Raw genomic sequence first — 144,179 nt, forward strand, 5'->3', positions numbered from 1 at the left:
TTAAGTTTGGTTAAGTTAGTTAGGTTAGGTTTGGTTAGGTTAGGTTAGGTTAGGTTACGTTAGTTAGGTTAGGTTAGATTAGTTAGGTTAGGTTAGTTAGGTTTGGTTAGGTTAGTTAGGTTAGGTTAGTTAGGTTAGGTTTGGTTAGGTTAGCTTAGTTAGGTAGATTGGGTTTAGGTGTAGGCTAGGTTAGGTTTAGATTAGGTTAGGTTATATTAGGTTTGGTTTTAGATTGTGGTAGGTTATAGGTTAGGGTAGGGAATAGGTTAGGCTAGGTTAAGTTAGGAAATAGGCCAAGAGTTATTACTATAAACAACCGACGGCTTAAAGGCAGACTCTAAGATTAATGCTGGATCCTCCTGGCACAAATAGGTGAGTACACATATATGTAACATGAATGATGTGTTCCTTCTCGACTCTCAATAAGGGATTCCAGGGTTCGAATCGCGGTTGGGCAGGGCTGTAATTGTTGGTAGCGTTTCCTATCACCCAATGCACCTGTTCACCTAGCAGTAAATAGGTATCCAGGAGTTAGTGAGCTACTAGCATCCTGGTGAGTGAGGGTTAGTTTAACCTTGTGGGATGGGTGTTGGAGGCCACTTTATAAGCCTAACATGTATATATAGACTGCCTGTCTGCCTGTCCCCCGACTCAAAGAAGTTATATGTATTGACTCAATGAAGCCTAAGAGAACATAATCCAAGGCCTAAGAGTAGTCATTCGTGCTTAGAAGAGGATTGTTTAGGTTTTATAAATAGCGGCGGGTGGCATTTATAAGCGATTTGTGCGAGATCAATGGCATCCAAACATTTCCATGTTGGTGCTATAGTCCACTTTTGGTTGGTTTGTTTGACTATAAGAACTATCATTAATGGAGAATTGGCTGGTATGTGTGAGTATCCTCCGCCGCAGTTACCATTATCATCACTCACTCACTCACTCACTCACAAGTTATTGGTTACCACTTGTTACAATAACAACGGCCATACTACCACTTAAAGGACACTGCTTCTCGTCCCATTAGCCAAGTTAAGCAACTTTCAATTTGGTTAGTAATTGGATGGGTAACCTGCCTGGTAACACCAACTGCTAGTGCTGCTGATGGCATTCATATTTGGGCAGTCCCTGTGGATCAGTGGTAAGGCACTCACCTCGCGCTTCTCAAGCGATTTCGCCTGGGTTCATATCCTGGCTGGCAGGGGAAGAGCGGATTGACTAGGCACCAATCCTTAACTTAACGATTCTCTTCACGAAGCAGTGAATGGGTACCTGGTTGTTAAACGGTTTGTCGGGTTGTGTTCCAGGGAAAATTAACAATGAGTTTGTGTGTACTCACCTAATTGTACTCACCTTATTGTGCTTGCGGGGGTTGAGCTCTGGCTCTTTGGTCCCGCCTCTCAACCGTCAATCAACAGGAGTACTGGTTCCTGAGCCTATTGGGCTCTATCATATCTACACTTGAAACTGTGTATGGAGTCAGCCTCCACCACATCACTTCCTAATGCATTCCATTTGTCAACTACTCTGACACTAAAAAAGTTCTTTCTAATATCTCTGTGGCTCATTTGGGCACTCAGTTTCCACGTGTGTCCCCTAGTACGTGTGCCCCTTGTGTTAAATAGCCTACCTTCATCTACCCTATCGATTCCCTTGAGAATCTTGAATGTGGTGATCATGTCCCCCTTAACTCTTCTGTCTTCCAACGAAGTGAGGTTTAATTCCCGTAGTCTCTCCTCGTAGCTCATACCTCTTAGCTCGGGTTCTAGTCTGGTGGCAAACCTTTGAACCTTTTCCAGTTTAGTCTTATGCTTGACTAGATGTGAACTCCATGCTGGAGCTGCATACTTGGGGATTGGTCTGACATATGTGGTATATAATGTTCTCAAAGATTCCTTTCAGTGTGTGTGTATTTTATAAGAAAGAGACACATAAACATGTGTGTGAATGAATATGTACACAAATTAATAGTGAATGGGCTGGCATGTGTGAGTATTAATGTATACTATGGGCCACACTCACTGAAATATGTTGTCTGTGTGTGTACATACGTGTAATTGGAGTGACGTATCCACGTGAATTTATCTGTGTGTGTATATATCCAATATGAGTGATCCTTGTCATAATTGTGACAGTTTCTGCAATTTGACTGTCGAGACTGTATGTATGTTTGTATATATGTGTGTGTGTGTGTGTGTGTGTGTGTGTGTGTGTGTGTGTGTGTGTGTGTGTGTGTGTGTGTGTGTGTGTGTGTGTGTGTGTGTGTGTGTGTGTATGTGTGTGTGTGTGTATGTGTGTGTGTGTGTGTGTGTTTAAAGGTATGTATTATTTAATATTTAGTGTGGTGTGTGTGTGTCCAAATGAGTTTGTGAATGGTAAACAAGCAATCCAATACCTAATATGTGCTAATCTAGGCCTCGTTTTGTATACATATATATATGTGTTTACTAGGGAATGAAAATCCGGTTTGTTTTATTCTAAGTTTTTTAACAATAAATAGTACATAAGCGAACGAACGGTTCGGCTGGGTAAGTATAGCGTTGTGGCGGCCATTTTCTCTGTTGGGCGGGGGTCGGGGGGAGGGGGGGGGTGGTCTCTGGTCATTGTGGTATAGGGGTAGTTATATTTGGGGCCTCGGTTGGGGGGTAGGGTGTTGGGAGGGGGGTGGGGGCCGAGGGAGCAGCAGAGTGGGGGGGGTCTGAGAGTGGGGGGGAGGGAAAGGCATGGAGTTGCCAGTTAATCATTAAGATATTAATTTGGTGAGATAGGTTATATAAGGAAAGATGTTTAGGAAGGAATAAGAAAAGTGTCTGGAACTGATGAAAGTATATGAGTTATAGTGATTCATGTTAGAAGAAAGATAGGTGCTTTAAAAGGTGAAGAGATTTGTAAAGGACTTTATCTGCTTAATAATATATTAATTAACGGTAAATGACCATTGGAGATAGATATTCAACAGCATAATGAGTGGACAAGTTTTAGCAGGAAGGCCGGCACAGAGAGAGAGAATGGACCGATAAATAGTTAGACATTTTTTCTCGAATGGTATACTCTAATAATCATAGGTACATATTTCAGAGCGCGACATTCGTGCGCGCGCGCACACACACATATATACACACACACACACATATATACACACACACTCACACACACACACACACACACACACACACACACACACACACACACACACACACACACACACACACACACACACCCAACCAAATGTAATGTAATGAAGATAGGTGTAGGGAGCAGGAGGCCAGATACAAGGTATCATCTGGGAGAGGAAATTCTTCAGGAGTCAGAGAAGGAAAAAGACTTGGGGGTTGATATCACGCCAGACCTGTCTCCTGCAGCACATATCAAGCGGATAACATCAGCGGCATATGCCAGGCTGGCCAACATACGAACGGCATTCAGAAACTTGTGTAAAGAATCATTCAGAACTTTGTATACCACATATGTCAGGCCAATCCTGGAGTATGCAGCCCCAGCATGGAGTCCATATCTAGTCAAGGATAAGACTAAACTGGAAAAGGTTCAAAGGTTTGCCACCAGACTAGTACCCGAGCTGAGAGGTATGAGCTACGAGGAGAGACTACGGGAATTAAACCTCACTTCGCTGGAAGACAGAAGAGTTAGGGGGGACATGATCACCACATTCAAGATTCTGAAGGGGATTGATAGGGTAGATAAAGAGAGTCTATTTAACACAAGGGGCACACGTACTAGGGGACACAGGTGGAAACTGAGTACCCAAATGAGCCACAGAGATATTAGAAAGAACTTTTTTAGTGTCAGAGTGGTTGACAAATGGAATGCATTAGGAAGTGATGTGGTGGAGGCTGACTCCATACACAGTTTCAAGTGTAGATATGACAGAGCCCGATAGGCTCAGGAATCTGTACACCTGTTGATTGACGGTTGAGAGGCGGGACCAAAGAGCCAGAGCTCAACCCCCGCAAACACAACTAGGTGAGTACAACTAGGTGAGTACACACACACACACACACACACACACACACACACACACACACACACACGTCAGTTTGCCTAAATTCTCCAATATTCATTCATGAAACTGCCTCACTGGACTGCAACCTCATCGAATAAGCTGTTATGAATTTCTATCTGTCAACACAAACTCACAACTTCACATGTCAATCATTGCAAATGTTGATAAATAGACACTAACTAACCTTACTACGAGATATAAATACAAGTGCAAAATTTGATTCAGAAGGCAACTCCAGCGTGGCCTAGTCGGATAGAACATGTTCTTAATCCGGATAGACCTGCGTTCGAGCCTGTCGGAACGGTTGCAAGTACAGGGCACAGATTTATCTGTGTCCCCTCCTGTAGGAGCATCAGTTTCGATAGATTCTCTGGATAGCTGAAGATTGATTGACTGACCCCTTGGAATGTGGGAAAGGGTTGAAATCCGGGGGCCCACGGACGGATACCTGGATCCACTGACCTCGGGCAGGTCTTTCAATTCACCTGGATTTCAGGTGGGGAGAAGGGAGGCAATTTGGGTCGACACAAATAGCTTCCTGGACCCAAAACCCCAAAGACACCCGGACACACAGGACTCAAGACACACGGGGACTCAAGACACACACGGAATCAAGATACACGCGGACTCAAGACACACGCGGAATCAAGACACACACGGACTCAAGACATACGCGGACTCAAGACACACACGGACTCAAGACACACACGGACTCAAGACACGCAGAATCAAGACACACACGGACTCAAGACACACACGGACTCAAGACACACACGGACTCAAGACACACGCGGACTCAAGACACACACGAAATCAAGACACACATGGACACTGACACGATCCCAAGGTGGAGATAAGGGAGGCAATTTGAGGGGACACAAATGGCATCCTGGACTCAATACCCCAGGGATAATGACACGGACACGGACACGGATACGGACACTCATAGACTCTAACGGACACGGACACGCGGAATCAATACAAGGACTCAAGACACACACAGAATCAAGACACACACGGACTCAAGACACACACAGATTCAAGACACACACGGACTCAAGACACACACAGAATCAAGACACACACGGACTCAAGACACACACAGAATCAAGACACACATGGACACTGACACGATCCCAAGGTGGAGATAAGGGAGGCAATTTGAGGGGACACAAATGGCATCCTGGACTCAAAACCCCAGGGACAATGACATAGACACTGACACGGACACTAACTAACCTAACCTAACCTAACCTAAGACTAACCTAAGACTCTGACGGACACGGGAACATACGGAATCAAGACACACGCGGAAACAAGACACACTCAGGAGACACACACGAAATCAAGACACATAAGGAATCAAGGCACAGACGGAATCAAGACAAACACGGAATCAAGAAACACAAGGAATCAAGAAACACAAGGAATCAGGACACACACGGAATCAAGACACACACGGAATCAAGACACACACGGAATCAAGACACATACGGAATCAAGAAACACAAGGAATCAAGACACACACGGAATCAAGAAACACAAGGAATCAAGACACACACGGAATCAAGAAACACACGGAATCAAGGCACACACGGAATCAAAAAACACAAGGAACCAAGACACAAACGGAATCAAGACACACACGGAATCAAGAAACACAAGGAATCAAGGCACAGACGGAATAAAGACACACACGGAATCAAGAAACACAAGGAATCAAGACACAAACAGAATCAAGACACACACGGAATCAAGAAACACAAGGAATCAAGACACAAACGGAATCAAGACACACACGGAATCAAGAAACACAAGGAATCAAGACACACGCGGAATCAAGAAACACAAGGAACCAAGGCACAGACGGAATCAAGACACACACGGAATCAAGACACACACGGAATCAAGACACACACGGAATCAAGAAACACAAGGAATCAAGACACACACGGAATCAAGAAACACAAGGAATCAAGGCACAGACGGAATCAAGACACACACGGAATCAAGACACACACGGAATCAAGACACACACTGAATCAAGAAACACAAGGAATCAAGACACACAAGGAATCCGTGTATATATTCTGTTTATTCCGTATTAATATTCCGTGTGAGAGCATCACACGGAATCAAGAAACACGAGGAATCAAGACAAACGGAATCAAGACACACACGGAATCAAGAAACACAAGGAATCAAGAAACACAAGGAATCAAAACTCAACTCAAGACACATACACGGACAGAGATAAAAAATTTAAACATCTAAGGAATGTGGCGTTTTTTTTAATCAAAAAAACAGTTTTAAATTTGTCAACGTGAGAACTGCCAGAAGGTCAATCATCGGCTGTCCAGAGAATCTATCGAACCTGATGCTGCTACAGGAGAGGACAATATGTGTCCTGTAATTGCAACCGTTTCGACAGGCTCGAACGCAGGTCTATCCGGATTTAGAACATGTTCTATTCGACTTGGATAGAACATGTTCAAAGTAACATTTTTAACGTGTAAAGAAGAATGAACCTTTTTTTCAACCTATGCGAGACAAATAATTGAATATGCAGCCCCAGCCTTTTTTCCAACAGAGCTGAGAGTTATGAGTTACATAACTTCTGGAAAACTACTTGAGATTGATGGTTGAGAGGTGGGACCAAAGATCTGAATATCAAACCTAGCAAACACAACTAGGTGAATACAACTAGGTGAGAACAAACTTACAAAAACCCACAGTTGTAGATGCAAACTCCATTCATAATTTTAAAAGTTGATATGACAGGAAAATAGACCAGGAGTCATTGCTTTAAACAACCGGCGGCTATATTGTCAGCGTTCAAAAACTGATGCTCAGTCCTGCAAGTACAAATAGGTGAGTACACAGAAATATGAAACATGTATGTGTTCCTTCTAGACTAACGATCGGGGATTCCTGGATCGAAACCCGGCCAGGCAGGACTGAAACTATTGGTAGCGTTTCCTATCACCTAATGCCTCTGTTCTCCTAGCAGTAAACACGTATCCAGGAGTTGTGAGCTTCATGTAGGGTTGCATCCTAGTGAGGGTCAGTCAGGGTCAGTTTAGGTGTTCGATCTTGTGAGGTGGGTGTTGGTTAGGTTAGGTTAAGTTAAGTTTGGTTAGGTTAGGTTAAGTTTGGTTAGGTTAGGTTAAGTTTGGTTAAGTTAGTTAGGTTAGGTTTGGTTAGGTTAGGTTAGGTTAGGTTACGTTAGTTAGGTTAGGTTAGATTAGTTAGGTTAGGTTAGTTAGGTTTGGTTAGGTTAGTTAGGTTAGGTTAGTTAGGTTAGGTTTGGTTAGGTTAGCTTAGTTAGGTAGATTGGGTTTAGGTGTAGGCTAGGTTAGGTTTAGATTAGGTTAGGTTATATTAGGTTTGGTTTTAGATTGTGGTAGGTTATAGGTTAGGGTAGGGAATAGGTTAGGCTAGGTTAAGTTAGGAAATAGGCCAAGAGTTATTACTATAAACAACCGACGGCTTAAAGGCAGACTCTAAGATTAATGCTGGATCCTCCTGGCACAAATAGGTGAGTACACATATATGTAACATGAATGATGTGTTCCTTCTCGACTCTCAATAAGGGATTCCAGGGTTCGAATCGCGGTTGGGCAGGGCTGTAATTGTTGGTAGCGTTTCCTATCACCCAATGCACCTGTTCACCTAGCAGTAAATAGGTATCCAGGAGTTAGTGAGCTACTAGCATCCTGGTGAGTGAGGGTTAGTTTAACCTTGTGGGATGGGTGTTGGAGACCACTTTATAAGCCTAACATGTATATATAGACTGCCTGTCTGCCTGTCCCCCGACTCAAAGAAGTTATATGTATTGACTCAATGAAGCCTAAGAGAACATAATCCAAGGCCTAAGAGTAGTCATTCGTGCTTAGAAGAGGATTGTTTAGGTTTTATAAATAGCGGCGGGTGGCATTTATAAGCGATTTGTGCGAGATCAATGGCATCCAAACATTTCCATGTTGGTGCTATAGTCCACTTTTGGTTGGTTTGTTTGACTATAAGAACTATCATTAATGGAGAATTGGCTGGTATGTGTGAGTATCCTCCGCCGCAGTTACCATTATCATCACTCACTCACTCACTCACTCACAAGTTATTGGTTACCACTTGTTACAATAACAACGGCCATACTACCACTTAAAGGACACTGCTTCTCGTCCCATTAGCCAAGTTAAGCAACTTTCAATTTGGTTAGTAATTGGATGGGTAACCTGCCTGGTAACACCAACTGCTAGTGCTGCTGATGGCATTCATATTTGGGCAGTCCCTGTGGATCAGTGGTAAGGCACTCACCTCGCGCTTCTCAAGCGATTTCGCCTGGGTTCATATCCTGGCTGGCAGGGGAAGAGCGGATTGACTAGGCACCAATCCTTAACTTAACGATTCTCTTCACGAAGCAGTGAATGGGTACCTGGTTGTTAAACGGTTTGTCGGGTTGTGTTCCAGGGAAAATTAACAATGAGTTTGTGTGTACTCACCTAATTGTACTCACCTTATTGTGCTTGCGGGGGTTGAGCTCTGGCTCTTTGGTCCCGCCTCTCAACCGTCAATCAACAGGAGTACTGGTTCCTGAGCCTATTGGGCTCTATCATATCTACACTTGAAACTGTGTATGGAGTCAGCCTCCACCACATCACTTCCTAATGCATTCCATTTGTCAACTACTCTGACACTAAAAAAGTTCTTTCTAATATCTCTGTGGCTCATTTGGGCACTCAGTTTCCACCTGTGTCCCCTAGTACGTGTGCCCCTTGTGTTAAATAGCCTACCTTCATCTACCCTATCGATTCCCTTGAGAATCTTGAATGTGGTGATCATGTCCCCCTTAACTCTTCTGTCTTCCAACGAAGTGAGGTTTAATTCCCGTAGTCTCTCCTCGTAGCTCATACCTCTTAGCTCGGGTTCTAGTCTGGTGGCAAACCTTTGAACCTTTTCCAGTTTAGTCTTATGCTTGACTAGATGTGAACTCCATGCTGGAGCTGCATACTTGGGGATTGGTCTGACATATGTGGTATATAATGTTCTCAAAGATTCCTTTCAGTGTGTGTGTATTTTATAAGAAAGAGACACATAAACATGTGTGTGAATGAATATGTACACAAATTAATAGTGAATGGGCTGGCATGTGTGAGTATTAATGTATACTATGGGCCACACTCACTGAAATATGTTGTCTGTGTGTGTACATACGTGTAATTGGAGTGACGTATCCACGTGAATTTATCTGTGTGTGTATATATCCAATATGAGTGATCCTTGTCATAATTGTGACAGTTTCTGCAATTTGACTGTCGAGACTGTATGTATGTTTGTATATATGTGTGTGTGTGTGTGTGTGTGTGTGTGTGTGTGTGTGTGTGTGTGTGTGTGTGTGTGTGTGTGTGTGTGTGTGTGTGTATGTGTGTGTGTGTGTATGTGTGTGTGTGTGTGTGTGTGTGTGTTTAAAGGTATGTATTATTTAATATTTAGTGTGGTGTGTGTGTGTGTCCAAATGAGTTTGTGAATGGTAAACAAGCAATCCAATACCTAATATGTGCTAATCTAGGCCTCGTTTTGTATACATATATATATGTGTTTACTAGGGAATGAAAATCCGGTTTGTTTTATTCTAAGTTTTTTCAACAATAAATAGTACATAAGCGAACGAACGGTTCGGCTGGGTAAGTATAGCGTTGTGGCGGCCATTTTCTCTGTTGGGCGGGGGTCGGGGGGAGGGGGGGGGGGGTGGTCTCTGGTCATTGTGGTATAGGGGTAGTTATATTTGGGGCCTCGGTTGGGGGGTAGGGTGTTGGGAGGGGGGTGGGGGCCGAGGGAGCAGCATAGTGGGGGGGGTCTGAGAGTGGGGGGGAGGGAAAGGCATGGAGTTGCCAGTTAATCATTAAGATATTAGTTTGGTGAGATAGGTTATATAAGGAAAGATGTTTAGGAAGGAATAAGAAAAGTGTTTGGAACTGATGAAAGTATATGAGTTATAGTGATTCATGTTAGAAGAAAGATAGGTGCTTTAAAAGGTGAAGAGATTTGTAAAGGACTTTATCTGCTTAATAATATATTAATTAACGGTAAATGACCATTGGAGATAGATATTCAACAGCATAATGAGTGGACAAGTTTTAGCAGGAAGGCCGGCACAGAGAGAGAGAATGGACCGATAAATAGGTAGACATTTTTTCTCGAATGGTATACTCTAATAATCATAGGTACATATTTCAGAGCGCGACATTCGTGCGCGCGCGCACACACACATATATACACACACACACACATATATACACACACACACACATATATACACACACACACACACACACACACACACACACACACACACCACACACACACACACACACACACACACACACACACACACACACACACACACACACACACCCAACCAAATGTAATGTAATGAAGATAGGTGTAGGGAGCAGGAGGCCAGATACAAGGTATCATCTGGGAGAGGAAATTCTTCAGGAGTCAGAGAAGGAAAAAGACTTGGGGGTTGATATCACGCCAGACCTGTCTCCTGCAGCACATATCAAGCGGATAACATCAGCGGCATATGCCAGGCTGGCCAACATACGAACGGCATTCAGAAACTTGTGTAAAGAATCATTCAGAACTTTGTATACCACATATGTCAGGCCAATCCTGGAGTATGCAGCCCCAGCATGGAGTCCATATCTAGTCAAGGATAAGACTAAACTGGAAAAGGTTCAAAGGTTTGCCACCAGACTAGTACCCGAGCTGAGAGGTATGAGCTACGAGGAGAGACTACGGGAATTAAACCTCACTTCGCTGGAAGACAGAAGAGTTAGGGGGGACATGATCACCACATTCAAGATTCTGAAGGGGATTGATAGGGTAGATAAAGAGAGTCTATTTAACACAAGGGGCACACGTACTAGGGGACACAGGTGGAAACTGAGTACCCAAATGAGCCACAGAGATATTAGAAAGAACTTTTTTAGTGTCAGAGTGGTTGACAAATGGAATGCATTAGGAAGTGATGTGGTGGAGGCTGACTCCATACACAGTTTCAAGTGTAGATATGACAGAGCCCGATAGGCTCAGGAATCTGTACACCTGTTGATTGACGGTTGAGAGGCGGGACCAAAGAGCCAGAGCTCAACCCCCGCAAACACAACTAGGTGAGTACAACTAGGTGAGTACACACACACACACACACACACACACACACACACACACACACACACACACACGTCAGTTTGCCTAAATTCTCCAATATTCATTCATGAAACTGCCTCACTGGACTGCAACCTCATCGAATAAGCTGTTATGAATTTCTATCTGTCAACACAAACTCACAACTTCACATGTCAATCATTGCAAATGTTGATAAATAGACACTAACTAACCTTACTACGAGATATAAATACAAGTGCAAAATTTGATTCAGAAGGCAACTCCAGCGTGGCCTAGTCGGATAGAACATGTTCTTAATCCGGATAGACCTGCGTTCGAGCCTGTCGGAACGGTTGCAAGTACAGGGCACAGATTTATCTGTGTGTCCCCTCCTGTAGGAGCATCAGTTTCGATAGATTCTCTGGATAGCTGAAGATTGATTGACTGACCCCTTGGAATGTGGGAAAGGGTTGAAATCCGGGGGCCCACGGACGGATACCTGGATCCACTGACCTCGGGCAGGTCTTTCAATTCACCTGGATTTCAGGTGGGGAGAAGGGAGGCAATTTGGGTCGACACAAATAGCTTCCTGGACCCAAAACCCCAAAGACACCCGGACACACAGGACTCAAGACACACGGGGACTCAAGACACACACGGAATCAAGATACACGCGGACTCAAGACACACGCGGAATCAAGACACACACGGACTCAAGACATACGCGGACTCAAGACACACACGGACTCAAGACACACACGGACTCAAGACACGCAGAATCAAGACACACACGGACTCAAGACACACACGGACTCAAGACACACACGGACTCAAGACACACGCGGACTCAAGACACACACGAAATCAAGACACACATGGACACTGACACGATCCCAAGGTGGAGATAAGGGAGGCAATTTGAGGGGACACAAATGGCATCCTGGACTCAATACCCCAGGGATAATGACACGGACACGGACACGGATACGGACACTCATAGACTCTAACGGACACGGACACGCGGAATCAATACAAGGACTCAAGACACACACAGAATCAAGACACACACGGACTCAAGACACACACAGATTCAAGACACACACGGACTCAAGACACACACAGAATCAAGACACACACGGACTCAAGACACACACAGAATCAAGACACACATGGACACTGACACGATCCCAAGGTGGAGATAAGGGAGGCAATTTGAGGGGACACAAATGGCATCCTGGACTCAAAACCCAGGGACAATGACATAGACACTGACACGGACACTAACTAACCTAACCTAACCTAACCTAAGACTAACCTAAGACTCTGACGGACACGGGAACATACGAATCAAGACACACGCGGAAACAAGACACACTCAGGAGACACACACGAATCAAGACACATAAGGAATCAAGGCACAGACGGAATCAAGGCAAACACGGAATCAAGAAACACAAGGAATCAAGAAACACAGGAATCAGGGAACACACACGGAATCAAGACACACACGGAATCAAGACACACACGGAATCAAGACACATACGGAATCAAGAAACACAAGGAATCAAGACAACACACGGAATCAAGAAACACAAGGAATCAAGGACACACACGGAATCAAGAAACACACGGAATCAAGGCACACACGGAATCAAAAAAACACAAGGAACCAAGACACAAACGGAATCAAGACACACACGGAATCAAGAAACACAAGGAAATCAAGGCACAGACGGAATAAGACACACACGGAATCAAGAAACACAAGGAATCAAGACACAACAGAATCAAGACACACACGGAATCAAGAAACACAAGGAATCAAGACACAAACGGAATCAAGACACACACGGAATCAAGAAACACAAGGAATCAAGACACACGCGGAATCAAGAAACACAAGGAACCAAGGCACAGACGGAATCAAGACACACACGGAATCAAGACACACACGGAATCAAGACACACACGGAATCAAGAAACACAAGGAATCAAGACACACACGGAATCAAGAAACACAAGGAATCAAGGCACAGACGGAATCAAGACACACACGGAATCAAGACACACACGGAATCAAGACACACACTGAATCAAGAAACACAAGGAATCAAGACACACAAGGAATCCGTGTATATATTTGTTTATTCCGTATTAATATTCCGTGTGAGAGCATCACACGGAATCAAGAAACACGAGGAATCAAGACAAACCGGAATCAAGACACACACGGAATCAAGAAACACAAGGAATCAAGAAACACAAGGAATCAAAACTCAACTCAAGACACATACACGGACAGAGATAAAAAATTTAAACATCTAAGGAATGTGGCGTTTTTTTTAATCAAAAAAACAGTTTTAAATTTGTCAACGTGAGAACTGCCAGAAGGTCAATCATCGGCTGTCCAGAGAATCTATCGAACCTGATGCTGCTACAGGAGAGACAATATGTGTCCTGTAATTGCAACCGTTTCGACAGGCTCGAACGCAGGTCTATCCGGATTTAGAACATGTTCTATTCGACTTGGATAGAACATGTTCAAAGTAACATTTTTAACGTGTAAAGAAGAATGAACCTTTTTTTCAACCTATGCGAGACAAATAATTGAATATGCAGCCCCAGCCCTTTTTTCCAACAGAGCTGAGAGTTATGAGTTTACATAACTTCTGGAAAACTACTTGAGATTGATGGTTGAGAGGTGGGACCAAAGATCTGAATATCAAACCTAGCAAACACAACTAGGTGAATACAACTAGGTGAGAACAAACTTACAAAAACCCACAGTTGTAGATGCAAACTCCATTCATAATTTTAAAGTTGATATGACAGGAAAATAGACCAGGAGTCATTGCTTTAAACAACCGGCGGCTATATTGTCAGCGTTTCAAAAACTGATGCTCAGTCCTGCAAGTACAAATAGGTGAGTACACAGAAATATGAAACATGTATGTGTTCCTTCTAGACTAACGATCGGGGATTCCTGGATCGAAACCCGGCCAGGCAGGACTGAAACTATTGGTAGCGTTTCCTATCACCTAATGCCTCTGTTCTCCTAGCAGTAAACACGTATCCAGGAGGTTGTGAGCTTCATGTAGGGTTGCATCCTAGTGAGGGTCAGTCAGGGTCAGTTTAGGTGTTCGATCTTGTGAGGTGGGTGTTGGTTAGGTTAGGTTAAGTTAAGTTTGGTTAGGTTTAGGTTAAGTTGGTTAGGTTAGGTTAAGTTTGGTTAAGTTTAGTTAAGTTAGGTTTGGGTTAGGTTAGGTTAGGTTAGGTTACGTTAGTTAGGTTAGGTTTAGATTAGTTAGGTTAGGTTAGTTAGGTTTGGTTAGGTTAGTTAGGTTAGGTTAGTTAGGTTAGGTTTGGTTAGGTTAGCTTAGTTAGGTAGATTGGGTTTAGGTGTAGGCTAGGTTAGGTTTAGATTAGGTTAGGTTATATTAGGTTTGGTTTTAGATTGTGGTAGGTTATAGGTTAGGGTAGGGAATAGGTTAGGCTAGGTTAAGTTAGGAAATAGGCCCAAGAGTTATTACTATAAACAACCGACGGCTTAAAGGCAGACTCTAAGATTAATGCTGGATCCTCCTGGCACAAATAGGTGAGTACACATATATGTAACATGAATGATGTGTTCCTTCTCGACTCTCAATAAGGGATTCCAGGGTTCGAATCGCGGTTGGGCAGGGCTGTAATTGTTGGTAGCGTTTCCTATCACCCAATGCACCTGTTCACCCTAGCAGTAAATAGGTATCCAGGAGTTAGTGAGCTACTAGCATCCTGGTGAGTGAGGGTTAGTTTAACCTTGTGGGATGGGTGTTGGAGACCACTTTATAAGCCTAACATGTATATATAGACTGCCTGTCTGCCTGTCCCCCGACTCAAAGAAGTTATATGTATTGACTCAATGAAGCCTAAGAGAACATAATCCAAGGCCTAAGAGTAGTCATTCGTGCTTAGAAGAGGATTGTTTAGGTTTTATAAATAGCGGCGGGTGGCATTTATAAGCGATTTGTGCGAGATCAATGGCATCCAAACATTTCCATGTTGGTGCTATAGTCCACTTTTGGTTGGTTTGTTTGACTATAAGAACTATCATTAATGGAGAATTGGCTGGTATGTGTGAGTATCCTCCGCCGCAGTTACCATTATCATCACTCACTCACTCACTCACTCACAAGTTATTGGTTACCACTTGTTACAATAACAACGGCCATACTACCACTTAAAGGACACTGCTTCTCGTCCCATTAGCCAAGTTAAGCAACTTTCAATTTGGTTAGTAATTGGATGGGTAACCTGCCTGGTAACACCAACTGCTAGTGCTGCTGATGGCATTCATATTTGGGCAGTCCCTGTGGATCAGTGGTAAGGCACTCACCTCGCGCTTCTCAAGCGATTTCGCCTGGGTTCATATCCTGGCTGGCAGGGGAAGAGCGGATTGACTAGGCACCAATCCTTAACTTAACGATTCTCTTCACGAAGCAGTGAATGGGTACCTGGTTGTTAAACGGTTTGTCGGGTTGTGTTCCAGGGAAAATTAACAATGAGTTTGTGTGTACTCACCTAATTGTACTCACCTTATTGTGCTTGCGGGGGTTGAGCTCTGGCTCTTTGGTCCCGCCTCTCAACCGTCAATCAACAGGAGTACTGGTTCCTGAGCCTATTGGGCTCTATCATATCTACACTTGAAACTGTGTATGGAGTCAGCCTCCACCACATCACTTCCTAATGCATTCCATTTGTCAACTACTCTGACACTAAAAAAGTTCTTTCTAATATCTCTGTGGCTCATTTGGGCACTCAGTTTCCACCTGTGTCCCCTAGTACGTGTGCCCCTTGTGTTAAATAGCCTACCTTCATCTACCCTATCGATTCCCTTGAGAATCTTGAATGTGGTGATCATGTCCCCCTTAACTCTTCTGTCTTCCAACGAAGTGAGGTTTAATTCCCGTAGTCTCTCCTCGTAGCTCATACCTCTTAGCTCGGGTTCTAGTCTGGTGGCAAACCTTTGAACCTTTTCCAGTTTAGTCTTATGCTTGACTAGATGTGAACTCCATGCTGGAGCTGCATACTTGGGGATTGGTCTGACATATGTGGTATATAATGTTCTCAAAGATTCCTTTCAGTGTGTGTGTATTTTATAAGAAAGAGACACATAAACATGTGTGTGAATGAATATGTACACAAATTAATAGTGAATGGGCTGGCATGTGTGAGTATTAATGTATACTATGGGCCACACTCACTGAAATATGTTGTCTGTGTGTGTACATACGTGTAATTGGAGTGACGTATCCACGTGAATTTATCTGTGTGTGTATATATCCAATATGAGTGATCCTTGTCATAATTGTGACAGTTTCTGCAATTTGACTGTCGAGACTGTATGTATGTTTGTATATATGTGTGTGTGTGTGTGTGTGTGTGTGTGTGTGTGTGTGTGTGTGTGTGTGTGTGTGTGTGTGTGTGTGTGTGTGTGTGTGTGTGTATGTGTGTGTGTGTGTATGTGTGTGTGTGTGTGTGTGTGTGTGTTTAAAGGTATGTATTATTTAATATTTAGTGTGGTGTGTGTGTGTGTCCAAATGAGTTTGTGAATGGTAAACAAGCAATCCAATACCTAATATGTGCTAATCTAGGCCTCGTTTTGTATACATATATATATGTGTTTACTAGGGAATGAAAATCCGGTTTGTTTTATTCTAAGTTTTTTCAACAATAAATAGTACATAAGCGAACGAACGGTTCGGCTGGGTAAGTATAGCGTTGTGGCGGCCATTTTCTCTGTTGGGCGGGGGTCGGGGGAGGGGGGGGGTGGTCTCTGGTCATTGTGGTATAGGGGTAGTTATATTTGGGGCCTCGGTTGGGGGGTAGGGTGTTGGGAGGGGGGTGGGGGCCGAGGGAGCAGCATAGTGGGGGGGGTCTGAGAGTGGGGGGGAGGGAAAGGCATGGAGTTGCCAGTTAATCATTAAGATATTAGTTTGGTGAGATAGGTTATATAAGGAAAGATGTTTAGGAAGGAATAAGAAAAGTGTTTGGAACTGATGAAAGTATATGAGTTATAGTGATTCATGTTAGAAGAAAGATAGGTGCTTTAAAAGGTGAAGAGATTTGTAAAGGACTTTATCTGCTTAATAATATATTAATTAACGGTAAATGACCATTGGAGATAGATATTCAACAGCATAATGAGTGGACAAGTTTTAGCAGGAAGGCCGGCACAGAGAGAGAGAATGGACCGATAAATAGGTAGACATTTTTTCTCGAATGGTATACTCTAATAATCATAGGTACATATTTCAGAGCGCGACATTCGTGCGCGCGCGCACACACACATATATACACACACACACATATATACACACACACACACACACACACACACACACACACACACACACACACACACACACACACACACACACACACACACACACACACACCCAACCAAATGTAATGTAATGAAGATAGGTGTAGGGAGCAGGAGGCCAGATACAAGGTATCATCTGGGAGAGGAAATTCTTCAGGAGTCAGAGAAGGAAAAAGACTTGGGGGTTGATATCACGCCAGACCTGTCTCCTGCAGCACATATCAAGCGGATAACATCAGCGGCATATGCCAGGCTGGCCAACATACGAACGGCATTCAGAAACTTGTGTAAAGAATCATTCAGAACTTTGTATACCACATATGTCAGGCCAATCCTGGAGTATGCAGCCCCAGCATGGAGTCCATATCTAGTCAAGGATAAGACTAAACTGGAAAAGGTTCAAAGGTTTGCCACCAGACTAGTACCCGAGCTGAGAGGTATGAGCTACGAGGAGAGACTACGGGAATTAAACCTCACTTCGCTGGAAGACAGAAGAGTTAGGGGGGACATGATCACCACATTCAAGATTCTGAAGGGATTGATAGGGTAGATAAAGAGAGTCTATTTAACACAAGGGGCACACGTACTAGGGGACACAGGTGGAAACTGAGTACCCAAATGAGCCACAGAGATATTAGAAAGAACTTTTTTAGTGTCAGAGTGGTTGACAAATGGAATGCATTAGGAAGTGATGTGGTGGAGGCTGACTCCATACACAGTTTCAAGTGTAGATATGACAGAGCCGATAGGCTCAGGAATCTGTACACCTGTTGATTGACGGTTGAGAGGCGGGACCAAAGAGCCAGAGCTCAACCCCCGCAAACACAACTAGGTGAGTACAACTAGGTGAGTACACACACACACACACACACACACACACACACACACACACACACACACACACACGTCAGTTTGCCTAAATTCTCCAATATTCATTCATGAAACTGCCTCACTGGACTGCAACCTCATCGAATAAGCTGTTATGAATTTCTATCTGTCAACACAAACTCACAACTTCACATGTCAATCATTGCAAATGTTGATAAATAGACACTAACTAACCTTACTACGAGATATAAATACAAGTGCAAAATTTGATTCAGAAGGCAAACTCCAGCGTGGCCTAGTCGGATAGAACATGTTCTTAATCCGGATAGACCTGCGTTCGAGCCTGTCGGACGGTTGCAAGTACAGGGCACAGATTTATCTGTGTGTCCCCTCTGTAGGAGCATCAGTTTCGATAGATTCTCTGGATAGCTGAAGATTGATTGACTGACCCCTTGGAATGTGGGAAAGGGTTGAAATCCGGGGGCCCACGGACGGATACCTGGATCCACTAGACCTCGGGCAGGTCTTTCAATTCACCTGGATTTCAGGTGGGGAGAAGGGAGGCAATTTGGGTCGACACAAATAGCTTCCTGGACCCAAAACCCCAAAGACACCCGGACACACAGGACTCAAGACACACGGGGACTCAAGACACACACGGAATCAAGATACACGCGGACTCAAGACACACGCGGAATCAAGACACGCAGAATCAAGACACACACGGACTCAAGACACACACGGACTCAAGACACACACGGACTCAAGACACACGCGGACTCAAGACACACACGAAATCAAGACACACATGGACACTGACACGATCCCAAGGTGGAGATAAGGGAGGCAATTTGATGGGGACACAAATGGCATCCTGGACTCAATACCCCAGGGATAATGACACGGACACGGGACACGGATACGGACACTCATAGACTCTAACGGACACGGACACGCGGAATCAATACAAGGACTCAAGACACACACAGAATCAAGACACACACGGACTCAAGACACACACAGATTCAAGACACACACGGACTCAAGACACACACAGAATCAAGACACACACGGACTCAAGACACACACAGAATCAAGACACACATGGACACTGACACGATCCCAAGGTGGAGATAAGGGAGGCAATTTGAGGGGACACAAATGGCATCCTGGACTCAAAACCCCAGGGACAATGACATAGACACTGACACGGACACTAACTAACCTAACCTAACCTAACCTAAGACTAACCTAAGACTCTGACGGACACGGGAACATACGGAATCAAGACACACGCGGAAACAAGACACACTCAGGAGACACACACGAAATCAAGACACATAAGGAATCAAGGCACAGACGGAATCAAGACAAACACGGAATCAAGAAACACAAGGAATCAAGAAACACAAGGAATCAGGACACACACGGAATCAAGACACACACGGAATCAAGACACACACGGAATCAAGACACATACGGAATCAAGAAACACAAGGAATCAAGACACACACGGAATCAAGAAACACAAGGAATCAAGACACACACGGAATCAAGAAACACACGGAATCAAGGCACACACGGAATCAAAAAACACAAGGAACCAAGACACAAACGGAATCAAGACACACACGGAATCAAGAAACACAAGGAATCAAGGCACAGACGGAATAAAGACACACACGGAATCAAGAAACACAAGGAATCAAGACACAAAACAGAATCAAGACACACACGGAATCAAGAAACACAAGGAATCAAGACACAAACGGAATCAAGACACACACGGAATCAAGAAACACAAGGAATCAAGACACACGCGGAATCAAGAAACACAAGGAACCAAGGCACAGACGGAATCAAGACACACACGGAATCAAGACACACACGGAATCAAGACACACACGGAATCAAGAAACACAAGGAATCAAGACACACACGGAATCAAGAAACACAAGGAATCAAGGCACAGACGGAATCAAGACACACACGGAATCAAGACACACACGGAATCAAGACACACACTGAATCAAGAAACACAAGGAATCAGACACACAAGGAATCCGTGTATATATTCTGTTTATTCCGTATTAATATTCCGTGTGAGAGCATCACACGGAATCAAGAAACACGAGGAATCAAGACAAACGGAATCAAGACACACACGGAATCAAGAAACACAAGGAATCAAGAACACAAGGAATCAAAACTCAACTCAAGACACATACACGGACAGAGATAAAAAATTTAAACATCTAAGGAATGTGGCGTTTTTTTTAATCAAAAAAACAGTTTTAAATTTGTCAACGTGAGAACTGCCAGAAGGTCAATCATCGGCTGTCCAGAGAATCTATCGAACCTGATGCTGCTACAGGAGAGGACAATATGTGTCCTGTAATTGCAACCGTTTCGACAGGCTCGAACGCAGGTCTATCCGGATTTAGAACATGTTCTATTCGACTTGGATAGAACATGTTCAAAGTAACATTTTTAACGTGTAAAGAAGAATGAACCTTTTTTTCAACCTATGCGAGACAAATAATTGAATATGCAGCCCCAGCCTTTTTTCCAACAGAGCTGAGAGTTATGAGTTACATAACTTCTGGAAAACTACTTGAGATTGATGGTTTGAGAGGTGGGACCAAAGATCTGAATATCAAACCTAGCAAACACAACTAGGTGAATACAACTAGGTGAGAACAAACTTACAAAAACCACAGTTGTAGATGCAAACTCCATTCATAATTTTAAAAGTTGATGTGACAGGAAAATAGACCAGGAGTCATTGCTTTAAACAACCGGCGGCTATATTGTCAGCGTTCAAAAACTGATGCTCAGTCCTGCAAGTACAAATAGGTGAGTACACAGAAATATGAAACATGTATGTGTTCCTTCTAGACTAACGATCGGGGATTCCTGGATCGAAACCCGGCCAGGCAGGACTGAAACTATTGGTAGCGTTTCCTATCACCTAATGCCTCTGTTCTCCTAGCAGTAAACACGTATCCAGGAGTTGTGAGCTTCATGTAGGGTTGCATCCTAGTGAGGGTCAGTCAGGGTCAGTTTAGGTGTTCGATCTTGTGAGGTGGGTGTTGGTTAGGTTAGGTTAAGTTTGGTTAGGTTAGGTTAAGTTTGGTTAGGTTAGGTTAAGTTTGGTTAAGTTAGTTAGGTTAGGTTTGGTTAGGTTAGGTTAGGTTAGGTTACGTTAGTTAGGTTAGGTTAGATTAGTTAGGTTAAGTTAGTTAGGTTTGGTTAGGTTAGTTAGGTTAGGTTAGTTAGGTTAGGTTTGGTTAGGTTAGCTTAGTTAGGTAGATTGGGTTTAGGTGTAGGCTAGGTTAGGTTTAGATTAGGTTAGGTTATATTAGGTTTGGTTTTAGATTGTGGTTGGTTATAGGTTAGGGTAGGGAATAGGTTAGGCTAGGTTTAAGTTAGGAAATAGGCCAAGAGTTATTACTATAAACAACCGACGGCTTAAAGGCAGACTCTAAGATTAATGCTCGATCCTCCTGGCACAATAGGTGAGTACACATATATGTAACATGAATGATGTGTTCCTTCTCGACTCTCAATAAGGGATTCCAGGGTTCGAATCGCGGTTGGGCAGGGCTGTAATTGTTGGTAGCGTTTCCTATCACCCAATGCACCTGTTCACCTAGCAGTAAATAGGTATCCAGGAGTTAGTGAGCTACTAGCATCCTGGTGAGTGAGGGTTAGTTTAACCTTGTGGGATGGGTGTTGGAGACCACTTTATAAGCCTAACATGTATATATAGACTGCCTGTCTGCCTGTCCCCCGACTCAAAGAAGTTATATGTATTGACTCAATGAAGCCTAAGAGAACATAATCCAAGGCCTAAGAGTAGTCATTCGTGCTTAGAAGAGGATTGTTTAGGTTTATAAATAGCGGCGGGTGGCATTTATAAGCGATTTGTGCGAGATCAATGGCATCCAAACATTTCCATGTTGGTGCTATAGTCCACTTTTGGTTGGTTTGTTTGACTATAAGAACTATCATTAATGGAGAATTGGCTGGTATGTGTGAGTATCCTCCGCCGCAGTTACCATTATCATCACTCACTCACTCACTCACAAGTTATTGGTTACCACTTGTATACAATAACAACGGCCATACTACCACTTAAAGGACACTGCTTCTCGTCCCATTAGCCAAGTTAAGCAACTTTCAATTTGGTTAGTAATTGGATGGGTAACCTGCCTGGTAACACCAACTGCTAGTGCTGCTGATGGCATTCATATTTGGACAGTCCCTGTGGATCAGTGGTAAGGCACTCACCTCGCGCTTCTCAAGCGATTTCGCCTGGGTTCATATCCTGGCTGGCAGGGGAAGAGCGGATTGACTAGGCACCAATCCTTAACTTAACGATTCTCTTCACGAAGCAGTGAATGGGTACCTGGTTGTTAAACGGTTTGTCGGGTTGTGTTCCAGGGAAAATTAACAATGAGTTTGTGTGTACTCACCTAATTGTACTCACCTTATTGTGCTTGCGGGGGTTGAGCTCTGGCTCTTTGGTCCCGCCTCTCAACCGTCAATCAACAGGAGTACTGGTTCCTGAGCCTATTGGGCTCTATCATATCTACACTTGAAACTGTGTATGGAGTCAGCCTCCACCACATCACTTCCTAATGCATTCCATTTGTCAACTACTCTGACACTAAAAAAGTTCTTTCTAATATCTCTGTGGCTCATTTGGGCACTCAGTTTCCACCTGTGTCCCCTAGTACGTGTGCCCCTTGTGTTAAATAGCCTACCTTCATCTACCCTATCGATTCCCTTGAGAATCTTGAATGTGGTGATCATGTCCCCCTTAACTCTTCTGTCTTCCAACGAAGTGAGGTTTAATTCCCGTAGTCTCTCCTCGTAGCTCATACCTCTTAGCTCGGGTTCTAGTCTGGTGGCAAACCTTTGAACCTTTTCCAGTTTAGTCTTATGCTTGACTAGATGTGAACTCCATGCTGGAGCTGCATACTTGGGGATTGGTCTGACATATGTGGTATATAATGTTCTCAAAGATTCCTTTCAGTGTGTGTGTATTTTATAAGAAAGAGACACATAAACATGTGTGTGAATGAATATGTACACAAATTAATAGTGAATGGGCTGGCATGTGTGAGTATTAATGTATACTATGGGCCACACTCACTGAAATATGTTGTCTGTGTGTGTACATACGTGTAATTGGAGTGACGTATCCACGTGAATTTATCTGTGTGTGTATATATCCAATATGAGTGATCCTTGTCATAATTGTGACAGTTTCTGCAATTTGACTGTCGAGACTGTATGTATGTTTGTATATATGTGTGTGTGTGTGTGTGTGTGTGTGTGTGTGTGTGTGTGTGTGTGTGTGTGTGTGTGTGTGTGTGTGTGTGTGTGTGTGTGTGTGTGTGTGTGTGTGTGTGTGTATGTGTGTGTGTGTGTATGTGTGTGTGTGTGTGTGTGTGTGTTTAAAGGTATGTATTATTTAATATTTAGTGTGGTGTGTGTGTGTCCAAATGAGTTTGTGAATGGTAAACAAGCAATCCAATACCTAATATGTGCTAATCTAGGCCTCGTTTTGTATACATATATATATGTGTTTACTAGGGAATGAAAATCCGGTTTGTTTATTCTAAGTTTTTTCAACAATAAATAGTACATAAGCGAACGAACGGTTCGGCTGGGTAAGTATAGCGTTGTGGCGGCCATTTTCTCTGTTGGGCGGGGGTCGGGGGGAGGGGGGGGGGGTGGTCTCTGGTCATTGTGGTATAGGGGTAGTTATATTTGGGGCCTCGGTTGGCGGGTAGGGTGTTGGGAGGGGGGTGGGGGCCGAGGGAGCAGCAGAGTGGGGGGGGTCTGAGAGTGGGGGGGAGGGAAAGGCATGGAGTTGCCAGTTAATCATTAAGATATTAGTTTGGTGAGATAGGTTATATAAGGAAAGATGTTTAGGAAGGAATAAGAAAAAGTGTTTGGAACTGATGAAAGTATATGAGTTATAGTGATTCATGTTAGAAGAAAGATAGGTGCTTTAAAAGGTGAAGAGATTTGTAAAGGACTTTATCTGCTTAATAATATATTAATTAACGGTAAATGACCATTGGAGATAGATATTCAACAGCATAATGAGTGGACAAGTTTTAGCAGGAAGGCCGGCACAGAGAGAGAGAATGGACCGATAAATAGTTAGACATTTTTTCTCGAATGGTATACTCTAATAATCATAGGTACATATTTCAGAGCGCGACATTCGTGCGCGCGCGCACACACACATATATACACACACACACACATATATACACACACACACACACACACACACACACACACACACACACACACACACACACACACACACACACACACACACACACACACACACACACACACCCAACCAAATGTAATGTAATGAAGATAGGTGTAGGGAGCAGGAGGCCAGATACAAGGTATCATCTGGGAGAGGAAATTCTTCAGGAGTCAGAGAAGGAAAAAGACTTGGGGGTTGATATCACGCCAGACCTGTCTCCTGCAGCACATATCAAGCGGATAACATCAGCGGCATATGCCAGGCTGGCCAACATACGAACGGCATTCAGAAACTTGTGTAAAGAATCATTCAGAACTTTGTATACCACATATGTCAGGCCAATCCTGGAGTATGCAGCCCCAGCATGGAGTCCATATCTAGTCAAGGATAAGACTAAACTGGAAAAGGTTCAAAGGTTTGCCACCAGACTAGTACCCGAGCTGAGAGGTATGAGCTACGAGGAGAGACTACGGGAATTAAACCTCACTTCGCTGGAAGACAGAAGAGTTAGGGGGGACATGATCACCACATTCAAGATTCTGAAGGGGATTGATAGGGTAGATAAAGACAGTCTATTTAACACAAGGGGCACACGTACTAGGGGACACAGGTGGAAACTGAGTACCCAAATGAGCCACAGAGATATTAGAAAGAACTTTTTTAGTGTCAGAGTGGTTGACAAATGGAATGCATTAGGAAGTGATGTGGTGGAGGCTGACTCCATACACAGTTTCAAGTGTAGATATGACAGAGCCCGATAGGCTCAGGAATCTGTACACCTGTTGATTGACGGTTGAGAGACGGGACCAAAGAGCCAGAGCTCAACCCCCGCAAACACAACTAGGTGAGTACAACTAGGTGAGTACACACACACACACACACACACACACACACACACACACACACACGTCAGTTTGCCTAAATTCTCCAATATTCATTCATGAAACTGCCTCACTGGACTGCAACCTCATCGAATAAGCTGTTATGAATTTCTATCTGTCAACACAAACTCACAACTTCACATGTCAATCATTGCAAATGTTGATAAATAGACACTAACTAACCTTACTACGAGATATAAATACAAGTGCAAAATTTGATTCAGAAGGCAACTCCAGCGTGGCCTAGTCGGATAGAACATGTTCTTAATCCGGATAGACCTGCGTTCGAGCCTGTCGGAACGGTTGCAAGTACAGGGCACAGATTTATCTGTGTGTCCCCTCCTGTAGGAGCATCAGTTTCGATAGATTCTCTGGATAGCTGAAGATTGATTGACTGACCCCTTGGAATGTGGGAAAGGGTTGAAATCCGGGGGCCCACGGACGGATACCTGGATCCACTGACCTCGGGCAGGTCTTTCAATTCACCTGGATTTCAGGTGGGGAGAAGGGAGGCAATTTGGGTCGACACAAATAGTTTCCTGGACCCAAAACCCCAAAGACACCCGGACACACAGGACTCAAGACACACGGGGACTCAAGACACACACGGAATCAAGATACACGCGGACTCAAGACACACGCGGAATCAAGACACACACGGACTCAAGACATACGCGGACTCAAGACACACACGGACTCAAGACACACACGGACTCAAGACACGCAGAATCAAGACACACACGGACTCAAGACACACACGGACTCAAGACACACACGGACTCAAGACACACGCGGACTCAAGACACACACGAAATCAAGACACACATGGACACTGACACGATCCCAAGGTGGAGATAAGGGAGGCAATTTGAGGGGACACAAATGGCATCCTGGACTCAATACCCCAGGGATAATGACACGGACACGGACACGGATACGGACACTCATAGACTCTAACGGACACGGACACGCGGAATCAATACAAGGACTCAAGACACACACAGAATCAAGACACACACGGACTCAAGACACACACAGAATCAAGACACACACGGACTCAAGACACACACAGAATCAAGACACACACGGACTCAAGACACACACAGAATCAAGACACACATGGACACTGACACGATCCCAAGGTGGAGATAAGGGAGGCAATTTGAGGGGACACAAATGGCATCCTGGACTCAAAACCCCAGGGACAATGACATAGACACTGACACGGACACTAACTAACCTAACCTAACCTAACCTAAGACTAACCTAAGACTCTGACGGACACGGGAACATACGGAATCAAGACACACGCGGAAACAAGACACACTCAGGAGACACACACGAAATCAAGACACATAAGGAATCAAGGCACAGACGGAATCAAGACAAACACGGAATCAAGAAACACAAGGAATCAAGAAACACAAGGAATCAGGACACACACGGAATCAAGACACACACGGAATCAAGACACACACGGAATCAAGACACATACGGAATCAAGAAACACAAGGAATCAAGACACACACGGAATCAAGAAACACAAGGAATCAAGACACACACGGAATCAAGAAACACACGGAATCAAGGCACACACGGAATCAAAAAACACAAGGAACCAAGACACAAACGGAATCAAGACACACACGGAATCAAGAAACACAAGGAATCAAGGCACAGACGGAATAAAGACACACACGGAATCAAGAAACACAAGGAATCAAGACACAAACAGAATCAAGACACACACGGAATCAAGAAACACAAGGAATCAAGACACAAACGGAATCAAGACACACACGGAATCAAGAAACACAAGGAATCAAGACACACGCGGAATCAAGAAACACAAGGAACCAAGGCACAGACGGAATCAAGACACACACGGAATCAAGACACACACGGAATCAAGACACACACGGAATCAAGAAACACAAGGAATCAAGACACACACGGAATCAAGAAACACAAGGAATCAAGGCACAGACGGAATCAAGACACACACGGAATCAAGACACACACGGAATCAAGACACACACTGAATCAAGAAACACAAGGAATCAAGACACACAAGGAATCCGTGTATATATTCTGTTTATTCCGTATTAATATTCCGTGTGAGAGCATCACACGGAATCAAGAAACACGAGGAATCAAGACAAACGGAATCAAGACACACACGGAATCAAGAAACACAAGGAATCAAGAAACACAAGGAATCAAAACTCAACTCAAGACACATACACGGACAGAGATAAAAAATTTAAACATCTAAGGAATGTGGCGTTTTTTTTAATCAAAAAAACAGTTTTAAATTTGTCAACGTGAGAACTGCCAGAAGGTCAATCATCGGCTGTCCAGAGAATCTATCGAACCTGATGCTGCTACAGGAGAGGACAATATGTGTCCTGTAATTGCAACCGTTTCGACAGGCTCGAACGCAGGTCTATCCGGATTTAGAACATGTTCTATTCGACTTGGATAGAACATGTTCAAAGTAACATTTTTAACGTGTAAAGAAGAATGAACCTTTTTTTCAACCTATGCGAGACAAATAATTGAATATGCAGCCCCAGCCTTTTTTCCAACAGAGCTGAGAGTTATGAGTTACATAACTTCTGGAAAACTACTTGAGATTGATGGTTGAGAGGTGGGACCAAAGATCTGAATATCAAACCTAGCAAACACAACTAGGTGAATACAACTAGGTGAGAACAAACTTACAAAAACCCACAGTTGTAGATGCAAACTCCATTCATAATTTTAAAAGTTGATATGACAGGAAAATAGACCAGGAGTCATTGCTTTAAACAACCGGCGGCTATATTGTCAGCGTTCAAAAACTGATGCTCAGTCCTGCAAGTACAAATAGGTGAGTACACAGAAATATGAAACATGTATGTGTTCCTTCTAGACTAACGATCGGGGATTCCTGGATCGAAACCCGGCCAGGCAGGACTGAAACTATTGGTAGCGTTTCCTATCACCTAATGCCTCTGTTCTCCTAGCAGTAAACACGTATCCAGGAGTTGTGAGCTTCATGTAGGGTTGCATCCTAGTGAGGGTCAGTCAGGGTCAGTTTAGGTGTTCGATCTTGTGAGGTGGGTGTTGGTTAGGTTAGGTTAAGTTAAGTTTGGTTAGGTTAGGTTAAGTTTGGTTAGGTTAGGTTAAGTTTGGTTAAGTTAGTTAGGTTAGGTTTGGTTAGGTTTAGGTTAGGTTAGGTTAGGTTAGGTTAGGTTAGTTAAGTTTGGTTTGGTTAGGTTAGGTTAGGTTAGGTTAGTTAGGTTAGGTTTGGTTAGGTTTAGGTTAGTTAGGTTAGGTTTGGTTAGGTTAGGTTAGGTTAGGTTACGTTAGTTAGGTTAGGTTAGATTAGTTAGGTTAGGTTAGTTAGGTTTGGTTAGGTGAGTTAGGTTAGGTTAGTTAGGTTAGGTTTGGTTAGGTTAGCTTAGTTAGGTAAATTAGGTAGATTGGGTTTAGGTGTAGGCTAGGTTCGGTTTAGATTAGGTTAGGTTATATTAGGTTTGGTTTTAGATTGTGGTAGGTTATAGGTTAGGGTAGGGAATAGGTTAGGCTAGGTTAAGTTAGGAAATAGGCCAAGAGTTATTACTATAAACAACCGACGGCTTAAAGGCAGACTCTAAGATTAATGCTGGATCCTCCTGGCACAAATAGGTGAGTACACATATATGTAACATGAATGATGTGTTCCTTCTCGACTCTCAATAAGGGATTCCAGGGTTCGAATCGCGGTTGGGCAGGGCTGTAATTGTTGGTAGCGTTTCCTATCACCCAATGCACCTGTTCACCTAGCAGTAAATAGGTATCCAGGAGTTAGTGAGCTACTAGCATCCTGGTGAGTGAGGGTTAGTTTAACCTTGTGGGATGGGTGTTGGAGACCACTTTATAAGCCTAACATGTATATATAGACTGCCTGTCTGCCTGTCCCCCGACTCAAAGAAGTTATATGTATTGACTCAATGAAGCCTAAGAGAACATAATCCAAGGCCTAAGAGTAGTCATTCGTGCTTAGAAGAGGATTGTTTAGGTTTTATAAATAGCGGCGGGTGGCATTTATAAGCGATTTGTGCGAGATCAATGGCATCCAAACATTTCCATGTTGGTGCTATAGTCCACTTTTGGTTGGTTTGTTTGACTATAAGAACTATCATTAATGGAGAATTGGCTGGTATGTGTGAGTATCCTCCGCCGCAGTTACCATTATCATCACTCACTCACTCACTCACAAGTTATTGGTTACCACTTGTATACAATAACAACGGCCATACTACCACTTAAAGGACACTGCTTCTCGTCCCATTAGCCAAGTTAAGCAACTTTCAATTTGGTTAGTAATTGGATGGGTAACCTGCCTGGTAACACCAACTGCTAGTGCTGCTGATGGCATTCATATTTGGGCAGTCCCTGTGGATCAGTGGTAAGGCACTCACCTCGCGCTTCTCAAGCGATTTCGCCTGGGTTCATATCCTGGCTGGCAGGGGAAGAGCGGATTGACTAGGCACCAATCCTTAACTTAACGATTCTCTTCACGAAGCAGTGAATGGGTACCTGGTTGTTAAACGGTTTGTCGGGTTGTGTTCCAGGGAAAATTAACAATGAGTTTGTGTGTACTCACCTAATTGTACTCACCTTATTGTGCTTGCGGGGGTTGAGCTCTGGCTCTTTGGTCCCGCCTCTCAACCGTCAATCAACAGGAGTACTGGTTCCTGAGCCTATTGGGCTCTATCATATCTACACTTGAAACTGTGTATGGAGTCAGCCTCCACCACATCACTTCCTAATACATTCCATTTGTCAACTACTCTGACACTAAAAAAGTTCTTTCTAATATCTCTGTGGCTCATTTGGGCACTCAGTTTCCACCTGTGTCCCCTAGTACGTGTGCCCCTTGTGTTAAATAGCCTACCTTCATCTACCCTATCGATTCCCTTGAGAATCTTGAATGTGGTGATCATGTCCCCCTTAACTCTTCTGTCTTCCAACGAAGTGAGGTTTAATTCCCGTAGTCTCTCCTCGTAGCTCATACCTCTTAGCTCGGGTTCTAGTCTGGTGGCAAAACCTTTGAACCTTTTCCAGTTTAGTCTTATGCTTGACTAGATGTGAACTCCATGCTGGAGCTGCATACTTGGGGATTGGTCTGACATATGTGGTATATAATGTTCTCAAAGATTCCTTTCAGTGTGTGTGTATTTTATAAGAAAGAGACACATAAACATGTGTGTGAATGAATATGTACACAAATTAATAGTGAATGGGCTGACATGTGTGAGTATTAATGTATACTATGGGCCACACTCACTGAAATATGTTGTCTGTGTGTGTACATACGTGTAATTGGAGTGACTTATCCACGTGAATTTATCTGTGTGTGTATATATCCAATATGAGTGATCCTTGTCATAATTGTGACAGTTTCTGCAATTTGACTGTCGAGACTGTATGTATGTTTGTATATATATGTGTGTGTGTGTGTGTGTGTGTGTGTGTGTGTGTGTGTGTGTGTGTGTGTGTTTGTGTGTGTGTGTGTGTGTGTGTGTGTGTGTGTGTGTGTGTGTATGTGTGTGTGTGTATGTGTGTGTGTGTGTGTGTGTGTTTAAAGGTATGTATTATTTAATATTTAGTGTGGTGTGTGTGTCCAAATGAGTTTGTGAATGGTAAACAAGCAATCCAATACCTAATATGTGCTAATCTAGGCCTCGTTTTGTATACATATATATATGTGTTTACTAGGGAATGAAAATCCGGTTTGTTTTATTCTAAGTTTTTTCAACAATAAATAGTACATAAGCGAACGAACGGTTCGGCTGGGTAAGTCTAACGTTGTGGCGGCCATTTTCTCTGTTGGGCGGGGGTCGGGGGGAGGGGGGGGGGTGGTCTCTGGTCATTGTGGTATAGGGGTAGTTATATTTGGGGCCTCGGTTGGGGGGTAGGGTGTTGGGAGGGGGGTGGGGGCCGAGGGAGCAGCAGAGTGGGGGGGGTCTGAGAGTGGGGGGGAGGGAAAGGCATGGAGTTGCCAGTTAATCATTAAGATATTAATTTGGTGAGATAGGTTATATAAGGAAAGATGTTTAGGAAGGAATAAGAAAAGTGTCTGGAACTGATGAAAGTATATGAGTTATAGTGATTCATGTTAGAAGAAAGATAGGTGCTTTAAAAGGTGAAGAGATTTGTAAAGGACTTTATCTGCTTAATAATATATTAATTAACGGTAAATGACCATTGGAGATAGATATTCAACAGCATAATGAGTGGACAAGTTTTAGCAGGAAGGCCGGCACAGAGAGAGAGAATGGACCGATAAATAGTTAGACATTTTTTCTCGAATGGTATACTCTAATAATCATAGGTACATATTTCAGAGCGCGACATTCGTGCGCGCGCGCGCACACACACATATATACACACACACACACATATATACACACACACACACACACACACACACACACACACACACACACACACACACACACACACACACACACACACACACACACACACACACACACACACACACACCCAACCAAATGTAATGTAATGAAGATAGGTGTAGGGAGCAGGAGGCCAGATACAAGGTGTCATCTGGGAGAGGAAATTCTTCAGGAGTCAGAGAAGGAAAAAGACTTGGGGGTTGATATCACGCCAGACCTGTCTCCTGCAGCACATATCAAGCGGATAACATCAGCGGCATATGCCAGGCTGGCCAACATACGAACGGCATTCAGAAACTTGTGTAAAGAATCAGTCAGAACTTTGTATACCACATATGTCAGGCCAATCCTGGAGTATGCAGCCCCAGCATGGAGTCCATATCTAGTCAAGGATAAGACTAAACTGGAAAAGGTTCAAAGGTTTGCCACCAGACTAGTACCCGAGCTGAGAGGTATGAGCTACGAGGAGAGACTACGGGAATTAAACCTCACTTCGCTGGAAGACAGAAGAGTTAGGGGGGACATGATCACCACATTCAAGATTCTGAAGGGGATTGATAGGGTAGAAAAAGACAGTCTATTTAACACAAGGGGCACACGTACTAGGGGACACAGGTGGAAACTGAGTGCCCAAATGAGCCACAGAGATATTAGAAAGAACTTTTTTAGTGTCAGAGTGGTTGACAAATGGAATGCATTAGGAAGTGATGTGGTGGAGGCTGACTCCATACACAGTTTCAAGTGTAGATATGACAGAGCCCGATAGGCTCAGGAATCTGTACACCTGTTGATTGACGGTTGAGAGGCGGGACCAAAGAGCCAGAGCTCAACCCCCGCAAACACAACTAGGTGAGTACAACTAGGTGAGTACACACACACACACACGTCAGTTTGCCTAAATTCTCCAATATTCATTCATGAAACTGCCTCACTGGGCTGCAACCTCATCGAATAAGCTGTTATGAATTTCTATCTGTCAACACAAACTTACAACTTCACATGTCAATCATTGCAAATGTTGATAAATAGACACTAACTAACCTTACTACGAGATATAAATACAAGTGCAAAATTTGATTCAGAAGGCAACTCCAGCGTGGCCTAGCTGGATAGAACATGTTCTTAATCCGGATAGACCTGCGTTCGAGCCTGTCGGAACGGATGCAAGTACAGGGCACAGATTTATCTGTGTGTCCCCTCCTGTAGGAGCATCAGTTTCGATAGATTCTCTGGATAGCTGAAGATTGATTGACTGACCCCTTGGAATGTGGGAAAGGGTTGAAATCCGGGGGCCCACGGACGGATACCTGGATCCACTGACCTCGGGCAGGTCTTTCAATTCACCTGGATTTCAGGTGGGGAGAAGGGAGGCAATTTGGGTCGACACAAATAGCTTCCTGGACCCAAAACCCCAAAGACACCCGGACACACAGGACTCAAGACACACGCGGACTCAAGACACACACGGAATCAAGACACACGCGGACTCAAGACACACGCGGAATCAAGACACAAACGGACTCAAGACATACGCGGACTCAAGACACACACGGACTCAAGACACACACGGACTCAAGACACGCAGAATCAAGACACACACGGACTCAAGACACACACGGACTCAAGACACACACGGACTCAAGACACACGCGGACTCAAGACACACACGAAATCAAGACACACATGGACACTGACACGATCCCAAGGTGGAGATAAGGGAGGCAATTTGAGGGGACACAAATGGCATCCTGGACTCAATACCCCAGGGATAATGACACGGACACGGACACGGATACGGACACTCATAGACTCTAACGGACACGGACACGCGGAATCAATACACGGACTCAAGACACACACAGAATCAAGACACACACGGACTCAAGACACACACAGAATCAAGACACACACGGACTCAAGACACACACAGAATCAAGACACACACGGACTCAAGACACACACAGAATCAAGACACACATGGACACTGACACGATCCCAAGGTGGAGATAAGGGAGGCAATTTGAGGGGACACAAATGGCATCCTGGACTCAAAAGCCCAGGGACAATGACATAGACACTGACACGGACACTAACTAACCTAACCTAACCTAACCTAAGACTAACCTAAGACTCTGACGGACACGGGAACATACGGAATCAAGACACACGCGGAAACAAGACACACTCAGGAGACACACACGAAATCAAGACACATAAGGAATCAAGGCACAGACGGAATCAAGACAAACACGGAATCAAGAAACACAAGGAATCAAGAAACACAAGGAATCAGGACACACACGGAATCAAGACACACACGGAATCAAGACACACACGGAATCAAGACACATACGGAATCAAGAAACACAAGGAATCAAGACACACACGGAATCAAGAAACACAAGGAATCAAGACACACACGGAATCAAGAAACACACGAAATCAAGGCACACACGGAATCAAAAAACACAAGGAACCAAGACACAAACGGAATCAAGACACACACGGAATCAAGAAACACAAGGAATCAAGGCACAGACGGAATAAAGACACACACGGAATCAAGAAACACAAGGAATCAAGACACAAACGGAATCAAGACACACACGGAATCAAGAAACACAAGGAATCAAGACACAAACGGAATCAAGACACACACGGAATCAAGAAACACAAGGAATCAAGACACACGCGGAATCAAGAAACACAAGGAACCAAGGCAACACCGGAATCAAGACACACACGGAATCAAGACACACACGGAATCAAGACACACACGGAATCAAGAAACACAAGGAATCAAGACACACACGGAATCAAGAAACACAAGGAATCAAGGCACAGACGGAATCAAGACACACACGGAATAAAGACACACACGGAATCAAGACACACACTGAATCAAGAAACACAAGGAATCAAGACACACAAGGAATCCGTGTATATATTCCGTTTATTCCGTATTAATATTCCGTGTGAGAGCATCACACGGAATCAAGAAACACGAGGAATCAAGACACACACGGAATCAAGAAACACGAGGAATCAAGACAAACGGAATCAAGACACACACGGAATCAAGAAACACAAGGAATCAAGAAACACAAGGAATCAAAACTCAACTCAAGACACATACACGGACAGAGATAAAAAAATTAAACATCTAAGGAATGTGGCGTTTTTTTTAATAAAAAAAACAGGTTTAAATTTGTCAACGTGAGAACTGCCAGAAGGTCAATCATCGGCTGTCCAGAGAATCTATCGAACCTGATGCTGCTACAGGAGAGGACAATATGTGTCCTGTAATTGCAACCGTTTCGACAGGCTCGAACGCAGGTCTATCCGGATTTAGAACATGTTCTATTCGACTTGGATAGAACATGTTCAAAGTAACATTTTTAACGTGTAAAGAAGAATGAACCTTTTTTTTCAACCTATGCGAGACAAATAATTGAATATGCAGCCCCAGCCTTTTTTCCAACAGAGCTGAGAGTTATGAGTTACATAACTTCTGGAAAACTACTTGAGATTGATGGTTGAGAGGTGGGACCAAAGATCTGAATATCAAACCTAGCAAACACAACTAGGTGAATACAACTAGGTGAGAACAAACTTACAAAAACCCACAGTTGTAGATGCAAACTCCATTCATAATTTTAAAAGTTGATATGACAGGAAAATAGACCAGGAGTCATTGCTTTAAACAACCGGCGGCTATATTGTCAGCGTTCAAAAACTGATGCTCAGTCCTGCAAGTACAAATAGGTGAGTACACAGAAATATGAAACATGTATGTGTTCCTTCTAGACTAACGATCGGGGATTCCTGGATCGAAACCCGGCCAGGCAGGACTGAAACTATTGGTAGCGTTTCCTATCACCTAATGCCTCTGTTCTCCTAGCAGTAAACACGTATCCAGGAGTTGTGAGCTTCATGTAGGGTTGCATCCTAGTGAGGGTCAGTCAGGGTCAGTTTAGGTGTTCGATCTTGTGAGGTGGGTGTTGGTTAGGTTAGGTTAAGTTAAGTTTGGTTAGGTTAGGTTAAGTTTGGTTAGGTTAGGTTAAGTTTGGTTAAGTTAGTTAGGTTAGGTTTGGTTAGGTTTAGGTTAGGTTAGGTTAGGTTAGTTAAGTTTGGTTTGGTTAGGTTAGGTTAGGTTAGGTTAGTTAGGTTAGGTTTGGTTAGGTTTAGGTTAGTTAGGTTAGGTTTGGTTAGGTTAGGTTAGGTTAGGTTACGTTAGTTAGGTTAGGTTAGATTAGTTAGGTTAGGTTAGTTAGGTTTGGTTAGGTGAGTTAGGTTAGGTTAGTTAGGTTAGGTTTGGTTAGGTTAGCTTAGTTAGGTAAATTAGGTAGATTGGGTTTAGGTGTAGGCTAGGTTAGGTTTAGATTAGGTTAGGTTATATTAGGTTTGGTTTTAGATTGTGGTAGGTTATAGGTTAGGGTAGGGAATAGGTTAGGCTAGGTTAAGTTAGGAAATAGGCCAAGAGTTATTACTATAAACAACCGACGGCTTAAAGGCAGACTCTAAGATTAATGCTCGATCCTCCTGGCACAAATAGGTGAGTACACATATATGTAACATGAATGATGTGTTCCTTCTCGACTCTCAATAAGGGATTCCAGGGTTCGAATCGCGGTTGGGCAGGGCTGTAATTGTTGGTAGCGTTTCCTATCACCCAATGCACCTGTTCACCTAGCAGTAAATAGGTATCCAGGAGTTAGTGAGCTACTAGCATCCTGGTGAGTGAGGGTTAGTTTAACCTTGTGGGATGGGTGTTGGAGACCACTTTATAAGCCTAACATGTATATATAGACTGCCTGTCTGCCTGTCCCCCGACTCAAAGAAGTTATATGTATTGACTCAATGAAGCCTAAGAGAACATAATCCAAGGCCTAAGAGTAGTCATTCGTGCTTAGAAGAGGATTGTTTAGGTTTTATAAATAGCGGCGGGTGGCATTTATAAGCGATTTGTGCGAGATCAATGGCATCCAAACATTTCCATGTTGGTGCTATAGTCCACTTTTGGTTGGTTTGTTTGACTATAAGAACTATCATTAATGGAGAATTGGCTGGTATGTGTGAGTATCCTCCGCCGCAGTTACCATTATCATCACTCACTCACTCACTCACAAGTTATTGGTTACCACTTGTATACAATAACAACGGCCATACTACCACTTAAAGGACACTGCTTCTCGTCCCATTAGCCAAGTTAAGCAACTTTCAATTTGGTTAGTAATTGGATGGGTAACCTGCCTGGTAACACCAACTGCTAGTGCTGCTGATGGCATTCATATTTGGGCAGTCCCTGTGGATCAGTGGTAAGGCACTCACCTCGCGCTTCTCAAGCGATTTCGCCTGGGTTCATATCCTGGCTGGCAGGGGAAGAGCGGATTGACTAGGCACCAATCCTTAACTTAACGATTCTCTTCACGAAGCAGTGAATGGGTACCTGGTTGTTAAACGGTTTGTCTGGTTGTGTTCCAGGGAAAATTAACAATGAGTTTGTGTGTACTCACCTAATTGTACTCACCTTATTGTGCTTGCGGGGGTTGAGCTCTGGCTCTTTGGTCCCGCCTCTCAACCGTCAATCAACAGGAGTACTGGTTCCTGAGCCTATTGGGCTCTATCATATCTACACTTGAAACTGTGTATGGAGTCAGCCTCCACCACATCACTTCCTAATGCATTCCATTTGTCAACTACTCTGACACTAAAAAAGTTCTTTCTAATATCTCTGTGGCTCATTTGGGCACTCAGTTTCCACCTGTGTCCCCTAGTACGTGTGCCCCTTGTGTTAAATAACCTACCTTCATCTACCCTATCGATTCCCTTGAGAATCTTGAATGTGGTGATCATGTCCCCCTTAACTCTTCTGTCTTCCAACGAAGTGAGGTTTAATTCCCGTAGTCTCTCCTCGTAGCTCATACCTCTTAGCTCGGGTTCTAGTCTGGTGGCAAACCTTTGAACCTTTTCCAGTTTAGTCTTATGCTTGACTAGATGTGAACTCCATGCTGGAGCTGCATACTTGGGGATTGGTCTGACATATGTGGTATATAATGTTCTCAAAGATTCCTTTCAGTGTGTGTGTATTTTATAAGAAAGAGACACATAAACATGTGTGTGAATGAATATGTACACCAATTAATAGTGAATGGGCTGGCATGTGTGAGTATTAATGTATACTATGGGCCACACTCACTGAAATATGTTGTCTGTGTGTGTACATACGTGTAATTGGAGTGACTTATCCACGTGAATTTATCTGTGTGTGTATATATCCAATATGAGTGATCCTAGTCATAATTGTGACAGTTTCTGCAATTTGACTGTCGAGACTGTATGTATGTTTGTATATATGTGTGTGTGTGTGTGTGTGTGTGTGTGTGTGTGTGTGTGTGTGTGTGTGTGTGTGTGTGTGTGTGTGTGTGTGTGTGTGTGTGTGTGTATGTGTGTGTGTGTATGTGTGTGTGTGTGTGTGTGTGTGTTTAAAGGTATGTATTATTTAATATTTAGTGTGGTGTGTGTGTGTCCAAATGAGTTTGTGAATGGTAAACAAGCAATCCAATACCTAATATGTGCTAATCTAGGCCTCGTTTTGTATACATATATATATATGTGTTTACTAGGGAATGAAAATCCGGTTTGTTTTATTCTAAGTTTTTTCAACAATAAATAGTACATAAGCGAACGAACGGTTCGGCTGGGTAAGTATAGCGTTGTGGCGGCCATTTTCTCTGTTGGGCGGGGGTCGGGGGGAGGGGGGGGGGTGGTCTCTGGTCATTGTGGTATAGGGGTAGTTATATTTGGGGCCTCGGTTGGGGGTTAGGGTGTTGGGAGGGGGGTGGGGGCCGAGGGAGCAGCAGAGTGGGGGGGGTCTGAGAGTGGGGGGGAGGGAAAGGCATGGAGTTGCCAGTTAATCATTAAGATATTAATTTGGTGAGATAGGTTATATAAGGAAAGATGTTTAGGAAGGAATAAGAAAAGTGTCTGGAACTGATGAAAGTATATGAGTTATAGTGATTCATGTTAGAAGAAAGATAGGTGCTTTAAAAGGTGAAGAGATTTGTAAAGGACTTTATCTGCTTAATAATATATTAATTAACGGTAAATGACCATTGGAGATAGATATTCAACAGCATAATGAGTGGACAAGTTTTAGCAGGAAGGCCGGCACAGAGAGAGAGAATGGACCGATAAATAGGTAGACATTTTTTCTCGAATGGTATACTCTAATAATCATAGGTACATATTTCAGAGCGCGACATTCGTGCGCGCGCGCGCACACACACATATATACACACACACACACATATATACACACACACACACACACACACACACACACACACACACACACACACACACACACACACACACACACACACACACACACACACACACACACCCAACCAAATGTAATGTAATGAAGATAGGTGTAGGGAGCAGGAGGCCAGATACAAGGTGTCATCTGGGAGAGGAAATTCTTCAGGAGTCAGAGAAGGAAAAAGACTTGGGGGTTGATATCACGCCAGACCTGTCTCCTGCAGCACATATCAAGCGGATAACATCAGCGGCATATGCCAGGCTGGCCAACATACGAACGGCATTCAGAAACTTGTGTAAAGAATCATTCAGAACTTTGTATACCACATATGTCAGGCCAATCCTGGAGTATGCAGCCCCAGCATGGAGTCCATATCTAGTCAAGGATAAGACTAAACTGGAAAAGGTTCAAAGGTTTGCCACCAGACTAGTACCCGAGCTGAGAGGTATGAGCTACGAGGAGAGACTACGGGAATTAAACCTCACTTCGCTGGAAGACAGAAGAGTTAGGGGGGACATGATCACCACATTCAAGATTCTGAAGGGGATTGATAGGGTAGAAAAAGACAGTCTATTTAACACAAGGGGCACACGTACTAGGGGACACAGGTGGAAACTGAGTGCCCAAATGAGCCACAGAGATATTAGAAAGAACTTTTTTAGTGTCAGAGTGGTTGACAAATGGAATGCATTAGGAAGTGATGTGGTGGAGGCTGACTCCATACACAGTTTCAAGTGTAGATATGACAGAGCCCGATAGGCTCAGGAATCTGTACACCTGTTGATTGACGGTTGAGAGGCGGGACCAAAGAGCCAGAGCTCAACCCCCGCAAACACAACTAGGTGAGTACAACTAGGTGAGTACACACACACACACACACACACACGTCAGTTTGCCTAAATTCTCCAATATTCATTCATGAAACTGCCTCACTGGACTGCAACCTCATCGAATAAGCTGTTATGAATTTCTATCTGTCAACACAAACTCACAACTTCACATGTCAATCATTGCAAATGTTGATAAATAGACACTAACTAACCTTACTACGAGATATAAATACAAGTGCAAAATTTGATTCAGAAGGCAACTCCAGCGTGGCCTAGTCGGATAGAACATGTTCTTAATCCGGATAGACCTGCGTTCGAGCCTGTCGGAACGGTTGCAAGTACAGGGCACAGATTTATCTGTGTGTCCCCTCCTGTAGGAGCATCAGTTTCGATAGATTCTCTGGATAGCTGAAGATTGATTGACTGACCCCTTGGAATGTGGGAAAGGGTTGAAATCCGGGGGCCCACGGACGGATACCTGGGTCCACTGACCTCGGGCAGGTCTTTCAATTCACCTGGATTTCAGGTGGGGAGAAGGGAGGCAATTTGGGTCGACACAAATAGCTTCCTGGACCCAAAACCCCAAAGACACCCGGACACACAGGACTCAAGACACACGCGGACTCAAGACACACACGGAATCAAGACACACGCGGACTCAAGACACACGCGGAATCAAGACACACACGGACTCAAGACATACGCGGACTCAAGACACACACGGACTCAAGACACACACGGACTCAAGACACGCAGAATCAAGACACACACGGACTCAAGACACACACGGACTCAAGACACACACGGACTCAAGACACACGCGGACTCAAGACACACACGAAATCAAGACACACATGGACACTGACACGATCCCAAGGTGGAGATAAGGGAGGCAATTTGAGGGGACACAAATGGCATCCTGGACTCAATACCCCAGGGATAATGACACGGACACGGACACGGATACGGACACTCATAGACTCTAACGGACACGGACACGCGGAATCAATACACGGACTCAAGACACACACAGAATCAAGACACACACGGACTCAAGACACACACAGAATCAAGACACACACGGACTCAAGACACACACAGAATCAAGACACACACGGACTCAAGACACACACAGAATCAAGACACACATGGACACTGACACGATCCCAAGGTGGAGATAAGGGAGGCAATTTGAGGGGACACAAATGGCATCCTGGACTCAAAACCCCAGGGACAATGACATAGACACTGACACGGACACTAACTAACCTAACCTAACCTAACCTAAGACTAACCTAAGACTCTGACGGACACGGGAACATACGGAATCAAGACACACGCGGAAACAAGACACACTCAGGAGACACACACGAAATCAAGACACATAAGGAATCAAGGCACAGACGGAATCAAGACAAACACGGAATCAAGAAACACAAGGAATCAAGAAACACAAGGAATCAGGACACACACGGAATCAAGACACACACGGAATCAAGACACACACGGAATCAAGACACATACGGAATCAAGAAACACAAGGAATCAAGACACACACGGAATCAAGAAACACAAGGAATCAAGACACACACGGAATCAAGAAACACACGGAATCAAGGCACACACGGAATCAAAAAACACAAGGAACCAAGACACAAACGGAATCAAGACACACACGGAATCAAGAAACACAAGGAATCAAGGCACAGACGGAATAAAGACACACACGGAATCAAGAAACACAAGGAATCAAGACACAAACGGAATCAAGACACACACGGAATCAAGAAACACAAGGAATCAAGACACAAACGGAATCAAGACACACACGGAATCAAGAAACACAAGGAATCAAGACACACGCGGAATCAAGAAACACAAGGAACCAAGGCACAGACGGAATCAAGACACACACGGAATCAAGACACACACGGAATCAAGACACACACGGAATCAAGAAACACAAGGAATCAAGACACACACGGAATCAAGAAACACAAGGAATCAAGGCACAGACGGAATCAAGACACACACGGAATCAAGACACACACGGAATCAAGACACATACGGAATCAAGAAACACAAGGAATCAAGACACACACGGAATCAAGAAACACAAGGAATCAAGACACACACGGAATCAAGAAACACACGGAATCAAGGCACACACGGAATCAAAAAACACAAGGAACCAAGACACAAACGGAATCAAGAAACACAAGGAATCAAGACACACACTGAATCAAGAAACACAAGGAATCAAGACACACAAGGAATCCGTGTATATATTCCGTTTATTCCGTATTAATATTCCGTGTGAGAGCATCACACGGAATCAAGAAACACGAGGAATCAAGACAAACGGAATCAAGACACACACGGAATCAAGAAACACAAGGAATCAAGAAACACAAGGAATCAAAACTCAACTCAAGACACATACACGGACAGAGATAAAAAATTTAAACATCTAAGGAATGTGGCGTTTTTTTTAATAAAAAAAACAGTTTTAAATTTGTCAACGTGAGAACTGCCAGAAGGTCAATCATCGGCTGTCCAGAGAATCTATCGAACCTGATGCTGCTACAGGAGAGGACAATATGTGTCCTGTAATTGCAACCGTTTCGACAGGCTCGAACGCAGGTCTATCCGGATTTAGAACATGTTCTATTCGACTTGGATAGAACATGTTCAAAGTAACATTTTTAACGTGTAAAGAAGAATGAACCTTTTTTTTCAACCTATGCGAGACAAATAATTGAATATGCAGCCCCAGCCTTTTTTCCAACAGAGCTGAGAGTTATGAGTTACATAACTTCTGGAAAACTACTTGAGATTGATGGTTGAGAGGTGGGACCAAAGATCTGAATATCAAACCTAGCAAACACAACTAGGTGAATACAACTAGGTGAGAACAAACTTACAAAAACCCACAGTTGTAGATGCAAACTCCATTCATAATTTTAAAAGTTGATATGACAGGAAAATAGACCAGGAGTCATTGCTTTAAACAACCGGCGGCTATATTGTCAGCGTTCAAAAACTGATGCTCAGTCCTGCAAGTACAAATAGGTGAGTACACAGAAATATGAAACATGTATGTGTTCCTTCTAGACTAACGATCGGGGATTCCTGGATCGAAACCCGGCCAGGCAGGACTGAAACTATTGGTAGCGTTTCCTATCACCTAATGCCTCTGTTCTCCTAGCAGTAAACACGTATCCAGGAGTTGTGAGCTTCATGTAGGGTTGCATCCTAGTGAGGGTCAGTCAGGGTCAGTTTAGGTGTTCGATCTTGTGAGGTGGGTGTTGGTTAGGTTAGGTTAAGTTAAGTTTGGTTAGGTTAGGTTAAGTTTGGTTAGGTTAGGTTAAGTTTGGTTAAGTTAGTTAGGTTAGGTTTGGTTAGGTTTAGGTTAGGTTAGGTTAGGTTAGGTTAGGTTAGTTAAGTTTGGTTTGGTTAGGTTAGGTTAGGTTAGGTTAGTTAGGTTAGGTTTGGTTAGGTTTAGGTTAGTTAGGTTAGGTTTGGTTAGGTTAGGTTAGGTTAGGTTACGTTAGTTAGGTTAGGTTAGATTAGTTAGGTTAGGTTAGTTAGGTTTGGTTAGGTGAGTTAGGTTAGGTTAGTTAGGTTAGGTTTGGTTAGGTTAGCTTAGTTAGGTAAATTAGGTAGATTGGGTTTAGGTGTAGGCTAGGTTCGGTTTAGATTAGGTTAGGTTATATTAGGTTTGGTTTTAGATTGTGGTAGGTTATAGGTTAGGGTAGGGAATAGGTTAGGCTAGGTTAAGTTAGGAAATAGGCCAAGAGTTATTACTATAAACAACCGACGGCTTAAAGGCAGACTCTAAGATTAATGCTGGATCCTCCTGGCACAAATAGGTGAGTACACATATATGTAACATGAATGATGTGTTCCTTCTCGACTCTCAATAAGGGATTCCAGGGTTCGAATCGCGGTTGGGCAGGGCTGTAATTGTTGGTAGCGTTTCCTATCACCCAATGCACCTGTTCACCTAGCAGTAAATAGGTATCCAGGAGTTAGTGAGCTACTAGCATCCTGGTGAGTGAGGGTTAGTTTAACCTTGTGGGATGGGTGTTGGAGACCACTTTATAAGCCTAACATGTATATATAGACTGCCTGTCTGCCTGTCCCCCGACTCAAAGAAGTTATATGTATTGACTCAATGAAGCCTAAGAGAACATAATCCAAGGCCTAAGAGTAGTCATTCGTGCTTAGAAGAGGATTGTTTAGGTTTTATAAATAGCGGCGGGTGGCATTTATAAGCGATTTGTGCGAGATCAATGGCATCCAAACATTTCCATGTTGGTGCTATAGTCCACTTTTGGTTGGTTTGTTTGACTATAAGAACTATCATTAATGGAGAATTGGCTGGTATGTGTGAGTATCCTCCGCCGCAGTTACCATTATCATCACTCACTCACTCACTCACAAGTTATTGGTTACCACTTGTATACAATAACAACGGCCATACTACCACTTAAAGGACACTGCTTCTCGTCCCATTAGCCAAGTTAAGCAACTTTCAATTTGGTTAGTAATTGGATGGGTAACCTGCCTGGTAACACCAACTGCTAGTGCTGCTGATGGCATTCATATTTGGGCAGTCCCTGTGGATCAGTGGTAAGGCACTCACCTCGCGCTTCTCAAGCGATTTCGCCTGGGTTCATATCCTGGCTGGCAGGGGAAGAGCGGATTGACTAGGCACCAATCCTTAACTTAACGATTCTCTTCACGAAGCAGTGAATGGGTACCTGGTTGTTAAACGGTTTGTCGGGTTGTGTTCCAGGGAAAATTAACAATGAGTTTGTGTGTACTCACCTAATTGTACTCACCTTATTGTGCTTGCGGGGGTTGAGCTCTGGCTCTTTGGTCCCGCCTCTCAACCGTCAATCAACAGGAGTACTGGTTCCTGAGCCTATTGGGCTCTATCATATCTACACTTGAAACTGTGTATGGAGTCAGCCTCCACCACATCACTTCCTAATACATTCCATTTGTCAACTACTCTGACACTAAAAAAGTTCTTTCTAATATCTCTGTGGCTCATTTGGGCACTCAGTTTCCACCTGTGTCCCCTAGTACGTGTGCCCCTTGTGTTAAATAGCCTACCTTCATCTACCCTATCGATTCCCTTGAGAATCTTGAATGTGGTGATCATGTCCCCCTTAACTCTTCTGTCTTCCAACGAAGTGAGGTTTAATTCCCGTAGTCTCTCCTCGTAGCTCATACCTCTTAGCTCGGGTTCTAGTCTGGTGGCAAACCTTTGAACCTTTTCCAGTTTAGTCTTATGCTTGACTAGATGTGAACTCCATGCTGGAGCTGCATACTTGGGGATTGGTCTGACATATGTGGTATATAATGTTCTCAAAGATTCCTTTCAGTGTGTGTGTATTTTATAAGAAAGAGACACATAAACATGTGTGTGAATGAATATGTACACAAATTAATAGTGAATGGGCTGACATGTGTGAGTATTAATGTATACTATGGGCCACACTCACTGAAATATGTTGTCTGTGTGTGTACATACGTGTAATTGGAGTGACTTATCCACGTGAATTTATCTGTGTGTGTATATATCCAATATGAGTGATCCTTGTCATAATTGTGACAGTTTCTGCAATTTGACTGTCGAGACTGTATGTATGTTTGTATATATGTGTGTGTGTGTGTGTGTGTGTGTGTGTGTGTGTGTGTGTGTGTGTTTGTGTGTGTGTGTGTGTGTGTGTGTGTGTGTGTGTGTGTGTGTATGTGTGTGTGTGTATGTGTGTGTGTGTGTGTGTGTGTTTAAAGGTATGTATTATTTAATATTTAGTGTGGTGTGTGTGTCCAAATGAGTTTGTGAATGGTAAACAAGCAATCCAATACCTAATATGTGCTAATCTAGGCCTCGTTTTGTATACATATATATATGTGTTTACTAGGGAATGAAAATCCGGTTTGTTTTATTCTAAGTTTTTTCAACAATAAATAGTACATAAGCGAACGAACGGTTCGGCTGGGTAAGTCTAACGTTGTGGCGGCCATTTTCTCTGTTGGGCGGGGGTCGGGGGGAGGTGGGGGGGTGGTCTCTGGTCATTGTGGTATAGGGGTAGTTATATTTGGGGCCTCGGTTGGGGGGTAGGGTGTTGGGAGGGGGGTGGGGGCCGAGGGAGCAGCAGAGTGGGGGGGGTCTGAGAGTGGGGGGGAGGGAAAGGCATGGAGTTGCCAGTTAATCATTAAGATATTAATTTGGTGAGATAGGTTATATAAGGAAAGATGTTTAGGAAGGAATAAGAAAAGTGTCTGGAACTGATGAAAGTATATGAGTTATAGTGATTCATGTTAGAAGAAAGATTGGTGCTTTAAAAGGTGAAGAGATTTGTAAAGGACTTTATCTGCTTAATAATATATTAATTAACGGTAAATGACCATTGGAGATAGATATTCAACAGCATAATGAGTGGACAAGTTTTAGCAGGAAGGCCGGCACAGAGAGAGAGAATGGACCGATAAATAGGTAGACATTTTTTCTCGAATGGTATACTCTAATAATCATAGGTACATATTTCAGAGCGCGACATTCGTGCGCGCGCGCGCACACACACATATATACACACACACACACATATATACACACACACACACACACACACACACACACACACACACACACACACACACACACACACACACACACACACACACACACACACACACACACACCCAACCAAATGTAATGTAATGAAGATAGGTGTAGGGAGCAGGAGGCCAGATACAAGGTATCATCTGGGAGAGGAAATTCTTCAGGAGTCAGAGAAGGAAAAAGACTTGGGGGTTGATATCACGCCAGACCTGTCTCCTGCAGCACATATCAAGCGGATAACATCAGCGGCATATGCCAGGCTGGCCAACATACGAACGGCATTCAGAAACTTGTGTAAAGAATCATTCAGAACTTTGTATACCACATATGTCAGGCCAATCCTGGAGTATGCAGCCCCAGCATGGAGTCCATATCTAGTCAAGGATAAGACTAAACTGGAAAAGGTTCAAAGGTTTGCCACCAGACTAGTACCCGAGCTGAGAGGTATGAGCTACGAGGAGAGACTACGGGAATTAAACCTCACTTCGCTGGAAGACAGAAGAGTTAGGGGGGACATGATCACCACATTCAAGATTCTGAAGGGGATTGATAGGGTAGAAAAAGACAGTCTATTTAACACAAGGGGCACACGTACTAGGGGACACAGGTGGAAACTGAGTGCCCAAATGAGCCACAGAGATATTAGAAAGAACTTTTTTAGTGTCAGAGTGGTTGACAAATGGAATGCATTAGGAAGTGATGTGGTGGAGGCTGACTCCATACACAGTTTCAAGTGTAGATATGACAGAGCCCGATAGGCTCAGGAATCTGTACACCTGTTGATTGACGGTTGAGAGGCGGGACCAAAGAGCCAGAGCTCAACCCCCGCAAACACAACTAGGTGAGTACAACTAGGTGAGTACACACACACACACACACACACACGTCAGTTTGCCTAAATTCTCCAATATTCATTCATGAAACTGCCTCACTGGACTGCAACCTCATCGAATAAGCTGTTATGAATTTCTATCTGTCAACACAAACTCACAACTTCACATGTCAATCATTGCAAATGTTGATAAATAGACACTAACTAACCTTACTACGAGATATAAATACAAGTGCAAAATTTGATTCAGAAGGCAACTCCAGCGTGGCCTAGTCGGATAGAACATGTTCTTAATCCGGATAGACCTGCGTTCGAGCCTGTCGGAACGGTTGCAAGTACAGGGCACAGATTTATCTGTGTGTCCCCTCCTGTAGGAGCATCAGTTTCGATAGATTCTCTGGATAGCTGAAGATTGATTGACTGACCCCTTGGAATGTGGGAAAGGGTTGAAATCCGGGGGCCCACGGACGGATACCTGGGTCCACTGACCTCGGGCAGGTCTTTCAATTCACCTGGATTTCAGGTGGGGAGAAGGGAGGCAATTTGGGTCGACACAAATAGCTTCCTGGACCCAAAACCCCAAAGACACCCGGACACACAGGACTCAAGACACACGCGGACTCAAGACACACACGGAATCAAGACACACGCGGACTCAAGACACACGCGGAATCAAGACACACACGGACTCAAGACATACGCGGACTCAAGACACACACGGACTCAAGACACACACGGACTCAAGACACGCAGAATCAAGACACACACGGACTCAAGACACACACGGACTCAAGACACACACGGACTCAAGACACACGCGGACTCAAGACACACACGAAATCAAGACACACATGGACACTGACACGATCCCAAGGTGGAGATAAGGGAGGCAATTTGAGGGGACACAAATGGCATCCTGGACTCAATACCCCAGGGATAATGACACGGACACGGACACGGATACGGACACTCATAGACTCTAACGGACACGGACACGCGGAATCAATACACGGACTCAAGACACACACAGAATCAAGACACACACGGACTCAAGACACACACAGAATCAAGACACACACGGACTCAAGACACACACAGAATCAAGACACACACGGACTCAAGACACACACAGAATCAAGACACACATGGACACTGACACGATCCCAAGGTGGAGATAAGGGAGGCAATTTGAGGGGACACAAATGGCATCCTGGACTCAAAACCCCAGGGACAATGACATAGACACTGACACGGACACTAACTAACCTAACCTAACCTAACCTAAGACTAACCTAAGACTCTGACGGACACGGGAACATACGGAATCAAGACACACGCGGAAACAAGACACACTCAGGAGACACACACGAAATCAAGACACATAAGGAATCAAGGCACAGACGGAATCAAGACAAACACGGAATCAAGAAACACAAGGAATCAAGAAACACAAGGAATCAGGACACACACGGAATCAAGACACACACGGAATCAAGACACACACGGAATCAAGACACATACGGAATCAAGAAACACAAGGAATCAAGACACACACGGAATCAAGAAACACAAGGAATCAAGACACACACGGAATCAAGAAACACACGGAATCAAGGCACACACGGAATCAAAAAACACAAGGAACCAAGACACAAACGGAATCAAGAAACACAAGGAATCAAGACACACACTGAATCAAGAAACACAAGGAATCAAGACACACAAGGAATCCGTGTATATATTCCGTTTATTCCGTATTAATATTCCGTGTGAGAGCATCACACGGAATCAAGAAACACGAGGAATCAAGACAAACGGAATCAAGACACACACGGAATCAAGAAACACAAGGAATCAAGAAACACAAGGAATCAAAACTCAACTCAAGACACATACACGGACAGAGATAAAAAATTTAAACATCTAAGGAATGTGGCGTTTTTTTTAATAAAAAAAACAGTTTTAAATTTGTCAACGTGAGAACTGCCAGAAGGTCAATCATCGGCTGTCCAGAGAATCTATCGAACCTGATGCTGCTACAGGAGAGGACAATATGTGTCCTGTAATTGCAACCGTTTCGACAGGCTCGAACGCAGGTCTATCCGGATTTAGAACATGTTCTATTCGACTTGGATAGAACATGTTCAAAGTAACATTTTTAACGTGTAAAGAAGAATGAACCTTTTTTTTCAACCTATGCGAGACAAATAATTGAATATGCAGCCCCAGCCTTTTTTCCAACAGAGCTGAGAGTTATGAGTTACATAACTTCTGGAAAACTACTTGAGATTGATGGTTGAGAGGTGGGACCAAAGATCTGAATATCAAACCTAGCAAACACAACTAGGTGAATACAACTAGGTGAGAACAAACTTACAAAAACCCACAGTTGTAGATGCAAACTCCATTCATAATTTTAAAAGTTGATATGACAGGAAAATAGACCAGGAGTCATTGCTTTAAACAACCGGCGGCTATATTGTCAGCGTTCAAAAACTGATGCTCAGTCCTGCAAGTACAAATAGGTGAGTACACAGAAATATGAAACATGTATGTGTTCCTTCTAGACTAACGATCGGGGATTCCTGGATCGAAACCCGGCCAGGCAGGACTGAAACTATTGGTAGCGTTTCCTATCACCTAATGCCTCTGTTCTCCTAGCAGTAAACACGTATCCAGGAGTTGTGAGCTTCATGTAGGGTTGCATCCTAGTGAGGGTCAGTCAGGGTCAGTTTAGGTGTTCGATCTTGTGAGGTGGGTGTTGGTTAGGTTAGGTTAAGTTAAGTTTGGTTAGGTTAGGTTAAGTTTGGTTAGGTTAGGTTAAGTTTGGTTAAGTTAGTTAGGTTAGGTTTGGTTAGGTTTAGGTTAGGTTAGGTTAGGTTAGGTTAGGTTAGTTAAGTTTGGTTTGGTTAGGTTAGGTTAGGTTAGGTTAGTTAGGTTAGGTTTGGTTAGGTTTAGGTTAGTTAGGTTAGGTTTGGTTAGGTTAGGTTAGGTTAGGTTACGTTAGTTAGGTTAGGTTAGATTAGTTAGGTTAGGTTAGTTAGGTTTGGTTAGGTGAGTTAGGTTAGGTTAGTTAGGTTAGGTTTGGTTAGGTTAGCTTAGTTAGGTAAATTAGGTAGATTGGGTTTAGGTGTAGGCTAGGTTCGGTTTAGATTAGGTTAGGTTATATTAGGTTTGGTTTTAGATTGTGGTAGGTTATAGGTTAGGGTAGGGAATAGGTTAGGCTAGGTTAAGTTAGGAAATAGGCCAAGAGTTATTACTATAAACAACCGACGGCTTAAAGGCAGACTCTAAGATTAATGCTGGATCCTCCTGGCACAAATAGGTGAGTACACATATATGTAACATGAATGATGTGTTCCTTCTCGACTCTCAATAAGGGATTCCAGGGTTCGAATCGCGGTTGGGCAGGGCTGTAATTGTTGGTAGCGTTTCCTATCACCCAATGCACCTGTTCACCTAGCAGTAAATAGGTATCCAGGAGTTAGTGAGCTACTAGCATCCTGGTGAGTGAGGGTTAGTTTAACCTTGTGGGATGGGTGTTGGAGACCACTTTATAAGCCTAACATGTATATATAGACTGCCTGTCTGCCTGTCCCCCGACTCAAAGAAGTTATATGTATTGACTCAATGAAGCCTAAGAGAACATAATCCAAGGCCTAAGAGTAGTCATTCGTGCTTAGAAGAGGATTGTTTAGGTTTTATAAATAGCGGCGGGTGGCATTTATAAGCGATTTGTGCGAGATCAATGGCATCCAAACATTTCCATGTTGGTGCTATAGTCCACTTTTGGTTGGTTTGTTTGACTATAAGAACTATCATTAATGGAGAATTGGCTGGTATGTGTGAGTATCCTCCGCCGCAGTTACCATTATCATCACTCACTCACTCACTCACAAGTTATTGGTTACCACTTGTATACAATAACAACGGCCATACTACCACTTAAAGGACACTGCTTCTCGTCCCATTAGCCAAGTTAAGCAACTTTCAATTTGGTTAGTAATTGGATGGGTAACCTGCCTGGTAACACCAACTGCTAGTGCTGCTGATGGCATTCATATTTGGGCAGTCCCTGTGGATCAGTGGTAAGGCACTCACCTCGCGCTTCTCAAGCGATTTCGCCTGGGTTCATATCCTGGCTGGCAGGGGAAGAGCGGATTGACTAGGCACCAATCCTTAACTTAACGATTCTCTTCACGAAGCAGTGAATGGGTACCTGGTTGTTAAACGGTTTGTCGGGTTGTGTTCCAGGGAAAATTAACAATGAGTTTGTGTGTACTCACCTAATTGTACTCACCTTATTGTGCTTGCGGGGGTTGAGCTCTGGCTCTTTGGTCCCGCCTCTCAACCGTCAATCAACAGGAGTACTGGTTCCTGAGCCTATTGGGCTCTATCATATCTACACTTGAAACTGTGTATGGAGTCAGCCTCCACCACATCACTTCCTAATACATTCCATTTGTCAACTACTCTGACACTAAAAAAGTTCTTTCTAATATCTCTGTGGCTCATTTGGGCACTCAGTTTCCACCTGTGTCCCCTAGTACGTGTGCCCCTTGTGTTAAATAGCCTACCTTCATCTACCCTATCGATTCCCTTGAGAATCTTGAATGTGGTGATCATGTCCCCCTTAACTCTTCTGTCTTCCAACGAAGTGAGGTTTAATTCCCGTAGTCTCTCCTCGTAGCTCATACCTCTTAGCTCGGGTTCTAGTCTGGTGGCAAACCTTTGAACCTTTTCCAGTTTAGTCTTATGCTTGACTAGATGTGAACTCCATGCTGGAGCTGCATACTTGGGGATTGGTCTGACATATGTGGTATATAATGTTCTCAAAGATTCCTTTCAGTGTGTGTGTATTTTATAAGAAAGAGACACATAAACATGTGTGTGAATGAATATGTACACAAATTAATAGTGAATGGGCTGACATGTGTGAGTATTAATGTATACTATGGGCCACACTCACTGAAATATGTTGTCTGTGTGTGTACATACGTGTAATTGGAGTGACTTATCCACGTGAATTTATCTGTGTGTGTATATATCCAATATGAGTGATCCTTGTCATAATTGTGACAGTTTCTGCAATTTGACTGTCGAGACTGTATGTATGTTTGTATATATGTGTGTGTGTGTGTGTGTGTGTGTGTGTGTGTGTGTGTGTGTGTTTGTGTGTGTGTGTGTGTGTGTGTGTGTGTGTGTGTGTGTGTGTGTATGTGTGTGTGTGTATGTGTGTGTGTGTGTGTGTGTGTTTAAAGGTATGTATTATTTAATATTTAGTGTGGTGTGTGTGTCCAAATGAGTTTGTGAATGGTAAACAAGCAATCCAATACCTAATATGTGCTAATCTAGGCCTCGTTTTGTATACATATATATATGTGTTTACTAGGGAATGAAAATCCGGTTTGTTTTATTCTAAGTTTTTTCAACAATAAATAGTACATAAGCGAACGAACGGTTCGGCTGGGTAAGTCTAACGTTGTGGCGGCCATTTTCTCTGTTGGGCGGGGGTCGGGGGGAGGTGGGGGGGTGGTCTCTGGTCATTGTGGTATAGGGGTAGTTATATTTGGGGCCTCGGTTGGGGGGTAGGGTGTTGGGAGGGGGGTGGGGGCCGAGGGAGCAGCAGAGTGGGGGGGGTCTGAGAGTGGGGGGGAGGGAAAGGCATGGAGTTGCCAGTTAATCATTAAGATATTAATTTGGTGAGATAGGTTATATAAGGAAAGATGTTTAGGAAGGAATAAGAAAAGTGTCTGGAACTGATGAAAGTATATGAGTTATAGTGATTCATGTTAGAAGAAAGATTGGTGCTTTAAAAGGTGAAGAGATTTGTAAAGGACTTTATCTGCTTAATAATATATTAATTAACGGTAAATGACCATTGGAGATAGATATTCAACAGCATAATGAGTGGACAAGTTTTAGCAGGAAGGCCGGCACAGAGAGAGAGAATGGACCGATAAATAGGTAGACATTTTTTCTCGAATGGTATACTCTAATAATCATAGGTACATATTTCAGAGCGCGACATTCGTGCGCGCGCGCGCACACACACATATATACACACACACACACATATATACACACACACACACACACACACACACACACACACACACACACACACACACACACACACACACACACACACACACACACACACACACACACCCAACCAAATGTAATGTAATGAAGATAGGTGTAGGGAGCAGGAGGCCAGATACAAGGTATCATCTGGGAGAGGAAATTCTTCAGGAGTCAGAGAAGGAAAAAGACTTGGGGGTTGATATCACGCCAGACCTGTCTCCTGCAGCACATATCAAGCGGATAACATCAGCGGCATATGCCAGGCTGGCCAACATACGAACGGCATTCAGAAACTTGTGTAAAGAATCATTCAGAACTTTGTATACCACATATGTCAGGCCAATCCTGGAGTATGCAGCCCCAGCATGGAGTCCATATCTAGACAAGGATAAGACTAAACTGGAAAAGGTTCAAAGGTTTGCCACCAGACTAGTACCCGAGCTGAGAGGTATGAGCTACGAGGAGAGACTACGGGAATTAAACCTCACTTCGCTGGAAGACAGAAGAGTTAGGGGGGACATGATCACCACATTCAAGATTCTGAAGGGGATTGATAGGGTAGAAAAAGACAGTCTATTTAACACAAGGGGCACACGTACTAGGGGACACAGGTGGAAACTGAGTGCCCAAATGAGCCACAGAGATATTAGAAAGAACTTTTTTAGTGTCAGAGTGGTTGACAAATGGAATGCATTAGGAAGTGATGTGGTGGAGGCTGACTCCATACACAGTTTCAAGTGTAGATATGACAGAGCCCGATAGGCTCAGGAATCTGTACACCTGTTGATTGACGGTTGAGAGGCGGGACCAAAGAGCCAGAGCTCAACCCCCGCAAACACAACTAGGTGAGTACAACTAGGTGAGTACACACACACACACACACACGTCAGTTTGCCTAAATTCTCCAATATTCATTCATGAAACTGCCTCACTGGACTGCAACCTCATCGAATAAGCTGTTATGAATTTCTATCTGTCAACACAAACTCACAACTTCACATGTCAATCATTGCAAATGTTGATAAATAGACACTAACTAACCTTACTACGAGATATAAATACAAGTGCAAAATTTGATTCAGAAGGCAACTCCAGCGTGGCCTGGTCGGATAGAACATGTTCTTAATCCGGATAGACCTGCGTTCGAGCCTGTCGGAACGGTTGCAAGTACAGGGCACAGATTTATCTGTGTGTCCCCTCCTGTAGGAGCATCAGTTTCGATAGATTCTCTGGATAGCTGAAGATTGATTGACTGACCCCTTGGAATGTGGGAAAGGGTTGAAATCCGGGGGCCCACGGACGGATACCTGGGTCCACTGACCTCGGGCAGGTCTTTCAATTCACCTGGATTTCAGGTGGGGAGAAGGGAGGCAATTTGGGTCGACACAAATAGCTTCCTGGACCCAAAACCCCAAAGACACCCGGACACACAGGACTCAAGACACACGCGGACTCAAGACACACACGGAATCAAGACACACGCGGACTCAAGACACACGCGGAATCAAGACACACACGGACTCAAGACATACGCGGACTCAAGACACACACGGACTCAAGACACACACGGACTCAAGACACGCAGAATCAAGACACACACGGACTCAAGACACACACGGACTCAAGACACACACGGACTCAAGACACACGCGGACTCAAGACACACACGAAATCAAGACACACATGGACACTGACACGATCCCAAGGTGGAGATAAGGGAGGCAATTTGAGGGGACACAAATGGCATCCTGGACTCAATACCCCAGGGATAATGACACGGACACGGACACGGATACGGACACTCATAGACTCTAACGGACACGGACACGCGGAATCAATACACGGACTCAAGACACACACAGAATCAAGACACACACGGACTCAAGACACACACAGAATCAAGACACACACGGACTCAAGACACACACAGAATCAAGACACACACGGACTCAAGACACACACAGAATCAAGACACACATGGACACTGACACGATCCCAAGGTGGAGATAAGGGAGGCAATTTGAGGGGACACAAATGGCATCCTGGACTCAAAACCCCAGGGACAATGACATAGACACTGACACGGACACTAACTAACCTAACCTAACCTAACCTAAGACTAACCTAAGACTCTGACGGACACGGGAACATACGGAATCAAGACACACGCGGAAACAAGACACACTCAGGAGACACACACGAAATCAAGACACATAAGGAATCAAGGCACAGACGGAATCAAGACAAACACGGAATCAAGAAACACAAGGAATCAAGAAACACAAGGAATCAGGACACACACGGAATCAAGACACACACGGAATCAAGACACACACTGAATCAAGACACATACGGAATCAAGAAACACAAGGAATCAAGACACACACGGAATCAAGAAACACAAGGAATCAAGACACACACGGAATCAAGAAACACACGGAATCAAGGCACACACGGAATCAAAAAACACAAGGAACCAAGACACAAACGGAATCAAGACACACACGGAATCAAGAAACACAAGGAATCAAGGCACAGACGGAATAAAGACACACACGGAATCAAGAAACACAAGGAATCAAGACACAAACCGAATCAAGACACACACGGAATCAAGAAACACAAGGAATCAAGACACAAACGGAATCAAGACACACACGGAATCAAGACACACACGGAATCAAGACACACACGGAATCAAGAAACACAAGGAATCAAGACACACGCGGAATCAAGAAACACAAGGAACCAAGGCACAGACGGAATCAAGACACACACGGAATCAAGACACACACGGAATCAAGACACACACGGAATCAAGAAACACAAGGAATCAAGACACACACGGAATCAAGAAACACAAGGAATCAAGGCACAGACGGAATCAAGACACACACGGAATCAAGACACACACGGAATCAAGACACACACTGAATCAAGAAACACAAGGAATCAAGACACACAAGGAATCCGTGTATATATTCCGTTTATTCCGTATTAATATTCCGTGTGAGAGCATCACACGGAATCAAGAAACACGAGGAATCAAGACAAACGGAATCAAGACACACACGGAATCAAGAAACACAAGGAATCAAGAAACACAAGGAATCAAAACTCAACTCAAGACACATACACGGACAGAGATAAAAAATTTAAACATCTAAGGAATGTGGCGTTTTTTTTAATCAAAAAAACAGTTTTAAATTTGTCAACGTGAGAACTGCCAGAAGGTCAATCATCGGCTGTCCAGAGAATCTATCGAACCTGATGCTGCTACAGGAGAGGACAATATGTGTCCTGTAATTGCAACCGTTTCGACAGGCTCGAACGCAGGTCTATCCGGATTTAGAACATGTTCTATTCGACTTGGATAGAACATGTTCAAAGTAACATTTTTAACGTGTAAAGAAGAATGAACCTTTTTTTTCAACCTATGCGAGACAAATAATTGAATATGCAGCCCCAGCCTTTTTTCCAACAGAGCTGAGAGTTATGAGTTACATAACTTCTGGAAAACTACTTGAGATTGATGGTTGAGAGGTGGGACCAAAGATCTGAATATCAAACCTAGCAAACACAACTAGGTGAATACAACTAGGTGAGAACAAACTTACAAAAACCCACAGTTGTAGATGCAAACTCCATTCATAATTTTAAAAGTTGATATGACAGGAAAATAGACCAGGAGTCATTGCTTTAAACAACCGGCGGCTATATTGTCAGCGTTCAAAAACTGATGCTCAGTCCTGCAAGTACAAATAGGTGAGTACACAGAAATATGAAACATGTATGTGTTCCTTCTAGACTAACGATCGGGGATTCCTGGATCGAAACCCGGCCAGGCAGGACTGAAACTATTGGTAGCGTTTCCTATCACCTAATGCCTCTGTTCTCCTAGCAGTAAACACGTATCCAGGAGTTGTGAGCTTCATGTAGGGTTGCATCCTAGTGAGGGTCAGTCAGGGTCAGTTTAGGTGTTCGATCTTGTGAGGTGGGTGTTGGTTAGGTTAGGTTAAGTTAAGTTTGGTTAGGTTAGGTTAAGTTTGGTTAGGTTAGGTTAAGTTTGGTTAAGTTAGTTAGGTTAGGTTTGGTTAGGTTTAGGTTAGGTTAGGTTAGGTTAGGTTAGGTTAGTTAAGTTTGGTTTGGTTAGGTTAGGTTAGGTTAGGTTAGTTAGGTTAGGTTTGGTTAGGTTTAGGTTAGTTAGGTTAGGTTTGGTTAGGTTAGGTTAGGTTAGGTTACGTTAGTTAGGTTAGGTTAGATTAGTTAGGTTAGGTTAGTTAGGTTTGGTTAGGTTAGTTAGGTTAGGTTAGTTAGGTTAGGTTTGGTTAGGTTAGCTTAGTTAGGTAAATTAGGTAGATTGGGTTTAGGTGTAGGCTAGGTTCGGTTTAGATTAGGTTAGGTTATATTAGGTTTGGTTTTAGATTGTGGTAGGTTATAGGTTAGGGTAGGGAATAGGTTAGGCTAGGTTAAGTTAGGAAATAGGCCAAGAGTTATTACTATAAACAACCGACGGCTTAAAGGCAGACTCTAAGATTAATGCTCGATCCTCCTGGCACAAATAGGTGAGTACACATATATGTAACATGAATGATGTGTTCCTTCTCGACTCTCAATAAGGGATTCCAGGGTTCGAATCGCGGTTGGGCAGGGCTGTAATTGTTGGTAGCGTTTCCTATCACCCAATGCACCTGTTCACCTAGCAGTAAATAGGTATCCAGGAGTTAGTGAGCTACTAGCATCCTGGTGAGTGAGGGTTAGTTTAACCTTGTGGGATGGGTGTTGGAGACCACTTTATAAGCCTAACATGTATATATAGACTGCCTGTCTGCCTGTCCCCCGACTCAAAGAAGTTATATGTATTGACTCAATGAAGCCTAAGAGAACATAATCCAAGGCCTAAGAGTAGTCATTCGTGCTTAGAAGAGGATTGTTTAGGTTTTATAAATAGCGGCGGGTGGCATTTATAAGCGATTTGTGCGAGATCAATGGCATCCAAACATTTCCATGTTGGTGCTATAGTCCACTTTTGGTTGGTTTGTTTGACTATAAGAACTATCATTAATGGAGAATTGGCTGGTATGTGTGAGTATCCTCCGCCGCAGTTACCATTATCATCACTCACTCACTCACTCACAAGTTATTGGTTACCACTTGTATACAATAACAACGGCCATACTACCACTTAAAGGACACTGCTTCTCGTCCCATTAGCCAAGTTAAGCAACTTTCAATTTGGTTAGTAATTGGATGGGTAACCTGCCTGGTAACACCAACTGCTAGTGCTGCTGATGGCATTCATATTTGGGCAGTCCCTGTGGATCAGTGGTAAGGCACTCACCTCGCGCTTCTCAAGCGATTTCGCCTGGGTTCATATCCTGGCTGGCAGGGGAAGAGCGGATTGACTAGGCACCAATCCTTAACTTAACGATTCTCTTCACGAAGCAGTGAATGGGTACCTGGTTGTTAAACGGTTTGTCGGGTTGTGTTCCAGGGAAAATTAACAATGAGTTTGTGTGTACTCACCTAATTGTACTCACCTTATTGTGCTTGCGGGGGTTGAGCTCTGGCTCTTTGGTCCCGCCTCTCAACCGTCAATCAACAGGAGTACTGGTTCCTGAGCCTATTGGGCTCTATCATATCTACACTTGAAACTGTGTATGGAGTCAGCCTCCACCACATCACTTCCTAATGCATTCCATTTGTCAACTACTCTGACACTAAAAAAGTTCTTTCTAATATCTCTGTGGCTCATTTGGGCACTCAGTTTCCACCTGTGTCCCCTAGTACGTGTGCCCCTTGTGTTAAATAGCCTACCTTCATCTACCCTATCGATTCCCTTGAGAATCTTGAATGTGGTGATCATGTCCCCCTTAACTCTTCTGTCTTCCAACGAAGTGAGGTTTAATTCCCGTAGTCTCTCCTCGTAGCTCATACCTCTTAGCTCGGGTTCTAGTCTGGTGGCAAACCTTTGAACCTTTTCCAGTTTAGTCTTATGCTTGACTAGATGTGAACTCCATGCTGGAGCTGCATACTTGGGGATTGGTCTGACATATGTGGTATATAATGTTCTCAAAGATTCCTTTCAGTGTGTGTGTATTTTATAAGAAAGAGACACATAAACATGTGTGTGAATGAATATGTACACAAATTAATAGTGAATGGGCTGACATGTGTGAGTATTAATGTATACTATGGGCCACACTCACTGAAATATGTTGTCTGTGTGTGTACATACGTGTAATTGGAGTGACTTATCCACGTGAATTTATCTGTGTGTGTATATAACCAATATGAGTGATCCTTGTCATAATTGTGACAGTTTCTGCAATTTGACTGTCGAGACTGTATGTATGTTTGTATATATGTGTGTGTGTGTGTGTGTGTGTGTGTGTGTGTGTGTGTGTGTGTGTGTGTGTGTGTGTGTGTGTGTGTATGTGTGTGTGTGTATGTGTGTGTGTGTGTGTGTGTGTGTTTAAAGGTATGTATTATTTAATATTTAGTGTGGTGTGTGTGTGTCCAAATGAGTTTGTGAATGGTAAACAAGCAATCCAATACCTAATATGTGCTAATCTAGGCCTCGTTTTGTATACATATATATATGTGTTTACTAGGGAATGAAAATCCGGTTTGTTTTATTCTAAGTTTTTTCAACAATAAATAGTACATAAGCGAACGAACGGTTCGGCTGGGTAAGTATAGCGTTGTGGCGGCCATTTTCTCTGTTGGGCGGGGGTCGGGGGGAGGGGGGGGGTGGTCTCTGGTCATTGTGGTATAGGGGTAGTTATATTTGGGGCCTCGGTTGGGGGGTAGGGTGTTGGGAGGGGGGTGGGGGCCGAGGGAGCAGCAGAGTGGGGGGGGTCTGAGAGTGGGGGGGAGGGAAAGGCATGGAGTTGCCAGTTAATCATTAAGATATTAATTTGGTGAGATAGGTTATATAAGGAAAGATGTTTAGGAAGGAATAAGAAAAGTGTCTGGAACTGATGAAAGTATATGAGTTATAGTGATTCATGTTAGAAGAAAGATAGGTGCTTTAAAAGGTGAAGAGATTTGTAAAGGACTTTATCTGCTTAATAATATATTAATTAACGGTAAATGACCATTGGAGATAGATATTCAACAGCATAATGAGTGGACAAGTTTTAGCAGGAAGGCCGGCACAGAGAGAGAGAATGGACCGATAAATAGGTAGACATTTTTTCTCGAATGGTATACTCTAATAATCATAGGTACATATTTCAGAGCGCGACATTCGTGCGCGCGCGCGCACACACACATATATACACACACACACACATATATACACACACACACACACACACACACACACACACACACACACACACACACACACACACACACACACACACACACACACACACACACACACCCAACCAAATGTAATGTAATGAAGATAGGTGTAGGGAGCAGGAGGCCAGATACAAGGTATCATCTGGGAGAGGAAATTCTTCAGGAGTCAGAGAAGGAAAAAGACTTGGGGGTTGATATCACGCCAGACCTGTCTCCTGCAGCACATATCAAGCGGATAACATCAGCGGCATATGCCAGGCTGGCCAACATACGAACGGCATTCAGAAACTTGTGTAAAGAATCATTCAGAACTTTGTATACCACATATGTCAGGCCAATCCTGGAGTATGCAGCCCCAGCATGGAGTCCATATCTAGACAAGGATAAGACTAAACTGGAAAAGGTTCAAAGGTTTGCCACCAGACTAGTACCCGAGCTGAGAGGTATGAGCTACGAGGAGAGACTACGGGAATTAAACCTCACTTCGCTGGAAGACAGAAGAGTTAGGGGGGACATGATCACCACATTCAAGATTCTGAAGGGGATTGATAGGGTAGAAAAAGACAGTCTATTTAACACAAGGGGCACACGTACTAGGGGACACAGGTGGAAACTGAGTGCCCAAATGAGCCACAGAGATATTAGAAAGAACTTTTTTAGTGTCAGAGTGGTTGACAAATGGAATGCATTAGGAAGTGATGTGGTGGAGGCTGACTCCATACACAGTTTCAAGTGTAGATATGACAGAGCCCGATAGGCTCAGGAATCTGTACACCTGTTGATTGACGGTTGAGAGGCGGGACCAAAGAGCCAGAGCTCAACCCCCGCAAACACAACTAGGTGAGTACAACTAGGTGAGTACACACACACACACACACACACACGTCAGTTTGCCTAAATTCTCCAATATTCATTCATGAAACTGCCTCACTGGACTGCAACCTCATCGAATAAGCTGTTATGAATTTCTATCTGTCAACACAAACTCACAACTTCACATGTCAATCATTGCAAATGTTGATAAATAGACACTAACTAACCTTACTACGAGATATAAATACAAGTGCAAAATTTGATTCAGAAGGCAACTCCAGCGTGGCCTGGTCGGATAGAACATGTTCTTAATCCGGATAGACCTGCGTTCGAGCCTGTCGGAACGGTTGCAAGTACAGGGCACAGATTTATCTGTGTGTCCCCTCCTGTAGGAGCATCAGTTTCGATAGATTCTCTGGATAGCTGAAGATTGATTGACTGACCCCTTGGAATGTGGGAAAGGGTTGAAATCCGGGGGCCCACGGACGGATACCTGGGTCCACTGACCTCGGGCAGGTCTTTCAATTCACCTGGATTTCAGGTGGGGAGAAGGGAGGCAATTTGGGTCGACACAAATAGCTTCCTGGACCCAAAACCCCAAAGACACCCGGACACACAGGACTCAAGACACACGCGGACTCAAGACACACACGGAATCAAGACACACGCGGACTCAAGACACACGCGGAATCAAGACACACACGGACTCAAGACATACGCGGACTCAAGACACACACGGACTCAAGACACACACGGACTCAAGACACGCAGAATCAAGACACACACGGACTCAAGACACACACGGACTCAAGACACACACGGACTCAAGACACACGCGGACTCAAGACACACACGAAATCAAGACACACATGGACACTGACACGATCCCAAGGTGGAGATAAGGGAGGCAATTTGAGGGGACACAAATGGCATCCTGGACTCAATACCCCAGGGATAATGACACGGACACGGACACGTATACGGACACTCATAGACTCTAACGGACACGGACACGCGGAATCAATACACGGACTCAAGACACACACAGAATCAAGACACACACGGACTCAAGACACACACAGAATCAAGACACACACGGACTCAAGACACACACAGAATCAAGACACACACGGACTCAAGACACACACAGAATCAAGACACACATGGACACTGACACGATCCCAAGGTGGAGATAAGGGAGGCAATTTGAGGGGACACAAATGGCATCCTGGACTCAAAACCCCAGGGACAATGACATAGACACTGACACGGACACTAACTAACCTAACCTAACCTAACCTAAGACTAACCTAAGACTCTGACGGACACGGGAACATACGGAATCAAGACACACGCGGAAACAAGACACACTCAGGAGACACACACGAAATCAAGACACATAAGGAATCAAGGCACAGACGGAATCAAGACAAACACGGAATCAAGAAACACAAGGAATCAAGAAACACAAGGAATCAGGACACACACGGAATCAAGACACACACGGAATCAAGACACACACTGAATCAAGACACATACGGAATCAAGAAACACAAGGAATCAAGACACACACGGAATCAAGAAACACAAGGAATCAAGACACACACGGAATCAAGAAACACACGGAATCAAGGCACACACGGAATCAAAAAACACAAGGAACCAAGACACAAACGGAATCAAGACACACACGGAATCAAGAAACACAAGGAATCAAGGCACAGACGGAATAAAGACACACACGGAATCAAGAAACACAAGGAATCAAGACACAAACCGAATCAAGACACACACGGAATCAAGAAACACAAGGAATCAAGACACAAACGGAATCAAGACACACACGGAATCAAGAAACACAAGGAATCAAGACACACGCGGAATCAAGAAACACAAGGAACCAAGGCACAGACGGAATCAAGACACACACGGAATCAAGACACACACGGAATCAAGACACACACGGAATCAAGAAACACAAGGAATCAAGACACACACGGAATCAAGAAACACAAGGAATCAAGGCACAGACGGAATCAAGACACACACGGAATCAAGACACACACGGAATCAAGACACACACTGAATCAAGAAACACAAGGAATCAAGACACACAAGGAATCCGTGTATATATTCCGTTTATTCCGTATTAATATTCCGTGTGAGAGCATCACACGGAATCAAGAAACACGAGGAATCAAGACAAACGGAATCAAGACACACACGGAATCAAGAAACACAAGGAATCAAGAAACACAAGGAATCAAAACTCAACTCAAGACACATACACGGACAGAGATAAAAAATTTAAACATCTAAGGAATGTGGCGTTTTTTTTAATAAAAAAAACAGTTTTAAATTTGTCAACGTGAGAACTGCCAGAAGGTCAATCATCGGCTGTCCAGAGAATCTATCGAACCTGATGCTGCTACAGGAGAGGACAATATGTGTCCTGTAATTGCAACCGTTTCGACAGGCTCGAACGCAGGTCTATCCGGATTTAGAACATGTTCTATTCGACTTGGATAGAACATGTTCAAAGTAACATTTTTAACGTGTAAAGAAGAATGAACCTTTTTTTTCAACCTATGCGAGACAAATAATTGAATATGCAGCCCCAGCCTTTTTTCCAACAGAGCTGAGAGTTATGAGTTACATAACTTCTGGAAAACTACTTGAGATTGATGGTTGAGAGGTGGGACCAAAGATCTGAATATCAAACCTAGCAAACACAACTAGGTGAATACAACTAGGTGAGAACAAACTTACAAAAACCCACAGTTGTAGATGCAAACTCCATTCATAATTTTAAAAGTTGATATGACAGGAAAATAGACCAGGAGTCATTGCTTTAAACAACCGGCGGCTATATTGTCAGCGTTCAAAAACTGATGCTCAGTCCTGCAAGTACAAATAGGTGAGTACACAGAAATATGAAACATGTATGTGTTCCTTCTAGACTAACGATCGGGGATTCCTGGATCGAAACCCGGCCAGGCAGGACTGAAACTATTGGTAGCGTTTCCTATCACCTAATGCCTCTGTTCTCCTAGCAGTAAACACGTATCCAGGAGTTGTGAGCTTCATGTAGGGTTGCATCCTAGTGAGGGTCAGTCAGGGTCAGTTTAGGTGTTCGATCTTGTGAGGTGGGTGTTGGTTAGGTTAGGTTAAGTTAAGTTTGGTTAGGTTAGGTTAAGTTTGGTTAGGTTAGGTTAAGTTTGGTTAAGTTAGTTAGGTTAGGTTTGGTTAGGTTTAGGTTAGGTTAGGTTAGGTTAGGTTAGGTTAGTTAAGTTTGGTTTGGTTAGGTTAGGTTAGGTTAGGTTAGTTAGGTTAGGTTTGGTTAGGTTTAGGTTAGTTAGGTTAGGTTTGGTTAGGTTAGGTTAGGTTAGGTTACGTTAGTTAGGTTAGGTTAGATTAGTTAGGTTAGGTTAGTTAGGTTTGGTTAGGTTAGTTAGGTTAGGTTAGTTAGGTTAGGTTTGGTTAGGTTAGCTTAGTTAGGTAAATTAGGTAGATTGGGTTTAGGTGTAGGCTAGGTTCGGTTTAGATTAGGTTAGGTTATATTAGGTTTGGTTTTAGATTGTGGTAGGTTATAGGTTAGGGTAGGGAATAGGTTAGGCTAGGTTAAGTTAGGAAATAGGCCAAGAGTTATTACTATAAACAACCGACGGCTTAAAGGCAGACTCTAAGATTAATGCTCGATCCTCCTGGCACAAATAGGTGAGTACACATATATGTAACATGAATGATGTGTTCCTTCTCGACTCTCAATAAGGGATTCCAGGGTTCGAATCGCGGTTGGGCAGGGCTGTAATTGTTGGTAGCGTTTCCTATCACCCAATGCACCTGTTCACCTAGCAGTAAATAGGTATCCAGGAGTTAGTGAGCTACTAGCATCCTGGTGAGTGAGGGTTAGTTTAACCTTGTGGGATGGGTGTTGGAGACCACTTTATAAGCCTAACATGTACACACACACACACACACACACACACACCCAACCAAATGTAATGTAATGAAGATAGGTGTAGGGAGCAGGAGGCCAGATACAAGGTATCATCTGGGAGAGGAAATTCTTCAGGAGTCAGAGAAGGAAAAAGACTTGGGGGTTGATATCACGCCAGACCTGTCTCCTGCAGCACATATCAAGCGGATAACATCAGCGGCATATGCCAGGCTGGCCAACATACGAACGGCATTCAGAAACTTGTGTAAAGAATCATTCAGAACTTTGTATACCACATATGTCAGGCCAATCCTGGAGTATGCAGCCCCAGCATGGAGTCCATATCTAGACAAGGATAAGACTAAACTGGAAAAGGTTCAAAGGTTTGCCACCAGACTAGTACCCGAGCTGAGAGGTATGAGCTACGAGGAGAGACTACGGGAATTAAACCTCACTTCGCTGGAAGACAGAAGAGTTAGGGGGGACATGATCACCACATTCAAGATTCTGAAGGGGATTGATAGGGTAGAAAAAGACAGTCTATTTAACACAAGGGGCACACGTACTAGGGGACACAGGTGGAAACTGAGTGCCCAAATGAGCCACAGAGATATTAGAAAGAACTTTTTTAGTGTCAGAGTGGTTGACAAATGGAATGCATTAGGAAGTGATGTGGTGGAGGCTGACTCCATACACAGTTTCAAGTGTAGATATGACAGAGCCCGATAGGCTCAGGAATCTGTACACCTGTTGATTGACGGTTGAGAGGCGGGACCAAAGAGCCAGAGCTCAACCCCCGCAAACACAACTAGGTGAGTACAACTAGGTGAGTACACACACACACACACACACACACGTCAGTTTGCCTAAATTCTCCAATATTCATTCATGAAACTGCCTCACTGGACTGCAACCTCATCGAATAAGCTGTTATGAATTTCTATCTGTCAACACAAACTCACAACTTCACATGTCAATCATTGCAAATGTTGATAAATAGACACTAACTAACCTTACTACGAGATATAAATACAAGTGCAAAATTTGATTCAGAAGGCAACTCCAGCGTGGCCTAGTCGGATAGAACATGTTCTTAATCCGGATAGACCTGCGTTCGAGCCTGTCGGAACGGTTGCAAGTACAGGGCACAGATTTATCTGTGTGTCCCCTCCTGTAGGAGCATCAGTTTCGATAGATTCTCTGGATAGCTGAAGATTGATTGACTGACCCCTTGGAATGTGGGAAAGGGTTGAAATCCGGGGGCCCACGGACGGATACCTGGGTCCACTGACCTCGGGCAGGTCTTTCAATTCACCTGGATTTCAGGTGGGGAGAAGGGAGGCAATTTGGGTCGACACAAATAGCTTCCTGGACCCAAAACCCCAAAGACACCCGGACACACAGGACTCAAGACACACGCGGACTCAAGACACACACGGAATCAAGACACACGCGGACTCAAGACACACGCGGAATCAAGACACACACGGACTCAAGACATACGCGGACTCAAGACACACACGGACTCAAGACACACACGGACTCAAGACACGCAGAATCAAGACACACACGGACTCAAGACACACACGGACTCAAGACACACACGGACTCAAGACACACGCGGACTCAAGACACACACGAAATCAAGACACACATGGACACTGACACGATCCCAAGGTGGAGATAAGGGAGGCAATTTGAGGGGACACAAATGGCATCCTGGACTCAATACCCCAGGGATAATGACACGGACACGGACACGGATACGGACACTCATAGACTCTAACGGACACGGACACGCGGAATCAATACACGGACTCAAGACACACACAGAATCAAGACACACACGGACTCAAGACACACACAGAATCAAGACACACACGGACTCAAGACACACACAGAATCAAGACACACACGGACTCAAGACACACACAGAATCAAGACACACATGGACACTGACACGATCCCAAGGTGGAGATAAGGGAGGCAATTTGAGGGGACACAAATGGCATCCTGGACTCAAAACCCCAGGGACAATGACATAGACACAGACACGGACACTAACTAACCTAACCTAACCTAACCTAAGACTAACCTAAGACTCTGACGGACACGGGAACATACGGAATCAAGACACACGCGGAAACAAGACACACTCAGGAGACACACACGAAATCAAGACACATAAGGAATCAAGGCACAGACGGAATCAAGACAAACACGGAATCAAGAAACACAAGGAATCAAGAAACACAAGGAATCAGGACACACACGGAATCAAGACACACACGGAATCAAGACACACACGGAATCAAGACACATACGGAATCAAGAAACACAAGGAATCAAGACACACACGGAATCAAGAAACACAAGGAATCAAGACACACACGGAATCAAGAAACACACGGAATCAAGGCACACACGGAATCAAAAAACACAAGGAACCAAGACACAAACGGAATCAAGACACACACGGAATCAAGAAACACAAGGAATCAAGGCACAGACGGAATAAAGACACACACGGAATCAAGAAACACAAGGAATCAAGACACAAACCGAATCAAGACACACACGGAATCAAGAAACACAAGGAATCAAGACACAAACGGAATCAAGACACACACGGAATCAAGAAACACAAGGAATCAAGACACACGCGGAATCAAGAAACACAAGGAACCAAGGCACAGACGGAATCAAGACACACACGGAATCAAGACACACACGGAATCAAGACACACACGGAATCAAGAAACACAAGGAATCAAGACACACACGGAATCAAGAAACACAAGGAATCAAGGCACAGACGGAATCAAGACACACACGGAATCAAGACACACACGGAATCAAGACACACACTGAATCAAGAAACACAAGGAATCAAGACACACAAGGAATCCGTGTATATATTCCGTTTATTCCGTATTAATATTCCGTGTGAGAGCATCACACGGAATCAAGAAACACGAGGAATCAAGACAAACGGAATCAAGACACACACGGAATCAAGAAACACAAGGAATCAAGAAACACAAGGAATCAAAACTCAACTCAAGACACATACACGGACAGAGATAAAAAATTTAAACATCTAAGGAATGTGGCGTTTTTTTTAATCAAAAAAACAGTTTTAAATTTGTCAACGTGAGAACTGCCAGAAGGTCAATCATCGGCTGTCCAGAGAATCTATCGAACCTGATGCTGCTACAGGAGAGGACAATATGTGTCCTGTAATTGCAACCGTTTCGACAGGCTCGAACGCAGGTCTATCCGGATTTAGAACATGTTCTATTCGACTTGGATAGAACATGTTCAAAGTAACATTTTTAACGTGTAAAGAAGAATGAACCTTTTTTTTCAACCTATGCGAGACAAATAATTGAATATGCAGCCCCAGCCTTTTTTCCAACAGAGCTGAGAGTTATGAGTTACATAACTTCTGGAAAACTACTTGAGATTGATGGTTGAGAGGTGGGACCAAAGATCTGAATATCAAACCTAGCAAACACAACTAGGTGAATACAACTAGGTGAGAACAAACTTACAAAAACCCACAGTTGTAGATGCAAACTCCATTCATAATTTTATGACCAGGAGTCATTGCTTTAAACAACCGGCGGCTATATTGTCAGCGTTCAAAAACTGATGCTCAGTCCTGCAAGTACAAATAGGTAAGTACACAGAAATATGAAACATGTTTGTGTTCCTTCTAGACTAACGATCGGGGATTCATGGATCGAAACCCGGCCAGGCAGGACTGAAACTATTGGTAGCGTTTCCTATCACCTAATGCCTCTGTTCTCCTAGCAGTAAACACGTATCCAGGAGTTGTGAGCTTCATGTAGGGTTGCATCCTAGTGAGGGTCAGTCAGGGTCAGTTTAGGTGTTCGATCTTGTGAGGTGGGTGTTGGTTAGGTTAGGTTAAGTTAAGTTTGGTTAGGTTAGCTTAAGTTTGGTTAAGTTAGTTAGGTTAGGTTTGGTTAGGTTTAGGTTAGGTTAGTTAGGTTAGGTTAGGTTAGTTAGGTTAGGTTTGGTTAGGTTAGGTTAGGTTAGGTTAGTTAGGTTAGGTTTGGTTAGGTTTAGGTTAGTTAGGTTAGGTTTGGTTAGGTTAGGTTAGGTTAGGTTACGTTAGTTAGGTTAGGTTAGATTAGTTAGGTTAGGTTAGTTAGGTTAGGTTAGGTTAGTTAGGTTAGGTTAGTTAGGTTAGGTTTGGTTAGGTTAGCTTAGTTAGGTAAGTTAGGTAGATTGGGTTTAGGTGTAGGCTAGGTTAGGTTTAGATTAGGTTAGGTTATATTAGGTTTGGTTTTAGATTGTGGTAGGTTATAGGTTAGGGTAGGGAATAGGTTAGGCTAGGTTAAGTTAGGAAATAGGCCAAGAGTTATTACTATAAACAACCGACGGCTTAAAGGCAGACTCTAAGATTAATGCTCGATCCTCCTGGCACAAATAGGTGAGTACACATATATGTAACATGAATGATGTGTTCCTTCTCGACTCTCAATAAGGGATTCCAGGGTTCGAATCGCGGTTGGGCAGGGCTGTAATTGTTGGTAGCGTTTCCTATCACCCAATGCACCTGTTCACCTAGCAGTAAATAGGTATCCAGGAGTTAGTGAGCTACTAGCATCCTGGTGAGTGAGGGTTAGTTTAACCTTGTGGGATGGGTGTTGGAGACCACATTATAAGCCTAACATGTATATATAGACTTCCTGTCTGCCTGTCCCCCGACTCAAAGAAGTTATATGTATTGACTCAATGAAGCCTAAGAGAACATAATCCAAGGCCTAAGAGTAGTCATTCGTGCTTAGAAGAGAATTGTTTAGGTTTTATAAATAGCGGCGGGTGGCATTTATAAGCGATTTGTGCGAGATCAATGGCATCCAAACATTTCCATGTTGGTGCTATAGTCCACTTTTGGTTGGTTTGTTTGACTATAAGAACTATCATTAATGGAGAATTGGCTGGTATGTGTGAGTATCCTCCGCCGCAGTTACCATTATCATCACTCACTCACTCACTCACAAGTTATTGGTTACCACTTGTATACAATGACAACGGCCATACTACCACTTAAAGGACACTGCTTCTCGTCCCATTAGCCAAGTTAAGCAACTTTCAATTTGGTTAGTAATTGGATGGGTAACCTGCCTGGTAACACCAACTGCTAGTGCTGCTGATGGCATTCATATTTGGGCAGTCCCTGTGGATCAGTGGTAAGGCACTCACCTCGCGCTTCTCAAGCGATTTCGCCTGGGTTCATATCCTGGCTGGCAGGGGAAGAGCGGATTGACTAGGCACCAATCCTTAACTTAACGATTCTCTTCACGAAGCAGTGAATGGGTATCTGGTTGTTAAACGGTTTGTCGGGTTGTGTTCCAGGGAAAATTAACAATGAGTTTGTCTGTACTCACCTAATTGTACTCACCTTATTGTGCTTGCGGGGGTTGAGCTCTGGCTCTTTGGTCCCGCCTCTCAACCGTCAATCAACAGGAGTACTGGTTCCTGAGCCTATTGGGCTCTATCATATCTACACTTGAAACTGTGTATGGAGTCAGCCTCCACCACATCACTTCCTAATGCATTCCATTTGTCAACTACTCTGACACTAAAAAAGTTCTTTCTAATATCTCTGTGGCTCATTTGGGCACTCAGTTTCCACCTGTGTCCCCTAGTACGTGTGCCCCTTGTGTTAAATAGCCTACCTTCATCTACCCTATCGATTCCCTTGAGAATCTTGAATGTGGTGATCATGTCCCCCTTAACTCTTCTGTCTTCCAACGAAGTGAGGTTTAATTCCCGTAGTCTCTCCTCGTAGCTCATACCTCTTAGCTCGGGTTCTAGTCTGGTGGCAAACCTTTGAACCTTTTCCAGTTTAGTCTTATGCTTGACTAGATGTGGACTCCATGCTGGAGCTGCATACTTGGGGATTGGTCTGACATATGTGGTATATAATGTTCTCAAAGATTCCTTTCAGTGTGTGTGTATTTTATAAGAAAGAGACACATAAACATGTGTGTGAATGAATATGTACACCAATTAATAGTGAATGGGCTGGCATGTGTGAGTATTAATGTATACTATGGGCCACACTCACTGAAATATGTTGTCTGTGTGTGTACATACGTGTAATTGGAGTGACTTATCCACGTGAATTTATCTGTGTGTGTATATATCCAATATGAGTGATCCTTGTCATAATTGTGACAGTTTCTGCAATTTGACTGTCGAGACTGTATGTATGTTTGTATATATGTGTGTGTGTGTGTGTGTGTGTGTGTGTGTGTGTGTGTGTGTGTGTGTGTGTGTGTGTGTGTGTGTGTATGTGTGTGTGTGTATGTGTGTGTGTGTGTGTGTGTGTTTAAAGGTATGTATTATTTAATATTTAGTGTGGTGTGTGTGTGTCCAAATGAGTTTGTGAATGGTAAACAAGCAATCCAATACCTAATATGTGCTAATCTAGGCCTCGTTTTGTATACATATATATATGTGTTTACTAGGGAATGAAAATCCGGTTTGTTTTATTCTAAGTTTTTTCAACAATAAATAGTACATAAGCGAACGAACGGTTCGGCTGGGTAAGTATAGCGTTGTGGCGGCCATTTTCTCTGTTGGGCGGGGGTCGGGGGGAGGGGGGGGGTGGTCTCTGGTCATTGTGGTATAGGGGTAGTTATATTTGGGGCCTCGGTTGGGGGGTAGGGTGTTGGGAGGGGGGTGGGGGCCGAGGGAGCAGCAGAGTGGGGGGGGTCTGAGAGTGGGGGGGAGGGAAAGGCATGGAGTTGCCAGTTAATCATTAAGATATTAATTTGGTGAGATAGGTTATATAAGGAAAGATGTTTAGGAAGGAATAAGAAAAGTGTCTGGAACTGATGAAAGTATATGAGTTATAGTGATTCATGTTAGAAGAAAGATAGGTGCTTTAAAAGGTGAAGAGATTTGTAAAGGACTTTATCTGCTTAATAATATATTAATTAACGGTAAATGACCATTGGAGATAGATATTCAACAGCATAATGAGTGGACAAGTTTTAGCAGGAAGGCCGGCACAGAGAGAGAGAATGGACCGATAAATAGGTAGACATTTTTTCTCGAATGGTATACTCTAATAATCATAGGTACATATTTCAGAGCGCGACATTCGTGCGCGCGCGCGCACACACACATATATACACACACACACACATATATACACACACACACACACACACACACACACACACACACACACACACACACACACACACACACACACACACACACACACCCAACCAAATGTAATGTAATGAAGATAGGTGTAGGGAGCAGGAGGCCAGATACAAGGTATCATCTGGGAGAGGAAATTCTTCAGGAGTCAGAGAAGGAAAAAGACTTGGGGGTTGATATCACGCCAGACCTGTCTCCTGCAGCACATATCAAGCGGATAACATCAGCGGCATATGCCAGGCTGGCCAACATACGAACGGCATTCAGAAACTTGTGTAAAGAATCATTCAGAACTTTGTATACCACATATGTCAGGCCAATCCTGGAGTATGCAGCCCCAGCATGGAGTCCATATCTAGACAAGGATAAGACTAAACTGGAAAAGGTTCAAAGGTTTGCCACCAGACTAGTACCCGAGCTGAGAGGTATGAGCTACGAGGAGAGACTACGGGAATTAAACCTCACTTCGCTGGAAGACAGAAGAGTTAGGGGGGACATGATCACCACATTCAAGATTCTGAAGGGGATTGATAGGGTAGAAAAAGACAGTCTATTTAACACAAGGGGCACACGTACTAGGGGACACAGGTGGAAACTGAGTGCCCAAATGAGCCACAGAGATATTAGAAAGAACTTTTTTAGTGTCAGAGTGGTTGACAAATGGAATGCATTAGGAAGTGATGTGGTGGAGGCTGACTCCATACACAGTTTCAAGTGTAGATATGACAGAGCCCGATAGGCTCAGGAATCTGTACACCTGTTGATTGACGGTTGAGAGGCGGGACCAAAGAGCCAGAGCTCAACCCCCGCAAACACAACTAGGTGAGTACAACTAGGTGAGTACACACACACACACACACACACACGTCAGTTTGCCTAAATTCTCCAATATTCATTCATGAAACTGCCTCACTGGACTGCAACCTCATCGAATAAGCTGTTATGAATTTCTATCTGTCAACACAAACTCACAACTTCACATGTCAATCATTGCAAATGTTGATAAATAGACACTAACTAACCTTACTACGAGATATAAATACAAGTGCAAAATTTGATTCAGAAGGCAACTCCAGCGTGGCCTGGTCGGATAGAACATGTTCTTAATCCGGATAGACCTGCGTTCGAGCCTGTCGGAACGGTTGCAAGTACAGGGCACAGATTTATCTGTGTGTCCCCTCCTGTAGGAGCATCAGTTTCGATAGATTCTCTGGATAGCTGAAGATTGATTGACTGACCCCTTGGAATGTGGGAAAGGGTTGAAATCCGGGGGCCCACGGACGGATACCTGGGTCCACTGACCTCGGGCAGGTCTTTCAATTCACCTGGATTTCAGGTGGGGAGAAGGGAGGCAATTTGGGTCGACACAAATAGCTTCCTGGACCCAAAACCCCAAAGACACCCGGACACACAGGACTCAAGACACACGCGGACTCAAGACACACACGGAATCAAGACACACGCGGACTCAAGACACACGCGGAATCAAGACACACACGGACTCAAGACATACGCGGACTCAAGACACACACGGACTCAAGACACACACGGACTCAAGACACGCAGAATCAAGACACACACGGACTCAAGACACACACGGACTCAAGACACACACGGACTCAAGACACACGCGGACTCAAGACACACACGAAATCAAGACACACATGGACACTGACACGATCCCAAGGTGGAGATAAGGGAGGCAATTTGAGGGGACACAAATGGCATCCTGGACTCAATACCCCAGGGATAATGACACGGACACGGACACGGATACGGACACTCATAGACTCTAACGGACACGGACACGCGGAATCAATACACGGACTCAAGACACACACAGAATCAAGACACACACGGACTCAAGACACACACAGAATCAAGACACACACGGACTCAAGACACACACAGAATCAAGACACACACGGACTCAAGACACACACAGAATCAAGACACACATGGACACTGACACGATCCCAAGGTGGAGATAAGGGAGGCAATTTGAGGGGACACAAATGGCATCCTGGACTCAAAACCCCAGGGACAATGACATAGACACAGACACGGACACTAACTAACCTAACCTAACCTAACCTAAGACTAACCTAAGACTCTGACGGACACGGGAACATACGGAATCAAGACACACGCGGAAACAAGACACACTCAGGAGACACACACGAAATCAAGACACATAAGGAATCAAGGCACAGACGGAATCAAGACAAACACGGAATCAAGAAACACAAGGAATCAAGAAACACAAGGAATCAGGACACACACGGAATCAAGACACACACGGAATCAAGACACACACGGAATCAAGACACATACGGAATCAAGAAACACAAGGAATCAAGACACACACGGAATCAAGAAACACAAGGAATCAAGACACACACGGAATCAAGAAACACACGGAATCAAGGCACACACGGAATCAAAAAACACAAGGAACCAAGACACAAACGGAATCAAGACACACACGGAATCAAGAAACACAAGGAATCAAGGCACAGACGGAATAAAGACACACACGGAATCAAGAAACACAAGGAATCAAGACACAAACCGAATCAAGACACACACGGAATCAAGAAACACAAGGAATCAAGACACAAACGGAATCAAGACACACACGGAATCAAGAAACACAAGGAATCAAGACACACGCGGAATCAAGAAACACAAGGAACCAAGGCACAGACGGAATCAAGACACACACGGAATCAAGACACACACGGAATCAAGACACACACGGAATCAAGAAACACAAGGAATCAAGACACACACGGAATCAAGAAACACAAGGAATCAAGGCACAGACGGAATCAAGACACACACGGAATCAAGACACACACGGAATCAAGACACACACTGAATCAAGAAACACAAGGAATCAAGACACACAAGGAATCCGTGTATATATTCCGTTTATTCCGTATTAATATTCCGTGTGAGAGCATCACACGGAATCAAGAAACACGAGGAATCAAGACAAACGGAATCAAGACACACACGGAATCAAGAAACACAAGGAATCAAGAAACACAAGGAATCAAAACTCAACTCAAGACACATACACGGACAGAGATAAAAAATTTAAACATCTAAGGAATGTGGCGTTTTTTTTAATCAAAAAAACAGTTTTAAATTTGTCAACGTGAGAACTGCCAGAAGGTCAATCATCGGCTGTCCAGAGAATCTATCGAACCTGATGCTGCTACAGGAGAGGACAATATGTGTCCTGTAATTGCAACCGTTTCGACAGGCTCGAACGCAGGTCTATCCGGATTTAGAACATGTTCTATTCGACTTGGATAGAACATGTTCAAAGTAACATTTTTAACGTGTAAAGAAGAATGAACCTTTTTTTTCAACCTATGCGAGACAAATAATTGAATATGCAGCCCCAGCCTTTTTTCCAACAGAGCTGAGAGTTATGAGTTACATAACTTCTGGAAAACTACTTGAGATTGATGGTTGAGAGGTGGGACCAAAGATCTGAATATCAAACCTAGCAAACACAACTAGGTGAATACAACTAGGTGAGAACAAACTTACAAAAACCCACAGTTGTAGATGCAAACTCCATTCATAATTTTATGACCAGGAGTCATTGCTTTAAACAACCGGCGGCTATATTGTCAGCGTTCAAAAACTGATGCTCAGTCCTGCAAGTACAAATAGGTAAGTACACAGAAATATGAAACATGTTTGTGTTCCTTCTAGACTAACGATCGGGGATTCATGGATCGAAACCCGGCCAGGCAGGACTGAAACTATTGGTAGCGTTTCCTATCACCTAATGCCTCTGTTCTCCTAGCAGTAAACACGTATCCAGGAGTTGTGAGCTTCATGTAGGGTTGCATCCTAGTGAGGGTCAGTCAGGGTCAGTTTAGGTGTTCGATCTTGTGAGGTGGGTGTTGGTTAGGTTAGGTTAAGTTAAGTTTGGTTAGGTTAGCTTAAGTTTGGTTAAGTTAGTTAGGTTAGGTTTGGTTAGGTTTAGGTTAGGTTAGTTAGGTTAGGTTAGGTTAGTTAGGTTAGGTTTGGTTAGGTTAGGTTAGGTTAGGTTAGTTAGGTTAGGTTTGGTTAGGTTTAGGTTAGTTAGGTTAGGTTTGGTTAGGTTAGGTTAGGTTAGGTTACGTTAGTTAGGTTAGGTTAGATTAGTTAGGTTAGGTTAGTTAGGTTAGGTTAGGTTAGTTAGGTTAGGTTAGTTAGGTTAGGTTTGGTTAGGTTAGCTTAGTTAGGTAAGTTAGGTAGATTGGGTTTAGGTGTAGGCTAGGTTAGGTTTAGATTAGGTTAGGTTATATTAGGTTTGGTTTTAGATTGTGGTAGGTTATAGGTTAGGGTAGGGAATAGGTTAGGCTAGGTTAAGTTAGGAAATAGGCCAAGAGTTATTACTATAAACAACCGACGGCTTAAAGGCAGACTCTAAGATTAATGCTCGATCCTCCTGGCACAAATAGGTGAGTACACATATATGTAACATGAATGATGTGTTCCTTCTCGACTCTCAATAAGGGATTCCAGGGTTCGAATCGCGGTTGGGCAGGGCTGTAATTGTTGGTAGCGTTTCCTATCACCCAATGCACCTGTTCACCTAGCAGTAAATAGGTATCCAGGAGTTAGTGAGCTACTAGCATCCTGGTGAGTGAGGGTTAGTTTAACCTTGTGGGATGGGTGTTGGAGACCACATTATAAGCCTAACATGTATATATAGACTTCCTGTCTGCCTGTCCCCCGACTCAAAGAAGTTATATGTATTGACTCAATGAAGCCTAAGAGAACATAATCCAAGGCCTAAGAGTAGTCATTCGTGCTTAGAAGAGAATTGTTTAGGTTTTATAAATAGCGGCGGGTGGCATTTATAAGCGATTTGTGCGAGATCAATGGCATCCAAACATTTCCATGTTGGTGCTATAGTCCACTTTTGGTTGGTTTGTTTGACTATAAGAACTATCATTAATGGAGAATTGGCTGGTATGTGTGAGTATCCTCCGCCGCAGTTACCATTATCATCACTCACTCACTCACTCACAAGTTATTGGTTACCACTTGTATACAATGACAACGGCCATACTACCACTTAAAGGACACTGCTTCTCGTCCCATTAGCCAAGTTAAGCAACTTTCAATTTGGTTAGTAATTGGATGGGTAACCTGCCTGGTAACACCAACTGCTAGTGCTGCTGATGGCATTCATATTTGGGCAGTCCCTGTGGATCAGTGGTAAGGCACTCACCTCGCGCTTCTCAAGCGATTTCGCCTGGGTTCATATCCTGGCTGGCAGGGGAAGAGCGGATTGACTAGGCACCAATCCTTAACTTAACGATTCTCTTCACGAAGCAGTGAATGGGTATCTGGTTGTTAAACGGTTTGTCGGGTTGTGTTCCAGGGAAAATTAACAATGAGTTTGTCTGTACTCACCTAATTGTACTCACCTTATTGTGCTTGCGGGGGTTGAGCTCTGGCTCTTTGGTCCCGCCTCTCAACCGTCAATCAACAGGAGTACTGGTTCCTGAGCCTATTGGGCTCTATCATATCTACACTTGAAACTGTGTATGGAGTCAGCCTCCACCACATCACTTCCTAATGCATTCCATTTGTCAACTACTCTGACACTAAAAAAGTTCTTTCTAATATCTCTGTGGCTCATTTGGGCACTCAGTTTCCACCTGTGTCCCCTAGTACGTGTGCCCCTTGTGTTAAATAGCCTACCTTCATCTACCCTATCGATTCCCTTGAGAATCTTGAATGTGGTGATCATGTCCCCCTTAACTCTTCTGTCTTCCAACGAAGTGAGGTTTAATTCCCGTAGTCTCTCCTCGTAGCTCATACCTCTTAGCTCGGGTTCTAGTCTGGTGGCAAACCTTTGAACCTTTTCCAGTTTAGTCTTATGCTTGACTAGATGTGGACTCCATGCTGGAGCTGCATACTTGGGGATTGGTCTGACATATGTGGTATATAATGTTCTCAAAGATTCCTTTCAGTGTGTGTGTATTTTATAAGAAAGAGACACATAAACATGTGTGTGAATGAATATGTACACCAATTAATAGTGAATGGGCTGGCATGTGTGAGTATTAATGTATACTATGGGCCACACTCACTGAAATATGTTGTCTGTGTGTGTACATACGTGTAATTGGAGTGACTTATCCACGTGAATTTATCTGTGTGTGTATATATCCAATATGAGTGATCCTTGTCATAATTGTGACAGTTTCTGCAATTTGACTGTCGAGACTGTATGTATGTTTGTATATATGTGTGTGTGTGTGTGTGTGTGTGTGTGTGTGTGTGTGTGTGTGTGTGTGTGTGTGTGTGTGTGTGTGTGTATGTGTGTGTGTGTATGTGTGTGTGTGTGTGTGTGTGTTTAAAGGTATGTATTATTTAATATTTAGTGTGGTGTGTGTGTGTCCAAATGAGTTTGTGAATGGTAAACAAGCAATCCAATACCTAATATGTGCTAATCTAGGCCTCGTTTTGTATACATATATATATGTGTTTACTAGGGAATGAAAATCCGGTTTGTTTTATTCTAAGTTTTTTCAACAATAAATAGTACATAAGCGAACGAACGGTTCGGCTGGGTAAGTATAGCGTTGTGGCGGCCATTTTCTCTGTTGGGCGGGGGTCGGGGGGAGGGGGGGGGTGGTCTCTGGTCATTGTGGTATAGGGGTAGTTATATTTGGGGCCTCGGTTGGGGGGTAGGGTGTTGGGAGGGGGGTGGGGGCCGAGGGAGCAGCAGAGTGGGGGGGGTCTGAGAGTGGGGGGGAGGGAAAGGCATGGAGTTGCCAGTTAATCATTAAGATATTAATTTGGTGAGATAGGTTATATAAGGAAAGATGTTTAGGAAGGAATAAGAAAAGTGTCTGGAACTGATGAAAGTATATGAGTTATAGTGATTCATGTTAGAAGAAAGATAGGTGCTTTAAAAGGTGAAGAGATTTGTAAAGGACTTTATCTGCTTAATAATATATTAATTAACGGTAAATGACCATTGGAGATAGATATTCAACAGCATAATGAGTGGACAAGTTTTAGCAGGAAGGCCGGCACAGAGAGAGAGAATGGACCGATAAATAGGTAGACATTTTTTCTCGAATGGTATACTCTAATAATCATAGGTACATATTTCAGAGCGCGACATTCGTGCGCGCGCGCGCACACACACATATATACACACACACACACATATATACACACACACACACACACACACACACACACACACACACACACACACACACACACACACACACACACACACACACACACACACACACACACACACACCCAACCAAATGTAATGTAATGAAGATAGGTGTAGGGAGCAGGAGGCCAGATACAAGGTATCATCTGGGAGAGGAAATTCTTCAGGAGTCAGAGAAGGAAAAAGACTTGGGGGTTGATATCACGCCAGACCTGTCTCCTGCAGCACATATCAAGCGGATAACATCAGCGGCATATGCCAGGCTGGCCAACATACGAACGGCATTCAGAAACTTGTGTAAAGAATCATTCAGAACTTTGTATACCACATATGTCAGGCCAATCCTGGAGTATGCAGCCCCAGCATGGAGTCCATATCTAGACAAGGATAAGACTAAACTGGAAAAGGTTCAAAGGTTTGCCACCAGACTAGTACCCGAGCTGAGAGGTATGAGCTACGAGGAGAGACTACGGGAATTAAACCTCACTTCGCTGGAAGACAGAAGAGTTAGGGGGGACATGATCACCACATTCAAGATTCTGAAGGGGATTGATAGGGTAGAAAAAGACAGTCTATTTAACACAAGGGGCACACGTACTAGGGGACACAGGTGGAAACTGAGTGCCCAAATGAGCCACAGAGATATTAGAAAGAACTTTTTTAGTGTCAGAGTGGTTGACAAATGGAATGCATTAGGAAGTGATGTGGTGGAGGCTGACTCCATACACAGTTTCAAGTGTAGATATGACAGAGCCCGATAGGCTCAGGAATCTGTACACCTGTTGATTGACGGTTGAGAGGCGGGACCAAAGAGCCAGAGCTCAACCCCCGCAAACACAACTAGGTGAGTACAACTAGGTGAGTACACACACACACACACACACACACGTCAGTTTGCCTAAATTCTCCAATATTCATTCATGAAACTGCCTCACTGGACTGCAACCTCATCGAATAAGCTGTTATGAATTTCTATCTGTCAACACAAACTCACAACTTCACATGTCAATCATTGCAAATGTTGATAAATAGACACTAACTAACCTTACTACGAGATATAAATACAAGTGCAAAATTTGATTCAGAAGGCAACTCCAGCGTGGCCTAGTCGGATAGAACATGTTCTTAATCCGGATAGACCTGCGTTCGAGCCTGTCGGAACGGTTGCAAGTACAGGGCACAGATTTATCTGTGTGTCCCCTCCTGTAGGAGCATCAGTTTCGATAGATTCTCTGGATAGCTGAAGATTGATTGACTGACCCCTTGGAATGTGGGAAAGGGTTGAAATCCGGGGGCCCACGGACGGATACCTGGGTCCACTGACCTCGGGCAGGTCTTTCAATTCACCTGGATTTCAGGTGGGGAGAAGGGAGGCAATTTGGGTCGACACAAATAGCTTCCTGGACCCAAAACCCCAAAGACACCCGGACACACAGGACTCAAGACACACGCGGACTCAAGACACACACGGAATCAAGACACACGCGGACTCAAGACACACGCGGAATCAAGACACACACGGACTCAAGACATACGCGGACTCAAGACACACACGGACTCAAGACACACACGGACTCAAGACACGCAGAATCAAGACACACACGGACTCAAGACACACACGGACTCAAGACACACACGGACTCAAGACACACGCGGACTCAAGACACACACGAAATCAAGACACACATGGACACTGACACGATCCCAAGGTGGAGATAAGGGAGGCAATTTGAGGGGACACAAATGGCATCCTGGACTCAATACCCCAGGGATAATGACACGGACACGGACACGGATACGGACACTCATAGACTCTAACGGACACGGACACGCGGAATCAATACACGGACTCAAGACACACACAGAATCAAGACACACACGGACTCAAGACACACACAGAATCAAGACACACACGGACTCAAGACACACACAGAATCAAGACACACACGGACTCAAGACACACACAGAATCAAGACACACATGGACACTGACACGATCCCAAGGTGGAGATAAGGGAGGCAATTTGAGGGGACACAAATGGCATCCTGGACTCAAAACCCCAGGGACAATGACATAGACACAGACACGGACACTAACTAACCTAACCTAACCTAACCTAAGACTAACCTAAGACTCTGACGGACACGGGAACATACGGAATCAAGACACACGCGGAAACAAGACACACTCAGGAGACACACACGAAATCAAGACACATAAGGAATCAAGGCACAGACGGAATCAAGACAAACACGGAATCAAGAAACACAAGGAATCAAGAAACACAAGGAATCAGGACACACACGGAATCAAGACACACACGGAATCAAGACACACACGGAATCAAGACACATACGGAATCAAGAAACACAAGGAATCAAGACACACACGGAATCAAGAAACACAAGGAATCAAGACACACACGGAATCAAGAAACACACGGAATCAAGGCACACACGGAATCAAAAAACACAAGGAACCAAGACACAAACGGAATCAAGACACACACGGAATCAAGAAACACAAGGAATCAAGGCACAGACGGAATAAAGACACACACGGAATCAAGAAACACAAGGAATCAAGACACAAACCGAATCAAGACACACACGGAATCAAGAAACACAAGGAATCAAGACACAAACGGAATCAAGACACACACGGAATCAAGAAACACAAGGAATCAAGACACACGCGGAATCAAGAAACACAAGGAACCAAGGCACAGACGGAATCAAGACACACACGGAATCAAGACACACACGGAATCAAGACACACACGGAATCAAGAAACACAAGGAATCAAGACACACACGGAATCAAGAAACACAAGGAATCAAGGCACAGACGGAATCAAGACACACACGGAATCAAGACACACACGGAATCAAGACACACACTGAATCAAGAAACACAAGGAATCAAGACACACAAGGAATCCGTGTATATATTCCGTTTATTCCGTATTAATATTCCGTGTGAGAGCATCACACGGAATCAAGAAACACGAGGAATCAAGACAAACGGAATCAAGACACACACGGAATCAAGAAACACAAGGAATCAAGAAACACAAGGAATCAAAACTCAACTCAAGACACATACACGGACAGAGATAAAAAATTTAAACATCTAAGGAATGTGGCGTTTTTTTTAATCAAAAAAACAGTTTTAAATTTGTCAACGTGAGAACTGCCAGAAGGTCAATCATCGGCTGTCCAGAGAATCTATCGAACCTGATGCTGCTACAGGAGAGGACAATATGTGTCCTGTAATTGCAACCGTTTCGACAGGCTCGAACGCAGGTCTATCCGGATTTAGAACATGTTCTATTCGACTTGGATAGAACATGTTCAAAGTAACATTTTTAACGTGTAAAGAAGAATGAACCTTTTTTTTCAACCTATGCGAGACAAATAATTGAATATGCAGCCCCAGCCTTTTTTCCAACAGAGCTGAGAGTTATGAGTTACATAACTTCTGGAAAACTACTTGAGATTGATGGTTGAGAGGTGGGACCAAAGATCTGAATATCAAACCTAGCAAACACAACTAGGTGAATACAACTAGGTGAGAACAAACTTACAAAAACCCACAGTTGTAGATGCAAACTCCATTCATAATTTTAAAAGTTGATATGACAGGAAAATAGACCAGGAGTCATTGCTTTAAACAACCGGCGGCTATATTGTCAGCGTTCAAAAACTGATGCTCAGTCCTGCAAGTACAAATAGGTGAGTACACAGAAATATGAAACATGTATGTGTTCCTTCTAGACTAACGATCGGGGATTCCTGGATCGAAACCCGGCCAGGCAGGACTGAAACTATTGGTAGCGTTTCCTATCACCTAATGCCTCTGTTCTCCTAGCAGTAAACACGTATCCAGGAGTTGTGAGCTTCATGTAGGGTTGCATCCTAGTGAGGGTCAGTCAGGGTCAGTTTAGGTGTTCGATCTTGTGAGGTGGGTGTTGGTTAGGTTAGGTTAAGTTAAGTTTGGTTAGGTTAGGTTAAGTTTGGTTAGGTTAGGTTAAGTTTGGTTAAGTTAGTTAGGTTAGGTTTGGTTAGGTTTAGGTTAGGTTAGGTTAGGTTAGGTTAGGTTAGTTAAGTTTGGTTTGGTTAGGTTAGGTTAGGTTAGGTTAGTTAGGTTAGGTTTGGTTAGGTTTAGGTTAGTTAGGTTAGGTTTGGTTAGGTTAGGTTAGGTTAGGTTACGTTAGTTAGGTTAGGTTAGATTAGTTAGGTTAGGTTAGTTAGGTTTGGTTAGGTTAGTTAGGTTAGGCTAGTTAGGTTAGGTTTGGTTAGGTTAGCTTAGTTAGGTAAATTAGGTAGATTGGGTTTAGGTGTAGGCTAGGTTCGGTTTAGATTAGGTTAGGTTATATTAGGTTTGGTTTTAGATTGTGGTAGGTTATAGGTTAGGGTAGGGAATAGGTTAGGCTAGGTTAAGTTAGGAAATAGGCCAAGAGTTATTACTATAAACAACCGACGGCTTAAAGGCAGACTCTAAGATTAATGCTCGATCCTCCTGGCACAAATAGGTGAGTACACATATATGTAACATGAATGATGTGTTCCTTCTCGACTCTCAATAAGGGATTCCAGGGTTCGAATCGCGGTTGGGCAGGGCTGTAATTGTTGGTAGCGTTTCCTATCACCCAATGCACCTGTTCACCTAGCAGTAAATAGGTATCCAGGAGTTAGTGAGCTACTAGCATCCTGGTGAGTGAGGGTTAGTTTAACCTTGTGGGATGGGTGTTGGAGACCACTTTATAAGCCTAACATGTATATATAGACTGCCTGTCTGCCTGTCCCCCGACTCAAAGAAGTTATATGTATTGACTCAATGAAGCCTAAGAGAACATAATCCAAGGCCTAAGAGTAGTCATTCGTGCTTAGAAGAGGATTGTTTAGGTTTTATAAATAGCGGCGGGTGGCATTTATAAGCGATTTGTGCGAGATCAATGGCATCCAAACATTTCCATGTTGGTGCTATAGTCCACTTTTGGTTGGTTTGTTTGACTATAAGAACTATCAGTAATGGAGAATTGGCTGGTATGTGTGAGTATCCTCCGCCGCAGTTACCATTATCATCACTCACTCACTCACTCACAAGTTATTGGTTACCACTTGTATACAATAACAACGGCCATACTACCACTTAAAGGACACTGCTTCTCGTCCCATTAGCCAAGTTAAGCAACTTTCAATTTGGTTAGTAATTGGATGGGTAACCTGCCTGGTAACACCAACTGCTAGTGCTGCTGATGGCATTCATATTTGGGCAGTCCCTGTGGATCAGTGGTAAGGCACTCACCTCGCGCTTCTCAAGCGATTTCGCCTGGGTTCATATCCTGGCTGGCAGGGGAAGAGCGGATTGACTAGGCACCAATCCTTAACTTAACGATTCTCTTCACGAAGCAGTGAATGGGTACCTGGTTGTTAAACGGTTTGTCGGGTTGTGTTCCAGGGAAAATTAACAATGAGTTTGTGTGTACTCACCTAATTGTACTCACCTTATTGTGCTTGCGGGGGTTGAGCTCTGGCTCTTTGGTCCCGCCTCTCAACCGTCAATCAACAGGAGTACTGGTTACTGAGCCTATTGGGCTCTATCATATCTACACTTGAAACAGTGTATGGAGTCAGCCTCCACCACATCACTTCCTAATGCATTCCATTTGTCAACTACTCTGACACTAAAAAAGTTCTTTCTAATATCTCTGTGGCTCATTTGGGCACTCAGTTTCCACCTGTGTCCCCTAGTACGTGTGCCCCTTGTGTTAAATAGCCTACCTTCATCTACCCTATCGATTCCCTTGAGAATCTTGAATGTGGTGATCATGTCCCCCTTAACTCTTCTGTCTTCCAACGAAGTGAGGTTTAATTCCCGTAGTCTCTCCTCGTAGCTCATACCTCTTAGCTCGGGTTCTAGTCTGGTGGCAAACCTTTGAACCTTTTCCAGTTTAGTCTTATGCTTGACTAGATGTGAACTCCATGCTGGAGCTGCATACTTGGGGATTGGTCTGACATATGTGGTATATAATGTTCTCAAAGATTCCTTTCAGTGTGTGTGTATTTTATAAGAAAGAGACACATAAACATGTGTGTGAATGAATATGTACACCAATTAATAGTGAATGGGCTGACATGTGTGAGTATTAATGTATACTATGGGCCACACTCACTGAAATATGTTGTCTGTGTGTGTACATACGTGTAATTGGAGTGACTTATCCACGTGAATTTATCTGTGTGTGTATATATCCAATATGAGTGATCCTTGTCATAATTGTGACAGTTTCTGCAATTTGACTGTCGAGACTGTATGTATGTTTGTATATATGTGTGTGTGTGTGTGTGTGTGTGTGTGTGTGTGTGTGTGTGTGTGTGTGTGTGTGTGTGTGTGTGTGTGTATGTGTGTGTGTGTATGTGTGTGTGTGTGTGTGTGTGTTTAAAGGTATGTATTATTTAATATTTAGTGTGGTGTGTGTGTGTCCAAATGAGTTTGTGAATGGTAAACAAGCAATCCAATACCTAATATGTGCTAATCTAGGCCTCGTTTTGTATACATATATATATGTGTTTACTAGGGAATGAAAATCCGGTTTGTTTTATTCTAAGTTTTTTCAACAATAAATAGTACATAAGCGAACGAACGGTTCGGCTGGGTAAGTATAGCGTTGTGGCGGCCATTTTCTCTGTTGGGCGGGGGTCGGGGGGAGGGGGGGGGTGGTCTCTGGTCATTGTGGTATAGGGGTAGTTATATTTGGGGCCTCGGTTGGGGGGTAGGGTGTTGGGAGGGGGGTGGGGGCCGAGGGAGCAGCAGAGTGGGGGGGGTCTGAGAGTGGGGGGGAGGGAAAGGCATGGAGTTGCCAGTTAATCATTAAGATATTAATTTGGTGAGATAGGTTATATAAGGAAAGATGTTTAGGAAGGAATAAGAAAAGTGTCTGGAACTGATGAAAGTATATGAGTTATAGTGATTCATGTTAGAAGAAAGATAGGTGCTTTAAAAGGTGAAGAGATTTGTAAAGGACTTTATCTGCTTAATAATATATTAATTAACGGTAAATGACCATTGGAGATAGATATTCAACAGCATAATGAGTGGACAAGTTTTAGCAGGAAGGCCGGCACAGAGAGAGAGAATGGACCGATAAATAGGTAGACATTTTTTCTCGAATGGTATACTCTAATAATCATAGGTACATATTTCAGAGCGCGACATTCGTGCGCGCGCGCGCACACACACATATATACACACACACACACATATATACACACACACACACACACACACACACACACACACACACACACACACACACACACACACACACACACACACACACACACACACACCCAACCAAATGTAATGTAATGAAGATAGGTGTAGGGAGCAGGAGGCCAGATACAAGGTATCATCTGGGAGAGGAAATTCTTCAGGAGTCAGAGAAGGAAAAAGACTTGGGGGTTGATATCACGCCAGACCTGTCTCCTGCAGCACATATCAAGCGGATAACATCAGCGGCATATGCCAGGCTGGCCAACATACGAACGGCATTCAGAAACTTGTGTAAAGAATCATTCAGAACTTTGTATACCACATATGTCAGGCCAATCCTGGAGTATGCAGCCCCAGCATGGAGTCCATATCTAGACAAGGATAAGACTAAACTGGAAAAGGTTCAAAGGTTTGCCACCAGACTAGTACCCGAGCTGAGAGGTATGAGCTACGAGGAGAGACTACGGGAATTAAACCTCACTTCGCTGGAAGACAGAAGAGTTAGGGGGGACATGATCACCACATTCAAGATTCTGAAGGGGATTGATAGGGTAGAAAAAGACAGTCTATTTAACACAAGGGGCACACGTACTAGGGGACACAGGTGGAAACTGAGTGCCCAAATGAGCCACAGAGATATTAGAAAGAACTTTTTTAGTGTCAGAGTGGTTGACAAATGGAATGCATTAGGAAGTGATGTGGTGGAGGCTGACTCCATACACAGTTTCAAGTGTAGATATGACAGAGCCCGATAGGCTCAGGAATCTGTACACCTGTTGATTGACGGTTGAGAGGCGGGACCAAAGAGCCAGAGCTCAACCCCCGCAAACACAACTAGGTGAGTACAACTAGGTGAGTACACACACACACACACACACACACGTCAGTTTGCCTAAATTCTCCAATATTCATTCATGAAACTGCCTCACTGGACTGCAACCTCATCGAATAAGCTGTTATGAATTTCTATCTGTCAACACAAACTCACAACTTCACATGTCAATCATTGCAAATGTTGATAAATAGACACTAACTAACCTTACTACGAGATATAAATACAAGTGCAAAATTTGATTCAGAAGGCAACTCCAGCGTGGCCTAGTCGGATAGAACATGTTCTTAATCCGGATAGACCTGCGTTCGAGCCTGTCGGAACGGTTGCAAGTACAGGGCACAGATTTATCTGTGTGTCCCCTCCTGTAGGAGCATCAGTTTCGATAGATTCTCTGGATAGCTGAAGATTGATTGACTGACCCCTTGGAATGTGGGAAAGGGTTGAAATCCGGGGGCCCACGGACGGATACCTGGGTCCACTGACCTCGGGCAGGTCTTTCAATTCACCTGGATTTCAGGTGGGGAGAAGGGAGGCAATTTGGGTCGACACAAATAGCTTCCTGGACCCAAAACCCCAAAGACACCCGGACACACAGGACTCAAGACACACGCGGACTCAAGACACACACGGAATCAAGACACACGCGGACTCAAGACACACGCGGAATCAAGACACACACGGACTCAAGACATACGCGGACTCAAGACACACACGGACTCAAGACACACACGGACTCAAGACACGCAGAATCAAGACACACACGGACTCAAGACACACACGGACTCAAGACACACACGGACTCAAGACACACGCGGACTCAAGACACACACGAAATCAAGACACACATGGACACTGACACGATCCCAAGGTGGAGATAAGGGAGGCAATTTGAGGGGACACAAATGGCATCCTGGACTCAATACCCCAGGGATAATGACACGGACACGGACACGGATACGGACACTCATAGACTCTAACGGACACGGACACGCGGAATCAATACACGGACTCAAGACACACACAGAATCAAGACACACACGGACTCAAGACACACACAGAATCAAGACACACACGGACTCAAGACACACACAGAATCAAGACACACACGGACTCAAGACACACACAGAATCAAGACACACATGGACACTGACACGATCCCAAGGTGGAGATAAGGGAGGCAATTTGAGGGGACACAAATGGCATCTTGGACTCAAAACCCCAGGGACAATGACATAGACACTGACACGGACACTAACTAACCTAACCTAACCTAACCTAAGACTAACCTAAGACTCTGACGGACACGGGAACATACGGAATCAAGACACACGCGGAAACAAGACACACTCAGGAGACACACACGAAATCAAGACACATAAGGAATCAAGGCACAGACGGAATCAAGACAAACACGGAATCAAGAAACACAAGGAATCAAGAAACACAAGGAATCAGGACACACACGGAATCAAGACACACACGGAATCAAGACACACACGGAATCAAGACACATACGGAATCAAGAAACACAAGGAATCAAGACACACACGGAATCAAGAAACACAAGGAATCAAGACACACACGGAATCAAGAAACACACGGAATCAAGGCACACACGGAATCAAAAAACACAAGGAACCAAGACACAAACGGAATCAAGACACACACGGAATCAAGAAACACAAGGAATCAAGGCACAGACGGAATAAAGACACACACGGAATCAAGAAACACAAGGAATCAAGACACAAACCGAATCAAGACACACACGGAATCAAGAAACACAAGGAATCAAGACACAAACGGAATCAAGACACACACGGAATCAAGAAACACAAGGAATCAAGACACACGCGGAATCAAGAAACACAAGGAACCAAGGCACAGACGGAATCAAGACACACACGGAATCAAGACACACACGGAATCAAGACACACACGGAATCAAGAAACACAAGGAATCAAGACACACACGGAATCAAGAAACACAAGGAATCAAGGCACAGACGGAATCAAGACACACACGGAATCAAGACACACACGGAATCAAGACACACACTGAATCAAGAAACACAAGGAATCAAGACACACAAGGAATCCGTGTATATATTCCGTTTATTCCGTATTAATATTCCGTGTGAGAGCATCACACGGAATCAAGAAACACGAGGAATCAAGACAAACGGAATCAAGACACACACGGAATCAAGAAACACAAGGAATCAAGAAACACAAGGAATCAAAACTCAACTCAAGACACATACACGGACAGAGATAAAAAATTTAAACATCTAAGGAATGTGGCGTTTTTTTTAATCAAAAAAACAGTTTTAAATTTGTCAACGTGAGAACTGCCAGAAGGTCAATCATCGGCTGTCCAGAGAATCTATCGAACCTGATGCTGCTACAGGAGAGGACATTATGTGTCCTGTAATTGCAACCGTTTCGACAGGCTCGAACGCAGGTCTATCTGGATTTAGAACATGTTCTATTCGACTTGGATAGAACATGTTCAAAGTAACATTTCTAACGTGTAAAGAAGAATGAACCTTTTTTTCAACCTATGCGAGACAAATAATTGAATATGCAGCCCCAGCCTTTTTTCCAACAGAGCTGAGAGTTATGAGTTACATAACTTCTGGAAAACTACTTGAGATTGATGGTTGAGAGGTGGGACCAAAGATCTGAATATCAAACCTAGCAAACACAACTAGGTGAATACAACTAGGTGAGAACAAACTTACAAAAACCCACAGTTGTAGATGCAAACTCCATTCATAATTTTATGACCAGGAGTCATTGCTTTAAACAACCGGCGGCTATATTGTCAGCGTTCAAAAACTGATGCTCAGTCCTGCAAGTACAAATAGGTAAGTACACAGAAATATGAAACATGTTTGTGTTCCTTCTAGACTAACGATCGGGGATTCATGGATCGAAACCCGGCCAGGCAGGACTGAAACTATTGGTAGCGTTTCCTATCACCTAATGCCTCTGTTCTCCTAGCAGTAAACACGTATCCAGGAGTTGTGAGCTTCATGTAGGGTTGCATCCTAGTGAGGGTCAGTCAGGGTCAGTTTAGGTGTTCGATCTTGTGAGGTGGGTGTTGGTTAGGTTAGGTTAAGTTAAGTTTGGTTAGGTTAGCTTAAGTTTGGTTAAGTTAGTTAGGTTAGGTTTGGTTAGGTTTAGGTTAGGTTAGTTAGGTTAGGTTAGGTTAGTTAGGTTAGGTTTGGTTAGGTTAGGTTAGGTTAGGTTAGTTAGGTTAGGTTTGGTTAGGTTTAGGTTAGTTAGGTTAGGTTTGGTTAGGTTAGGTTAGGTTAGGTTACGTTAGTTAGGTTAGGTTAGATTAGTTAGGTTAGGTTAGTTAGGTTAGGTTAGGTTAGTTAGGTTAGGTTAGTTAGGTTAGGTTTGGTTAGGTTAGCTTAGTTAGGTAAGTTAGGTAGATTGGGTTTAGGTGTAGGCTAGGTTAGGTTTAGATTAGGTTAGGTTATATTAGGTTTGGTTTTAGATTGTGGTAGGTTATAGGTTAGGGTAGGGAATAGGTTAGGCTAGGTTAAGTTAGGAAATAGGCCAAGAGTTATTACTATAAACAACCGACGGCTTAAAGGCAGACTCTAAGATTAATGCTCGATCCTCCTGGCACAAATAGGTGAGTACACATATATGTAACATGAATGATGTGTTCCTTCTCGACTCTCAATAAGGGATTCCAGGGTTCGAATCGCGGTTGGGCAGGGCTGTAATTGTTGGTAGCGTTTCCTATCACCCAATGCACCTGTTCACCTAGCAGTAAATAGGTATCCAGGAGTTAGTGAGCTACTAGCATCCTGGTGAGTGAGGGTTAGTTTAACCTTGTGGGATGGGTGTTGGAGACCACATTATAAGCCTAACATGTATATATAGACTTCCTGTCTGCCTGTCCCCCGACTCAAAGAAGTTATATGTATTGACTCAATGAAGCCTAAGAGAACATAATCCAAGGCCTAAGAGTAGTCATTCGTGCTTAGAAGAGAATTGTTTAGGTTTTATAAATAGCGGCGGGTGGCATTTATAAGCGATTTGTGCGAGATCAATGGCATCCAAACATTTCCATGTTGGTGCTATAGTCCACTTTTGGTTGGTTTGTTTGACTATAAGAACTATCATTAATGGAGAATTGGCTGGTATGTGTGAGTATCCTCCGCCGCAGTTACCATTATCATCACTCACTCACTCACTCACAAGTTATTGGTTACCACTTGTATACAATGACAACGGCCATACTACCACTTAAAGGACACTGCTTCTCGTCCCATTAGCCAAGTTAAGCAACTTTCAATTTGGTTAGTAATTGGATGGGTAACCTGCCTGGTAACACCAACTGCTAGTGCTGCTGATGGCATTCATATTTGGGCAGTCCCTGTGGATCAGTGGTAAGGCACTCACCTCGCGCTTCTCAAGCGATTTCGCCTGGGTTCATATCCTGGCTGGCAGGGGAAGAGCGGATTGACTAGGCACCAATCCTTAACTTAACGATTCTCTTCACGAAGCAGTGAATGGGTATCTGGTTGTTAAACGGTTTGTCGGGTTGTGTTCCAGGGAAAATTAACAATGAGTTTGTCTGTACTCACCTAATTGTACTCACCTTATTGTGCTTGCGGGGGTTGAGCTCTGGCTCTTTGGTCCCGCCTCTCAACCGTCAATCAACAGGAGTACTGGTTCCTGAGCCTATTGGGCTCTATCATATCTACACTTGAAACTGTGTATGGAGTCAGCCTCCACCACATCACTTCCTAATGCATTCCATTTGTCAACTACTCTGACACTAAAAAAGTTCTTTCTAATATCTCTGTGGCTCATTTGGGCACTCAGTTTCCACCTGTGTCCCCTAGTACGTGTGCCCCTTGTGTTAAATAGCCTACCTTCATCTACCCTATCGATTCCCTTGAGAATCTTGAATGTGGTGATCATGTCCCCCTTAACTCTTCTGTCTTCCAACGAAGTGAGGTTTAATTCCCGTAGTCTCTCCTCGTAGCTCATACCTCTTAGCTCGGGTTCTAGTCTGGTGGCAAACCTTTGAACCTTTTCCAGTTTAGTCTTATGCTTGACTAGATGTGGACTCCATGCTGGAGCTGCATACTTGGGGATTGGTCTGACATATGTGGTATATAATGTTCTCAAACATTCCTTTCAGTGTGTGTGTATTTTATAAGAAAGAGACACATAAACATGTGTGTGAATGAATATGTACACCAATTAATAGTGAATGGGCTGGCATGTGTGAGTATTAATGTATACTATGGGCCACACTCACTGAAATATGTTGTCTGTGTGTGTACATACGTGTAATTGGAGTGACTTATCCACGTGAATTTATCTGTGTGTGTATATATCCAATATGAGTGATCCTTGTCATAATTGTGACAGTTTCTGCAATTTGACTGTCGAGACTGTATGTATGTTTGTATATATGTGTGTGTGTGTGTGTGTGTGTGTGTGTGTGTGTGTGTGTGTGTGTGTGTGTGTGTGTGTGTGTGTGTATGTGTGTGTGTGTATGTGTGTGTGTGTGTGTGTGTGTTTAAAGGTATGTATTATTTAATATTTAGTGTGGTGTGTGTGTGTCCAAATGAGTTTGTGAATGGTAAACAAGCAATCCAATACCTAATATGTGCTAATCTAGGCCTCGTTTTGTATACATATATATATGTGTTTACTAGGGAATGAAAATCCGGTTTGTTTTATTCTAAGTTTTTTCAACAATAAATAGTACATAAGCGAACGAACGGTTCGGCTGGGTAAGTATAGCGTTGTGGCGGCCATTTTCTCTGTTGGGCGGGGGTCGGGGGGAGGGGGGGGGTGGTCTCTGGTCATTGTGGTATAGGGGTAGTTATATTTGGGGCCTCGGTTGGGGGGTAGGGTGTTGGGAGGGGGGTGGGGGCCGAGGGAGCAGCAGAGTGGGGGGGGTCTGAGAGTGGGGGGGAGGGAAAGGCATGGAGTTGCCAGTTAATCATTAAGATATTAATTTGGTGAGATAGGTTATATAAGGAAAGATGTTTAGGAAGGAATAAGAAAAGTGTCTGGAACTGATGAAAGTATATGAGTTATAGTGATTCATGTTAGAAGAAAGATAGGTGCTTTAAAAGGTGAAGAGATTTGTAAAGGACTTTATCTGCTTAATAATATATTAATTAACGGTAAATGACCATTGGAGATAGATATTCAACAGCATAATGAGTGGACAAGTTTTAGCAGGAAGGCCGGCACAGAGAGAGAGAATGGACCGATAAATAGGTAGACATTTTTTCTCGAATGGTATACTCTAATAATCATAGGTACATATTTCAGAGCGCGACATTCGTGCGCGCGCGCGCACACACACATATATACACACACACACACATATATACACACACACACACACACACACACACACACACACACACACACACACACACACACACACACACACACACACACACACACACACACACACCCAACCAAATGTAATGTAATGAAGATAGGTGTAGGGAGCAGGAGGCCAGATACAAGGTATCATCTGGGAGAGGAAATTCTTCAGGAGTCAGAGAAGGAAAAAGACTTGGGGGTTGATATCACGCCAGACCTGTCTCCTGCAGCACATATCAAGCGGATAACATCAGCGGCATATGCCAGGCTGGCCAACATACGAACGGCATTCAGAAACTTGTGTAAAGAATCATTCAGAACTTTGTATACCACATATGTCAGGCCAATCCTGGAGTATGCAGCCCCAGCATGGAGTCCATATCTAGACAAGGATAAGACTAAACTGGAAAAGGTTCAAAGGTTTGCCACCAGACTAGTACCCGAGCTGAGAGGTATGAGCTACGAGGAGAGACTACGGGAATTAAACCTCACTTCGCTGGAAGACAGAAGAGTTAGGGGGGACATGATCACCACATTCAAGATTCTGAAGGGGATTGATAGGGTAGAAAAAGACAGTCTATTTAACACAAGGGGCACACGTACTAGGGGACACAGGTGGAAACTGAGTGCCCAAATGAGCCACAGAGATATTAGAAAGAACTTTTTTAGTGTCAGAGTGGTTGACAAATGGAATGCATTAGGAAGTGATGTGGTGGAGGCTGACTCCATACACAGTTTCAAGTGTAGATATGACAGAGCCCGATAGGCTCAGGAATCTGTACACCTGTTGATTGACGGTTGAGAGGCGGGACCAAAGAGCCAGAGCTCAACCCCCGCAAACACAACTAGGTGAGTACAACTAGGTGAGTACACACACACACACACACACACACGTCAGTTTGCCTAAATTCTCCAATATTCATTCATGAAACTGCCTCACTGGACTGCAACCTCATCGAATAAGCTGTTATGAATTTCTATCTGTCAACACAAACTCACAACTTCACATGTCAATCATTGCAAATGTTGATAAATAGACACTAACTAACCTTACTACGAGATATAAATACAAGTGCAAAATTTGATTCAGAAGGCAACTCCAGCGTGGCCTAGTCGGATAGAACATGTTCTTAATCCGGATAGACCTGCGTTCGAGCCTGTCGGAACGGTTGCAAGTACAGGGCACAGATTTATCTGTGTGTCCCCTCCTGTAGGAGCATCAGTTTCGATAGATTCTCTGGATAGCTGAAGATTGATTGACTGACCCCTTGGAATGTGGGAAAGGGTTGAAATCCGGGGGCCCACGGACGGATACCTGGGTCCACTGACCTCGGGCAGGTCTTTCAATTCACCTGGATTTCAGGTGGGGAGAAGGGAGGCAATTTGGGTCGACACAAATAGCTTCCTGGACCCAAAACCCCAAAGACACCCGGACACACAGGACTCAAGACACACGCGGACTCAAGACACACACGGAATCAAGACACACGCGGACTCAAGACACACGCGGAATCAAGACACACACGGACTCAAGACATACGCGGACTCAAGACACACACGGACTCAAGACACACACGGACTCAAGACACGCAGAATCAAGACACACACGGACTCAAGACACACACGGACTCAAGACACACACGGACTCAAGACACACGCGGACTCAAGACACACACGAAATCAAGACACACATGGACACTGACACGATCCCAAGGTGGAGATAAGGGAGGCAATTTGAGGGGACACAAATGGCATCCTGGACTCAATACCCCAGGGATAATGACACGGACACGGACACGGATACGGACACTCATAGACTCTAACGGACACGGACACGCGGAATCAATACACGGACTCAAGACACACACAGAATCAAGACACACACGGACTCAAGACACACACAGAATCAAGACACACACGGACTCAAGACACACACAGAATCAAGACACACACGGACTCAAGACACACACAGAATCAAGACACACATGGACACTGACACGATCCCAAGGTGGAGATAAGGGAGGCAATTTGAGGGGACACAAATGGCATCCTGGACTCAAAACCCCAGGGACAATGACATAGACACTGACACGGACACTAACTAACCTAACCTAACCTAACCTAAGACTAACCTAAGACTCTGACGGACACGGGAACATACGGAATCAAGACACACGCGGAAACAAGACACACTCAGGAGACACACACGAAATCAAGACACATAAGGAATCAAGGCACAGACGGAATCAAGACAAACACGGAATCAAGAAACACAAGGAATCAAGAAACACAAGGAATCAGGACACACACGGAATCAAGACACACACGGAATCAAGACACACACGGAATCAAGACACATACGGAATCAAGAAACACAAGGAATCAAGACACACACGGAATCAAGAAACACAAGGAATCAAGACACACACGGAATCAAGAAACACACGGAATCAAGGCACACACGGAATCAAAAAACACAAGGAACCAAGACACAAACGGAATCAAGACACACACGGAATCAAGAAACACAAGGAATCAAGGCACAGACGGAATAAAGACACACACGGAATCAAGAAACACAAGGAATCAAGACACAAACCGAATCAAGACACACACGGAATCAAGAAACACAAGGAATCAAGACACAAACGGAATCAAGACACACACGGAATCAAGAAACACAAGGAATCAAGACACACGCGGAATCAAGAAACACAAGGAACCAAGGCACAGACGGAATCAAGACACACACGGAATCAAGACACACACGGAATCAAGACACACACGGAATCAAGAAACACAAGGAATCAAGACACACACGGAATCAAGAAACACAAGGAATCAAGGCACAGACGGAATCAAGACACACACGGAATCAAGACACACACGGAATCAAGACACACACTGAATCAAGAAACACAAGGAATCAAGACACACAAGGAATCCGTGTATATATTCCGTTTATTCCGTATTAATATTCCGTGTGAGAGCATCACACGGAATCAAGAAACACGAGGAATCAAGACAAACGGAATCAAGACACACACGGAATCAAGAAACACAAGGAATCAAGAAACACAAGGAATCAAAACTCAACTCAAGACACATACACGGACAGAGATAAAAAATTTAAACATCTAAGGAATGTGGCGTTTTTTTTAATCAAAAAAACAGTTTTAAATTTGTCAACGTGAGAACTGCCAGAAGGTCAATCATCGGCTGTCCAGAGAATCTATCGAACCTGATGCTGCTACAGGAGAGGACATTATGTGTCCTGTAATTGCAACCGTTTCGACAGGCTCGAACGCAGGTCTATCTGGATTTAGAACATGTTCTATTCGACTTGGATAGAACATGTTCAAAGTAACATTTCTAACGTGTAAAGAAGAATGAACCTTTTTTTCAACCTATGCGAGACAAATAATTGAATATGCAGCCCCAGCCTTTTTTCCAACAGAGCTGAGAGTTATGAGTTACATAACTTCTGGAAAACTACTTGAGATTGATGGTTGAGAGGTGGGACCAAAGATCTGAATATCAAACCTAGCAAACACAACTAGGTGAATACAACTAGGTGAGAACAAACTTACAAAAACCCACAGTTGTAGATGCAAACTCCATTCATAATTTTATGACCAGGAGTCATTGCTTTAAACAACCGGCGGCTATATTGTCAGCGTTCAAAAACTGATGCTCAGTCCTGCAAGTACAAATAGGTAAGTACACAGAAATATGAAACATGTTTGTGTTCCTTCTAGACTAACGATCGGGGATTCATGGATCGAAACCCGGCCAGGCAGGACTGAAACTATTGGTAGCGTTTCCTATCACCTAATGCCTCTGTTCTCCTAGCAGTAAACACGTATCCAGGAGTTGTGAGCTTCATGTAGGGTTGCATCCTAGTGAGGGTCAGTCAGGGTCAGTTTAGGTGTTCGATCTTGTGAGGTGGGTGTTGGTTAGGTTAGGTTAAGTTAAGTTTGGTTAGGTTAGCTTAAGTTTGGTTAAGTTAGTTAGGTTAGGTTTGGTTAGGTTTAGGTTAGGTTAGTTAGGTTAGGTTAGGTTAGTTAGGTTAGGTTTGGTTAGGTTAGGTTAGGTTAGGTTAGTTAGGTTAGGTTTGGTTAGGTTTAGGTTAGTTAGGTTAGGTTTGGTTAGGTTAGGTTAGGTTAGGTTACGTTAGTTAGGTTAGGTTAGATTAGTTAGGTTAGGTTAGTTAGGTTAGGTTAGGTTAGTTAGGTTAGGTTAGTTAGGTTAGGTTTGGTTAGGTTAGCTTAGTTAGGTAAGTTAGGTAGATTGGGTTTAGGTGTAGGCTAGGTTAGGTTTAGATTAGGTTAGGTTATATTAGGTTTGGTTTTAGATTGTGGTAGGTTATAGGTTAGGGTAGGGAATAGGTTAGGCTAGGTTAAGTTAGGAAATAGGCCAAGAGTTATTACTATAAACAACCGACGGCTTAAAGGCAGACTCTAAGATTAATGCTCGATCCTCCTGGCACAAATAGGTGAGTACACATATATGTAACATGAATGATGTGTTCCTTCTCGACTCTCAATAAGGGATTCCAGGGTTCGAATCGCGGTTGGGCAGGGCTGTAATTGTTGGTAGCGTTTCCTATCACCCAATGCACCTGTTCACCTAGCAGTAAATAGGTATCCAGGAGTTAGTGAGCTACTAGCATCCTGGTGAGTGAGGGTTAGTTTAACCTTGTGGGATGGGTGTTGGAGACCACATTATAAGCCTAACATGTATATATAGACTTCCTGTCTGCCTGTCCCCCGACTCAAAGAAGTTATATGTATTGACTCAATGAAGCCTAAGAGAACATAATCCAAGGCCTAAGAGTAGTCATTCGTGCTTAGAAGAGAATTGTTTAGGTTTTATAAATAGCGGCGGGTGGCATTTATAAGCGATTTGTGCGAGATCAATGGCATCCAAACATTTCCATGTTGGTGCTATAGTCCACTTTTGGTTGGTTTGTTTGACTATAAGAACTATCATTAATGGAGAATTGGCTGGTATGTGTGAGTATCCTCCGCCGCAGTTACCATTATCATCACTCACTCACTCACTCACAAGTTATTGGTTACCACTTGTATACAATGACAACGGCCATACTACCACTTAAAGGACACTGCTTCTCGTCCCATTAGCCAAGTTAAGCAACTTTCAATTTGGTTAGTAATTGGATGGGTAACCTGCCTGGTAACACCAACTGCTAGTGCTGCTGATGGCATTCATATTTGGGCAGTCCCTGTGGATCAGTGGTAAGGCACTCACCTCGCGCTTCTCAAGCGATTTCGCCTGGGTTCATATCCTGGCTGGCAGGGGAAGAGCGGATTGACTAGGCACCAATCCTTAACTTAACGATTCTCTTCACGAAGCAGTGAATGGGTATCTGGTTGTTAAACGGTTTGTCGGGTTGTGTTCCAGGGAAAATTAACAATGAGTTTGTCTGTACTCACCTAATTGTACTCACCTTATTGTGCTTGCGGGGGTTGAGCTCTGGCTCTTTGGTCCCGCCTCTCAACCGTCAATCAACAGGAGTACTGGTTCCTGAGCCTATTGGGCTCTATCATATCTACACTTGAAACTGTGTATGGAGTCAGCCTCCACCACATCACTTCCTAATGCATTCCATTTGTCAACTACTCTGACACTAAAAAAGTTCTTTCTAATATCTCTGTGGCTCATTTGGGCACTCAGTTTCCACCTGTGTCCCCTAGTACGTGTGCCCCTTGTGTTAAATAGCCTACCTTCATCTACCCTATCGATTCCCTTGAGAATCTTGAATGTGGTGATCATGTCCCCCTTAACTCTTCTGTCTTCCAACGAAGTGAGGTTTAATTCCCGTAGTCTCTCCTCGTAGCTCATACCTCTTAGCTCGGGTTCTAGTCTGGTGGCAAACCTTTGAACCTTTTCCAGTTTAGTCTTATGCTTGACTAGATGTGGACTCCATGCTGGAGCTGCATACTTGGGGATTGGTCTGACATATGTGGTATATAATGTTCTCAAAGATTCCTTTCAGTGTGTGTGTATTTTATAAGAAAGAGACACATAAACATGTGTGTGAATGAATATGTACACCAATTAATAGTGAATGGGCTGGCATGTGTGAGTATTAATGTATACTATGGGCCACACTCACTGAAATATGTTGTCTGTGTGTGTACATACGTGTAATTGGAGTGACTTATCCACGTGAATTTATCTGTGTGTGTATATATCCAATATGAGTGATCCTTGTCATAATTGTGACAGTTTCTGCAATTTGACTGTCGAGACTGTATGTATGTATGTATATGTGTGTGTGTGTGTGTGTGTGTGTGTGTGTGTGTACTCACCTAATTGTGCTTGCGGGGGTTGAGCTCTGGCTCTTTGGTCAGGTGTGTGTGTGTGTGTGTGTGTGTGTGTGTGTGTGTGTGTGTGTGTGTGTGTGTGTGTGTGTGTGTGTGTGTGTGTGTGTGTGTGTGTGTATGTGTGTGTGTGTGTGTGTGTTTAAAGGTATGTATTATTTAATATTTAGTGTGGTGTGTGTGTGTCCAAATGAGTTTGTGAATGGTAAACAAGCAATCCAATACCTAATATGTGCTAATCTAGGCCTCGTTTTATATACATATATATATGTGTTTACTAGGGAATGAAAATCCGGTTTGTTTTATTCTAAGTTTTTTCAACAATAAATAGTACATACGCGAACGAACGGTTCGGCTGGGTAAGTATAACGTTGTGGCGGCCATTTTCTCTGTTGGGCGGGTGTCGGGGGAAGGGGGGGGGGTGGTCTCTGGTCATTGTGGTATAGGGTTAGTTATATTTGGGGACTCGGTTGGGGGGTAGGGTGTTGGGAGGGGGGTGGGGGCCGAGGGAGCAGCAGAGGGGGGGGGGGGGTCTGAGAATGGGGGGGAGGGAAAGGCATGGAGTTGCCAGTTAATCATTAGGATATTTATTTGTGGAGACAGGTTATATAAGGAAAGATGTTTAGGAAGGAATAAAAAAAGTGTTTGGAACTGATGAAAGTATATGAGTTATAGTGATTCATGTTAGAAGAAAGATAGGTGCTTTAAAAGGTGAAGAGATTTGTAAAGGACTTTATCTGCTTAATAATATATTAATTATCGGTAAATGACCATTGGAGATAGATATTCAACAGCATAATGAGTGGACAAGTTTTAGCAGGAAGGCCGGCACAGAGAGAGAGAATGGACCGATAAATAGTTAGACATTTTTTCTCGGATGGTATACTCTAATAATCATAGGTACATATTTCAGAGCGCGACATTCGTGCGCGCGCGCGCACACACACATATATACACACACACACACATATATACACACACACACACACACACACACACACACACACACACACACACACACACACACACACACACACACACACACACAAACACACACACACACACACACACACACACACACACACACACACACACACACACACACACACACACACACACACACACACACACACACACACACTCACACACACACACACACACACACACACGTCAGTTTGCCTAAATTGTCCAATATTCATTCATGAAACTGCCTCACTGGACTGCAACCTCATCGAATAAGCTGTTATGAATTTCTATCTGTCAACACAAACTCACAACTTCACATGTCAATCATTGCAAATGTTGATAAATAGACACTAACTAACCTTACTACGAGATATAAATACAAGTGCAAAATTTGATTCAGAAGGCAACTCCAGCGTGGCCTAGTCGGATAGAACATGTTCTTAATCCGGATAGACCTGCGTTCGAGCCTGTCGGAACGGTTGCAAGTACAGGGCACAGATTTATCTGTGTGTCCCCTCCTGTAGGAGCATCAGTTTCGATAGATTCTCTGGATAGCTGAAGATTGATTGACTGACCCCTTGGAATGTGGGAAAGGGTTGAAATCCGGGGGCCCACGGACGGATACCTGGATCCACTGACCTCGGGCAGGTCTTTCAATTCACCTGGATTTCAGGTGGGGAGAAGGGAGGCAATTTGGGTCGACACAAATAGCTTCCTGGACCCAAAACCCCAAAGACACCCGGACACACAGGACTCAAGACACACGCGGACTCAAGACACACACGGAATCAAGACACACGTGGACTCAAGACACACGCGGAATCAAGACACACACGGACTCAAGACACACGCTTACTCAAGACACACACGGACTCAAGACACACAAGGAATCAAGACACACGCGGACTCAAGACACACGCGGAATCAAGACACACGCGGACTCAAGACACACGCGGAATCAAGACACACACGGACTCAAGACACACGCGGACTCAAGACACACACGGACTCAAGACACACACGGACTCAAGACACACATGGACTCAAGACACACGCGGAATCAAGACACACACGGACTCAAGACACACACGGACTCAAGACACACACGGACTCAAGACACACGCGGACTCAAGACACACACGGAATCAAGACACACATGGACACTGACACGATCCCAAGGTGGAGATAAGGGAGGCAATTTGAGGGGACACAAATGGCATCCTGGACTCAAAACCCCAGGGACAATGACATAGACACTGACACGGACACTAACTAACCTAACCTAACCTAACCTAAGACTAACCTAAGACTCTGACGGACACGGGAACATACGGAATCAAGACACACGCGGAAACAAGACACACTCAGAAGACACACACGAAATCAAGACACATAAGGAATCAAGGCACAGACGGAATCAAGACAAACACGGAATCAAGAAACACAAGGAATCAAGAAACACAAGGAATCAGGACACACACGGAATCAAGACACACACGGAATCAAGACACACACGGAATCAAGACACACACGGAATCAAGAAACACAAGGAATCAAGACACACACGGAATCAAGAAACACAAGGAATCAAGACACACTCGGAATCAAGAAACACACGAAATCAAGGCACACACGGAATCAAAAAACACAAGGAACCAAGACACAAACGGAATCAAGACACACACGGAATCAAGAAACACAAGGAATCAAGGCACAGACGGAATCAAGACACACACGGAATCAAGAAACACAAGGAATCAAGACACAAACGGAATCAAGACACACACGGAATCAAGAAACACAAGGAATCAAGACACAAACGGAATCAAGACACACACGGAATCAAGAAACACAAGGAATCAAGACACACGCGGAATCAAGAAACACAAGGAACCAAGGCACAGACGGAATCAAGACACACACGGAATCAAGACACACACGGAATCAAGACACACACGGAATCAAGACACACGCGGAATCAAGAAACACAAGGAACCAAGGCACAGACGGAATCAAGACACACACGGAATCAAGACACACACGGAATCAAGACACACACGGAATCAAGAAACACAAGGAATCAAGACACACACGGAATCAAGAAACACAAGGAATCAAGGCACAGACGGAATCAAGACACACACGGAATCAAGACACACACGGAATCAAGACACACACTGAATCAAGAAACACAAGGAATCAAGGCACACACGGAATCAAGAAACACGAGGAATCAAGACAAACGGAATCAAGACACACACGGAATCAAGAAACACAAGGAATCAAAACTCAACTCAAGACACATACACGGACAGAGATAAAAAATTTAAACATCTAAGGAATGTGGCGTTTTTTTTTAATCAAAAAAACAGTTTTAAATTTGTCAACGTGAGAACTGCCAGAAGGTCAATCATCGGCTGTCCAGAGAATCTATCGAACCTGATGCTGCTACAGGAGAGGACAATATGTGTCCTGTAATTGCAACCGTTTCGACAGGCTCGAACGCAGGTCTATCCGGATTTAGAACATGTTCTATTCGACTTGGATAGAACATGTTCAAAGTAACATTTCTAACGTGTAAAGAAGAATGAACCTTTTTTTCAACCTATGCGAGACAAATAATTGAATATGCAGCCCCAGCCTTTTTTCCAACAGAGCTGAGAGTTATGAGTTACATAACTTCTGGAAAACTACTTGAGATTGATGGTTGAGAGGTGGGACCAAAGATCTGAATATCAAACCTAGCAAACACAACTAGGTGAATACAACTAGGTGAGAACAAACTTACAAAAACCCACAGTTGTAGATGCAAACTCCATTCATAATTTTATGACCAGGAGTCATTGCTTTAAACAACCGGCGGCTATATTGTCAGCGTTCAAAAACTGATGCTCAGTCCTGCAAGTACAAATAGGTGAGTACACAGAAATATGAAACATGTTTGTGTTCCTTCTAGACTAACGATCGGGGATTCCTGGATCGAAACCCGGCCAGGCAGGACTGAAACTATTGGTAGCGTTTCCTATCACCTAATGCCTCTGTTCTCCTAGCAGTAAACACATATCCAGGAGTTGTGAGCTTCATGTAGGGTTGCATCCTAGTGAGGGTCAGTCAGGGTCAGTTTAGGTGTTCGATCTTGTGAGGTGGGTGTTGGTTAGGTTAGGTTAAGTTAAGTTTGGTTAGGTTAGGTTAAGTTTGGTTAGGTTAGGTTAAGTTTGGTTAAGTTAGTTAGGTTAGGTTTGGTTAGGTTTAGGTTAGGTTAGTTAGGTTAGGTTAGGTTAGTTAGGTTAGGTTTGGTTAGGTTAGGTTAGGTTAGGTTAGTTAGGTTAGGTTTGGTTAGGTTTAGGTTAATTAGGTTAGGTTTGGTTAGGTTAGGTTAGGTTAGGTTACGTTAGTTAGGTTAGGTTAGATTAGTTAGGTTAGGTTAGTTAGGTTAGGTTAGGTTAGTTAGGTTAGGTTAGTTAGGTTAGGTTTGGTTAGGTTAGCTTAGTTAGGTAAGTTAGGTAGATTGGGTTTAGGTGTAGGCTAGGTTAGGTTTAGATTAGGTTAGGTTATATTAGGTTAGGTTATATTAGGTTTGGTTTTAGATTGTGGTAGGTTATAGGTTAGGGTAGGGAATAGGTTAGGCTAGGTTAAGTTAGGAAATAGGCCAAGAGTTATTACTATAAACAACCGACGGCTTAAAGGCAGACTCCAAGATTAATGCTCGATCCTCCTGGCACAAATAGGTGAGTACACATATATGTAACATGAATGATGTGTTCCTTCTCGACTCTCAATAAGGGATTCCAGGGTTCGAATCGCGGTTGGGCAGGGCTGTAATTGTTGGTAGCGTTTCCTTTCACCCAATGCACCTGTTCACCTAGCAGTAAATAGGTATCCAGGAGTTAGTGAGCTACTAGCATCCTGGTGAGTGAGGGTTAGTTTAACCTTGTGGGATGGGTGTTGGAGACCACTTTATAAGCCTAACATGTATATATAGACTTCCTGTCTGCCTGTCCCCCGACTCAAAGAAGTTATATGTATTGACTCAATGAAGCCTAAGAGAACATAATCCAAGGCCTAAGAGTAGTCATTCGTGCTTAAAAGAGGATTGTTTAGGTTTTATAAATAGCGGCGGGTGGCATTTATAAGCGATTTGTGCGAGATCAATGGCATCCAAACATTTCCATGTTGGTGCTATAGTCCACTTTTGGTTGGTTTGTTTGACTATAAGAACTATCATTAATGGAGAATTGGCTGGTATGTGTGAGTATCCTCCGCCTCAGTTACCATTATCATCACTCACTCACTCACTCACAAGTTATTGGTTACCACTTGTATACAATAACAACGGCCATACTACCACTTAAAGGACACTGCTTCTCGTCCCATTAGCCAAGTTAAGCAACTTTCAATTTGGTTAGTAATTGGATGGGTAACCTGCCTGGTAACACCAACTGCTAGTGCTGCTGATGGCATTCATATTTGGGCAGTCCCTGTGGATCAGTGGTAAGGCACTCACCTCGCGCTTCTCAAGCGATTTCGCCTGGGTGTATATCCTGGCTGGCAGGGGAAGAGCGGATTGACTAGGCACCAATCCTTAACTTAACGATTCTCTTCACGAAGCAGTGAATGGGTATCTGGTTGTTAAACGGTTTGTCGGGTTGTGTTCCAGGGAAAATTAACAATGAGTTTGTCTGTACTCACCTAATTGTACTCACCGTATTGTGCTTGCGGGGGTTGAGCTCTGGCCCTTTGGTCCCGTCTCTCAACCGTCAATCAACAGGAGTACTGGTTCCTGAGCCTATTGGGCTCTATCATATCTACACTTGAAACTGTGTATGGAGTCAGCCTCCACCACATCACTTCCTAATGCATTCCATTTGTCAACTACTCTGACACTAAAAAAGTTCTTTCTAATATCTCTGTGGCTCATTTGGGCACTCAGTTTCCACCTGTGTCCCCTAGTACGTGTGCCCCTTGTGTTAAATAGCCTACCTTCATCTACCCTATCGATTCCCTTGAGAATCTTGAATGTGGTGATCATGTCCCCCTTAACTCTTCTGTCTTCCAACGAAGTGAGGTTTAATTCCCGTAGTCTCTCCTCGTAACTCATACCTCTTAGCTCGGGTTCTAGTCTGGTGGCAAACCTTTGAACCTTTTCCAGTTTAGTCTTATGCTTGACTAGATGTGGACTCCATGCTGGAGCTGCATACTTGGGGATTGGTCTGACATATGTGGTATATAATGTTCTCAAAGATTCCTTTCAGTGTGTGTGTATTTTATAAGAAAGAGACACATAAACATGTGTGTGAATGAATATGTACACCAATTAATAGTGAATAGGCTGGCATGTGTGAGTATTAATGTATACTATGGGCCACACTCACTGAAATATGTTGTCTGTGTGTGTACATACGTGTAATTGGAGTGACTTATCCACGTGAATTTATCTGTGTGTGTATATATCCAATATGAGTGATCCTTGTCATAATTGTGACAGTTTCTGCAATTTGACTGTCGAGACTGTATGTATGTATGTATATGTGTGTGTGTGTGTGTGTGTGTGTGTGTGTGTGTGTGTGTGTGTGTGTGTGTGTGTGTGTGTGTGTGTGTGTGTGTGTGTGTGTGTATGTGTGTGTGTGTTTAAAGGTATGTATTATTTAATATTTAGTGTGGTGTGTGTGTGTGTCCAAATGAGTTTGTGAATGGTAAACAAGCAATCCAATACCTAATATGTGCTAATCTAGGCCTCGTTTTGTATACATATATATATGTGTTTACTAGGGAATGAAAATCCGGTTTGTTTTATTCTAAGTTTTTTCAACAATAAATAGTACATACGCGAACGAACGGTTCGGCTGGGTAAGTATAACGTTGTGGCGGCCATTTTCTCTGTTGGGCGGGTGTCGGGGGGAGGGGGGGGTGGTCTCTGGTCATTGTGGTATAGGGTTAGTTATATTTGGGGACTCGGTTGGGGGGTAGGGTGTTGGGAGGGGGGTGGGGGCCGAGGGAGCAGCAGAGGGGGGGGGTCTGAGAGTGGGGGGGAGGGAAAGGCATGGAGTTGCCAGTTAATCATTAAGATATTAATTTGTGGAGACAGGTTATATAAGGAAAGATGTTTAGGAAGGAATAAGAAAAGTGTTTGGAACTGATGAAAGTATATGCGTTATAGTGATTCATGTTAGAAGAAAGATAGGTGCTTTAAAATGTGAAGAGATTTGTAAAGGACTTTATCTGCTTAATAATATATTAATTAACGGTAAATGACCATTGGAGATAGATATTCAACAGCATAATGAGTGGACAAGTTTTAGCAGGAAGGCCGGCACAGAGAGAGAGAATGGACCGATAAATAGTTAGACATTTTTTCTCGAATGGTATACTCTAATAATCATAGGTACATATTTCAGAGCGCGACATTCGTGCGCGCGCGCGCACACACACACATATATACACACACACACATATATACACACACACACACACACACACACACACACACACACACACACACACACACACACACACACACACACACACACACACACACACACACACACACAAACACACACACACACACACACACACACACACACACACACACACACACACACACACACACACACACACTCACACACACACACACACACACGTCAGTTTGCCTAAATTCTCCAATATTCATTCATGAAACTGCCTCACTGGACTGCAACCTCATCGAATAAGCTGTTATGAATTTCTATCTGTCAACACAAACTCACAACTTCACATGTCAATCATTGCAAATGTTGATAAATAGACACTAACTAACCTTACTACGAGATATAAATACAAGTGCAAAATTTGATTCAGAAGGCAACTCCAGCGTGGCCTAGTCGGATAGAACATGTTCTTAATCCGGATAGACCTGCGTTCGAGCCTGTCGGAACGGTTGCAAGTACAGGGCACAGATTTATCTGTGTGTCCCCTTCTGTAGGAGCATCAGTTTCGATAGATTTTCTGGATAGCTGAAGATTGATTGACTGACCCCTTGGAATGTGGGAAAGGGTTGAAATCCGGGGGCCCACGGACGGATACCTGGATCCACTGACCTCGGGCAGGTCTTTCAATTCACCTGGATTTCAGGTGGGGAGAAGGGAGGCAATTTGGGTCGACACAAATAGCTTCCTGGACCCAAAACGCCAAAGACACCCGGACACACAGGACTCAAGACACACGCGGACTCAAGACACACACGGAATCAAGACACACGTGGACTCAAGACACACGCGGAATCAAGACACACACGGACTCAAGACACACGCGGACTCAAGACACACACGGACTCAAGACACACACGGAATCAAGACACACGCGGACTCAAGACACACGCGGAATCAAGACACACGCGGACTCAAGACACACGCGGAATCAAGACACACACGGACTCAAGACACACGCGGACTTAAGACACACACGGACTCAAGACACACACGGACTCAAGACACACATGGACTCAAGACACACGCGGAATCAAGACACACACGGACTCAAGACACACACGGACTCAAGACACACACGGACTCAAGACAAACGCGGACTCAAGACACACACGGAATCAAGACACACATGGACACTGACACGATCCCAAGGTGGAGATAAGGGAGGCAATTTGAGGGGACACAAATGGCATCCTGGACTCAATACCCCAGGGATAATGACACGGACACGGACACGGACACTCATAGACTCTAACGGACACGGACATACGGAATCAATACGCGGACTCAAATCACACACAGAATCAAGACACACACGGAATCAAGACACACACAGAATCAAGACACACACGGACTCAAGACACACACAGAATCAAGACACACATGGACACTGACACGATCCCAAGGTGGAGATAAGGGAGGCAATTTGAGGGGACACAAATGGCATCCTGGACTCAAAACCCCAGGGACAATGACATAGACACTGACACGGACACTAACTAACCTAACCTAACCTAACCTAAGACTAACCTAAGACTCTGACGGACACGGGAACATACGGAATCAAGACACACGCGGAAACAAGACACACTCAGAAGACACACACGAAATCAAGACACATAAGGAATCAAGGCACAGACGGAATCAAGACAAACACGGAATCAAGAAACACAAGGAATCAAGAAACACAAGGAATCAGGACACACACGGAATCAAGACACACACGGAATCAAGACACACACGGAATCAAGACACACACGGAATCAAGAAACACAAGGAATCAAGACACACACGGAATCAAGAAACACAAGGAATCAAGACACACACGGAATCAAGAAACACACGGAATCAAGGCACACACGGAATAAAAAAAACACAAGGAACCAAGACACAAACGGAATCAAGACACACACGGAATCAAGAAACACAAGGAATCAAGGCACAGACGGAATCAAGACACACACGGAATCAAGAAACACAAGGAATCAAGACACAAACGGAATCAAGACACACACGGAATCAAGAAACACAAGGAATCAAGACACAAACGGAATCAAGACACACACGGAATCAAGAAACACAAGGAATCAAGACACACGCGGAATCAAGAAACACAAGGAACCAAGGCACAGACGGAATCAAGACACACACGGAATCAAGACACACACGGAATCAAGAAACACAAGGAATCAAGACACACACGGAATCAAGAAACACAAGGAATCAAGGCACAGACGGAATCAAGACACACACGGAATCAAGACACACACGGAATCAAGACACACACTGAATCAAGAAACACAAGGAATCAAGGCACACACGGAATCAAGAAATACGAGGAATCAAGACAAACGGAATCAAGACACACACGGAATCAAGAAACACAAGGAATCAAAACTCAACTCAAGACACATACACGGACAGAGATAAAAAATTTAAACATCTAAGGAATGTGGCGTTTTTTTTTAATAAAAAAAACAGTTTTAAATTTGTCAACGTGAGAACTGCCTGAAGGTCAATCATCGGCTGTCCAGAGAATCTATCGAACCTGATGCTGCTACAGGAGAGGACATTATGTGTCCTGTAATTGCAACCGTTTCGACAGGCTCGAACGCAGGTCTATCCGGATTTAGAACATGTTCTATTCGACTTGGATAGAACATGTTCAAAGTAACATTTCTAACGTGTAAAGAAGAATGAACCTTTTTTTCAACCTATGCGAGACAAATAATTGAATATGCAGCCCCAGCCTTTTTTCCAACAGAGCTGAGAGTTATGAGTTACATAACTTCTGGAAAACTACTTGAGATTGATGGTTGAGAGGTGGGACCAAAGATCTGAATATCAAACCTAGCAAACACAACTAGGTGAATACAACTAGGTGAGAACAAACTTACAAAAACCCACAGTTGTAGATGCAAACTCCATTCATAATTTTATGAGACCAGGAGTCATTGCTTTAAACAACCGGCGGCTATATTGTCAGCGTTCAAAAACTGATGCTCAGTCCTGCAAGTACAAATAGGTGAGTACACAGAAATATGAAACATGTTTGTGTTCCTTCTAGACTAACGATCGGGGATTCCTGGATCGAAACCCGGCCAGGCAGGACTGAAACTATTGGTAGCGTTTCCTATCACCTAATGCCTCTGTTCTCCTAGCAGTAAACACGTATCCAGGAGTTGTGAGCTTCATGTAGGGTTGCATCCTAGTGAGGGTCAGTCAGGGTCAGTTTAGGTGTTCGATCTTGTGAGGTGGGTGTTGGTTAGGTTAGGTTAAGTTAAGTTTGGTTAGGTTAGGTTAAGTTTGGTTAGGTAAGGTTAAGTTTGGTTAAGTTAGTTAGGTTAGGTTTGGTTAGGTTTAGGTTAGGTTAGTTCGGTTAGGTTAGGTTAGTTAGGTTAGGTTTGTTTAGGTTAGGTTAGGCTAGGTTAGTTAGGTTAGGTTTGGTTAGGTTTAGGTTAGTTAGGTTAGGTTTGGTTAGGTTAGGTTAGGTTACGTTAGTTAGGTTAGGTTAGATTAGTTAGGTTAGGTTAGTTAGGTTAGGTTAGGTTAGTTAGGTTAGGTTAGTTAGGTTAGGTTTGGTTAGGTTAGCTTAGTTAGGTAAGTTAGGTAGATTGGGTTTAGGTGTAGGCTAGGTTAGGTTTAGATTAGGTTAGGTTATATTAGGTTTGGTTTTAGATTGTGGTAGGTTATAGGTTAGGGTAGGGAATAGGTTAGGCTAGGTTAAGTTAGGAAATAGGCCAAGAGTTATTACTATAAACAACCGACGGCTTAAAGGCAGACTCTAAGATTAATGCTCGATCCTCCTGGCACAAATAGGTGAGTACACATATATGTAACATGAATGATGTGTTCCTTCTCGACTCTCAATAAGGGATTCCAAGGTTCGAATCGCGGTTGGGCAGGGCTGTAATTGTTGGTAGCGTTTCCTATCACCCAATGCACCTGTTCACCTAGCAGTAAATAGGTATCCAGGAGTTAGTGAGCTACTAGCATCCTGGTGAGTGAGGGTTAGTTTAACCTTGTGGGATGGGTGTTGGAGACCACTTTATAAGCCTAACATGTATATATAGACTGCCTGTCTGCCTGTCCCCCGACTCAAAGAAGTTATATGTATTGACTCAATGAAGCCTAAGAGAACATAATCCAAGGCCTAAGAGTAGTCATTCGTGCTTAGAAGAGAATTGTTTAGGTTTTATAAAGAGCGGCGGGTGGCATTTATAAGCGATTTGTGCGAGATCAATGGCATCCAAACATTTCCATGTTGGTGCTATAGTCCACTTTTGGTTGGTTTGTTTGACTATAAGAACTATCATTAATGGAGAATTGGCTGGTATGTGTGAGTATCCTCCGCCGCAGTTACCATTATCATCACTCACTCACTCACTCACAAGTTATTGGTTACCACTTGTATACAATAACAACGGCCATACTACCACTTAAAGGACACTGCTTCTCGTCCCATTAGCCAAGTTAAGCAACTTTCAATTTGGTTAGTAATTGGATGGGTAACCTGCCTGGTAACACCAACTGCTAGTGCTGCTGATGGCATTCATATTTGGGCAGTCCCTGTGGATCAGTGGTAAGGCACTCACCTCGCGCTTCTCAAGCGATTTCGCCTGGGTTCATATCCTTGCTGGCAGGGGAAGAGCGGATTGACTAGGCACCAATCCTTAACTTAACGATTCTCTTCACGAAGCAGTGAATGGGTACCTGGTTGTTAAACGGTTTGTCGGGTTGTGTTCCAGGGAAAATTAACAATGAGTTTGTGTGTACTCACCTAATTGTACTCACCTTATTGTGCTTGCGGGGGTTGAGCTCTGGCTCTTTGGTCCCGCCTCTCAACCGTCAATCAACAGGAGTACTGGTTCCTGAGCCTATTGGGCTCTATCATATCTACACTTGAAACTGTGTATGGAGTCAGCCTCCACCACATCACTTCCTAATGCATTCCATTTGTCAACTACTCTGACACTAAAAAAGGTCTTTCTAATATCTCTGTGGCTCATTTGGGCACTAAGTTTCCACCTGTGTCCCCTAGTACGTGTGCCCCTTGTGTTAAATAGCCTACCTTCATCTACCCTATTGGTTCCCTTGAGAATCTTGAATGTGGTGATCATGTCCCCCTTAACTCTTCTGTCTTCCAACGAAGTGAGGTTTAGTTCCCGTAGTCTCTCCTCGTAGCTCATACCTCTTAGCTCGGGTTCTAGTCTGGTGGCAAACCTTTGAACCTTTTCCAGTTTAGTCTTATGCTTGACTAGATGTGAACTCCATGTTGGAGCTGCATACTTGGGGATTGGTCTGACATATGTGGTATATAATGTTCTCAAAGATTCCTTTCAGTGTGTGTGTATTTTATAAGAAAGAGACACATAAACATGTGTGTGAATGAATATGTACACCAATTAATAGTGAATAGGCTGGCATGTGTGAGTATTAATGTATACTATGGGCCACACTCACTGAAATATGTTGTCTGTGTGTGTACATACGTGTAATTGGAGTGACTTATCCACGTGAATTTATCTGTGTGTGTATATATCCAATATGAGTGATCCTTGTCATAATTGTGACAGTTTCTGCAATTTGACTGTCGAGACTGTATGTATGTGTGTATATGTGTGTGTGTGTGTGTGTGTGTGTGTGTGTGTGTGTGTGAGTGTGTGTGTGTGTGTGTGTGTGTGTGTGTGTGTGTGTGTGTGTGTGTGTGTGTGTGTGTGTGTGTGTGTTTAAAGGTATGTATTATTTAATATTTAGTGTGGTGTGTGTGTGTGTCCAAATGAGTTTGTGAATGGTAAACAAGCAATCCAATACCTAATATGTGCTAATCTAGGCCTCGTTTTGTATACATATATATATGTGTTTACTAGGGAATGAAAATCCGGTTTGTTTTATTCTAAGTTTTTTCAACAATAAATAGTACATACGCGAACGAACGGTTCGGCTGGGTAAGTATAGCGTTGTGGCGGCCATTTTCTCTGTTGGGCGGGGGTAGGGGGGAGGGGGGGGGTGGTCTCTGGTCATTGTGGTATAGGGTTAGTTATATTTGGGGCCTCGGTTGGGGGGTAGGGTGTTGGGAGGGGGGTGGGGGCCGAGGGAGCAGCAGAGGGGGGTTCTGAGAGTGGGGGGGAGGGAAAGGCATGGAGTTGCCAGTTAATCATTAAGATATTAATTTGTGGAGACAGGTTATATAAGGAAAGATGTTTAGGAAGGAATAAGAAAAGTGTTTGGAACTGATGAAAGTATATGAGTTATAGTGATTCATGTTAGAAGAAAGATAGGTGCTTTAAAAGGTGAAGAGATTTGTAAAGGACTTTATCTGCTTAATAATATATTAATTAACGGTAAATGACCATTGGAGATAGATATTCAACAGCATAATGAGTGGACAAGTTTTAGCAGGAAGGCCGGCACAGAGAGAGAGAATGGACCGATAAATAGTTAGACATTTTTTCTCGAATGGTATACTCTAATAATCATAGGTACATATTTCAGAGCGCGACATTCGTGCGCGCGCGCGCACACACACACATATATACACACACACACATATATACACACACACACACACACACACACACACACACACACACACACACACACACACACACACACACACACACACACACACACACACACACACACACACACACACACACACACACACACACACACACACACACACACACACACACACACACACACACTCACACACACACACACACACACGTCAGTTTGCCTAAATTCTCCAATATTCATTCATGAAACTGCCTCACTGGACTGCAACCTCATCGAATAAGCTGTTATGAATTTCTATCTGTCAACACAAACTCACAACTTCACATGTCAATCATTGCAAATGTTGATAAATAGACACTAACTAACCTTACTACGAGATATAAATACAAGTGCAAAATTTGATTCAGAAGGCAACTCCAGCGTGGCCTAGTCGGATAGAACATGTTCTTAATCCGGATAGACCTGCGTTCGAGCCTGTCGGAACGGTTGCAAGTACAGGGCACAGATTTATCTGTGTGTCCCCTCCTGTAGGAGCATCAGTTTCGATAGATTTTCTGGATAGCTGAAGATTGATTGACTGACCCCTTGGAATGTGGGAAAGGGTTGAAATCCGGGGGCCCACGGACGGATACCTGGATCCACTGACCTCGGGCAGGTCTTTCAATTCACCTGGATTTCAGGTGGGGAGAAGGGAGGCAATTTGGGTCGACACAAATAGCTTCCTGGACCCAAAACGCCAAAGACACCCGGACACACAGGACTCAAGACACACGCGGACTCAAGACACACACGGAATCAAGACACACGTGGACTCAAGACACACGCGGAATCAAGACACACACGGACTCAAGACACACGCGGACTCAAGACACACACGGACTCAAGACACACACGGAATCAAGACACACGCGGACTCAAGACACACGCGGAATCAAGACACACGCGGACTCAAGACACACGCGGAATCAAGACACACACGGACTCAAGACACACGCGGACTTAAGACACACACGGACTCAAGACACACACGGACTCAAGACACACATGGACTCAAGACACACGCGGAATCAAGACACACACGGACTCAAGACACACACGGACTCAAGACACACACGGACTCAAGACAAACGCGGACTCAAGACACACACGGAATCAAGACACACATGGACACTGACACGATCCCAAGGTGGAGATAAGGGAGGCAATTTGAGGGGACACAAATGGCATCCTGGACTCAATACCCCAGGGATAATGACACGGACACGGACACGGACACTCATAGACTCTAACGGACACGGACATACGGAATCAATACGCGGACTCAAATCACACACAGAATCAAGACACACACGGAATCAAGACACACACAGAATCAAGACACACACGGACTCAAGACACACACAGAATCAAGACACACATGGACACTGACACGATCCCAAGGTGGAGATAAGGGAGGCAATTTGAGGGGACACAAATGGCATCGTGGACTCAAAACCCCAGGGACAATGACATAGACACTGACACGGACACTAACTAACCTAACCTAACCTAACCTAAGACTAACCTAAGACTCTGACGGACACGGGAACATACGGAATCAAGACACACGCGGAAACAAGACACACTCAGAAGACACACACGAAATCAAGACACATAAGGAATCAAGGCACAGACGGAATCAAGACAAACACGGAATCAAGAAACACAAGGAATCAAGAAACACAAGGAATCAGGACACACACGGAATCAAGACACACACGGAATCAAGACACACACGGAATCAAGACACACACGGAATCAAGAAACACAAGGAATCAAGACACACACGGAATCAAGAAACACAAGGAATCAAGACACACACGGAATCAAGAAACACACGGAATCAAGGCACACACGGAATAAAAAAACACAAGGAACCAAGACACAAACGGAATCAAGACACACACGGAATCAAGAAACACAAGGAATCAAGGCACAGACGGAATCAAGACACACACGGAATCAAGAAACACAAGGAATCAAGACACAAACGGAATCAAGACACACACGGAATCAAGAAACACAAGGAATCAAGACACAAACGGAATCAAGACACACACGGAATCAAGAAACACAAGGAATCAAGACACACGCGGAATCAAGAAACACAAGGAACCAAGGCACAGACGGAATCAAGACACACACGGAATCAAGACACACACGGAATCAAGAAACACAAGGAATCAAGACACACACGGAATCAAGAAACACAAGGAATCAAGGCACAGACGGAATCAAGACACACACGGAATCAAGACACACACGGAATCAAGACACACACTGAATCAAGAAACACAAGGAATCAAGGCACACACGGAATCAAGAAATACGAGGAATCAAGACAAACGGAATCAAGACACACACGGAATCAAGAAACACAAGGAATCAAAACTCAACTCAAGACACATACACGGACAGAGATAAAAAATTTAAACATCTAAGGAATGTGGCGTTTTTTTTTAATAAAAAAAACAGTTTTAAATTTGTCAACGTGAGAACTGCCTGAAGGTCAATCATCGGCTGTCCAGAGAATCTATCGAACCTGATGCTGCTACAGGAGAGGACAATATGTGTCCTGTAATTGCAACCGTTTCGACAGGCTCGAACGCAGGTCTATCCGGATTTAGAACATGTTCTATTCGACTTGGATAGAACATGTTCAAAGTAACATTTCTAACGTGTAAAGAAGAATGAACCTTTTTTTCAACCTATGCGAGACAAATAATTGAATATGCAGCCCCAGCCTTTTTTCCAACAGAGCTGAGAGTTATGAGTTACATAACTTCTGGAAAACTACTTGAGATTGATGGTTGAGAGGTGGGACCAAAGATCTGAATATCAAACCTAGCAAACACAACTAGGTGAATACAACTAGGTGAGAACAAACTTACAAAAACCCACAGTTGTAGATGCAAACTCCATTCATAATTTTATGACCAGGAGTCATTGCTTTAAACAACCGGCGGCTATATTGTCAGCGTTCAAAAACTGATGCTCAGTCCTGCAAGTACAAATAGGTGAGTACACAGAAATATGAAACATGTTTGTGTTCCTTCTAGACTAACGATCGGGGATTCCTGGATCGAAACCCGGCCAGGCAGGACTGAAACTATTGGTAGCGTTTCCTATCACCTAATGCCTCTGTTCTCCTAGCAGTAAACACGTATCCAGGAGTTGTGAGCTTCATGTAGGGTTGCATCCTAGTGAGGGTCAGTCAGGGTCAGTTTAGGTGTTCGATCTTGTGAGGTGGGTGTTGGTTAGGTTAGGTTAAGTTAAGTTTGGTTAGGTTAGGTTAAGTTTGGTTAGGTAAGGTTAAGTTTGGTTAAGTTAGTTAGGTTAGGTTTGGTTAGGTTTAGGTTAGGTTAGTTCGGTTAGGTTAGGTTAGTTAGGTTAGGTTTGTTTAGGTTAGGTTAGGCTAGGTTAGTTAGGTTAGGTTTGGTTAGGTTTAGGTTAGTTAGGTTAGGTTTGGTTAGGTTAGGTTAGGTTACGTTAGTTAGGTTAGGTTAGATTAGTTAGGTTAGGTTAGTTAGGTTAGGTTAGGTTAGTTAGGTTAGGTTAGTTAGGTTAGGTTTGGTTAGGTTAGCTTAGTTAGGTAAGTTAGGTAGATTGGGTTTAGGTGTAGGCTAGGTTAGGTTTAGATTAGGTTAGGTTATATTAGGTTTGGTTTTAGATTGTGGTAGGTTATAGGTTAGGGTAGGGAATAGGTTAGGCTAGGTTAAGTTAGGAAATAGGCCAAGAGTTATTACTATAAACAACCGACGGCTTAAAGGCAGACTCTAAGATTAATGCTCGATCCTCCTGGCACAAATAGGTGAGTACACATATATGTAACATGAATGATGTGTTCCTTCTCGACTCTCAATAAGGGATTCCAGGGTTCGAATCGCGGTTGGGCAGGGCTGTAATTGTTGGTAGCGTTTCCTATCACCCAATGCACCTGTTCACCTAGCAGTAAATAGGTATCCAGGAGTTAGTGAGCTACTAGCATCCTGGTGAGTGAGGGTTAGTTTAACCTTTTGGGATGGGTGTTGGAGACCACTTTATAAGCCTAACATGTATATATAGACTGCCTGTCTGCCTGTCCCCCGACTCAAAGAAGTTATATGTATTGACTCAATGAAGCCTAAGAGAACATAATCCAAGGCCTAAGAGTAGTCATTCGTGCTTAGAAGAGAATTGTTTAGGTTTTATAAAGAGCGGCGGGTGGCATTTATAAGCGATTTGTGCGAGATCAATGGCATCCAAACATTTCCATGTTGGTGCTATAGTCCACTTTTGGTTGGTTTGTTTGACTATAAGAACTATCATTAATGGAGAATTGGCTGGTATGTGTGAGTATCCTCCGCCGCAGTTACCATTATCATCACTCACTCACTCACTCACAAGTTATTGGTTACCACTTGTATACAATAACAACGGCCATACTACCACTTAAAGGACACTGCTTCTCGTCCCATTAGCCAAGTTAAGCAACTTTCAATTTGGTTAGTAATTGGATGGGTAACCTGCCTGGTAACACCAACTGCTAGTGCTGCTGATGGCATTCATATTTGGGCAGTCCCTGTGGATCAGTGGTAAGGCACTCACCTCGCGCTTCTCAAGCGATTTCGCCTGGGTTCATATCCTTGCTGGCAGGGGAAGAGCGGATTGACTAGGCACCAATCCTTAACTTAACGATTCTCTTCACGAAGCAGTGAATGGGTACCTGGTTGTTAAACGGTTTGTCGGGTTGTGTTCCAGGGAAAATTAACAATGAGTTTGTGTGTACTCACCTAATTGTACTCACCTTATTGTGCTTGCGGGGGTTGAGCTCTGGCTCTTTGGTCCCGCCTCTCAACCGTCAATCAACAGGAGTACTGGTTCCTGAGCCTATTGGGCTCTATCATATCTACACTTGAAACTGTGTATGGAGTCAGCCTCCACCACATCACTTCCTAATGCATTCCATTTGTCAACTACTCTGACACTAAAAAAGGTCTTTCTAATATCTCTGTGGCTCATTTGGGCACTAAGTTTCCACCTGTGTCCCCTAGTACGTGTGCCCCTTGTGTTAAATAGCCTACCTTCATCTACCCTATTGGTTCCCTTGAGAATCTTGAATGTGGTGATCATGTCCCCCTTAACTCTTCTGTCTTCCAACGAAGTGAGGTTTAGTTCCCGTAGTCTCTCCTCGTAGCTCATACCTCTTAGCTCGGGTTCTAGTCTGGTGGCAAACCTTTGAACCTTTTCCAGTTTAGTCTTATGCTTGACTAGATGTGAACTCCATGTTGGAGCTGCATACTTGGGGATTGGTCTGACATATGTGGTATATAATGTTCTCAAAGATTCCTTTCAGTGTGTGTGTATTTTATAAGAAAGAGACACATAAACATGTGTGTGAATGAATATGTACACCAATTAATAGTGAATAGGCTGGCATGTGTGAGTATTAATGTATACTATGGGCCACACTCACTGAAATATGTTGTCTGTGTGTGTACATACGTGTAATTGGAGTGACTTATCCACGTGAATTTATCTGTGTGTGTATATATCCAATATGAGTGATCCTTGTCATAATTGTGACAGTTTCTGCAATTTGACTGTCGAGACTGTATGTATGTGTGTATATGTGTGTGTGTGTGTGTGTGTGTGTGTGTGTGTGTGTGTGAGTGTGTGTGTGTGTGTGTGTGTGTGTGTGTGTGTGTGTGTGTGTGTGTGTGTGTGTGTGTGTGTGTGTGTGTTTAAAGGTATGTATTATTTAATATTTAGTGTGGTGTGTGTGTGTGTCCAAATGAGTTTGTGAATGGTAAACAAGCAATCCAATACCTAATATGTGCTAATCTAGGCCTCGTTTTGTATACATATATATATGTGTTTACTAGGGAATGAAAATCCGGTTTGTTTTATTCTAAGTTTTTTCAACAATAAATAGTACATACGCGAACGAACGGTTCGGCTGGGTAAGTATAGCGTTGTGGCGGCCATTTTCTCTGTTGGGCGGGGGTAGGGGGGAGGGGGGGGGTGGTCTCTGGTCATTGTGGTATAGGGTTAGTTATATTTGGGGCCTCGGTTGGGGGGTAGGGTGTTGGGAGGGGGGTGGGGGCCGAGGGAGCAGCAGAGGGGGGTTCTGAGAGTGGGGGGGGAGGGAAAGGCATGGAGTTGCCAGTTAATCATTAAGATATTAATTTGTGGAGACAGGTTATATAAGGAAAGATGTTTAGGAAGGAATAAGAAAAGTGTTTGGAACTGATGAAAGTATATGAGTTATAGTGATTCATGTTAGAAGAAAGATAGGTGCTTTAAAAGGTGAAGAGATTTGTAAAGGACTTTATCTGCTTAATAATATATTAATTAACGGTAAATGACCATTGGAGATAGATATTCAACAGCATAATGAGTGGACAAGTTTTAGCAGGAAGGCCGGCACAGAGAGAGAGAATGGACCGATAAATAGTTAGACATTTTTTCTCGAATGGTATACTCTAATAATCATAGGTACATATTTCAGAGCGCGACATTCGTGCGCGCGCGCGCACACACACACATATATACACACACACACATATATACACACACACACACACACACACACACACACACACACACACACACACACACACACACACACACACACACACACACACACACACACACACACACACACACACACACACACACACACACACACACACACACACACACACACACACACACACTCACACACACACACACACACACGTCAGTTTGCCTAAATTCTCCAATATTCATTCATGAAACTGCCTCACTGGACTGCAACCTCATCGAATAAGCTGTTATGAATTTCTATCTGTCAACACAAACTCACAACTTCACATGTCAATCATTGCAAATGTTGATAAATAGACACTAACTAACCTTACTACGAGATATAAATACAAGTGCAAAATTTGATTCAGAAGGCAACTCCAGCGTGGCCTAGTCGGATAGAACATGTTCTTAATCCGGATAGACCTGCGTTCGAGCCTGTCGGAACGGTTGCAAGTACAGGGCACAGATTTATCTGTGTGTCCCCTCCTGTAGGAGCATCAGTTTCGATAGATTTTCTGGATAGCTGAAGATTGATTGACTGACCCCTTGGAATGTGGGAAAGGGTTGAAATCCGGGGGCCCACGGACGGATACCTGGATCCACTGACCTCGGGCAGGTCTTTCAATTCACCTGGATTTCAGGTGGGGAGAAGGGAGGCAATTTGGGTCGACACAAATAGCTTCCTGGACCCAAAACGCCAAAGACACCCGGACACACAGGACTCAAGACACACGCGGACTCAAGACACACACGGAATCAAGACACACGTGGACTCAAGACACACGCGGAATCAAGACACACACGGACTCAAGACACACGCGGACTCAAGACACACACGGACTCAAGACACACACGGAATCAAGACACACGCGGACTCAAGACACACGCGGAATCAAGACACACGCGGACTCAAGACACACGCGGAATCAAGACACACACGGACTCAAGACACACGCGGACTTAAGACACACACGGACTCAAGACACACACGGACTCAAGACACACATGGACTCAAGACACACGCGGAATCAAGACACACACGGACTCAAGACACACACGGACTCAAGACACACACGGACTCAAGACAAACGCGGACTCAAGACACACACGGAATCAAGACACACATGGACACTGACACGATCCCAAGGTGGAGATAAGGGAGGCAATTTGAGGGGACACAAATGGCATCCTGGACTCAATACCCCAGGGATAATGACACGGACACGGACACGGACACTCATAGACTCTAACGGACACGGACATACGGAATCAATACGCGGACTCAAATCACACACAGAATCAAGACACACACGGAATCAAGACACACACAGAATCAAGACACACACGGACTCAAGACACACACAGAATCAAGACACACATGGACACTGACACGATCCCAAGGTGGAGATAAGGGAGGCAATTTGAGGGGACACAAATGGCATCCTGGACTCAAAACCCCAGGGACAATGACATAGACACTGACACGGACACTAACTAACCTAACCTAACCTAACCTAAGACTAACCTAAGACTCTGACGGACACGGGAACATACGGAATCAAGACACACGCGGAAACAAGACACACTCAGAAGACACACACGAAATCAAGACACATAAGGAATCAAGGCACAGACGGAATCAAGACAAACACGGAATCAAGAAACACAAGGAATCAAGAAACACAAGGAATCAGGACACACACGGAATCAAGACACACACGGAATCAAGACACACACGGAATCAAGACACACACGGAATCAAGAAACACAAGGAATCAAGACACACACGGAATCAAGAAACACAAGGAATCAAGACACACACGGAATCAAGAAACACACGGAATCAAGGCACACACGGAATAAAAAAACACAAGGAACCAAGACACAAACGGAATCAAGACACACACGGAATCAAGAAACACAAGGAATCAAGGCACAGACGGAATCAAGACACACACGGAATCAAGAAACACAAGGAATCAAGACACAAACGGAATCAAGACACACACGGAATCAAGAAACACAAGGAATCAAGACACAAACGGAATCAAGACACACACGGAATCAAGAAACACAAGGAATCAAGACACACGCGGAATCAAGAAACACAAGGAACCAAGGCACAGACGGAATCAAGACACACACGGAATCAAGACACACACGGAATCAAGAAACACAAGGAATCAAGACACACACGGAATCAAGAAACACAAGGAATCAAGGCACAGACGGAATCAAGACACACACGGAATCAAGACACACACGGAATCAAGACACACACTGAATCAAGAAACACAAGGAATCAAGGCACACACGGAATCAAGAAATACGAGGAATCAAGACAAACGGAATCAAGACACACACGGAATCAAGAAACACAAGGAATCAAAACTCAACTCAAGACACATACACGGACAGAGATAAAAAATTTAAACATCTAAGGAATGTGGCGTTTTTTTTTAATAAAAAAAACAGTTTTAAATTTGTCAACGTGAGAACTGCCTGAAGGTCAATCATCGGCTGTCCAGAGAATCTATCGAACCTGATGCTGCTACAGGAGAGGACAATATGTGTCCTGTAATTGCAACCGTTTCGACAGGCTCGAACGCAGGTCTATCCGGATTTAGAACATGTTCTATTCGACTTGGATAGAACATGTTCAAAGTAACATTTCTAACGTGTAAAGAAGAATGAACCTTTTTTTCAACCTATGCGAGACAAATAATTGAATATGCAGCCCCAGCCTTTTTTCCAACAGAGCTGAGAGTTATGAGTTACATAACTTCTGGAAAACTACTTGAGATTGATGGTTGAGAGGTGGGACCAAAGATCTGAATATCAAACCTAGCAAACACAACTAGGTGAATACAACTAGGTGAGAACAAACTTACAAAAACCCACAGTTGTAGATGCAAACTCCATTCATAATTTTATGACCAGGAGTCATTGCTTTAAACAACCGGCGGCTATATTGTCAGCGTTCAAAAACTGATGCTCAGTCCTGCAAGTACAAATAGGTGAGTACACAGAAATATGAAACATGTTTGTGTTCCTTCTAGACTAACGATCGGGGATTCCTGGATCGAAACCCGGCCAGGCAGGACTGAAACTATTGGTAGCGTTTCCTATCACCTAATGCCTCTGTTCTCCTAGCAGTAAACACGTATCCAGGAGTTGTGAGCTTCATGTAGGGTTGCATCCTAGTGAGGGTCAGTCAGGGTCAGTTTAGGTGTTCGATCTTGTGAGGTGGGTGTTGGTTAGGTTAGGTTAAGTTAAGTTTGGTTAGGTTAGGTTAAGTTTGGTTAGGTAAGGTTAAGTTTGGTTAAGTTAGTTAGGTTAGGTTTGGTTAGGTTTAGGTTAGGTTAGTTCGGTTAGGTTAGGTTAGTTAGGTTAGGTTTGTTTAGGTTAGGTTAGGCTAGGTTAGTTAGGTTAGGTTTGGTTAGGTTTAGGTTAGTTAGGTTAGGTTTGGTTAGGTTAGGTTAGGTTACGTTAGTTAGGTTAGGTTAGATTAGTTAGGTTAGGTTAGTTAGGTTAGGTTAGGTTAGTTAGGTTAGGTTAGTTAGGTTAGGTTTGGTTAGGTTAGCTTAGTTAGGTAAGTTAGGTAGATTGGGTTTAGGTGTAGGCTAGGTTAGGTTTAGATTAGGTTAGGTTATATTAGGTTTGGTTTTAGATTGTGGTAGGTTATAGGTTAGGGTAGGGAATAGGTTAGGCTAGGTTAAGTTAGGAAATAGGCCAAGAGTTATTACTATAAACAACCGACGGCTTAAAGGCAGACTCTAAGATTAATGCTCGATCCTCCTGGCACAAATAGGTGAGTACACATATATGTAACATGAATGATGTGTTCCTTCTCGACTCTCAATAAGGGATTCCAGGGTTCGAATCGCGGTTGGGCAGGGCTGTAATTGTTGGTAGCGTTTCCTATCACCCAATGCACCTGTTCACCTAGCAGTAAATAGGTATCCAGGAGTTAGTGAGCTACTAGCATCCTGGTGAGTGAGGGTTAGTTTAACCTTTTGGGATGGGTGTTGGAGACCACTTTATAAGCCTAACATGTATATATAGACTGCCTGTCTGCCTGTCCCCCGACTCAAAGAAGTTATATGTATTGACTCAATGAAGCCTAAGAGAACATAATCCAAGGCCTAAGAGTAGTCATTCGTGCTTAGAAGAGAATTGTTTAGGTTTTATAAAGAGCGGCGGGTGGCATTTATAAGCGATTTGTGCGAGATCAATGGCATCCAAACATTTCCATGTTGGTGCTATAGTCCACTTTTGGTTGGTTTGTTTGACTATAAGAACTATCATTAATGGAGAATTGGCTGGTATGTGTGAGTATCCTCCGCCGCAGTTACCATTATCATCACTCACTCACTCACTCACAAGTTATTGGTTACCACTTGTATACAATAACAACGGCCATACTACCACTTAAAGGACACTGCTTCTCGTCCCATTAGCCAAGTTAAGCAACTTTCAATTTGGTTAGTAATTGGATGGGTAACCTGCCTGGTAACACCAACTGCTAGTGCTGCTGATGGCATTCATATTTGGGCAGTCCCTGTGGATCAGTGGTAAGGCACTCACCTCGCGCTTCTCAAGCGATTTCGCCTGGGTTCATATCCTTGCTGGCAGGGGAAGAGCGGATTGACTAGGCACCAATCCTTAACTTAACGATTCTCTTCACGAAGCAGTGAATGGGTACCTGGTTGTTAAACGGTTTGTCGGGTTGTGTTCCAGGGAAAATTAACAATGAGTTTGTGTGTACTCACCTAATTGTACTCACCTTATTGTGCTTGCGGGGGTTGAGCTCTGGCTCTTTGGTCCCGCCTCTCAACCGTCAATCAACAGGAGTACTGGTTCCTGAGCCTATTGGGCTCTATCATATCTACACTTGAAACTGTGTATGGAGTCAGCCTCCACCACATCACTTCCTAATGCATTCCATTTGTCAACTACTCTGACACTAAAAAAGGTCTTTCTAATATCTCTGTGGCTCATTTGGGCACTAAGTTTCCACCTGTGTCCCCTAGTACGTGTGCCCCTTGTGTTAAATAGCCTACCTTCATCTACCCTATTGGTTCCCTTGAGAATCTTGAATGTGGTGATCATGTCCCCCTTAACTCTTCTGTCTTCCAACGAAGTGAGGTTTAGTTCCCGTAGTCTCTCCTCGTAGCTCATACCTCTTAGCTCGGGTTCTAGTCTGGTGGCAAACCTTTGAACCTTTTCCAGTTTAGTCTTATGCTTGACTAGATGTGAACTCCATGTTGGAGCTGCATACTTGGGGATTGGTCTGACATATGTGGTATATAATGTTCTCAAAGATTCCTTTCAGTGTGTGTGTATTTTATAAGAAAGAGACACATAAACATGTGTGTGAATGAATATGTACACCAATTAATAGTGAATAGGCTGGCATGTGTGAGTATTAATGTATACTATGGGCCACACTCACTGAAATATGTTGTCTGTGTGTGTACATACGTGTAATTGGAGTGACTTATCCACGTGAATTTATCTGTGTGTGTATATATCCAATATGAGTGATCCTTGTCATAATTGTGACAGTTTCTGCAATTTGACTGTCGAGACTGTATGTATGTGTGTATATGTGTGTGTGTGTGTGTGTGTGTGTGTGTGTGTGTGAGTGTGTGTGTGTGTGTGTGTGTGTGTGTGTGTGTGTGTGTGTGTGTGTGTGTGTGTGTGTGTGTGTGTGTGTGTGTGTGTGTTTAAAGGTATGTATTATTTAATATTTAGTGTGGTGTGTGTGTGTGTCCAAATGAGTTTGTGAATGGTAAACAAGCAATCCAATACCTAATATGTGCTAATCTAGGCCTCGTTTTGTATACATATATATATGTGTTTACTAGGGAATGAAAATCCGGTTTGTTTTATTCTAAGTTTTTTCAACAATAAATAGTACATACGCGAACGAACGGTTCGGCTGGGTAAGTATAGCGTTGTGGCGGCCATTTTCTCTGTTGGGCGGGGGTCGGGGGGAGGGGGGGGGTGGTCTCTGGTCATTGTGGTATAGGGTTAGTTATATTTGGGGCCTCGGTTGGGGGGTAGGGTGTTGGGAGGGGGGTGGGGGCCGAGGGAGCAGCAGAGGGGGGTTCTGAGAGTGGGGGGGAGGGAAAGGCATGGAGTTGCCAGTTAATCATTAAGATATTAATTTGTGGAGACAGGTTATATAAGGAAAGATGTTTAGGAAGGAATAAGAAAAGTGTTTGGAACTGATGAAAGTATATGAGTTATAGTGATTCATGTTAGAAGAAAGATAGGTGCTTTAAAAGGTGAAGAGATTTGTAAAGGACTTTATCTGCTTAATAATATATTAATTAACGGTAAATGACCATTGGAGATAGATATTCAACAGCATAATGAGTGGACAAGTTTTAGCAGGAAGGCCGGCACAGAGAGAGAGAATGGACCGATAAATAGTTAGACATTTTTTCTCGAATGGTATACTCTAATAATCATAGGTACATATTTCAGAGCGCGACATTCGTACGCGCGCGCGCACACACACATATATACACACACACACACATATATACACACACACACACATATATACACACACACACACACACACACACACACACACACACACACACACACACACACACACACACACACACACACACACACACACACACACACACACATCAGTTTGCCTAAATTCTCCAATATTCATTCATGAAACTGCCTCACTGGACTGCAACCTCATCGAATAAGCTGTTATGAATTTCTATCTGTCAACACAAACTCACAACTTCACATGTCAATCATTGCAAATGTTGATAAATAGACACTAACTAACCTTACTACAAGATATAAATACAAGTGCAAAATTTGATTCAGAAGGCAACTCCAGCGTGGCCTAGTCGGATAGAACATGTTCTTAATCCGGATAGACCTGCGTTCGAGCCTGTCGGAACGGTTGCAAGTACAGGGCACAGATTTATCTGTGTGTCCCCTCCTGTAGGAGCATCAGTTTCGATAGATTCTCTGGATAGCTGAAGATTGATTGACTGACCCCTTGGAATGTGGGAAAGGGTTGAAATCCGGGGGCCCACGGACGGATACCTGGATCCACTGACCTCAAGCAGGTCTTTCAATTCACCTGGATTTCAGGTGGGGAGAAGGGAGGCAATTTGGGTCGACACAAATAGCTTCCTGGACCCAAAACCCCAAAGACACCCGGACACACAGGACTCAAGACACACGCGGACTCAAGACACACACGGAATCAAGACACACGCGGACTCAAGACACACGCGGAATCAAGACACACACGGACTGAAGACACACGCGGACTCAAGACACACACGGACTCAAGACACACACGGACTCAAGACACACACGGACTCAAGACACACGCAGAATCAAGACACACACGGACTCAAGACACACACGGACTCAAGACACACACGGACTCAAGACACACGCGGACTCAAGACACACACGAAACAAGACACACATGGACACTGAAACGATCCCAAGGTGGAGATAAGGGAGGCCATTTGAGGGGACACAAATGGCATCCTGGACTCAATACCCCAGGGATAATGACACGGACACGGACACGGATACGGACACTCATAGACTCTAACGGACACGGACACACGGAATCAATACACGGACTCAACACACACACAGAATCAAGACACACACGGACTCAAGACACACACAGAATCAAGACACACACGGACTCAAGACACACACAGAATCAAGACACACACGGACTCAAGACACACACAGAATCAAGACACACATGGACACTGACACGATCCCAAGGTGGAGATAAGGGAGGCAATTTGAGGGGACACAAATGGCATCCTGGACTCAAAACCCCAGGGACAATGACATAGACACTGACACGGACACTAACTAACCTAACCTAACCTAACCTAAGACTAACCTAAGACTCTGACGGACACGGGAACATACGGAATCAAGACACACGCGGAAACAAGACACACTCAGGAGACACACACGAAATCAAGACACATAAGGAATCAAGGCACAGACGGAATCAAGACAAACACGGAATCAAGAAACACAAGGAATCAAGAAACACAAGGAATCAGGACACACACGGAATCAAGACACACACGGAATCAAGACACACACGGAATCAAGACACACACGGAATCAAGAAACACAAGGAATCAAGACACACACGGAATCAAGAAACACAAGGAATCAAGACACACACGGAATCAAGAAACACACGGAATCAAGGCACACACGGAATCAAAAAACACAAGGAACCAAGACACAAACGGAATCAAGACACACACGGAATCAAGAAACACAAGGAATCAAGGCACAGACGGAATAAAGACACACAAGGAATCAAGAAACACAAGGAATCAAGACACAAACGGAATCAAGACACACACGGAATCAAGAAACACAAGGAATCAAGACACACGCGGAATCAAGAAACACAAGGAACCAAGGCACAGACGGAATCAAGACACACACGGAATCAAGACACACACGGAATCAAGACACACACGGAATCAAGAAACACAAGGAATCAAGACACACACGGAATCAAGAAACACAAGGAATCAAGGCACAGACGGAATCAAGACACACACGGAATCAAGACACACACGGAATCAAGACACACACTGAATCAAGAAACACAAGGAATCAAGACACACAAGGAATCAAGGCACACACGGAATCAAGAAACACGAGGAATCAAGACAAACGGAATCAAGACACACACGGAATCAAGAAACACAAGGAATCAAGAAACACAAGGAATCAAAACTCAACTCAAGACACATACAGGGACAGAGATAAAAAATTTAAACATCTAAGGAATGTGGCGTTTTTTTTAATCAAAAAAACAGTTTTAAATTTGTCAACGTGAGAACTGCCAGAAGGTCAATCATCGGCTGTCCAGAGAATCTATCGAACCTGATGCTGCTACAGGAGAGGACATTATGTGTCCTGTAATTGCAACCGTTTCGACAGGCTCGAACGCAGGTCTATCCGGATTTAGAACATGTTCTATTCGACTTGGATAGAACATGTTCAAAGTAACATTTCTAACGTGTAAAGAAGAATGAACTTTTTTTTTCAACCTATGCGCGACTAATAATTGAATATGCAGCCCCAGCCTTTTTTCCAACAGAGCTGAGAGTTATGAGTTACATAACTTCTGGAAAACTACTTGAGATTGATGGTTGAGAGGTGGGACCAAAGATCTGAATATCAAACCTAGCAAACACAACTAGGTGAATACAACTAGGTGAGAACAAACTTACAAAAACCCACAGTTGTAGATGCAAACTCCATTCATAATTTTAAAAGTTGATATGACAGGAAAATAAACCAGGAGTCATTGCTTTAAACAACCGGCGGCTATATTGTCAGCGTTCAAAAACTGATGCTCAGTCCTGCAAGTACAAATAGGTGAGTACACAGAAATATGAAACATGTATGTGTTCCTTCTTGACTAACGATCGGGGATTCCTGGATCGAAACCCGGCCAGGCAGGACTGAAACTATTGGGAGCGTTTCCTATCACCTAATGCCTCTGTTCTCCTAGCAGTAAACACGTATCCAGGAGTTGTGAGCTTCATGTAGGGTTGCATCCTAGTGAGGGTCAGTCAGGGTCAGTTTAGGTGTTCGATCTTGTGAGGTGGGTGTTGGTTAGGTTAGGTTAAGTTAAGTTTGGTTAGGTTAGGTTAAGTTTGGTTAGGTTAGGTTAAGTTTGGTTAAGTTAGTTAGGTTAGGTTAGGTTAGTTAGGTTAGGTTAGGTTAGTTAGGTTAGGTTTGGTTAGGTTAGGTTAGGTTAGTTAGGTTAGGTTTGGTTAGGTTTAGGTTAGTTAGGTTAGGTTTGGTTAGGTTAGGTTAGGTTAGGTTACGTTAGTTAGGTTAGGTTAGATTAGTTAGGTTAGGTTAGTTAGGTTTGGTTAGGTTAGTTAGGTTAGGTTAGTTAGGTTAGGTTTGGTTAGGTTAGCTTAGTTAGGTAAGTTAGGTAGATTGGGTTTAGGTGTAGGCTAGGTTAGGTTTAGATTAGGTTAGGTTATATTAGGTTTGGTTTTAGATTGTGGTAGGTTATAGGTTAGGGTAGGGAATAGGTTAGGCTAGGTTAAGTTAGGAAATAGGCCAAGAGTTATTACTATAAACAACCGACGGCTTAAAGGCAGACTCTAAGATTAATGCTCGATCCTCCTGGCACAAATAGGTGAGTACACATATATGTAACATGAATGATGTGTTCCTTCTCGACTCTCAATAAGGGATTCCAGGGTTCGAATCGCGGTTGGGCAGGGCTGTAATTGTTGGTAGCGTTTCCTATCACCCAATGCACCTGTTCACCTAGCAGTAAATAGGTATCCAGGAGTTAGTGAGCTACTAGCATCCTGGTGAGTGAGGGTTAGTTTAACCTTTTGGGATGGGTGTTGGAGACCACTTTATAAGCCTAACATGTATATATAGACTGCCTGTCTGCCTGTCCCCCGACTCAAAGAAGTTATATGTATTGACTCAATGAAGCCTAAGAGAACATAATCCAAGGCCTAAGAGTAGTCATTCGTGCTTAGAAGAGGATTGTTTAGGTTTTATAAAGAGCGGCGGGTGGCATTTATAAGCGATTTGTGCGAGATCAATGGCATCCAAACATTTCCATGTTGGTGCTATAGTCCACTTTTGGTTGGTTTGTTTGACTATAAGAACTATCATTAATGGAGAATTGGCTGGTATGTGTGAGTATCCTCCGCCGCAGTTACCATTATCATCACTCACTCACTCACTCACAAGTTATTGGTTACCACTTGTATACAATAACAACGGCCATACTACCACTTAAAGGACACTGTTTCTCGTCCCATTAGCCAAGTTAAGCAACTTTCAATTTGGTTAGTAATTGGATGGGTAACCTGCCTGGTAACACCAACTGCTAGTGCTGCTGATGGCATTCATATTTGGGCAGTCCCTGTGGATCAGTGGTAAGGCACTCACCTCGCGCTTCTCAAGCGATTTCGCCTGGGTTCATATCCTTGCTGGCAGGGGAAGAGCGGATTGACTAGGCACCAATCCTTAACTTAACGATTCTCTTCACGAAGCAGTGAATGGGTACCTGGTTGTTAAACGGTTTGTCGGGTTGTGTTCCAGGGAAAATTAACAATGAGTTTGTCTGTACTCACCTAATTGTACTCACCTTATTGTGCTTGCGGGGGTTGAGCTCTGGCTCTTTGGTCCCGCCTCTCAACCGTCAATCAACAGGAGTACTGCTTCCTGAGCCTATTGGGCTCTATCATATCTACACTTGAAACTGTGTATGGAGTCAGCCTCCACCACATCACTTCCTAATGCATTCCATTTGTCAACTACTCTGACACTAAAAAAGGTCTTTCTAATATCTCTGTGGCTCATTTGGGCACTAAGTTTCCACCTGTGTCCCCTAGTACGTGTGCCCCTTGTGTTAAATAGCCTACCTTCATCTACCCTATCGGTTCCCTTGAGAATCTTGAATGTGGTGATCATGTCCCCCTTAACTCTTCTGTCTTCCAACGAAGTGAGGTTTAATTCCCGTAGTCTCTCCTCGTAGCTCATACCTCTTAGCTCGGGTTCTAGTCTGGTGGCAAACCTTTGAACCTTTTCCAGTTTAGTCTTATGCTTGACTAGATGTGAACTCCATGTTGGAGCTGCATACTTGGGGATTGGTCTGACATATGTGGTATATAATGTTCTCAAACATTCCTTTCAGTGTGTGTGTATTTTATAAGAAAGAGACACATAAACATGTGTGTGAATGAATATGTACACCAATTAATAGTGAATGGGCTGGCATGTGTGAGTATTAATGTATACTATGGGCCACACTCACTGAAATATGTTGTCTGTGTGTGTACATACGTGTAATTGGAGTGACTTATCCACGTGAATTTATCTGTGTGTGTATATATCCAATATGAGTGATCCTTGTCATAATTGTGACAGTTTCTGCAATTTGACTGTCGAGACTGTATGTATGTTTGTATATGTGTGTGTGTGTGTGTGTGTGTGTGTGTGTGTGTGTGTGTGTGTGTGTGTGTGTGTGTGTGTGTGTGTGTGTGTGTGTGTGTGTGTGTGTGTGTGTTTAAAGGTATGTATTATTTAATATTTAGTGTGGTGTGTGTGTGTGTCCAAATGAGTTTGTGAATGGTAAACAAGCAATCCAATACCTAATATGTGCTAATCTAGGAATCGTTTTGTATACATATATATATGTGTTTACTAGGGAATGAAAATCCGGTTTGTTTTATTCTAAGTTTTTTCAACAATAAATAGTACATACGCGAACGAACGGTTCGGCTGGGTAAGTATAGCGTTGTGGCGGCCATTTTCTCTGTTGGGCGGGGGTCGGGGGGAGGGGGGGGGTGGTCTCTGGTCATTGTGGTATAGGGTTAGTTATATTTGGGGCCTCGGTTGGGGGGTAGGGTGTTGGGAGGGGGGTGGGGGCCGAGGGAGCAGCAGAGGGGGGTTCTGAGAGTGGGGGGGAGGGAAAGGCATGGAGTTGCCAGTTAATCATTAAGATATTAATTTGTGGAGAAAGGTTATATAAGGAAAGATGTTTAGGAAGGAATAAGAAAAGTGTTTGGAACTGATGAAAGTATATGAGTTATAGTGATTCATGTTAGAAGAAAGATACTTGCTTTAAAAGGTGAAGAGATTTGTAAAGGACTTTATCTGCTTAATAATATATTAATTAACGGTAAATGACCATTGGAGATAGATATTCAACAGCATAATGAGTGGACAAGTTTTAGCAGGAAGGCCGGCACAGAGAGAGAGAATGGACCGATAAATAGTTAGACATTTTTTCTCGAATGGTATACTCTAATAATCATAGGTACATATTTCAGAGCGCGACATTCGTACGCGCGCGCGCACACACACATATATACACACACACACACATATATACACACACACACACACACACACACACACACACACACACACACACACACACACACACACACACACACACACACACACACGTCAGTTTGCCTAAATTCTCCAATATTCATTCATGAAACTGCCTCACTGGACTGCAACCTCATCGAATAAGCTGTTATGAATTTCTATCTGTCAACACAAACTCACAACTTCACATGTCAATCATTGCAAATGTTGATAAATAGACACAAACTAACCTTACTACGAGATATAAATACAAGTGCAAAATTTGATTCAGAAGGCAACTCCAGCGTGGCCTAGTCGGATAGAACATGTTCTTAATCCGGATAGACCTGCGTTCGAGCCTGTCGGAACGGTTGCAAGTACAGGGCACAGATTTATCTGTGTGTCCCCTCCTGTAGGAGCATCAGTTTCGATAGATTCTCTGGATAGCTGAAGAATGATTGACTGACCCCTTGGAATGTGGGAAAGGGTTGAAATCCGGGGGCCCACGGACGGATACCTGGATCCACTGACCTCAAGCAGGTCTTTCAATTCACCTGGATTTCAGGTGGGGAGAAGGGAGGCAATTTGGGTCGACACAAATAGCTTCCTGGACCCAAAACCCCAAAGACACCCGGACACACAGGACTCAAGACACACGCGGACTCAAGACACACACGGAATCAAGACACACGCGGACTCAAGACACACGCGGAATCAAGACACACACGGACTGAAGACACACGCGGACTCAAGACACACACGGACTCAAGACACACACGGACTCAAGACACACACGGACTCAAGACACACGCAGAATCAAGACACACACGGACTCAAGACACACACGGACTCAAGACACACACGGACTCAAGACACACGCGGACTCAAGACACACACGAAACAAGACACACATGGACACTGACACGATCCCAAGGTGGAGATAAGGGAGGCCATTTGAGGGGACACAAATGGCATCCTGGACTCAATACCCCAGGGATAATGACACGGACACGGACACGGATACGGACACTCATAGACTCTAACGGACACGGACACACGGAATCAATACACGGACTCAACACACACACAGAATCAAGACACACACGGACTCAAGACACACACAGAATCAAGACACACACGGACTCAAGACACACACAGAATCAAGACACACACGGACTCAAGACACACACAGAATCAAGACACACACGGACTCAAGACACACACAGAATCAAGACACACATGGACACTGACACGATCCCAAGGTGGAGATAAGGGAGGCAATTTGAGGGGACACAAATGGCATCCTGGACTCAAAACCCCAGGGACAATGACATAGACACTGACACGGACACTAACTAACCTAACCTAACCTAACCTAAGACTAACCTAAGACTCTGACGGACACGGGAACATACGGAATCAAGACACACGCGGAAACAAGACACACTCAGGAGACACACACGAAATCAAGACACATAAGGAATCAAGGCACAGACGGAATCAAGACAAACACGGAATCAAGAAACACAAGGAATCAAGAAACACAAGGAATCAGGACACACACGGAATCAAGACACACACGGAATCAAGACACACACGGAATCAAGACACACACGGAATCAAGAAACACAAGGAATCAAGACACACACGGAATCAAGAAACACAAGGAATCAAGACACACACGGAATCAAGAAACACACGGAATCAAGGCACACACGGAATCAAAAAACACAAGGAACCAAGACACAAACGGAATCAAGACACACACGGAATCAAGAAACACAAGGAATCAAGGCACAGACGGAATAAAGACACACACGGAATCAAGAAACACAAGGAATCAAGACACAAACGGAATCAAGACACACACGGAATCAAGAAACACAAGGAATCAAGACACACGCGGAATCAAGAAACACAAGGAACCAAGGCACAGACGGAATCAAGACACACACGGAATCAAGACACACACGGAATCAAGACACACACGGAATCAAGAAACACAAGGAATCAAGACACACACGGAATCAAGAAACACAAGGAATCAAGGCACAGACGGAATCAAGACACACACGGAATCAAGACACACACGGAATCAAGACACACACTGAATCAAGAAACACAAGGAATCAAGACACACAAGGAATCAAGGCACACACGGAATCAAGAAACACGAGGAATCAAGACAAACGGAATCAAGACACACACGGAATCAAGAAACACAAGGAATCAAGAAACACAAGGAATCAAAACTCAACTCAAGACACATACAGTGACAGAGATAAAAAATTTAAACATCTAAGGAATGTGGCGGTTTTTTTTAATAAAAAAAACAGTTTTAAATTTGTCAACGTGAGAACTGCCAGAAGGTCAATCATCGGCTGTCCAGAGAATCTATCGAACCTGATGCTGCTACAGGAGAGGACATTATGTGTCCTGTAAATGCACCCGTTTCGACAGGCTCGAACGCAGGTCTATCCGGATTTAGAACATGTTCTATTCGACTTGGATAGAACATGTTCAAAGTAACATTTCTAACGTGTAAAGAAGAATGAACTTTTTTTTTCAACCTATGCGAGACTAATAATTGAATATGCAGCCCCAGCCTTTTTTCCAACAGAGCTGAGAGTTATGAGTTACATAACTTCTGGAAAACTACTTGAGATTGATGGTTGAGAGGTGGGACCAAAGATCTGAATATCAAACCTAGCAAACACAACTAGGAGAATACAACTAGGTGAGAACAAACTTACAAAAACCCACAGTTGTAGATGCAAACTCCATTCATAATTTTAAAAGTTGATATGACAGGAAAATAGACCAGGAGTCATTGCTTTAAACAACCGGCGGCTATATTGTCAGCGTTCAAAAACTGATGCTCAGTCCTGCAAGTACAAATAGGTGAGTACACAGAAATATGAAACATGTATGTGTTCCTTCTTGACTAACGATCGGGGATTCCTGGATCGAAACCCGGCCAGGCAGGACTGAAACTATTGGTAGCGTTTCCTATCACCTAATGCCTCTGTTCTCCTAGCAGTAAACACGTATCCAGGAGTTGTGAGCTTCATGTAGGGTTGCATCCTAGTGAGGGTCAGTCAGGGTCAGTTTAGGTGTTCGATCTTGTGAGGTGGGTGTTGGTTAGGTTAGGTTAAGTTAAGTTTGGTTAGGTTAGGTTAAGTTTGGTTAGGTTAGGTTAAGTTTGGTTAAGTTAGTTAGGTTAGGTTAGGTTAGTTAGGTTAGGTTAGGTTAGTTAGGTTAGGTTTGGTTAGGTTAGGTTAGGTTAGTTAGGTTAGGTTTGGTTAGGTTTAGGTTAGTTAGGTTAGGTTTGGTTAGGTTAGGTTAGGTTAGGTTACGTTAGTTAGGTTAGGTTAGATTAGTTAGGTTAGGTTAGTTAGGTTTGGTTAGGTTAGTTAGGTTAGGTTAGTTAGGTTAGGTTTGGTTAGGTTAGCTTAGTTAGGTAAGTTAGGTAGATTGGGTTTAGGTGTAGGCTAGGTTAGGTTTAGATTAGGTTAGGTTATATTAGGTTTGGTTTTAGATTGTGGTAGGTTATAGGTTAGGGTAGGGAATAGGTTAGGCTAGGTTAAGTTAGGAAATAGGCCAAGAGTTATTACTATAAACAACCGACGGCTTAAAGGCAGACTCTAAGATTAATGCTCGATCCTCCTGGCACAAATAGGTGAGTACACATATATGTAACATGAATGATGTGTTCCTTCTCGACTCTCAATAAGGGATTCCAGGGTTCGAATCGCGGTTATGCAGGGCTGTAATTGTTGGTAGCGTTTCCTATCACCCAATGCACCTGTTCACCTAGCAGTAAATAGGTATCCAGGAGTTAGTGAGCTACTAGCATCCTGGTGAGTGAGGGTTAGTTTAACCTTTTGGGATGGGTGTTGGAGACCACTTTATAAGCCTAACATGTATATATAGACTGCCTGTCTGCCTGTCCCCCGACTCAAAGAAGTTATATGTATTGACTCAATGAAGCCTAAGAGAACATAATCCAAGGCCTAAGAGTAGTCATTCGTGCTTAGAAGAGGATTGTTTAGGTTTTATAAAGAGCGGCGGGTGGCATTTATAAGCGATTTGTGCGAGATCAATGGCATCCAAACATTTCCATGTTGGTGCTATAGTCCACTTTTGGTTGGTTTGTTTGACTATAAGAACTATCATTAATGGAGAATTGGCTGGTATGTGTGAGTATCCTCCGCCGCAGTTACCATTATCATCACTCACTCACTCACTCACAAGTTATTGGTTACCACTTGTATACAATAACAACGGCCATACTACCACTTAAAGGACACTGCTTCTCGTCCCATTAGCCAAGTTAAGCAACTTTCAATTTGGTTAGTAATTGGATGGGTAACCTGCCTGGTAACACCAACTGCTAGTGCTGCTGATGGCATTCATATTTGGGCAGTCCCTGTGGATCAGTGGTAAGGCACTCACCTCGCGCTTCTCAAGCGATTTCGCCTGGGTTCATATCCTTGCTGGCAGGGGAAGAGCGGATTGACTAGGCACCAATCCTTAACTTAACGATTCTCTTCACGAAGCAGTGAATGGGTACCTGGTTGTTAAACGGTTTGTCGGGTTGTGTTCCAAGGAAAATTAACAATGAGTTTGTGTGTACTCACCTAATTGTACTCACCTTATTGTGCTTGCGGGGGTTGAGCTCTGGCTCTTTGGTCCCGCCTCTCAACCGTCAATCAACAGGAGTACTGGTTCCTGAGCCTATTGGGCTCTATCATATCTACACTTGAAACTGTGTATGGAGTCAGCCTCCACCACATCACTTCCTAATGCATTCCATTTGTCAACTACTCTGACACTAAAAAAGGTCTTTCTAATATCTCTGTGGCTCATTTGGGCACTAAGTTTCCACCTGTGTCCCCTAGTACGTGTGCCCCTTGTGTTAAATAGCCTACCTTCATCTACCCTATCGGTTCCCTTGAGAATCTTGAATGTGGTGATCATGTCCCCCTTAACTCTTCTGTCTTCCAACGAAGTGAGGTTTAATTCCCGTAGTCTCTCCTCGTAGCTCATACCTCTTAGCTCGGGTTCTAGTCTGGTGGCAAACCTTTGAACCTTTTCCAGTTTAGTCTTATGCTTGACTAGATGTGAACTCCATGTTGGAGCTGCATACTTGGGGATTGGTCTGACATATGTGGTATATAATGTTCTCAAAGATTCCTTTCAGTGTGTGTGTATTTTATAAGAAAGAGACACATAAACATGTGTGTGAATGAATATGTACACCAATTAATAGTGAATGGGCTGGCATGTGTGAGTATTAATGTATACTATGGGCCACACTCACTGAAATATGTTGTCTGTGTGTGTACATACGTGTAATTGGAGTGACTTATCCACGTGAATTTATCTGTGTGTGTATATATCCAATATGAGTGATCCTTGTCATAATTGTGACAGTTTCTGCAATTTGACTGTCGAGACTGTATGTATGTTTGTATATGTGTGTGTGTGTGTGTGTGTGTGTGTGTGTGTGTGTGTGTGTGTGTGTGTGTGTGTGTGTGTGTGTGTGTGTGTTTAAAGGTATGTATTATTTAATATTTAGTGTGGTGTGTGTGTGTGTCCAAATGAGTTTGTGAATGGTAAACAAGCAATCCAATACCTAATATGTGCTAATCTAGGCCTCGTTTTGTATACATATATATATGTGTTTACTAGGGAATGAAAATCCGGTTTGTTTTATTCTAAGTTTTTTCAACAATAAATAGTACATACGCGAACGAACGGTTCGGCTGGGTAAGTATAGCGTTGTGGCGGCCATTTTCTCTGTTGGGCGGGGGTCGGGGGGAGGGGGGGGGGTGGCCTCTGGTCATTGTGGTATAGGGTTAGTTATATTTGGGGCCTCGGTTGGGGGGTAGGGTGTTGGGAGGGGGGTGGGGGCCGAGGGAGCAGCAGAGGGGGGTTCTGAGAGTGGGGGGGAGGGAAAGGCATGGAGTTGCCAGTTAATCATTAAGATATTAATTTGTGGAGACAGGTTATATAAGGAAAGATGTTTAGGAAGGAATAAGAAAAGTGTTTGGAACTGATGAAAGTATATGAGTTATAGTGATTCATGTTAGAAGAAAGATAGGTGCTTTAAAAGGTGAAGAGATTTGTAAAGGACTTTATCTGCTTAATAATATATTAATTAACGGTAAATGACCATTGGAGATAGATATTCAACAGCATAATGAGTGGACAAGTTTTAGCAGGAAGGCCGGCACAGAGAGAGAGAATGGATCGATAAATAGTTAGACATTTTTTCTCGAATGGTATACTCTAATAATCATAGGTACATATTTCAGAGCGCGACATTCGTACGCGCGCGCGCACACACACATATATACACACACACACACATATATACACACACACACACACACACACACACACACACACACACACACACACACACACACACACACACACACACACACACACACACACACACACACACACACACGTCAGTTTGCCTAAATTCTCCAATATTCATTCATGAAACTGCCTCACTGGACTGCAACCTCATCGAATAAGCTGTTATGAATTTCTATCTGTCAACACAAACTCACAACTTCACATGTCAATCATTGCAAATGTTGATAAATAGACACTAACTAACCTTACTACGAGATATAAATACAAGTGCAAAATTTGATTCAGAAGGCAACTCCAGCGTGGCCTAGTCGGATAGAACATGTTCTTAATCCGGATAGACCTGCGTTCGAGCCTGTCGGAACGGTTGCAAGTACAGGGCACAGATTTATCTGTGTGTCCCCTCCTGTAGGAGCATCAGTTTCGATAGATTCTCTGGATAGCTGAAGATTGATTGACTGACCCCTTGGAATGTGGGAAAGGGTTGAAATCCGGGGGCCCACGGACGGATACCTGGATCCACTGACCTCAAGCAGGTCTTTCAATTCACCTGGATTTCAGGTGGGGAGAAGGGGGGCAATTTGGGTCGACACAAATAGCTTCCTGGACCCAAAACCCCAAAGACACCCGGACACACAGGACTCAAGACACACGCGGACTCAAGACACACACGGAATCAAGACACACGCGGACTCAAGACACACGCGGAATCAAGACACACACGGACTGAAGACACACGCGGACTCAAGACACACACGGACTCAAGACACACACGGACTCAAGACACACACGGACTCAAGACACACACGGACTCAAGACACACACGGACTCAAGACACACGCGGACTCAAGACACACACGAAACAAGACACACATGGACACTGACACGATCCCAAGGTGGAGATAAGGGAGGCAATTTGAGGGGACACAAATGGCATCCTGGACTCAATACCCCAGGGATAATGACACGGACACGGACACGGATACGGACACTCATAGACTCTAACGGACACGGACACACGGAATCAATACACGGACTCAACACACACACAGAATCAAGACACACACGGACTCAAGACACACACAGAATCAAGACACACACGGACTCAAGACACACACAGAATCAAGACACACACGGACTCAAGACACACACAGAATCAAGACACACATGGACACTGACACGATCCCAAGGTGGAGATAAGGGAGGCAATTTGAGGGGACACAAATGGCATCCTGGACTCAAAACCCCAGGGACAATGACATAGACACTGACACGGACACTAACTAACCTAACCTAACCTAACCTAAGACTAACCTAAGACTCTGACGGACACGGGAACATACGGAATCAAGACACACGCGGAAACAAGACACACTCAGGAGACACACACGAAATCAAGACACATAAGGAATCAAGGCACAGACGGAATCAAGACAAACACGGAATCAAGAAACACAAGGAATCAAGAAACACAAGGAATCAGGACACACACGGAATCAAGACACACACGGAATCAAGACACACACGGAATCAAGACACACACGGAATCAAGAAACACAAGGAATCAAGACACACACGGAATCAAGAAACACAAGGAATCAAGACACACACGGAATCAAGAAACACACGGAATCAAGGCACACACGGAATCAAAAAACACAAGGAACCAAGACACAAAGGAATCAAGACACACACGGAATCAAGAAACACAAGGAATCAAGGCACAGACGGAATAAAGACACACACGGAATCAAGAAACACAAGGAATCAGGACACAAACGGAATCAAGACACACACGGAATCAAGAAACACAAGGAATCAAGACACACGCGGAATCAAGAAACACAAGGAACCAAGGCACAGACGGAATCAAGACACACACGGAATCAAGACACACACACGGAATCAAGACACACACGGAATCAAGAAACACAAGGAATCAAGACACACACGGAATCAAGAAACACAAGGAATCAAGGCACAGACGGAATCAAGACACACACGGAATCAAGACACACACGGAATCAAGACACACACTGAATCAAGAAACACAAGGAATCAAGACACACAAGGAATCAAGGCACACACGGAATCAAGAAACACGAGGAATCAAGACAAACGGAATCAAGACACACACGGAATCAAGACACACGCGGACTCAAGACACACGCGGAATCAAGACACACACGGACTGAAGACACACGCGGACTCAAGACACACACGGACTCAAGACACACACGGACTCAAGACACACACGGACTCAAGACACACGCAGAATCAAGACACACACGGACTCAAGACACACACGGACTCAAGACACACACGGACTCAAGACACACGCGGACTCAAGACACACACGAAACAAGACACACATGGACACTGACACGATCCCAAGGTGGAGATAAGGGAGGCAATTTGAGGGGACACAAATGGCATCCTGGACTCAATACCCCAGGGATAATGACACGGACACGGACACGGATACGGACACTCATAGACTCTAACGGACACGGACACACGGAATCAATACACGGACTCAACACACACAGAATCAAGACACACACGGACTCAAGACACACACAGAATCAAGACACACACGGACTCAAGACACACACAGAATCAAGACACACACGGACTCAAGACACACACAGAATCAAGACACACACGGACTCAAGACACACACAGAATCAAGGACACACATGGACACTGACACGATCCCAAGGTGGAGATAAGGGAGGCAATTTGAGGGGACACAAATGGCATCCTGGACTCAAAACCCCAGGGACAATGACATAGACACTGACACGGACACTAACTAACCTAACCTAACCTAACCTAAGACTAACCTAAGACTCTGACGGACACGGGAACATACGGAATCAAGACACACGCGGAAACAAGACACACTCAGGAGACACACACGAAATCAAGACACATAAGGAATCAAGGCACAGACGGAATCAAGACAAACACGGAATCAAGAAACACAAGGAATCAAGAAACACAAGGAATCAGGACACACACGGAATCAAGACACACACGGAATCAAGACACACACGGAATCAAGACACACACGGAATCAAGAAACACAAGGAATCAAGACACACACGGAATCAAGAAACACAAGGAATCAAGACACACACGGAATCAAGAAACACACGGAATCAAGGCACACACGGAATCAAAAACACAAGGAACCAAGACACAAACGGAATCAAGACACACACGGAATCAAGAAACACAAGGAATCAAGGCACAGACGGAATAAAGACACACA

The sequence above is a fragment of the Procambarus clarkii genome, unplaced genomic scaffold (assembly GCF_040958095.1).
Source record: "Procambarus clarkii isolate CNS0578487 unplaced genomic scaffold, FALCON_Pclarkii_2.0 HiC_scaffold_191, whole genome shotgun sequence".
In the NCBI taxonomy this organism is placed as follows: Eukaryota; Metazoa; Arthropoda; class Malacostraca; order Decapoda; family Cambaridae; genus Procambarus; species Procambarus clarkii.